At 44.6% G+C, this 142,713-nt stretch overlaps 2 protein-coding genes and 1 long non-coding RNA gene across 5 annotated transcripts; 1 reads left to right on the forward strand and 2 right to left on the reverse strand.

Moving 5' to 3' along the window:
- Positions 1 to 51,940: 51,940 nt before the first annotated feature.
- Positions 51,941 to 62,252, reverse strand: LOC135966884 (uncharacterized). Its single transcript, XR_010580590.1, has 3 exons — positions 62,120 to 62,252; positions 59,564 to 59,656; positions 51,941 to 52,572 (listed from the first exon to the last, which is right to left on the reverse strand). It is a non-coding gene; the product is annotated as an uncharacterized lncRNA (long non-coding RNA).
- Positions 62,253 to 67,067: 4,815 nt separating this feature from the next.
- Positions 67,068 to 70,956, reverse strand: LOC102116157 (uncharacterized). 2 transcript variants are annotated; one of them, XM_045369817.3, is made up of 3 exons: positions 70,460 to 70,956; positions 69,982 to 70,148; positions 67,068 to 67,745 (listed from the first exon to the last, which is right to left on the reverse strand). In XM_045369817.3, the coding sequence occupies exons 1-3, from the start codon at positions 70,939 to 70,941 to the stop codon at positions 67,654 to 67,656; spliced, it is 741 nt and encodes a 246-aa protein (XP_045225752.2). In that variant the 5' UTR covers positions 70,942 to 70,956; the 3' UTR covers positions 67,068 to 67,653. The 2 variants fall into 2 exon arrangements, with proteins under 2 accessions (XP_045225752.2, XP_065383760.1); XM_065527688.1 differs by having other exon boundaries at positions 67,573 to 67,745; positions 69,889 to 70,148.
- On the forward strand, positions 70,374 to 119,884 carry YWHAQ (tyrosine 3-monooxygenase/tryptophan 5-monooxygenase activation protein theta). 2 transcript variants are annotated; one of them, XM_005576585.4, is made up of 6 exons: positions 70,374 to 70,451; positions 70,858 to 71,233; positions 112,372 to 112,495; positions 115,596 to 115,759; positions 116,415 to 116,510; positions 118,522 to 119,884. In XM_005576585.4, the coding sequence occupies exons 2-6, from the start codon at positions 70,940 to 70,942 to the stop codon at positions 118,579 to 118,581; spliced, it is 738 nt and encodes a 245-aa protein (XP_005576642.1). In that variant the 5' UTR covers positions 70,374 to 70,451; positions 70,858 to 70,939; the 3' UTR covers positions 118,582 to 119,884. The 2 variants fall into 2 exon arrangements, with proteins under 2 accessions (XP_005576642.1, XP_073868484.1); XM_074012383.1 differs by lacking the exons at positions 112,372 to 112,495; positions 115,596 to 115,759; positions 116,415 to 116,510; positions 118,522 to 119,884 and adding an exon at positions 74,074 to 75,446.
- The last annotated feature ends 22,829 nt before the right edge of the window (positions 119,885 to 142,713 follow it).

Genomic DNA, 142,713 nt, shown 5'->3' on the forward strand with positions numbered 1-142,713 from the left:
TCTTTCCCTCTCTGAACCCCAGAACCCCCTCTATAAAATGGGGACATTGGGACTGGGCGCAGTGGCTCATGCCTGTTGTAATCCCAGCACTTTGGGAGGCCGAGGTGGGTGGATCACATGAGGTCAGGAGTTCAAGACCAGCCTGGCCAACATGGTAAAACCCCTTCTCTACTAAAAATACAAAAATTAGCTAGGCGTGGTGGAGGGTACCTGTAATACCAGCCACTTGGGAGGCTGAGACAGTAGAATTGCTTGAACCTGGAAGGCAGAGGTTGCAGTGAGCTGAGATCGTGCCACTGCACTTCAGCCTGGGCAACAAGAGTGAAACTCCATCTCAATCAATCAATCAATAAATAAAATTGGGACACTGGATGTTCCTTACAGGTCCCCCAGCTCTGACAACTTTATGCCTTCGTGACTCTGGGTCCCCTTTCTCTTCTCCTGAGGGTCATCTGGTGCCCTGGAGAGCGTATGTCCCCACCTGTTGATACCATCACTGGCCTCAGCCTAAGGAGGGGCTCACTCTGTTTGGTTTTCTAGTTTCTCCTCTTGGTGTCCCCTCCCTCAGTCTTCTGGAACACTCAGCTGTGGGACCCTGGGCAAGCAGGGATCTCTCGGGCCCTTATCTTGCTGCTTTTACCATGCCACCCTGTCTCCATGAAGCACAGAGGCCCTGCACAGCCCTCTCCTCCCAGAGTCCCAGCCAGTGTGCGGAGCACCTGCTCAACCTACCTGGGGTCTGTGCTACTCCCACTCTAACCCTCACCAGCCTTCTGACCCTTCTCTCAGGGACTCACAATAGCAACCCACTTTCTTCCTTCTCAGACTCTCTCTAAACTCTTTCCCCCAGCCTGAAAAGGCACTCATCATCTCTCTGTGATGGAAAAACCCCTGGGTGGTTCATGGCGTTACCTCTGTGCTCTGAGGCCTCTGGACTTTGTTCATAACATTGAAACCAGGCTGCTGGGGAGGGTGGCAGACAAAACATCTCATTTCACTCCCTCCCAAAAGCCCACCAGAATGATAGTAAACAGATTCACTCACACACACACACGCACACACATACGTACACACGCACATACGTGCACACGCACACATGCACACATGTAGGTGCACACACAGAAATAACAGGAGAGCAGACCCTGATGTTTGCAAGCAGATGGAAGAATGGTAACAGACTTAGCAGACCCCAGAAAGCAAAATCTCAAACCCACGCTCGAGAAAATTGAGAACCAACTACTCAGAATTCTCAAGAAATCAACAGGATCAAGAACCTCTGGCACTCAAGTAAAAGGGTTACTAAAATAAGGAGGATTGACTCAAAGGAGCCAGAAAAGTAGTTGGGTCCCAAGGGTCCCCTCTTCACTCATGAGTACCTGCCCTTCCTCTTCCCAGAAGAAGATTGGAGGTCTATTCTCAGGAGAAGAGTAAAAGTGGTTCATGCACAGTTGAGGACATACACTCTCACCACAGATGGCAGGTTTAAGTGAATATATGATGCTCAATGCTCAAACCACTGCCCCCACAGCGGGCCTGAGGTCTGGAGCTGGGTCTTCGCCTCGGTGAAGAGACTGGAAATGTCTTCTCTAGAGAAATGAGCCACAGAATGCACCTCTCCTCACTGGGCATTCAGACCCACACCAGAGCTCATCTCTGAGACATTTCAGAATACCGTGGGTAAATAGAAGATCATGCAAGCTTCCAGAGAGGGGAACAGGTCACATTCCAAAAGACAGGAACTAGAATGGGCTTTATTTCTTTTTCTTTTCCTGTTTTTTGAGACAGATTCTCGCTCTGTCATCCAGGCTGGAGTGCAGTGGCGCTATCTCAGCTCCCTACAACTCCACCTCCCAGGTTCAAGTGATTTTCGTGCCTCAGCCTCCCAGAGTAGCTGGAATTATAGGCATGCATCACCATGCCCAGCTAATTTTTGTATTTTTTGTAGAGATGGGGGTATCGCCATGTTGCCCAGACTGATCTTGAACTCCTGACCTCAAGTGATCTGCCTGCCTTGGCCTCCCAAACTACTGGGATTACAGGCTACCACACCCAGCCAAGAATGGGCTTGATATCCTACAGCAACCCTGGAAGCTAAAAGATAGGAGAGCAATGGCTTCGGAATTCGAGGGATACTGGTTTATGATCTAGAATGCTACAAATAGCCAACCTATTCATCAGGGAGAGGTAAGAACAGGACACGTTCAGACACGCAAGGACCCAAAAGGCTTAACTGCAATGACTCCCTTCTCAGAAAACCTCTAGAGAATGTCCCCCTTTTAAAGGAGGGGTAACCCAAGAAAGAGTCACTGGGCACAGGAAACAAGCAGCCCCGCATGGAAAGGCAGCTGAGGGTGGTCCCTATACGAGGCACAGGCAGACGCTGGGAAGACAGGTGCACACTGGACACGGGGCGCAGGTAGGAAAGTGCCTGGAGAGACTGACCGTTTCAGGAGGATGAACCCAGCAGTGCCTGGTACATTGGAATGTCTCGAGAGGACCTTGAGACAACTGGTGAAAAGTTCGGAGTTGAATTGGTGATAAATACACAGAAAATTAAACCATAAAAAGACAATTATTAACTTCAAGGATAACAAAAAATTTGTGTAGAAAAGGAAAAGTACTCACGACATTTTACTATATTTTTTAACTGATCTAAAGTATTTCCATGGCTTAATGATATATGATGACTATGAATCTAACTAAAATTATATCATAATTCCATAGGGATGTAGGAAGGTGTATCACAGAGGCACCTGACAGCAATAACTCAAGCACACCCTGAGAATGACGCTGTGTGTGTTTCACATTCTGAGCTAAGGAATCCGGGAGTGGCCAACCTGGAAATTCACTCCTTATCTATAAAGGGCGTCTGAACCCCTGGTCCGTTCCTTTGAATATAGGTCATACAAGGAATTGAGGTCCTTTGTTTTGGGTTAAATGAAGGTTGCTAGGTGGAAGTTGGTAAGTGAAATGCTACATAAACTGCACGCTTTTTACATAACAGTTGCAGTTCTCCTGTTCAGCTGCCACTCCTGAACTGCCCTGTATGTAAGGCCACAATAAACCCTACGTCTCATTCGCTGGCTCCGGGTCTCTTCTTTGGCCTCCTGGACATGGTGTGGTACCATCCCTTAGAGTCAACAGGGGTTCAGCCTGACTGAAGGATTCACATGTCTAGGGATAGCAGAGCATGGAAAATGAGCTTAATTTCCACCTTCCAGGAGGAGAAGTCAGTGATGGGGTCCACACTGAAAAATTAAAAAGTGATTATGCAGCTGGGCACGGTGGCTCATGCCTGTAATCCTAACACTTTGGGAGGCAGAGGTGGGCAGGTCACCTGAGGTCAGGAGTTTGAGACCAGCCTTGCCAACATGGTGAAACCCCATCTTTACTAAAATTACCAAAAAACTTAGCCAGGCACGGTGGTGGTGCCTGTAATCCCAGCTACTTGATGAGGCTGAGGCAGGAGAATCGTTCAAACCCGGGAGGCAGAGGTTGCAGTGAGCCAAGATGGCGCCATCACACTCCAGCCTGGGTGACAAGAGGGAGACTCCGTCTTAAAAAAAAAAACAGTAATTATGCAAACCTGTCTTCTAGAGATAGACAGGCCATCCTGATAATCAGCTAAAAACACTTTGGGAGGCGGAGGTGGGCAGATCTCTTGAGCTCAGGAGTTTGAGACCAGCCTGGGCAACATGACAAGACCACCATCTCTACTAAACATACAAAAATAAATTAGCTGGAAGTAGTGGCGCATGCCAGTGGTCCCAGATCTTTGGGGGACTGAGGCAGGAGGGTAGCTTGAGTCTGGAAGGTCGAGGCTGCAGTCAGCCGTGTTCAAAGCGAGACCCTGTCTTAAAAAAAAAATCAGTAAACAAAGTGAAAGGCTACTTCAAGGAGGGAAATAGGGAGCAGGGGCAGGAACTGCTGTTGTGTTTCTACAAGACACCTTCTAGAGCTATTCTCTTCAATATATGTGCATAAAACACAAAAGGAGAAAAGAGGGTGGTGGCCCTCACTTCTGTCTTTGCTCTGTGAGAACAGTTGCATTCCTACATGGAAAGCTCTTGGGGAACCCGAGAGGCACGGGCAGATTGACTGGAGTCCAACTTCAGAGCCGGAGTCTCTGCCATACAAGCTTCCTAGAGGCAGCCAACAGTGCAGAGGCCCAAGACCAGAGAGAATCAAGCCCCTGAGCCTGGCCCTGTAGCATCAGCCCCTGACCACACTGAGCGTACGAGGCCACTCAGCACAGGACGTGTCCCGGTGATGGGAAGTGCACGTTTCCAGTCTCTCTTCCCAGGGAAGAGGGCGCCACGCAGTCCAGCGAAGGGCAGTTCCCCCCACCCTGCCCACCCCAGCCCCGAGCACCGGCTTGGCACCCACTGGGTGCTCTGAACATTGGCAAATGCATGTCATGGACAAAACACTGAGTTCTCAAATTTGGTATGTGTGGCCGGGCATGGTGGTTCACACCTGTAATCCCAGCACTTTGGGAGGCCAAGGCAGGTGGATCACCTGACGTCAGGAGTTCAAGGGCAGCCGGGCCAACGTGGTGAAACCCCATCTGTACTCAAATTACAAACAAAATTAACCGAGCATGGTGCCAGGCACCTGTAGTCCTAGCTACTCGAGAGGCTGAGGCAGGAGAATCGCTTGAACCTGGGAGGCAGAGGTTGCAGTGAGCTGAGATCGTGCCATTGCACTCTCCAGCCTGGGTGACAGAGTAAGACTCCATCTCAAAAGAAAAAAGAATAAAATAAAATTGGTATGTGTGTCTTTCTCGTCTGGTCCTCACATCTTCCGTGTAAAGGAGGTGGATTTTTTTTCATATTCCTTTCTTCAGACAAGATAAAGGAGTTGTTTATATTTTTTCAAAGCCAATACATTGAGAGTCCAGAAGGTGAAACAATGTCCCAAGGGCGCAGGGTTCCTGCTTGTAGAAGTGAGATGTTCTCAAACTCACTGCGCCGGCTCTCACCTGAGCACAGCAAGCCCGGCTTCTTTTCATTCCTGCTTCCTGGAGGCCTCACAGAAGCCACCCACGGAGAGGCGGGGGTGGGAGGCCACGGAACACTCGAAGACTCAGGCAGCGCTGGCACGGGACAGTGCAGTGAAATGGGACACACGGACCTGAAATGGGATGACCAACTTGCCGGCCTTTGTCCCCGCAGTGGCTGCACACAACAATTCACCTTCATGACTGTCTCAGAAAGCAATTTAGGAAAGCCTGCGAGAAACTGGGTCAATGTACAGGCCTGAGCGATGACAGGCCCAGGTTTTCCTTGAGAGAAAGCTCTCCTGTAGGGACCCAGCAGGAGATGGGCCCAGGGACAGCGTGAACTGACGCGGATCAAACCCTCAGCAGGGTTAGGCTCGCCACTCACACAATCTGTGGGCGTATTTGTGGGATGAGGAGACCCGGAAACTGAGGCTCAGACACGCCAGGTTCCCTGCCCGGGAAGTGGACAGTGTCCGAGGTCCTTCCACCAGAGCACACGGACCAACCCAAGCGGGGTTCCTGGGAATCAAAGCTTCCAAAGGTGGCTTGTCCTGGGCTGTCATCTGCGGCATACCTAAGACTTAAACATGAGCTGCTTCAAGGGAGGGCGTTAGCCGGGTGGCCGGCCCGCGGGGAGCTCGGTATTTTTAGTCATTTTGTCATACAGACCAGGATGGAGAGATGAGAAACCGCAGGGACTGGCACAGGCCTCGGGATGAACTCACGAGGCCTGAAATAGGAGGAGCCCAGCCTCCTGATGCCTGTCCAGGCCTCTGTGCTGAGTCAACCACAGAAGTGCCAGTTGCGTTCTTTTTTTCTGGGGCCCCAAATCTCTTTTAGAGGGTATTAAATCAAAGAGAGATTGATCTAGAAGGAAACTTAAAAGATTGTAGCGTCTAAGCCCTTTCTTTGACGAATGAGGCTAAAAGAAGGGGAGTTTCCTGTGAAGTACTGGAGGACCCTCACCCTAGGCCCCTTGACCACACCCTGTCTCTGCACCATCCCAGGGCAGAGGGCTGAGGTGGAGTGTGGAGGGTGTGGCCCTGCCGTTAGAAAGCCCTGGGTGTGGATTCTGTCTCGTTGCTCACAAGCTTGGCAGCTTCCACCTGCTGCTTTGCTTGCTCTGTGATGCTCATTTCTCAAATCGGGATGTTGTGGATTTTTGAGACATTCCAAGGAGACAACATACAAACATGCCTTCTCGTCCTCTTCCTGTTCCACCAACTTCGGGGAATTCTGGGAGGAAGGAGATCTAACAAGCTGCTGTGGAAGTCCCCTGTGGAACCCTTCCAGCAGCCATTCCCTCCCCCCTCTCCCCAGGAGAACCTGATTGTGTCCAGCATCCTCTCCCCTTGGCCAAGTGCTTCCGGAGGTGGTCAGCGCCCAGCACCAGGGTGCAAGTAAGATGATCCTCAGCCACTTGTTGGCCAATCAGAAATGAAAGGCAATCTGCTGGGGCAAATGGTCCCGAGATGTTGTCATGCAGATGTGACATCTGGGCCTAAGGCAGCTTTGCCAGGAAGGACCTCAACCTGAGAGCTAAGGACAGCAGAGAAGAATAAAGAAAAGAACTGGAGTCCACGGCTCTAGACTGCTTGTCACATGAGATCACAGATTGCTCACCCTCTAAGCCATTCCCCATTCCCCTTGGAGGCTTTTGATATTTGAAGCCCACCCAGATCATTCTCGCTGCAATGGATGAGTCTGAACAGAAGTACAGTTTTATTTTTAATGCCAAGGCTAACTCAGGACTGAACTCTCCTTGAGGCCCTTTCAAAAGACGGTGCAATTTCATTAATCCAGCAGTCTCTCCTTTCACGCAAACTTCCTGACCGTCCTGCTCCTCCCAATGTGCCTGTGTGTTCAAGGCTGTGTCGCACTTGGATCCTGAAGTCAGGTGTCCCAGTGATGTCAAAAGAAACTGTCAGGCCGGGCACAGTGGCTCACACCTATAATCCCAGTGCTTTGGGAGGCTGAGGCAGAACACCTGAGGTCAGGAGTTCGAGACCAGCCTGGTCAACATGGTGAAACCCTGTCTCTACTAAAAATACAAAAATTAGCGGAGTGCAGTGGCAGGCGCCTGTAGTCCCAGCTACTTGGGAGGCTGAGGCACAATTGCTTGAACCCAGGAAGCGGAGGTTGCAGTGAGCCAAGACTGTGCCACTGCATTCCAGCCTGGGCAACAGAGTCAGACTTCATCTCAAAAAAAAGAAAAAGAAGAATTGGAGGGCATGTTTGTTCGCTGCCTCCTGAGAGCTTCACGTGACCTCTGGGGGCACACCACCAGAGTCTGTATCCCACCCACTCCCTCCCTCATGGGTCAGGTCTGGCTGTGGGGAGCCTGCATTTGTCCCTTCCAGTAGCAGCCAGGCCTGGGCTTGCTACTCAAACTGCCTCCCTGCCGCTTGGCCTTTTCACACTGAACCACAGAGTTTAATCTGGGAGAGGGGCTAGACAGGGGGACTGTGAAGGTGGTGGCCAAGCCAGGTGAGGCAATGGTGGGAAGAAGGGAGATGGGTGACAAGATTCAATTCCTGAACTGTCAAAGGTGAGGTCTCTGCTGGTCTTAGGACTCCATTCTTGGCTCTAAAGACCCAGATGAGCAGGTGTCATTTGAAGGCCAGAAATTTGGGAAGACATAAAATCAACATTTATTAAGCAACTACTGTGTTCCAGGAACCATCCTTTATGAATGAGGTTGCTCTTCTATACCCATTTTATAGGTGATGAGACTGAGGCTCAGAGGGTGGAGAGCATCAAATCCAGCTCAGAAGTCTGGTGGGTTTAGCTTCAAAGCCTGTGCTTTCCACAGCACCGATGCGCTCAGGTATCAAATAAAGGACACACAGAGTAAACTGGACTTACAATAGACTTCATGTGAGAGAGATCTCACTGCACTTGGCTTTTTAGTAAGAGGCAAGATTTATACAATCTGAAGAGAAACCTTTTTAGGAAAAAATAAGCATGATGGGTTCCATGTACCTCCCCACCAGGAAGAGCGAGGCTGCTGGCTGCAGCGTGGGAGTGGCTCTTCTCCTGGATAGGTCGGGCTTCTGACCACTCTGCTAGGCTAGGGTGACCCCAGGCTATGCTACCTCCACTCCCTCATCACTAGCTGGTCCCCATCACCAACCCAGGAAGGGAGGCTTATTGGAATAGCACAGTATGTCCGTGTATGCAAGTGGGGGTGTGTGTGTGTAGCTAAAACTCAAGTCTTGGCGGGGAAGGGAAGTGAAACTAAAAGGTCTGTATATTTATTTGACTAGGCCCAAGTGGGGCTGTGTAAGTGTGTGTGTTTGTGTGTGTATAATCTAATTTTGTTTGTGTCCGTGAGGCTGAATTTCAACTCAGGATCCTGCATCCCATCTCCTTCTGGCCAGCATGAGGAGGCTGGCACAACTGGGGAGGAATCTGCTGGGATTCGCTGTGAAGCTACACTGGTTTCCTCCCAGATGAATCTGGACAGGTCTAGATGAGTCACAAATTCTGAATCCCCCAGGGGCCGCATTTCCTTCCTATAATCCCTTTCTGTCGTTAGACTGTGCAGAGTGAAATCAGATTGAGGCTGATTTGCAGGAAGCACCTGAAACAAAATATTCTGAGGTTGCCTCAGGACCTGCCTGGGGTCCTGGGGTGTCAGGACCACAGGGTCCACAAAGGAGCCAAGGAACTCAGCTGCACTCTTCCTGGCAGGGGCCAAGGCCTGAGCACCCCTTCCTCACACTGCCTCCCCACTGCCCTCCACCAGGAAAGACCCCACCAACAAGAGCTCAAGGAGCATGAACACCAAGGGGGCACACACAGCATTCTGTCTTCCTGTCCCTCTCCAGTTGTCGTTTGTTAAGGGACACTGGAGCCAGTGCTTCCCCACTCTTGCCCTTGCTTTTAATGACCCCCAAGCTCTACCTGTAGCAGGACCAAGAAGTCCATCTTCTTAACAAAATTTTGAGCCTCCATCTCCTTCCCAGAAACCCCCCCCCACCTTCCCCTTCTCAGGCCTAGGAAGGCCTCACGGCATGTGGAAGGGGTACTCCTCTGAGTGCTGGGGCCTCTGTCCCTCACCAGCAGCATCTCTGGCCAGCCAGTCAGCTTCCTAAGCCCTTGTTCTTCATTTGTGAACAGAGCTGAGGTTTACTCCTAGCTCACGAGATGAAGAAGGAAACCCAGGCATGGTGGCTCATGCCTGTAATACCAGGGCTTTGAGAGGCCAAGGTGGGAGGATCGCTTGAGGCCAGTTCAAGACTAGCCTGAGCAATTGGACAAAACCCCCTCCACAAAAACCGAAAAAACTCAGTGGTGGTTCATGCCCGTAGTCCTAGCTACTGAGGAGCATCACTTGAGCACAGGAGTTCAAGGGTGCAGTGAGCTATGATCATACCACTGCAGTCCTCCTGCGCTAGATCCTGTCTCTAAAAATAAAAATACAATGAAAAAAAAAAATGTGGATCCAACTCCTGGGAAGCAGAAGCTGTTGGCGTTAGAACTTTGTCCACCTTTTCTGTATCATGTATGTAAAACACCTTTTTCTTTCATTATCTGCACGTATTTTCTACTGGTTAATATTTACATATCTTTTTCCATTATGTACTTGCAACATTCCTGAATCCTTTTATTTAGATGTAAGTAGCATAGAGTGGGTTTAAAAAAAAAACAAATAGTCTCACGATTTTTGTCTTTAACAAGATTATCTAAGCCGGGCACAGTGGCTCATGCCTATAATCTCAGCACTTTGGGAGCCCAAGGTGGGCAGATCACTTGAGGTCAGGAGTTTGAGACCAGCCTGGCCAATATGGAAACGCCGTCTCCAATAAAAACACAAAAATAAGCCGCTTGGTTGTGCACGCTTGTAATCCCAGCTACTCAGGAGGCTGAGGCAGAAGAATCATTTGAACCCGGGAGGCAGAGTTTGCAGTGAACCGAGATCGTGCCATTGCACCCCAGCCTGACTGACAGAGCAAGACTCCATCTCAAAAACAAACAAAAAACCCCAAAAAGACAAGATTATCTAATTTATTTACATTTTACATAATTTCTGATATATTTCTATTTAAATATACCATTTTTGTGATAATGGTATTTTGGTATTGTAATTTTAAAGTCCTTATCTGATAAAAATACACCCTACAATGTTTATGAATAAAATAACATGATGTCTGAGATTTGTTTTAAAATAGGAAAAAGTGGAAAACAGAAATGAAACTAGACCGTTAAGTATTAGGATAATGGATGTATAACGTTCATGATACTATTCTGTTTATTTTATTTTTATTTATTTAGATACAGGGTCTCAATCTGTTGCACAGGCTGAACTGCAGTGTCACAAGCATAGCTCACGGCAACCTCTAGCTGCTGGGATCAAGCCATCCTCCCGCCTTAGGCTCCCAAGTAGCTATACTACAGGCCTATACCACCATACCTGGCTAATTGTAATTTAATTTTTTTTTTCAGAGACAAGGTCTTACTATGTTGCCCAGGCTAGTCTCAAACTCCTGGGCTCAAGCAATCCCCCCACGTCCACCTTTCAAAGTATCTGGATTACCGGTGTGAGATACCATGCCTGGCCTATTTTTGTGGTACTTAATTTCCCATAATAAAAAGTGTTTTTTTAAATCTGGCTTTTTTTTTTTTTTTTTAAAGAAATGGAGTCTTGCTATATTGCCCAGGCTGGAATGCAGTTGCTATTCACATGAACAATCATAGCACATGCTATAGCCTGGAACTCTTGGGCTCAAGGGATCCTCCTGCCTCAGGCATTAAACAGGATATGCTAAGGGTGTATGCCACCGCACCTGGCCACCTGGCTCTCTGCTCTTATTTTATACTTTCTAGTTGTCCTGTCTATTTTATGTTTCTTTTTCTCTCATATCTTGCCCTCTCTTAGATTATTTTTTAGCATTCTACCTTTCCCTTTCATTCATTTGGAAGTTACATACACTGTTTCCATTTAATCAGAATTTACCATTGAAATTACAACATGCATTCTCAGCTTAACCAAGTCTAACATTAATCAGTGTTTTTGTCCTCCTCTCTCAACTGCATTTATTTCTCCCTCAACTTATCTGCAACTGTTTTCATGTATCTTAATTCTATTTTTAAGCCCTACAGGACGTTATTATCATTGCTTAGTGTAGTCTGTGTTCATTTAGATTCATTCACACATTCACCAGTTTCTTTGTTCCTCATTTCTTTTTGTATCACAGACTTTCCCACTGGAATTATCCTTTTTCTAACTGAAGTATATCCTATAGAATTTAAGTCTTTGTATGACAAACTCTCTCAACTGTCCTTGTATGAAACTCTATTTTTGAAAGATGTTTGTGTTGAGCATGGGAGTCTAAATTAGCAATTATTGCCAGCCCGTTGGATTCTGTTATCTTGAGCTTCTAGAGTTGCTTTGAGAAGTCAGCTCTCAGTCCCTCTGTGGCTCATGTGCATTTTTCTTTCTAGCTACTTCCTAGGTTATCACTTTCTGGTGGTTTTTCTGAACTTTCACGGTGACGTATCGCAGTGCAGATTTCATTTTAGTTATCCAGTTTGGGATTCACTGTGATTCTTTAATTTGCGGATCAATGCCTTTTATTAGTTCCAGAAAAATTCTCAGCCATCATCTCCTCAAATATCACCTCTGCCACACTGTCTTTCTCTTCTCTTTCTAGGCTTTCAGCCTATACTGGGCTTTTTCGCTCTATATCTCTTGCCTTGTTACTGGAATAATTTTCCATCTTGTCTTTCCACACTGCACTCTGCAAACGTTTTTCTAATTGTTTTTACATTTCACTAATATCGCTTCTGCTACGTACAATCTACTATGAAATCCGTCCTTTTGGTTTTCATTTCAATTATTGCAGTTTATTATTTCTACAAGTTCTATGAGGTTCTTTCTCAAATTTTCTATGGGACTTTTCATAGATTCCTATTGCCTGAAGAATCTTCAAGCCTGGATTTGAGTTTGTTAGTCGCTATAGTCTTTTATAGTCTGGTTCTTGCGCGGTTTCTGTGAGAGCCTAATTGTCTATTACAGGTCTGGTTGTGTCCAGATTTGGGGGGTTCTTGGTCTCGCTGGCTTCAAGAATGAAGCCGTGGACCCTTGTAGTGAATGTTGCAGTTCTTAAAGATTGTGTGTCCAGGGTTTGTTCCTTCAGATGTGTCTGGAGCTTCTTCCTTCTGGTGGGTTTGTGGTCTTACTGACAGGCGTGAAACAGCAGACCTTTGCGGTGAGTGTTACAGCTCGTAAAGGCGGCATGTCTGGAGTTGTTCGTTCTTCCTGGTGGGTTTGTGGTCTCACTGGCTTCAGGAGTGAAGGTGCAGACCTTCACAGCCTTAGTTACAACCCATACAGGCGGTGTGCACCCAAAAGGTGAGCACTAGATTTATTACAAAGAGCAAAAGAAAACAGCTTCTACAGAGTGCAAGCAGACCCCAGCAGGTTGTCACCGCTGGCTCTGGCAGCCTGCTTTTAGTCCCTTATCTGACCCCACCCACATCCTGCTGATTGGTCCATTTTACAGAGAGCTGATTGGTCCGTTTTACAGAGTGCTGATTGGTCCATTTTACAGAGAGCTGATTTGTCCATTTTGACAGAGTGCTGATTGGTGGGTGCATTTACAATCCCTGAGACTAGACACAGTGCTAGATGGAAAAAGCTCAAAGTCCCGACTGGGTTAGCTAGATACAGAGTACTGATTGGTGTATTTACAAACCTTGAGCTAGACACAGAGTACTGATTGGTGTATTTACAAACCTTGAGCTAGACACAGAGTGCTGATTGGTGTATTTACAAACCCTGAGCTAGACACAGAATGCTGATTGGTGCATTTATAATCGTTTAGCTAGACACAGAGTGCTAGACAGAGAAGTTCTCCAAGTCCCCACTAGGTTAGCTAGATACAGAGTACTGATTGGTGTATTTACAAACCTTGAGCTAGACACAGGGTGCTGATTGGTGTATTTACAATCCCTTGACTAGATATAAAGGTTCCCCAAGCCCCCACTAGACCCAGGAGCCCAGCTGGCTTCACCTAGTGGATCTGGCACCAGGGCTGCAGGCAGAGCTGCCCACCAGTCCCGCGCTGTGCACCTGCACTTCTCAACCCTTGGGTGGTTGATGGGATCCAGCGCTGCAGAGCAGGGGGCAGCCCTTGTTGGGGAGGCTTAGGCTGCGCAGGAGCCCAAGGAGAGGTGTTGGGGGAGGCTCAGGCATGGCGGGCTGTGGGTCCCAAGCCCTGCCCCACTGGGAGGTATCTGAGGTCCAGCGAGCATTCAAGTGCAGTGCTGGTGGGCCAGTAGTGCTAGGGGACCCAGTGCACCCTCCATAGCAGCTGGCCTGGGTGCTAAGCCCCTCATTGCCCAGGGCCGGCAGCACCACGGCCTCTCCCAGTGCGGGGCCCACCAAGCCCACGCCTACCCGGAACTCGCACCTGCCTGCCAGCGCCTTGCACAGCCTGGGTCCCACCCTCACTTCTCCCTCCACACCTCCCTACAAGCAGAGGGAGCCAGCTCTGGCCTCGGCCAGCCCAGAGAGGGGCTCCCACAGTGCAGCAGCAGGCTGAAGGGCTCCTCAAGCATGGCCAGAGTTGTTGCCGAGGCCAAGGAGGTGCTGAGAGCGAGCAAGGGCTGCCAGCATGTTGTCACCTCTCATGCTCATTGTATTTAAAAATTGCCTGTAGGAATAATTTGCCACCCATTGATAAAGATGTCTCCCCAAAGAGGATATATATTTGTTCCTTCTAGGCACCTAGAGCATTACCAGGTTCAAGCTCGAGAGTTTCTGACCCAGGTGAGGCAGGAGAATAAGGTCTGGAGGCAGGGAACCTAACGGGGATTCACACTGATTTCCCAGAACTTAATCAAAAGGAAAACTCCCCTTTGTAAGCCCTCTTCCCTTTTCCTGCCTCACAGATGAAAAATGAAAGTACTTCTGATTGGTCCCTTCCTGCAACCAATGAGACTAGTCATGGGCCTAGTCTTAATTTGCATAGGGATATAACTTGGTAACTTCATTACAGTTGCTTCCACAAGCGATCAGACTGGTTGTGGGCCACTACTTCATTTACATAGGGTGTAAACCAAGTAACCAGTGGGAAACCTCTAGAAGGTATTTAAAACCCAGAAAAAGGTATAACTAGCACTCTTGAGCACTGCTTGTTGGAGTGATCTCACACTGTGTGTCGCATACTTTTGTTTCAATAAATCTATGCTTTTGTTGCTTCATTCTTTCCTTGCTTTGTGTGTGCGTTTTGTCCAATGTTTTGTTCAAAATACCAAGAACCTGGACAACTCGTAGTCAAGACCCTCCCCTGGAAGCACAGGGGCTTTTCCATTTACAGATTTTGATATTATATTTTTCATCCTGAGAATCTTGAATCTTAGGTTCTAGTTTTCTGGATTTAGCAAATGATCTCAGGGCAAGAACATCTGTAATTCAGGCTTACCTCTCTGAATGAATGTTCCCTTCATTTTTGATGTGGTGGTTTCTTAGTGTCTTAATATTTCTTTAATGCTTTCATCAAGACATGTCTTGTCCGTATTTTTTAGTTTTGTTCAGTAGGAAGATTTTTCCAAATAGCCTGTCAACAATCCTGAAAATTAGAAGTCTTTTTGAAGTTTAGACTATGAAATCCTCATACTAGAGCAGTGTTTCACAAACTTTAATGTGCATAAACATTACATTGGGATTTTTTTTTTTTTTTTTTTTGAGATAGAGTCTCACTATGTAGCCCAGGTTGGAGTGCAGTGGCACGATCTTCACTCACTGTAACCTCCGCCTCCAGGGTCCCAGTTCAAGCAATTCTCCTCCCTCAGCCTCCCGAGTAGCTGGGATTACAGGCATGTGCCTCCTCGTCCAGCTAATTTTTGTTTTTTGTTGTTTTAGTAGAGACGGGGTTTCACCATGTTGGCCAGGCTGGTCTTGAACTCCTGGCCTCAAGTGATCCGCCCACCTCAGCCTCCCAAAGTGCTGTGATTACAGGCGTGAGCCACCGCGTCCGGCCGGGATCTTCTTAAAATGTATATCCTGACTAAGTCTGGGCTGAGAAATCATGAATTTGCATCTTTAACAAGCTACAGATGCTGCCGGTCCTACTGCTTCATGGACCACTATTCTGCGTGGGAAAGCAATAGAGGACATTTTTCCAGAAAAAATAGGGAATCTCTGCATTTTACTCTCTTTTTTCCTTGTTTGAAGTCTATTAGATTCAAATCTACACTTAATTTTAACAAATCTATTTATCTGGTTTCACAGAACACAAAAGAATAGGAGTGTGTGTGTTTGTTGGGTAGAGGAGGGTCTGCCAGAGATAGGGACATAGATAATTGCCAGAGATATCTGGTCCCTGAATAACTCTTAAGCTACCTGTTCTGGCCAAAGCAGGGTCAAGTATTACAACCAACCTCCAGGTCTGAAAGTGCATTACCTATAGCAATTGTTTTCAATTTTTTGGTCTCAGTGCATCTTTACATTCTTAAAAAGTATCAAAAAACCCAAAGAGCTTTTAATTATGCAGGTTATATCTGTCAATATTTACCATATTGGAAATTAAAATAGATAAAAGTTTTAAAATATATGTTTATTAATGAATTGAAAATAATGCCAGGCATGGTAGCTCATGCCTGTAATCCCAGCACTTTGGGAGGCTGAGGCAGGTAGATCACTTGAGCTCAGGAGTTTGAGACCAGACTGGAGAACATGGTGAAACCCCACCTCTACAAAAAATACAAAAATTAGCCAGGAATAGTAGTGCCCACCTGTTATCCCAGCTACTTGGGTAGGCTGGGGTGGGAGGATCACTTGAGCCCAAGAGGTGGAGGCTGCAGTCAGCGGCAATCATGCCACTGCACTCCAGTCTGGGTGACAGAAAAAAAAGAAGAAGAAAATAATGATTAATGCATTACATATGAATATATCTTCTGAAATATAATTGTATTTTTCAAAACAACAATAAATTTCCTGAGAAGAGTAGCACTGTTTTATAGTTGGAAAACCTATACCTGCTTTTAAATTCAATCCATTGTGATATTTTGGTTTGTTTGCAGAATTTAAAGAATAGCTAGGCCGAGCACGGTGGCTCGTGCCTGTAATCCCAGCACTTTGGGAGGCTGAGGTGAGTGGATCACCTGAGGTCAGGAGTTCGAGACCAGCGTGACCAATATAGTGAAACCCCATCTCTACTAAAACTACAAAAATAACTGGGTGTGGTGGTGGGCGCCTGTAGTCCTAGCTACTCAGGAGGCCGAGACAGGAGAATTGCTTCAACCCAGGAGGCGGAGGTTGCAGTGAGCCGAGATCATGCCACTGCACAGAGCAAGACTCCGTCTCAAAAAACAAACAAACAAAAAAATAGCTGGCTCACAGAGACATGTAGTTTGAAAAAATAGGAATATTTTAATGGTCTTTTTCAGTTAATTGTGGATACTCTAACTTGATATTACATAAGACTTCAATAAATGGTAGTTTCTTAGAGGTAGTTGCAGTGGAGAATCTGAATTTCTATCAATGAACTTTTTATGCTTGGTTACATTAAAATCCATTGTTCTATCTGCTACTTTCAATGCATCTCTTATTCATGCATGATTTTGTAACATAATGCATTTGTTATTTGCAAAGTATTGGTTCACTGAGTGATACAGAGCTTCCAAATGTTGACATGTTTCATCATACAATATTAAAAGACAGGCCTGGCACAGTGGCTCACGCCTGTAATCCCAGCACTTTGGGAGGCCGAGGCGAGTGGATCACTCGAGGTCAGGAGTTCAAGATCAGCCTGACCAACACGGTGAAACCCCATTTCTACCAAAAATATAAAAAATTGGCCAGGTGTGGTGGCACGCACCTATAATCCCAGCTACTTGAGCGGCTGAGGCAGTAGAATCGCTTGGACCCGGGAGGCGGAGGTTCCAGTGAGCTGAGATCAAGCCACTGCACTCCAGCCTGGGCAACAAGAGTGAGACTCCATCTCAAATAAAAATAAAACAATTTAAAAAATGAAAACCACACCCATTCATCTTTACCCACGGCTTATCAGTGTTTAAGTAATGGGAGGCTTAGCTGAAGGTGGCAGATACAAATTTTCTAAATTCTAATTTTTCAGTTGAAAATTCAAATTGTATTTATTGCCGACAAATACTATCAGTTGTTTTCCTTGAAGCGACAGGCTCCTTGATTGATTTTGTGGAAATGTTTGTCAAACATCTAAGTCAGAATAACCAGCACTTGTTTGTCAGTTGTCCTTTGCAAGTAAAAATGACACTCCCTGAAAAATGCAGCTAGTTCAGCCTGCAACTGCGTTGCACAAATGCTTTCCTTCAAACATCACATTTGATCACTTCCCAGTTCCTCATGCAGAATATTAAAAGGACCTGTACTCAAAGGTTGAGATTTTATAAAATTAGTAATTTCTACAGCTTCACCAAGGACATTCTTTTTGTTCTTTATTTTTTTATTTTATTTTTTTATTTTTAGAGTCTGTGTTCTGCTGAAGTCAAGGACATTCTTAAATGAAACTGGCTTTTTTCTCACTGAGTGCCCGGTGATAAGGAGCACAGTGACCGCTAGAGCAGGTTGGGGCCTCTGCCTCCATCCATGCCGAGGTGCCAGCAGTTTACACACCATCGCTTTTGTACCATCAGTGCAAAGGCCACCTCAGTGAACAGGGCAGAACAACTCATTATTATTATATTATAGAGATAATTTTGACCTTGAGGACTCCTTGAAGGGTTTTGGATTCCGCTAGGGGTTCAAGGACCACAATTTGAAAGCCAGTCCAGCTAAGATTTTAAAACCCTACTAGGCTGGGTGCGGTGGCTCACACCTGTAATCCCAGCACTTTGGGAGGCTGAGGTGGGGGGATCGCTTGAGTCCAAGAGTTTGTGACCAGCCTGGGTAACATAATGAGGCTCTGTCTCTACAAAAAGATTTAAAAATTAGCCAGGTGTGGTGGCATGTGCCTGTGTCCCCAGCTATTTGAGAGGCTAGGTGGGAGGATTGCTTGAGCCTGGGATGCTGAAACTGCAGTGAGTCATGATCATGCCACTGCACTCCAGCCTGGGTGACAGAGTGAGACCCTGTCTCAAAACAATAATAAATAAATCTTACTGTGAGATACTTCATAACCCTTAGAAACAAGGAAGTGGAGCTGTATATCCTCACATGGAACTTTTTCTAAGTCAAATTTAGTATGTAAAAATAAAAATTTAAACAAGCAAGTAATGGGACAATAGTATTCTATGTACTATGACATCACATTTGTGTGTGTGTGTGTGTGTGTGTGATGCATACCATACTGTTAGTAATTTCAGAGAGCTTCAAGGTTTTTTGTTCTTGTTCTTATTTTGTTTTGTTTTGTTTTGTTTTGAGACAGAGTCTTGCTCTGTTGCCCAGGCTGGAGTGCAATGGCGTGATCTTGGCTCACTGCAACTCCACCTCCCAGGTTCAAGTGATTCTCCTGCCTCAGTCTCCCAAGTAACTGGGATTACAGGCATGTGCCACCATACCTGGCTAATTTTTGTATTTTCAGTAGGGCCAGGGTTTCACCATGTTGGTGAGGCTGGTCTTGAACTCCTGACTTCAGGTGATCCTCCAGCCTCGGCCTCCCAGAGTGCTGGGATTACAGTCGTGAGCCACCATGCCCGGCCTCAAGTTTTTACTTTATATGCCTGTATCCATCTACTAGAATAACGTATTTATATGTTGTTTCACTCAATGACTTAACAGTTTTTTTAAATGAAACAAAGGGAGAAGAAAGAGCCTATTTTCTCAGCTTAATGGCGCCTTACTTCAGGCCTGGGCCCATGGCAGGCAAAGGAGGAAGCCATCACCACATTTGTTTCCTGGGGGGGACTGGGGAGGGAGTGTGAGCACTGAACCGGTCTCTGAGGAGTGTGGCATGGAGAGCTTTGAAGAGATCAAGCAAATGCACACGTTCTGCTGCCAAGGCTTTTACCAAACAGCCCCGGTTTTCTCCTCAGGTGGGAGCAGCAGAAGAAGGGAATGCTTTTACTTCTTTTTGTTTATATATGTAGCAATCTGCAATAAAGGAGGTGAAATAACTCTTTTTTTTTTTAAGACAGCTTCTTGCTCTGGCACCCAGGCTAGAGCACAGCGGTACAATCATGGCTCACTGTAGCCGTGACGTTGCAGGCTCAAGCATTCCTCACACCTCAGCCTCCTGCGTAGCTGGGACCACGGGCATGCGCCACCGTGCCCAGCTAATTTTTTTACAAAACTTTTTGTAAAAACAGGTTCTCACTGTGTTGCCCAGGCTGGTCTCAAACTTCTGGGCTCAAGTGATCCTTCCACCTTGGCCTCCCAAATTGCTGGGATTATAGGCATCAGCCACCACGCCTGGCTTGAAGTAACTTCTACCTCAGGGTGGCTGTGGTGGCTGAGGGCGGCTGGGAAGGGCTAGGCCTGAACTACAGTCTGTGGGAGCAAGGTCTTGGGGGCAGGCCTGTGGCTGGAAGGAATTACAGTGCAGCAGATGGAGCTGAGGCCTGCAGGAGCCTCCGGGAGAGACGGTTGAACTGCTGGCCCTGCTCCTTCAAGGTTAGGAGACCTCAGGCAACTGGCTTCCTCTCCCTGACTCTTGGCTTCCTGGTTTGTAAGAGGGGATATAACACGACTCGCAAAATGTTGTTGGTGAACAGTAAAGGAAATAATGTGTAGAGGATCAAGCAGAGTCTAGCACATAGCACTCATTCATTGGGAGTGTGATCCTAAGAATAAGTGTTAATCAGGTAAAATGTGGGGGAAGATGCTATGGACTGAGTGCCTGTGTCCCCACCAAAAACCCGTATGTTGAAACCTGTTCTGCGGCAGGCAGATCTATGCAAACCTACCCCTAAAGGCCAGGGGAGCTGAGAGGCCAAAGAAAGGCTGACAAAATCCAGTTTCTCAGAAAGAAACATCTAATAGAGACTTCGGAACAGAAGGCATGTCTTGGGCAGCTGCAAGATGGTGGATCTCCAGGTCATTATCATCTCCCAGACCCAGAGCTTATGTACCATAAAGAAAGGGTATATGCGCTTCAGAAAGAATTTGCCTATGCAGAGGATTTACAGTAAACAGTAGATAAAGCAGAAATCTTAGAGGCATTCCTGGAACTGGAATTCATCAGAAGTCAACATGGCAGACTAGCATCCAAGATGGAGTTGCTTTAGCCCCTACAAAACCTAGTCTCCAATGTGATGGTATTAGGTGGAGGGGCCTATGGGAGATGATTAGGTCGTGAGAACAGAACCCTCAAGAATGAGATTAATGCCCTTATAAAAGAGGCCCCAGAGAGATGCCTTCCCTTTCCACCATGTGAGGACACGTCTATGAATCAGAAAGCAGGTCCTCACCAAACACCAAATCTACCTTGACCTTGGATTTCTCAGACCCCAGATCTGTGAGAAATGAATTTCTGTTGTGTATAAGCCACCCAGTTAATGGCCTTGTATTACAGCAGATAATACAGCAGATAGACTAAGACAGAAGGGTCCCACGGGGGTACTGTCACTTACATGCCACTTTGTGGGAGGCCAGCAAGAAGGATGGCAGGTACTGGGGCTTCAGGAACAAGCCTGGGGTTCAGACACAGAATTATAGCACCTGTGGAGGTGGAATGGGGAGGGCTGGCGTGTCCCAGAGCATGAGGCAGGTTCACAGGACAGAGTCCCAGCCTAGGCCCAGGAAATGAGGCAGGGTCCTGTGACCCAAACAAGAGAACTCCTATCGTGGGGTTGTGGCAGGCAGGGCTGGACAGACCTGTGCAGGCACCCACACATGCTCTCAGTCTGAAGGCAGGAATGCTGCCCCTCTTCCCCGAGTTCCATGCACTCAGTCCAGGGCTGAAAGGAATGGGTGAAGGACCCCCTTGAGGTTGCAGTCCCACCACATGCTACAGCCAGGGCATGAGCTTTTAGGACTCTTTCAGCCTCGGATCTGATGGGTCCTATGGACTGGGCTGGGCTGTGCCTCCTGTCATGTGTAGTGTCTTAGTCTGTTCCAGCTGCTCTAACAAAATATCATAGACTTGTAAACAACAGAAATTTTGTCCTCACAGTTCTAGAACCTGGGAAGTCCAAGATTAAGGTGCTGGCAGACTCAGTGCCTGGAGAGGACCCATTTCCTGGTTCATAGACAGCTGTCTTCTCGTTGTGTTCTCACAAGGTGGAAGCGGCAAGGCAGCTCTCTGGGGTCTGTTCTCTAAGGGTACTAATCACATCGTGAGGGTGTGGTCTCATGATATAATCACCTACTAAAGGCCCCGCCTCCAAGTACCATCATTTCGGCAATTAGATTTCAACATATGAATTTTGGGGGAAACACAGACTTTCAGGCCATAGATGGAGGAAGGCCTGGAAGCAGGCACTGGGTCGGCTTGGTTTTCAGAGTGTCTTACATCTGCGTGGGCCTGAGACATGGGAGCTGGGCTTTGAGGCGTGGGTGGTGATATGGTCTGACTCTGCGTCCCCACCCAAATTTCATCTTGAATCGTAATCCGAATTGCAATCTCCACATGTTGGGGGAGGTGATTCGATCATGGGGGCGGTGCCCCCATGCTGTTCCCATGATAGTGAATGAGTTTTCACAAGATCTGAGGGTTTTATAGAGGGCTTTTCTCCCTTTTGCTCTGCACTTCTCTCTCCTGCTGCCATGTGAAGGAGGACATGTTTGCTTCCCCTTCCGCCGTGATTGTAAATTTCCTGAGGCCTTCCCAGCCATGTGAAACTGTGAATCGATTAAACCTCTTTCCTTTATAACTTACCTAGTCTTGGGCATTCCTTACAACAGCATGAGGAAGAACTAATACAGGTTGTGCTGGGCAGAACTCAAGAACTTAGTAGAATATCAGCCTACTGTGTACTGTAGAGATTACAGAGAAGTCCAAATGACAACTCCTGCTTTCAGTTTCAGTGAGGAAGTAATATTACCTTATATAAAATAATAATATGATTGTGTATTCTAAAATACAGTACAATTAATGAAAGCCATAAGAATGTGTTTGTTCTTTTATTTACTCATCTCTTTTAATGAGCATATCTGCTCAGAAGCCAGGAAAAGATTGATAAATGTGACTACTAAATTTAAATTTAAAACTTTTATGAGGCAAAAATAAATAAACAAATAAGAAATAAGAAGGAATAATAAACAACAAACTGGGGGGAGATGATATATAAACAGGCTAATTTCATTAAAATCTAAAGGACCTAGGCAAATCAATATGAAAGTGAAAAATAACCAAATAGGACAATGAGAAAAGGACATTGTAACTAAGTAGTTCACTGAAAAGGAAATATAAATGACCAATAATAACATTTTAAAAATACAACTTTTCTCAAATTAGTGCCACTCAGAACACTGAATTGTATTTTTCAGACTAGTAAAAATTACAGAGGTGACTACATTGTGTTGGCAAGAGTTTTTGGAAAAAGACTCCTGCCCTATGCTTGGACTTTAATTTGTTGCCACCTTTTCAGAGACCTTTGACAAATTCTAAATGCCCTTGCTATGTCCTAGCAATTTCATTTCTAGAAATTTGTCCTATAACTACCTATGTACAAGAGCAAATAGGTACATATAAAAAGAGATTATAACGGCCAGGTGCGGTGGCTCAGGCCTGTAATCTCAGCACTTTGGGAGGCTGAGGTAGGTGGATCACCTGAGGACAGGAGTTCGAGACCAGCCTGGCTAACATGGTGAAACCCTGTCTCTACTAAAAATACAAAAATTAGCCAGTCGTGGTGGCACGCACCTGTAATCAATCCCAGATACTCAGTAGGCTGAGGCAGGAGAATCATTTGAACCCGGGAGGTGGATGTTGCAGTGAGCTGAGATGGCGCCACTGCACTCCAGTCTGGGCAACAGAGTGAGACCCTGTCTCCAAAAAAAAAAAAAAAAAAAAAAAAGAGAGAGAGAGATACGGATACAGCACTGTCTAAAATAGAAAAAAAGCAATTTAAGATGCGAAATTGTTTAAATAGACTTTTCTAGACTTCTATTATGGTATATTATGCATCGATAGATTAAAGTAGATCTATACGTGTTGCCATGGAAAGTTTTAAAAGCTATATTGCTGGCCAGGCCAGGCATGGTGGCTCACACTTGTAATCCCAGTACTTTGGGAGGCCGAAGCAGGAGGATCACTTAAGGTCAGGAGTTCAAGACCAGCCTGGCCAACATGGTGAAACCCCATCTCTACTAAAAATACAAAAAATTAGACCGCTATGGTGGTGGGTGCCTGTAATCCCAGCTACTCAGGAGGCTGAAGCAGCAGAATCGTTTGAACCCAGGAGGCAGAGGTTGCAATGTACCACTGCACTCCAACCTGGGCAACAGAGGGAGACCCAATCTCAAAAAAATAAAATAAAGCTAAATTGCTGGACAGGCGTGGTGGCTCACCTATAATCCCAGCTACTCAGGAGGCTGAGGTGGGAGGATCACTCAAAGCCAGAAACTCAAGGCTACAGTGAGCTGTGATTGCACCACTGTACTTCAGCCTGAGTGAACCTGCCTCAAAAAAAAAAAAAAAAAAAAAAGCTAAAGTGAATAAGGCAAGCGTGGGACAGCATGGCCCACATGGCCCTGTGCATATGCTCACGTGCATGGTGCCTGAGTGCACATGTAGTATAGTCGTTCAGGTGTAGTCAATATCTAGAAGGCTGCTCTCCTCATGTATGTGGATGCCTCTGAAGAATGAGATTCAGAAGTGGCAGGAAACTTTTATTCATTTTTTGCTTTAGACCCTTTTGCAATGTTGGAATTACTTTTAAACCAGTTTAAAATTGTTACTGAGCATCTAATCCATACCTAGTGCCGTGTTGTACCCTGCAAATACAAAGATAAAATTCACATTCACTGGCCTCCAGCAGCCCCCACGTCACGAGGACAGAGGTGTAGAAGAATAGGTCGGGCACAACATGTTAAGTGTGACACAGCGAGCTCGGTTTTCAGGAACAGGAGGCAGGGTCTGGCACCACTTTTTGGAGGAGCTGACGTGTGAGCTCTGAAGGCTCTACTGAGCCAGTGAGGCAGAGGGCAAGTGGAGGACCCCAGGCTGAAAAAGAACTGGCACCAGCGTGCGGAGCCCCACAAGCAGGGCGCTTAGGGGTCCCCAGGTAGTTTGCTATGGCTGACATGTGGTGACTGTGGGCACGTGGTGAGAGGCAGGCTGTAGACAGGGGCAGAGCACATAGGGCTATGGGGTCCTCCTGTCCTCCTGCAGGAGTGGGCAGTCATTTGTGGCTGCAGTCAAAGTGGTGGCTTCTTGGAAGAGAAGAAGCTTCCGGCAGCTTCTGGCACCTTCTAGGATTGTTTGCGCAGGATCTCAAATTCTCTCTCTTTCTTGGTTGGCTTTTAACAAATCTTCCTGTGATGGGGAGTGTGTGAAGGGCTGGCGAGCAGAGGAGCTGGAAGCTGAGACCAGGTCATCTGAATCACTCCTTTGTAGAGGGTGCATGTTTTTCCGACAGACTCCTCTCTGCTGTAAGTGAAAATTGCTGAGGGAGTGCACTCCTGGGTGTGCTATAACAACTCCCCCGGGGTCCTAGCTGTGAAGACGCACTGTGCTGCTTCTCACAGCTATCCAGGAAACCAGAGCTGTGCGGCTTCCCAAGGCCCCGCCCTGCGACCTCTCCGCCATAGAGTAAGGATGGGGACAGAAGAGACAGCAACACGTTTGCAAATCTGTGATACTTGTTTCTTAATTTCCATCTAACCAAGCTCACTGAAAGAATAGATCAAGGATGATGTCAGCAAGCCTAGGTAGTTTGACTACTTAGTCATCCTCAAGGAAATGGGGATTTGGTTAATTGAATTCTATGGCTCCCATTGAGTTACCACGGTGACAAAGGATAGATGTGCCAGAGCCGAAAGCATTGAGACATTAAAAGACTATACTTAATACTCCATGCTGCGGATTCAGTCTTTCTGGGAGAATTCAAAAGGAACCAAGTAGCTAGCAAAGCCGGATTCACTGTAATGGGCATCAGTTTCTCTGCCCAAGATTTTGGAGGTAAGAGGTTCTGGAGTTTGGATTGAGTCATTGGCCTCAGGCAAGCTTTGGCTCAAAACCCTTCACTGGCTCCTCAGATAGGATTAACAGGTTTAAGAAAAAAAAAACACGCCCAGTTAAATTTGAATTTCAGATACACAATGAATACTCTTTTAGCATAAGTATGTTCATGCAAATATCCATTGTGTTTCTGAAATTTGAATTTAACTGAGCATTCTTCATTTGAGCATTCTTCATTGGGACAACCCAATCCCAAAGTCTACAATTTAAAGCATCAGTCTGGCATCCAGTTCCCCAGGGCTGAGCCCCTTCCTAACTTTTCCCTCCCGAAACGTCCTTTCCTACTCCCTGTTCCCTGATTGGTACTCAGTTTAGCTTGCAGACAAGTTCAACTACCTCCCACACAGCGCATTGTCTTTTGCTTTCTGCCCCTTGGTTCTTTGCAAACTTGTTCCCCTTCACTTTCCATTCTAAGCGAGTGGGTACTCTGACATCCTTGACCCCGGGGAGGACAGAGCCTCTCTCCTTTTTAAACATCTTTAGTATCTTTTTGATTGAGCTTCTATGATTATAGAGGGCACTTACTGCTTGGTCTGTCTGACACCTCCTCCCTTCTGGGAAGCATGCCTTCTTTGGAGAACTGCTTCTCCTCTGACTCTAACCCTTTGATTTTAGCAGGAGCTTCCCAACTCTTCTATGACTCTGCCGCTGGCCACAGATGACTGGCCCAGAGGTGGACACCTGATCCAAGCCAGGTCTTATCAGATCCTTCTCCAGGCATTTTTAATATCTCATTTTGTCTGGCACCCAGTTCAGATAACACCCCGACACCTGTACTGGGCATTGAGCCAGAATCACCATTCTTATCCAAACATAATCTTTTCATGTGTTAGGATCGATAGTCTAAATTAGCATCTCAACTAAGGATACTCGCGACCGTGTACTGTGGTGACAGAAGAGGCCACAATATAACAGGATAAGCCCTGGTCCAGGAGTCCAGAGAGAGACCTGAGCTCTAGTGGCAGCTCAGCCACTAACTTCCTGCAGGACTCATCATCCCAGCAGACTGCAAGCCCTGAGGGCAGGACCACCTCTTATCCTTCTCTCCAGTCTCAGCACACACACTGGGTAGGTGTTAGATAAATGGTTGACAGTGATGGTGATCATGGTGATGGCAACAATGACAGCATGACTGCTGTTCCCTGGACCTCAGCTTTCTGGATTTTTGTTTGTTTGTTTGTTTGTTTTTTAGAGTTCTGTTGCCTATGCTGGAGTGCAGTGGCATAATCAGAGTTCACAGAAGCCTCACACTCCTGGGTTCGTCCCACCTCATCCTCCCGAGCAGTTACAACTACAGGTGTGCACCACCACACCTGGCTAGTTTCTCTTTCTCTCTCTCTCTTTTTTTTTTTTTTGGTAGAGATGGGTCTCACTATGTTGCCCAGGCCAGTCTCAAACTCCTGGTGTCAAGGGATCCTCCCGCCTGAGCCTTCCAAAGTGTTGGGATTACAGGTGTGAGCCACCACACCCAGCCTAAATGTTCTTAATAAAACCCCAAATTAAATATTTAATGTGGCTCTCTTTTTTTTTTTTTAGACAGGGTCTCGCTCTGTCACCCAGGCTGGAGTGCAGTGGTGCAATCTTGGCTAACTGCAACCTCCACCTTCTGGGTTCAAGCAATCTCCTGGCTCAGCCCCTCAAGTAGCTGGAACTACAGGCGTGAGCCATTATGTCTGGCTAACTTTTGTATTTTTAGTAGTGACGGGGTTTCACCGTGTTGGCCAGGCTGGTCTCAAACTCCTAACCTCAAGTGATCCATCCACCTCAGCCTCCCAAATTGCTGGGATTACAGATGTGAGCCACTGTACCTGGCCTGCTCTTCAAAAGAAAGACTGTCAGAAGAAAGAGAAGACAAGCCACAGGCTGGGAGAAAATGTCTGCATAAGGCACTTCTGATTAAAAACTGTTATCTAAAATATACAAATAACCCTTAAAACTCAACAGAAAGAAAATGAACAATGCAAAAAAATAATGGGAAAAAGACTCAAACAGGCTGGGCACGGTGGCTGATGCCTGTAATCTCAGCACTTTGGGAGGCCGAGGTGGGTGGATCACTTGAGGTCAGGAGTTCAAGACCAGCCTGGCCAAAATGGTGAAACCCTGTCTCTACATTGGACAGGCATGGTGGTGGGTGCCTATAGTCCCAGCTACTCAGGAGGCTGAGGCAGGAGAATCGTTTGAACCTGGGAGGTGGAGGTTGCAGTGAGCTGAGATCACACCATTGCACTCCAGCCTGGACAACAGAGCGAGACTCCATCTCAAAAAAAAAAGGAAAAAAAGAAAAAGAAAAACACTTATACAGACCCCTCACCAAAGATGTACAGATGGAAAAATAAGTGTATGAGAAGATGCTCAACATCATACATCCTTAGGGAATTACAAATTAAAACAATGAGATACCACTACACACCTATTAGCATGGCCAAAATCCAAAACACTGACAACACGAAATGCTGATGGGGATGTAGACTAACAGGAACACGGGAGTGCAAAACGGTATAGCCACTTTGGAGAACAGTTTGGGTTTTTTACAAAACTAAACATACAATCATGCTACTTGGTAGTTACCCAAACAATTGAAAACTTATGTCCACCCAAAAACTTGCACAAGAATGTTTAGAGCAGGCTGGGCATGGTGGCTAATGCATGTAATCCCAGCACTTTGGTAGGCCGACGTGGGCAAATTGTTTGAGGCCAGGAGTTCGAAACCAGCCTGGCCAACATGGTGAAACTCTGCCTCTACCAAAAATACAAAAAAATTAGCTGGGCACGGTGGCATATGCCTGTAATCCTAGCTACTCAGGAGGCTGAGGTAGGAGAGTCACTTGAACCTAGGAAATGGAGGTTGCAGTGAGCCAAGATCATGCCACTGTACTTCAGCCTGGGCGACAGAGTGAGACTCCCTCCATCTCAAAAATAACAATAAAATAATGTCTAGAGCAGCTTTACTCATAGTTGCCAAAACTTGGAAACATCCCAGATGTCCTTCAATAGGTGAATGGATAAACTGCGGTATATCCACACAATGGAATATTATTCAGTGCTTTAAAAAAAGAGCTATCAAGCTGCATGGAGGAAAATTAAATGCATATTACTAAGTGAATGAATCCAAGCTGAAAAGGCTACTTACGGTACAATTCCAGCTATATGACATTCTGGAAAAGGCAAAACTATGGAGACAGTAAAAAGATCAGTGGTTGCCAGGGGTTTGAGGGAAGATAGGGATGAATAGGCAGAGCAAGGAGGATTTTTAGGACAATGAAACTATTCTGTATGATGTCATAATGGTGGGTACTGTCATTATATATCTGCCAAAACACATACCCTAATGTAAGCTATGGACTGTGAGTGATAATAGGGTGTCAACATTGGTTCATCAATTACAACAACCTCGTTGGTGCAGAATGTTGATGGTCTGTGCAGGAGCGGGTATATGGGAAGTCTCTGTACCTTCAGCTCAATTTTGCTGTGAATCTAAACTGCTCTAAAAAATAAAGTCTCTATAACAATATATATACTTAATACAGAATTGATATGAGGTGGGGTTATGACTGTTTTTTTTTTTAGACCTGTCTTGCTTCACGCAGTGGTGCAATCACAGCTCACTGTAGCCTTGACCTCCCGGGCTCAAGGGATCCTCCCACCTCAGCCTCTCATGGGGCCACAGGTGCGTGCCACCATGCCTGACTAATTTTTTTTTTTTTTTTTAAGACAGGATCTTGTTATGTTGCCCAGCCTGGTCTCAAACTCTTGGACTCAAGCAATCCTCCCACTTCAGTCTCCCAAAGTGCTGGAATTACAGGCGTGAACCATTGCACCCGGCCAGGGCTACAGTATTCTTAAAACAAGGTAGTCCAGGAATAGACTCTGTGTAATAATCATTTTTCGCCTTCCTGTTTACTAAATCTACATATTGTATAAACTATTTTTTTTTCTTTTTGAGACAGAGTCTTGCTCTTTCACCCAGGCTGGAGTGCAGTGGCACGCTCGGCTCAGTGCAAGCTCTGTCTCCCAGGTTTGAGCAATTCTTTTGCCTGAGCCTCCCAAGTCGCTGGGATTACAGGTTTGTACCACAAGGCCCAGCTAACTTTTTTTTTTTTTTTTTTTTTTTGAGACAGAGTCTCGCTCTGTCGCCCAGGCTGGAGTGCAGTGGCCGGATCTCAGCTCACTGCAAGCTCCGCCTCCCAGGTTCACGCCATTCTCCTGCCTCAGCCTCCCGAGTAGCTGGGACTACAGGCGCCCGCCACCTCGCCCGGCTAGTTTTTTGTATTTTTCTTTTAGTAGAGACGGGGTTTCACCGTGTTAGCCAGGATGGTCTCGATCTCCTGACCTCGTGATCCACCCGTCTCGGCCTCCCAAAGTGCTGGGATTAGAGGCTTGAGCCACCGCACCCGGCCCCAGCTAACTTTTGTATTTTTAGTAGAGACAGGGTTTCACCATGTTGGTCAGGCTGGTCTCAAACTGCTGGCCTCAAATGATCCACCCGTCTCGGCCTCCCAAAGTGCTGGGATTACAGGCGTGAGCCACCGTGCCCAGCCTACACCTTGTACAAATTTCTATCATTGCAGTGATCACATAGGTCTTTATCCAACTGAGGTGTGCATAATATTAGGAGTATGTGAAAAGATTTTAGGTGATACACAAACGAATGTTTTTATTCTACTCTTTATTTTATTTTATTTTTTTTGAGACGGAGTCTTGCTCTGTCACCCAGGCTGGAGTGCAGTAGCCGGATCTCAGCTCACTGCAAGCCCCGCCTCCCAGGTTCATGCCATTCTCCTGCCTCAGCCTCCCGAGTAGCTGGGACTACAGGCGCCCGCCACCTCGCCCGGCTAGTTTTTTGTATTTCTTAATAGAGACGAGGTTTCACCGTGTTAGCCAGGATGGTCTCGATCTCCTGACCTTGTGATCCGCCCGTCTCGGCCTCCCAAAGTGCTGGGATTACAGGCTTGAGCCACCGCGCCCGGCCTCTACTCTTTATTTTTAAATGTATCAGAATAAATATGGGTAACATATATAGTATTGATAGGAAGTTTTCCTTTAAGATAAAGAATGTATTGAGGAAATGATAAATAGTGCAGGGAGCACTGAGGTGGCCTGACACACAAATAGAAATATGGCCCCCCAAAAAAAATCCAGGAAAGGGAAACATAGAGAATGGGTTTGCTTTGCAAATGCTGCCGGGTGGCAACAACCTGCTTACGCACCAGGGAATTTGTAGGCCACCCCGGGCCTCTCTCATCGGCCTTTTACAAGGAAGGCCTTTTGTGTATTTAGGGGGTTGATATGCAATGTGTTGGTGTCACTTTATAAAATCAACACATTTTAGGAAAGTTGCACTTAAATCGAACTGTTACAAAGCAAAAATTCATAGTGAAGGCCAGGCACAGTGGCTCATGCCTATAATCTCAGCATTTTGGGAGGTCGAGGCAGGCAGATCACTTGAGGTCAGGAGTTCAAGACCAGCCTGGCCAACATGGTAAGACCCCATCTCTACTAAAAATACAAAAATTAGCTGGGCGTGGTAGCACAAGCCTGTAATCCCAGCTACTTGGGAGGCTGAGGCAGGAGAATCTCTTGAACCCGGGAGGTGGAGGTTGCAGTGAGGTGAGACTGCGCCACCGCACTCCAGCCTGGGAGACAGAGTGAGACTCTGTCTCAAAAAAGAATTCATAGTGACGCTTACTATTCACTGGCTACTGCAGTGGCTTAAAAAAATAAAATGACAGCCTGGGCGCGGTGGCTCATGCCTGTAATCTCAGTACTTCGGGAGGACGAGGCAGGCAGATCACGACATCACGAGATCAAGACTATCCTGGTTAACACGGTGAAACCCCATCTCTACTAAAAATACAAAAACTTAGCCAGGCATGTTGGCAGACGCCTGTAGTCCCAGCTGCTCGGGAGGCTGAGGCAGGAGAATGGCATGAACCCGGCAGGCAGAGCTTGCAGTGAGCAGAGGTCATGCCGCTGCATTCCAGCCTGGGCGACGGAGCGAGACTCCATCTCAAAAATAAATAAATAAAATAAAATAAAATAAAAATTTAAAAAATGACAGGGGCTGTGAGAAATCCATCAGCTACTTTGTGTCACATCCAGAAAATAACTAATGGCTTTGCCCCAGGGCTACAGCTGCCCCGAAGGGTATTATGAAGGATTAAAGAGTATCAAGGGAGTAATTCTAATTTAAGACTCACAGTGCCTTAAATCTGTCATGATGAGAAATGAAAACTTCTATTTCTGTACGCTGACAAGAAGGCTTGGAGAGGCATTCTCAGAAAGAGGCAGAAATCTGAAGTCCAGGAGTAGAAGCTCAGCTGGGGGTCAGAGCAAGGTTGGGCGGGGGCCGGACAAAGATGGAGGCAGCAGAAGCCAACAAGTCCAGGCAGTTGAGGCAGAGGGGCCTCAGAAGCCTAAGTCGGTGCTCAAAATACATATCATTCATTTTTTCCTCAAAAGTGAATGAATGGGGCTGGCGGGTGTTTCTGTTACACAGGAGCCTTCATCTTGACAGTCTATCTGGGCTTTCAGAAAGTTTTGTGAAATGTTTTGCCAGTATTTACTCAGCTGCATGAACCTGTTTACTTTTTAAGTAAACATCTTTTAGATTCAAGAGTAAATGAAACCTTAGGCAGTCAAAGCAAGCAGGCAGAAGATTCCAGATCTGCTGATTGCAGTCTCCTATCTACACGTTCAAAATCGAGAACTGGCTCCAGGTAGCTGTCCAGCCCTGGAGCTTAAGTCACCATGACTGGATGCAGCCGGGCCTGGGTGCTACATCAGTGTCTCCACCCAGGTGTCAAGTTCTGCCAACAGCCCCCAACCAGGAGTCTGCCAGGCAGCAAACCCAACTCTCCTTCTCAGGCTGGCACCAGCCCAAGAAGAGAGAATGCAGGGCAATCATGAGCAGGGACAAGGCACAGCCTCTTCCGACAGAGTCCACCCTTCCAGGCTCCTCTCTAGAAAGCAGAGCCAGGACATGTCTTTGCCTGAACACTCCTTCAGAGGTTCTTGCATTTTGGACAACTGCAGTTGGATCCCAGAGTTCACTTGCAGAAAACGGAACCCAGGCTATAGAATGAACTGTTCAGAGGCACCCAGGCTCAGAAACATACATAGAAAATGAAAAGATCATTCTAGATATAAACATACATGTAAAATAAAAATATCTTTCCAGATATAAAAATACCACTCCACCCAGCACTTTGGGAGGCCAAGAAGGGCTAATCTCCTGAGGTCAGGAGTTCGAGACCAGCCTGGCCAACTTGGCAAAACCCTGTCTTTATTAAAAATGCAAAAATGGCCGGGCGCGGTGGCTCACGCCTGTAATCCCAGCACTTTGGGAGGCCGAGGCAGGCGGATCACAAGGTCAGGAGATCGAGACCACGGTGAAACCCCGTCTCTACTGAAAATACAAAAAATTAGCCGGGCACGGTGGCGGGCGCCTGTAGTCCCAGCTACTTGGGAGGCTGAGGCAGGAGAATGGCGTGAACCTGGGAGGTGGAGCTCGCAGTGAGCCAAGATAGTGCCACTGCACTCCAACTTAGCGGACAGAGCAAGACTCCGTCTCAAAAAAAAAAAAAAAATACAAAAATTAGCCGGGCACGGTGGCTCATGCCTGTAATCCCAGCTACTCGGGAGACTGAGGCAGGAGAATCACTTGAACTCGGTAGGCAGAGGTTGCAGTGAGTCAAGATCACGCCACTGCATTCTCCAGCCTGGGTGACAGAGCAAGACTCTGTCTAAAAAACAACAACAACAACAACAGCAACAACAAACGCTCCAGAGGGAGTCTGGAGTTCACAGCCAATGTCACCCACTGGGTGCTACTTCAATCCCTAACTGAGCAGGTCTGGCATAGTCTTCCCTGGTTCTGGTCCAGATCAACTTTTCTCATCATTCTCTTTGTGCTTGAGTTATTTTCAGCCTCACAAGTTCTGTGACATTACAGCCATTTGTTGGTGTCAACAACATGAGTGCAGAGAGGTCTTATTCTCTCTGTCTGCAGAGTCCCATGTCAACGGCACAGACTCAACCCACTGTCCTGTCACTCTGGGTATTCCTGTGTCTATTTGTTCCTGCAGGGTTCACGTGAAGCTGAAATGATGGTGTCTTTCTCCAGGCACTCTCTACCCATGGGAACAAGTCTGCAAATCTTCCTCTATGAATGTCTGTTACATCTGCAGAGGTTGGAAGATATTTTTACAGACCTCTTTGGCTTTAAGCAGGGAAGATACATTCTGGAGTTAAGTGGGAGACCTTCTCTGACCCATGATTTCTTACTGTGTTCCTTTATCAAATTGTCCCTTCTTTGGGATCGTTAGCGTTAGGAACCACCCCCGTTCCTTTTCTGCCTCACCAGGGTTTTGTAGTTCTGCTCTTTCCTACCCCGATTGACTGGGATATCCTCTCTGCACCAGCCCATGTGATCCCAGCAAGAAACTGAAGACCCTTGGTCAAATCTTACCTGTGGGAGACTCCTCCACACACCCAGACCCCACGGTGAACATCTGGAGGCTCATCAGGTGAGCTGTTTCTATCAATAAAATGGTTCCTGAAAAGTTGTATGTAAGTAACATTTTTATAAATTGAAAATCTGACAGGAACTCTGCATATAGTCTATTTAGATTTAAATACACCTTGTCGTACAAATACTTAATCCCTCTATATTTTAGGTTTTGTGAATTGTGTTTTTCTAATAGTGTATTTTTTGTTTGTTTGTTTTGAGACAGCGTCTCACTCTGTCACCCAGGCTGGAGTGCAATAGCGCCATCTCAGCTCACTGCAACCTCCACCTCCTGGGTTCCAGCGATTCTCCTGCCTCAGCCTCCCGAGTAGCTGGGATTATAAGCATGCACCACTATGCCCAGCTAATTTTTGTATTTTTAGTAGAGACGGGGGTTTCACCATGTTGGCCAGGCTGGTCTCGAACTCCTGACCTCTGGTGGTCTCCCCGCCTTGGGCTCCCAAAGTGCTAGCATTACAGGCACAAGCCACTGCACCTGGCCTAGTAGTGCATTATCTTAAAGAGGAACCCTTCTCCAGCGACAAGGCCATGAGTGTCCACTAGAAGCAAAGCCAGGCCCCAGCTGGAGGAGACAGCCTGTCTGAAGGCAAGAGGCTGGGAGACTGAGTACAAGAGAAGAGATATGTCTCCTACCTCCCTAGCCTGGAGGAACCTGTCCTCACCCTGAGGGGGCCAGTCCTTAATCTATGAGGACCTGTTATCGGCCCACCTGAGATATGTAGACAACATGACATGGCCTGTCCATACCCTGAGGGGACCAGTCCTCAGCCTGGAGAATGTATTTCTACATTTCTTTGTCTCAAGTAGCCTGTGGGCTGTTACAGTCCCCAGCTCGAGACCATGTGCTACTCATCTTTGTGCCCCTTCTGGGCGCAGTGCCCAGGGAATATTGTTGGAGTTCCCCCAGCTTCTTCAGTAATTTCCACTTTCCCTGGGACACACCCATGAGGACACACACCTGCATTCTTTCCCATTTTCACCCCCTTTTTCTTTGCAGGTCTCACCTCTGGACCAAAGGTCCATAAGTTATTGTTGTTAAGAATTTCCCCAATGCCTTTTTTCTTGGGGAGCAGTTTCCAGGTCCAATTCAACAAATACTTATTGTATGTCTATAACTGAATGCAAGGGACGGGGCTACTCGCTATGAAGGTACAAACCAATAGTGGAAGTATTGCCCATCCTGTCCCACCTAAAGTCTATTAGGAAAACAGAGGGGATGCTTCCCTATGCTGCAGAGATATTCCCCAGGGAAGATAACCTTAGTTCACACAGAGCCCCCTGGAGACAGGATATTGACATGGCCATTGCATCCCAGGCTCTGATCCAAGGTAAGCCCTTGACGTTGAATCGCACAGCTGAGCTCCTGAGACTGCTGAACTAGCTGGTCGCTAATGTGTGAGCTGTAGGCCGAAAGAGGACTCGCATTCCGGAATGTTTAGATCAACCAGTCAACACCCCTAGGGGTGTCCATGCGGGAGACAAATGTCAGTGAAAGGCAGGAGCCAGAGACTGAGCTGATATCATCCACAACGACTGCCACAGCCACTCACTTCCCGCTGCAGGGACAGGTTACCCTGGGGCCATGGGGTTGTATCACCTGGTCAGGGCCAGAGACATGCTGCCTGGACATGGCTCTGCAGTCCGCGTTAACCCTTCACTTCCACTGACACCTTTTCTTTTCTTTTCCTTTCTTTTCCTTTCTCTCTCTCTTTCTCTCTCTCTCTCTCTCTCTCTCTCTCTCTTTCTCTCTCTCTCTCTCTTTCTTTCTTTCTTTCTTTCTTTCTTTCTTTCTTTCTTTCTTCTTTCTTTCTTTCTTTCTTTCTTTCTTTCTTTCTTTCTTTCTTTCTTTCTTTCTTTCTTTCTTTCTTTCTTTCTTTCTTTCTTTCTTTCTTTCTTTCTTTCTTTCTTTCTTTCTTTCTTTCTTTCTTTCTTTCTTTCTTTCTTTCTTTGATGAAGTCTCACTCTGTCACCCAGGCTGGAGTGCAGTGGTGTGATCTTGTCTCACTGCAACCTCCGCCTCCCAGGTTCAAGCAATTCTCCTGCCTCAGCCTCCCCAGTAGCTGGGACTACAGGCGTCGGCCACCATACTCAGCTAATATTTGTATTTTTTAGTAGAGATGGGATTTCACCATATTGGCCAGGCTGGTTTCAAACTCCTGACCTTGTGATCCACCCGCCTTGGCCTCCCAAAGTGTGAGATTACAGGCATGAGCCACCACGCCTGGCCCACATTTGCTTATTTAATCTATTAGGAGTACTGATTCATTAATTCAGTCAGTAAGTCCTTCTCCACCTGCTCCTTTTCTGGAAGACATTTTGCCTTTGAAGTTGATTTTATCTATCACGCACTGCCTAACTAGCTTGACTCTTGGTCTCTGGACATGTCTCCCGGTCACCAATGGGCCACCTCCAAGGCAGGACCTCCATTGTGCCAACTCAACAAAGCAGGCTAAGCTACATGTCTAACAAGTGCTGTGGAACAGTAGAAGGGAGAGCCTTTACTCAGCTGATTCAAAGAACTTCATGGAATGGGTGGGATTGGTACAGGTTTTGGAGGATGCTGGAATTTGAATAGGCAGAAAGAAGAGGGAGGTGGTATATTTAGGTGAGCAGAAACTTGGAGGAAGGCAAGAAAAAAGAGGTGACAGGCCTGCTAAGGAGAAAGCTATGAAGGAGAATCTGGGGAGGTGAAAGCAGAGAGAGAGCCAAAGGAGCTCATGCCGTGAGAATGGGGACCATGGAAGGCTTTTGTGCAGAGTGACACAATCAAAGTATAACTTCAGGAAAACTAAGCTGGCGATAGAAGAAGAGCCTGGTTTTAGACAGATCAAATGCCAAGTAAAAGATTCCCAGAATAGAATTATAAATAGAGTTTCCACAAATACAAAAACTCTTGCCCTAGTTCACCCTAGGCATCTGTCTGTGGAGGGGGATTAGAATTTGTCACAAATGGAACTCCCAAGAGAAGGGTAAAAAGGTAATATTGTGCTGCTATATTCAAAAATAGCATTAAGCAGCAAAAACACATTTTGCAAGCCAGACTGTTATCTAAAGAAAGGATCCCCCAAGTTTCTTTCTTCCTTCGGCATGTCAGCATGTGGGCTTGGAAGACTCAGCCCACAGAGTTCTCCTGCAGTGCATAGGAGAGATCCCAGTTCATCAGTAAAGCTTAGCTGGAAGCAGAGTGAAGGAAGATATGATGTAGGAGAAGTAAATGAAAAGCCCACGTTTTTTCTGGCTTGGTGGATGGAGGAGAGAGAGTAAAGAGAGTGAGGAGATAAAGCAGGCAGGCGTGGGACCCCCCATGTCCCCATCAAGGCTTGCACTTGGAAAGGGAGCATTAAATAAGTTCAAGGTTGACATCAAGGACAGATGATCATATCCAGGCTGCCTGCCATGGCAGGATGAGGTGGCTTATGGCAGAAGCTGGGGAGGGCACCTGGGCAGGAGGGCAGGGGCAGGACAGGGCAGACACTCCGGGGCTGCAGCTAGGGTGCCCCTATTGAACCCTAATCACGTAAGGGAAGACCGGGTCACAAGGCACTCCAGCCTCAGACGTCAATGGCGCAAGAGGAATTCAGGTGGGTCAAACTCATCACCTAGGGAACAGAGTGGGAGTGGACACCATCATCGAGGACTCCAAGTATTTGCTGTTGCTGTAAGAAAATGTAAACCCTTCTCTGATACCTCCAGACACCATCTTGGAGCCAGAAGAGGTGACTGAGAGACTGAGTATCTGTATCCAAATGCAAGACAGTTTCCTAAAGGGGCCATTTCAGTGAACAGATCGGACCATGTTTATACAAGATTGAATATAAAATTAATTGTTTCCACTAATCAGTGGGTCGGGGTGAGTGGACCTCAGGAGAACAGACCACATTAAGGATGGAAAAAGTTTAAATTGCACTCTCTTTCCTCTGCACATCCGAGTGGCAGTGAGTTACATTTTACTTTACCAAATTATGAACTAGGTAGAAGAGACAGGAAGCTGTGGGGTCAGAAAACTGGGACAATGTTTGGCTATGCCCTCAAATTGTACCTAGAAAACCCAATCGTCTTACAGAATGTGGTGAACCTGTGCATGTCTCTTGTTTCTGCTAAAGCCACTGTTTTTTTTTTTTTTTTTTTTTTTTTTTTTTTTTTTTTTTTTTGAGACGGAGTCTCGCTCTGCCGCCCAGGCTGGAGTGCAGTGGCCGGATCTCAGCTCACTGCAAGCTCCGCCTCCCGGGTTCACGCCATTCTCCTGCCTCAGCCTCCCGAGTAGTTGGGACTACAGGCGCCCGCCACCGCGCCCAGCTAGTTTTTTTGTATTTTTTAGTAGAGACGGGGTTTCACCGTGTTAGCCAGGATGGTCTCGATCTCCTGACCTCGTGATCCGCCCGTCTCGGCCTCCCAAAGTGCTGGGATTACAGGCTTGAGCCACCGCGCCCGGCCAAAGCCACTGTTAATAAGAACATCTGTCTTTCCCTTTTATATGAAGCAGGGTTACAGGTGGCAAACTTCTAGCACTAATTAGCACTCTGCAATAAGCAGCTCTCCATCTTGAGGGCTAATGTCCCTATCTCTCCCTATCTCATGCCTCGACTCTCAAAGAAACAAGCCCATAAACTGGGGATGGGTCAACATTTCACAACCCATATGATCATGCAGCGTGCAGCTCTTGTGTATATCCTAGTGGAAGCTGAATTTGTTGGCTAATAGGATACAAGACAGGAAGAGCTTAGAATCAAGGGTCCAGGAGACAGAGGAGTAGGCAAGACTGTCTCCATTACTTTCTCCTCTGAGATTGAGGACAATTCACACAAATGTGGTCAGAGACTCGTGCTCTGAGAACTGAGAGAGCCAGTGGTAGAGGAGTCATTTTTGGTTGCAAAGAAACATTGCAGTGGATTGAACTGATGAGAGACAGGCTGCCTGCTGGAGTCTTAGCAACCATCTTTTCTGAAAGGAAAGAGAGGCGGGTGGCCACACTGCCAGCACCTTCTCCTGACTGTCTTGCATTTGCTCTTCCCTCACTGGAACCTGATAACTAATTCCTCGTATAGTAAGGGGATACTACTGAAGTTTTCAGTATCGTTAACATCATCCAAAACAGCTCTTATATTGCCTTCGTATACGTACATTGAAATGCTTACTGCATTTATTTTCAATGTAAAGAGCTATGTGATAGCAACCTTAAAGGAAAAAAAAAGTTTAAAAATCAACATCACCCATAATCCCAATATTCTAACTCAAAACAGCCTTTTCCTGTTTTGCACACTAACTTCCACATCCACACTTGTTTTATAACCTTGTAATCAAGTGTATAGACGGTATGGTATTCCCCTTTTGTTTTCATTAACGGTATGTCACAAGCATTTTCCCACATTTTCATAAAAATGATTAATAACGGGGCCGGGAATGGTGGCTCACACCTGTAATCCCAGCACTTTGGGATGCCGAGGTAGGCAGATCGCTTGAGGTCGGGAGTTTGAGACCAGCCTGGCCAACATGGTGAAACCCTGTCTCCACTACAAATACAAAAATTAGCTGGGCGTGGTGGCGGGTGCCTGTAATCCCAGCCACTCAGAAGTCTGAGACAGGAGAATCGCTGGAACCCGGGAGTTGGAGGTTGCAGTGAACCGAGATTGCACCACTGCACTCCAGCCTAGGCAACAGAGCGAGACTCTGTCTCAAAAAAAAAAAAAAAAAAGATTAATAATGGCTACAATCTATTTCCTCATATGTCATATCATGATTTACACCATGTATTTTTTAAGTTCAAAGCAGAAGCTCTGTCCCACCTACCACTGTGGCCACCATGGTGCTCTGCCACAGTGGAACCTCAACAGATCTGTCAGGACGTCACGTACAAGATCAATACTCAATAGCATGACAGCATCAGTATTCATCTTGGCCTTTGTCAGCCTCCAAGGTTTCCTGCCTCATCCCACTGCTGCCTCCGCCTATTAATAAGGTCTCTCCTCCCTCAGCCCATTTCCTACACAGAAGTGGAAACCCCAGGTGGGCACACTGGCTCACAGTTGGCAGTCCCAGCACTTTGGGAGGCCGAGGCAGGAGGATCACTTAAATTCAGGAGTTCGAGATCAGCCTGAGCAACATAGTGAGACCATGTCTCTATAAAAAATAAAAATAAAAAATTACCCAAGTGCAGTGGCACGTACCTGTAGTCCTAGCTACTTAGGAGGCCAAGGCAGGAGGATCGCTTGAGGCCAGGAGGTCAAGGCTGCAGTAAGCCATGTTTGTGCCACTGCACTCTAGCCTGGACAACAGAGTGAGGCCTTGTCTCTGGGGGGAAACCCCAGAGGCCCAGAGTCCCAGCCCCTTCCAGGCAGGCCTGAAAGGAATGGCAACCAAATGGAGCCACGGATGGTTCCAGAGGGCTGCAACAGTGGAACAGCAAGCCCCACTGCCCTGTGTTCAGAATTGGTCATAGCCGTGTCCCTTCGTGTTGTGGCCCTGGCCAAGGCTGTGGTCATTGCCCAGTTCTCGGCTCCTGTTTATCTCCCACGCCTGTCTCTGCAGCCCTCTGGCAAGTCTAAGAGCTACCCAATATGCTGTCAATAAATCTCTTTTCTACGTCAACTAGCCTGAGTCTGTTTCTGTTTCTGTTGTTTGCAGAGACAACAGAAACAGACTGGTTCAATCCTCATTTTCTATTCCTATCAAAGCCTGTCCAAGAGAGAACTAAAAATCTATTTCCACTGAGGCAGAAAAATACCCTCTCATTCATACAAAGCTTTACTACGTACAATATTCTTTTTTCATTATGCATGTTCTCATTTGATTTGTCAAGTCAAAGCATTATAACTTACCTATATGTATTGTGTTCAACTAAAAGGTAAGAAAAATAGGGCCCAGAGTGGCTCAGTGAATGATCCAGAGTCACACAGTAAGTCATCACGTCTTCTAACTGGAAATTCCGAGCTATCTTCACCTATCAAGCTACCTCCCACATCACAGGCTTGATTTCAGGCATTGCAGGATGGCAGGAAACTAACTGGGGACAGGGAGATGGAGTACAGAACGGGGGAGGCTTCAGATGGAGCAGTTAGAACGAGTAGGCATATAGAACAAGCAGTGATTTCTGCCAGTTGACGGGGAAAGAGGTCTTGGAGACACATTCACATGCACACACTCACACACACACAACACTCACACACTCACCCGGCTTACACGCCCTTTCTGCTTTTCCATTACAATGTGCTAAGCCTCCTATGAATTGGTGAGCAGCCACCCAGCCTAGCAAAGCACACCTTTGATGAGCTTCTATTTTTGTGACACTAAGTATTCCACCCTGTGGACTTGAAAACCTAACGCCCTCAGTTGAAATGACTCACACACTGAGACCCTGGTGAGGTAAAGGGAACAAAACTGCTGCTTTGCAAGTTTGGTATGAGGGCAGCCAGACCCCAGCCTCCTGCTGCTGAACCACCCTTGCGCTGCCTGCAGGCGGGAATTCAACCAGCTTTGGAAAGGTTCAGACATAAATTCAGGGAGCAGCACCAAACAGGTGACAAAGAAACGTGAGAGGTAGGCCCCTGACTGTGTGAGGCAGACCCCTAGCATTATGAGGCTGAAATCACAGAAGACGAATAGAGGCTCCTCCCACAGATCCACTGCCACTGACGGAATAGCAGGCTCCCGCCGGGCAGGCACAACACAATGGGAAGCACGCGGCAGTGCCGGAGATGCCAACCTGCCAAAACGAGAAAGCGAGGAAGCTGCATCCGGCTGAGCTCTGGAGCTAACCACGATTTATTAGACACAGGAAGGTGTCTTGGCTTGGGTTGCATTGAGAGAAGAGCCTGGGAGGAGGATTTGGGAGCAGGTCATTTATTTGGGAGATGGTCTCAGGAAGGAGTGTGGGAGGAGGAAAACCCAGAAGAAAAGACAATGAGTGTGTGTTACTGACAAAGGGTGGGCACCCTGTTTTAATACATTAATGATAAAGGTTAAGTATCATGTAAGGTGATAAAAAATAATAATAATACTAAAGGCCCACAAAGGATGGTTACTATTGTAGGTAATAGAGGCTCAGTCTTGTTAGGGACCCTCTGAAGAACCATGCAGAATGTGCCTCAGAGTTATCCGACCAGAGGATGGGGAAGTTGGAGAATGTAGGTACCACTGGGTTTTTTGGCGTTTTTTGTTTTTTGTTTTTTTGAAGATGGAGTCTCACTCTGTTGCCCAGGCTGGTGTACAATGGCACCATCTCTGCTCACTGCAACCTCCGCCTCCTGGGTTCAAGTGATTCTCCTGCCTTAGCCTCCTGAGTAGCTGGAATTACAAGCATGTGCCAGATGCCTGGCTGAATTTTGTATTTTTAGTAAAGACAGGGTTTCACCATGTTGGCCAGGTTGGTCTCGAACTCCTGGCCTCAAGTGATCTACCCACCTCGGCCTCTTGAAGTGCTGGGATTACAGGCATGAGCCACCGTGCCCAGCCCCATTGGAGTTTTGTTTTTTGTTGTTGTTGTTCTTTGATTTTTTTTTTTTTTTTTTTTTTTTTGGAGACAGAGTCTCACTCTGTGGCCCAGGCTGGAATGCAGTGTTGCAATCACTGCTCACTGCAACCTCAACTTCCTGGGCTCAAGGGATCCTCCTGCCTCAGCCTCCTGAGTAGCTGGGACTACAGGCGCATGCCACCATGCCCAGCTAATTTTTATTTTTATTTTTTATAGAGGTAAGGTCTCATTATGTTGCCCAGGCTGGTCTGGAACTCCTGAGTTCAAGTGATCCTCCCACCTCAGCCTCCTAAAGTGCTGGGATTACAGGCATGAGCCGCTGTCTCCAGCCATTTCATCAGTTAATGGTTGTCCCAGGAGCGTCAGTCCTTTCCCCATTACCTCCCTCTCCTGATGAACACACACAATGTTCAGGAGAAAACCATGAGTCAGTGAAGCAGAATAACAGCTGCAGTGCTTAACGTGGGGCCACAGTTTCCAGAATGTAAGCAATGCTGAAACCAGGCATGCCCAGGCAGTGTGGCATGCAAACCTCTGCTAACCCGGGACGGAGGAGTGTGCAGTGTCACCGTGTGGATGCCGTCAGCCAAATCCAAACAACTGTGGAAAATGTCTGCAGGACTCATGACCTGGTTTCTTCCACAATTAAATGGCATTAAAAAAAAAAAAAAAAAAAAAAAAGAAGGGGAACAGACATAAGAAACACACCCATCCAACACCACACTTACTCTTTTAAGGATCCTAATTTGAACAACTGTAAAAGACTGTTTTGAGACAACTGAGGAAAACTGAATGTGGCCTACATGTGAGATAATATTAAGAAATTTATTGGCTGGGTGCAGGGGCTTATGCCTGTAATCTCAGCACTTTGAGAGGCCAAGGTGGGAAGATCACTGGACCCCAGGAGTTCAAGACCAGCTTGGGCAACATAGGGAGACCTTGTCTCTACAAAAAATTTAAAAATTAGCTGGGCATGGTGGCATGTGCATGTGGTCCCAGCTACTCAGAAGGCTGAAGTGGGAGGATTGCTTAAGCCCAGGAGGTCGAGGTTGCAGTGAGCTGTGATACTCCAGCCTAGGGGACAAAGTAAGATGCCATTTCCCCCACCCACCGCCCTCAAAAAAAGAAAAAGAAATATATTCTGTTAGGTCTGAGAATGGCAAGTAGCTGAGTTTGTTTTTTTAAGTCCTTTCCTATTAGAAATCTATACTGAAATCTTTATGGATGAAATTACATGATGACTGAGATTTGCTTTAAAAGACTCCTGCAAAAACAAAATGTTGGTGCGAGTGCAGATGAAATAAGAATAGCAAAATGATGATCATTGTTGAAGCTGGGTGGTAGGTATAATATGGTAGTATGCAATTTTCTCTACTTTTATGAGAAATGTCTTTAAATAAGGTTACATTTGGGGAAAAAAAGGAAAGCAATGATAGGCTCCAGGAGGCATCATCTATCCAATGCTTGTTTACTGAGTAGCATTTTTGTGTGTTCAAAGATGAGTGAAATTGTCTCCACTCTCTGTAAGCAGAAGGTGGAGGGACAAAGAGGAGCTAAGTCCTCAAGCCTTGTGCACAGTTAAGAAGCAATACCACACCACCCCTGGAGGCTGCCTCCCAGCAGTGATTAACCAGCATCCATGGGAGTAATACTGACAGCGAGTGCTGGGTGGAGCCTGCACTGGAGAAGAGAGAAAAGGTGTGGGGCTTCACACCTCTCCCCATTCTGGAGCCTACAGCTTAATTGCCTATATTAAAACCTTCCTTCTAAACCCTCATTTTTATAAAATTCAATTTGATTTCTGATTCTTTTTTTTTTTTTTTTTTTTTTTTTTTTTGAGACGGAGTCTCGCTCTGTCGCCCAGGCTGGAGTGCAGTGGCCGGATCTCAGCTCACTGCAAGCTCCGCCTCCCGGGTTCGGGCCATTCTCCTGTCTCAGCCTCCTGAGTAGCTGGGACTACAGGCGCCCGCCACCTCGCCCGGCTAGTTTTTTGTATTTTTTAGTAGAGACGGGGTTTCACCGTGTTAGCCAGGATGGTCTCGATCTCCTGACCTAGTGATCCGCCCGTCTCGGCCTCCCAAAGTGCTGGGATTACAGGCTTGAGCCACCGCGCCCGGCCGGGATTTCTGATTCTTAAGATTCCTCTACATTCAGTCAGCTAATGCACTCAAATATTATTATTAGTGTTTTGAGAATGCCTAGAAGAAGCAGAATTGGGTGGTTAGGGGTTGAACAGAGAGGCAGGAGAGAAGTAGAAACTCTGTTTTGGGAAGGCTGGAAGTGAGAAAGTTGGGTCAGAATTCCACAGGGCCTTGGCATCGGGCTCATGCCTAACAGGAAGGAGGAAGCAAGCTTTCAAGATGGGGTGAGGGTCCCATTAGTTTCTGCAAAGCTTTGCACAGAGTCATGTGGTACCCCCAGCCTGGGGCCAAGGGCACCGAGCAGGTTCTCCTGCAAGTGCTGTTCAAGCCAAAGTGATCAGGAAGAACTTCTTCCATCGAGGACACCCAGGCAACTCTGTCTCTGATCCCCAGACTGAAAGCAGGGAGTCATCACAGTTCAACTCAGTTAAACATTTTTGAACTTTACTGTGTGTCAGTAAAAGTTCTGGCCCTGGAGCTACGGAGACCAAGTGGGTACGTTCTCTTTGTCAAGGTTCTTTGATAGTACAACAGAAACGACCTCCAGATGTGAGGGAACTCACAGTCCTAATGGAAAAGCTGAAGAACCAAGCTTCAGAGAGGACAGACACCAGAGGAGCTCTGGGGACCTAGGGACTGAAGCCATAGGACAGGCTCCAGCCATGTTCAGCCTTTTTGTCACCCCACTCAAATCCAGATACCGGGGAAGAGGCTTTTGGAGGGACCATCAAAAGCACACTTGGTGGCAGATGTGCTACCCCTCAATAAGAAAGGTGTTTTGTTTGGTTGGTTTTTGTTTTGAGATGGAGTCTTGCTCTGTCTTCCAGGCTCACTGCAATCTCTGCCTCCCAGGCTCAAGTGATTTTCATGCCTCAGCATCTCAAATAGCTGGGACTACAGGCGTGCACCACCACACCCAGCTAATTTTTGTATTTTTAGTATAGATGGGGTTTTGCCACGTTGGCCAGGCTGGTCTCAAACTCCTGACCTCAAGTCTATCCGCCTGCCTCGACCTCCCGAAGTGCTGGGATTACAGACATGAGCCACCGCGCCCAGCCAATAAGAAAGCTTTTAAAAAGGGAAGTTACTAGCCACTCCTCTCAGTCAGATGCATTGGCTTCTGGCTGTCTGGGTTGTCTAGAGGCAGACTCTGTGCAGGCTGAGCACAGCAGGGAAGGGGCTCCGTTAGATGGGGGATGAGTCTTTGTTTCACACTGACTCATCCCTGCATCCTGAGGCTGTTGACTGTGTAGACTCAGCCCTGGCATAGGTGAACTGGGGTCAGGCCTGTGGTTCTTACTTGTAAATCTGAGATAATCTATAAATGGTTTTCTCCCTAGTTTTCTTTCCCAGTAGAAGCAGTTCTTTTTTTTTTTTTTTTTTTTTGAGACAGAGTCTCACACTGTCGCCCAGGCTGAAGTGCAATGGTGCAATCTCAGCTCACTGCAACCTCTGCCTCCGGGTTCAAGCTATTCTCCTGCCTCAGTCTCCCTAGTAGCTGGGACTATAAGTGCATGTCACCACGACCAGCTAATTTTTTGTATTTTTAGCAGAGACAGGATTTCACTATGTTGGCCAGGCTGGTCTCAAACTCCTGACTTCATGATCTGCCCACCTCGGCCTCCCAAAATGCTGGGATTACAGGCGTGAGCCACCACACCCAGCCTAGTAGAAGCAGTTCTTACAGAAAAGTTTCTGTTTGCAAGAGAGGTGACTCGAAACTTGATACTTGATTTTGTTTTGCTGTAAATGACTTTAAACATTTTTTAAAATCCTCTAGAACTTTGGAAGGGGAGGCTCCCCTGCCCGGGGCTGCAGACTGTGGTAGTGGCTGCCAGTCACATCAGTGGGGGCTGGGCACACCCAGGACCCTCCAAGGGCTCATTTCTTACCCCAGGGTCAGGGTAAGCATCTTTGGTGACCACAGTCAAGGTGGGCTTGGAGCCACCGATTCTATTTCATGCTGACCCGTGCCTGTGAAGTGCACCCAGCCTGGGGAGTTGGAATTACTCATGCCCAGTCAGCCAGCTACTGAAGATAAAAATCAGAACAAAAACTAAAGACGCTTGGGGTTGTGGCGTGGTTGAATAGCTGAGTCACACTTCATCTTCTTCCACTCTCAGCTCAAAGATCGAAAGGAAGCCCAGAGTCTGACAGTCATCGAGTCTGACACGCTCCCACTGCAACAGAAGTTTGAATTCCCCTCTCCAGCATTCTGGCCACCGAGTGGTCCCGGCTGTCCTTGAGGGTCTTTGGTGACAAGGAACTCACCTTCCAGGGAAGCCTCTTCCACCTTAGGACAATTCAGATTATGAAAGAACTCTCAGATATGGAGCTGAAACTGTCTACCTAATTGTTCCTTTTGGGTTTCACAGAAAAAAAAATTTTTTTTTTCTTTTTTCTTTTTTTTTTTTGAGACAGGGTCTGGCTCTGGCTCTGTCACCCAGCCTGGAGTGCAGTGGCACGCTCTTCAGCTCACTGCAACCTCCACCTCTCCGGCTCAAGCAATTCTCAGGCCTCAGCCTCCCAAGTTGGGACTACAGGCACACACCACCACACCCAGCTAATTTGTTGTATTTTCAGTAGAGATGGGTTTTCGCCATGTTGGCCAGCCTGGTCTCAAACTCCTGGTCTCAAGTTGATCTGCCCACCTTGGCCCTCCAAAGTGCTGGGATTACAGTGGTGAGTCACCATGCCCAGCCAGAAAAAAAAAATTTTTTGTTCTTCTTTCAATGGACAGTTCTTCAGATATATGATAACAGTTTTCAGAGTCTCCTCCAAGCTATAGCCTCAGTCCTTCAGGTATCTCCTGTGACATCTCTCGAACCTCCCCACCAGCCCTAGTGGCTCCCTCTGCGTGCAGTCCAGGCTGTCCCCATTTCTCTGAAAGCCTGTGAGCACAAAAGTCCAGTTTTCTGGGTGAGCAGCGTGTGGCTGCTAATACTGCATGATGCTTGGCACCATATAGGCAGCCATAAGCACTGTGGAAGAAAGGAGAAAAGTGGAGTAGAGAAGACAGGAGGGAGAGGGGGAAAGAAAGGGAAGATGAAAAGAAAAGGAAGGAGGTAGAGTAGATGGCTTTCAGCCAACACCTGCATGTCATTTCTAGCAGAGTTGCTGTTGTTGCAGTCTCCCCTGCCTGGGCTGGACTGCGCTGTCCCAGACCCTGTCCCCCAGGTGCCCCCACAAACTTGCTGCAATTCAGAAGGCTGTCTGTCTTGGAGTCCTCAGCATACCTGCTCCTGCTGCTGGAGAACTGGGCCCTGGAGAGAGTGCAGCTAGGAAAGCTGACAACCTCCCAGCCCCATTCAGCACCATATCCCAGTACTTAGAGCTGGGGCCCTAGCAGGGATGCAGAGGTCCAAGTTTGGGCTCCGGAAACTGCTGGCCCAAGGCAATCAGTGGCTGCTCTGCTTCCAGTCGTGGAATGCACTTCAGAACTCACCCCCAAACTTCCACACCACTTTCTAGGGCAAGAGAAAACAGAGACAGGAAGATGTAGTGGAGTGATGACCAGAGGCATTTTCACTAACAGGGCGCTTTCGTACTCATGATCTCATTCAGGCTCGCTGGGACCTTTATTTTCTCATTTCACGGATATATAAGCAAAGGATCAGAGAGGTTTGCCCAAGGTTAATCTCAGTATCGTTCAGAGAACTATAGTTCTATAGAGTCTCACAGACAGAACCCAATCTCTATCTCATGTCATTCTCTCCTCTCCCCGGTCCTAGTAGATAGAAGTTGTTCTTACTTTCAGAGATAGAAACTGACAACCAGAGATTTAGGTTAGTGGCCCAAGCTCACACAGTTAGTGAGTATCTCGGAATAAAAATCTTGGTTATTCAGGCTAACACCCATGCTGTGTCCACTTGATTTATATGGGAAATAAAACACCCCATTGAGCGAACAATACGAATAATCCGTATGAAAAGTCTGTTCTGTTCTGTGCTTATGCTAACTTCTTAGTCTGTGGAAACAAAGCATTTCACAGACACCCAATAGAAGCCATGAAAACGTCTCCCATTGTCTTTTCCATGATGTGCTCCTAAGAGGAAAACTGATGTGCCAATGAGGATTGGCCCCAAGCACAGAATCTCCATGAAAGAACAATGCTTTCTTTAAAAAAGGCATTATAAGCAGAATACAAAATTAGAGGTTCACTGTGATCACCACGGAGGAGGATGAAATGCATATGGAAATAGACAAAGGCTGGAAGGGAAATGCAAACATTCAATCAGTTCAATGGCAAAGGGATGGTTTATTTTTCTTTCTTAAAAATGTATTTAATGTCTTTATCATATTTGTGCAATAACAAAAAAGACTCTCATACAATGCACAAATATTATAATCTGAAATACAGAAGACCTCCACGCAGTGGTATAAACCTAAGCTGCAGCTGCCAGAGTCCCTGGGATATTCCTGCTTGGTTGACCATGTTTGACCTTGACCAGTTCCCTTAACAGTCACCATAGAGATGGAGAAGAGAGGGAGGCGGAGCAGTCTTCCCACCATGCAGTTTGGCTGACTGCTTGTTACTATAACGTTTTGAACACAGACTGTTCCCAACGTCTCCGTTTTTGTAGAGCCTTGTCTTCAGGTCAGAGTTAATTAAATTCTGCTGACTTCCCAGAGCACCTACTATGTGCTGAGCCCCGGATATACAAAGAAAAGCAGGATAGGTCCCTGCCCAGTGACAGCTCATAGCAGGCTCAGTTCTTGGTGGCTTTTGGAGCCTGTGAAGGGTGAAGAATCATACGCTCCTAAACTGCTTCAAAACTTAAAAATAATAGAACCCATAATGTACCCTTTAAGTCTCCAAATCTTGCTAAGTAATTGCTAATCTTGCTAAGTAATTGCCAAGGCTTTTTCTTTTCTTTTCTTTCTTTTTTTGGCTCACTTTCTTTTTTTTTTTTGCTCACTAGACAGGACACGAGATATGTATATTTTATTTTTATCCCTAGACTGTATCATCAACTTCTGGAGAACAGAGGCTGTGCTTTAATTACCTATATTCCTGGCACAGGGCCTAGCACTGGCCACTTACTGAGCAGTAGGGACTCAGTGTTTGCTGAATGTACTAAGCATCCAGAATGAATGCTGCATTGTGCTTCTGAATGGAAGAGTGAATGGATGGGTGCATGGATGGATGGGGGGGTAGATGGAGGGTGGAAGGATGGATGGATGGATAGATAGGTCGATGAGTGAATAGATGAATGGTGGATGGGTGATTGGGTGGATGGATGGATGGGGTATGGATGGTGGGAGGGTGGATGGATGGATGGATAGATGGATGAGTGGATGGATGAACAGGTGGATGGATGGATGGATGGATAGATGGATGAATAGGTGGATGGGTGGATGGATGATGGATGGATGGATGGATGGATGGGGGGTAGATGGAGGGTGGAAGGATGGATGGATGGATAGATACGTCAATGAGTGAATGGATGAACGGTGGATGGGTGATTGGGTGGATGGATGGTTGGGGTATGGATGGTGGAAGGTTGGATAGATGGATGGATAGATGAATGAGTGGATGGATGAACAGGTGGATGGGTGGATGGATGGATGAAGGGATGGAAGAATGGATGGATGGATGGATGGATGGATGGATGGATGGATGGATAGATGGATGAATAGGTGGATGGGTGGATGGATGGATGGATGGATGGATGGATGGATGGATGGATGGATGAATGGATGGATGGATGGATGGATGGATGGATGGATGGATGGATGGATGGATGGGTGGAGAGTAAGGCACTGCATCAAGATACAGATGCAGAAGTTGGGAAACAGTAGGAAAGTTTAATCAAGAACTATTCACAAAGTGGAGGAAAATGTTTATGGCAATCAGTAATGGATGCAGTTTCCTGGGGTAAGAAATAGAAGGAGCAGTTACCACCCCTAGCCCTGAGGGACAAAGGGAAAAAAATAATGACCAGAACCCAGGGAGAGGAGCTGACCAGAGAGGAAGCATCACGGAGAGGGAAGTAGGCAGGTCACACATACAATGTGTGGCCTTTTCCCTCTGACTTTTTTCTTTTTTAAATTATACTTTTAAGTTCTGGGGTACATGTGCACAACGTGCAGGTTTGTTACATATGTATATATGTGCCATGTTGGTGTGCTGCACCCATTAACTCGTCATTTACATTAGGTATATCTCCTAATGCTATCCCTCCCCGTTCCCCCCACCCCACGACAGGCCCCAGTATGTGATGTTCCCCACCCTGCGTCCAAATGTTCTCATTGTTCAAGTCCCGGCTCTGAGTGAGAACATACTCTTTTTTCGTGTAGCATAATGTCTTCAAGGTTTATGCATGTTGTACTTTATTTCCTTTGTTGTCTAGTAGCATTCCATCCTGTAGATATACTACATCTTGTTTATCTGGAATGCATTATGAATGCTGCTATGAGCATTTGTGTGCAAGTTTTTGGGTGTACATGTGCTCTCATTTCTCTTGGAAATATACGCAGCAGTGGAATGGCAGGGTCATGTGGTAACTCTGTTTAGCCTTTTGAGGAACTGCTAGACAATTTTCCAGCCACTGTTAAGTGTCTGCCCCATTTAACATTCCCACTAGCAGCACACAAGGGCTCCAGTGCCTCCACACCCTCCACACATTATGATCTGTCTTTTTGATATGTAGCTGTCTTTTGATGCATCCTAGTGGGTGTGAAGTGGTGTCTCATTGTGGGTTTCATTTGCATTTCCCTGAGAGCTAACGGCAAACATAGCTTTGCCTTGTTACTTCATCTGCAGCAGTGTCAGTAAAAGACAGTATGTTAGGTTTGGAGGGAACTTGGATGTCACTGCTCCAACTTTGTCATTTTCTAGATGGGAAAACAAAGGCTCAGAGCAGACCAGGGGCTTGCCCACATTCATGCAATCAGTCAGGGGAAACCCTGGGGATAGAGCTCAGGTTTTCTGACACCTAGACTGTGACTTCTTTCTCTGTCATCTGGATCAGAGGACAGGCGCTATGTTCCTCCAGCGCTGTCGCCACCCTTCTTCACCCTGCACTGTGCCCAGAGAGGCTGGCGCATACCAGCTACATCAATGCATCCCTTGCCCTCTAGTTTCTTTTTTCTTTTTCTTTTTCTTTTTTTTTTTTTTTTTGAGACAGAGTCTCACTCTGTCTCCTGGGCTAGAGTGCAGTGGTGTGATCTCAGCTCACTGCAACCTCCATCTCCCAGGTTCAAATGATTCTCCTGCCTCAGCCTCCTGAGTAGTTGGGACTACAGGTGCACATCACCATGCCTGGCTACTTTTTGTATTTTTAGTAGAGACGGGGTTTCACCATGTTGGCCAGGCTCGTCTCAAACTCCTGACCTCAGATGATCCACCTACCTCAGCCTATCAAAGTACTGGGATTACAGGCGTGAACCACCGTGCCTGGCCCTAGTTTCTTTTTTTTCTTTTTTTTTTTTTGAGATGGAGTCTTGCTCTATCGCCCAGGCTGGAGTGCAGTGGCACCATCTCAGCTCACTGCAAGCTTAGCACCACCACACCCTGCTAATTTTTGTATTTTTTGTAGAGACAGTGTTTCACCGTGTTGCCCAGGCTGGACTTGAACTCTTGGCCTCCCAAAGCGCTGGGATTACAGGCATGAACCATGGTGCCCGGCCGCCCTTTATGGGGTTCAGCCAGTGGAAGGCACCAGCTAGAGATTGGCATGCAAGAGGTGCTGAGGCTGTGTGACCTGGCTCCCTTGAGGGCAGACCAGAGAGTGAAGAGAGGCTGGGAGGGAGACTTGGTCAGGTGAGCAGCCAGCCAGCAGGAGCCTCCTTCAGAGGAAGATGTGGGTTTATTTATCTCTCTTGCTCTTTCCTATGCGGAAAGCTCTTCACTGCTGCTCAGCCCTGGAGAGGCGGGAGAGGGGCAAAGCTCCCCCCAACCCCACAACCCCTTGCAAGTGATTGCTAATATTTATCATGTGTTTGCCAAGTGCCAGGACAATGCCAAATACCTCAAAGGTGTTAGCTCATTTTATATTTGCAGGAACCCTAGGAGGCAAGTCCAGTTTCCAGATGAGGGACGTTCAGGTGCGGAAGGAGTAGCTGTCAAGGTCACGCAGCAATGCAGGTGAAGTCGGTGGCAGGACTAGATATAGAAACTCCTGTTTTGGCACAATCCACACTCCATTCCTCACCCCGCCCCCAACACTGCATTCTGCTGCAGGGCCAGGCCGTGCCACTGAGAGGTCACCATCTGTAGCACCTGCCTGGCTGCCTTGAGGTCTAGAGTCCTGGGACTGTGACAGGACCAGGTAGGTACCAGCTGGGAGGCAGGCCATCCATAAAGACCTCATGGGTGCTGAGCAGGCCTCGCTGGGCATGGAAAACAGCCCTCCCTACTGCACCACGGGTCACTGTTGTACCTGGGGAGGGATGAAATCCAGGTGTGTTATACTCACGGCACATCTCAATGCAGACTCATCACGTTTCAAGCGTTCAATAGCCACGTGTGCTTAGTGGCTACCATATTAGACAGTGCATTTTGAAATGAAATTTCAAAATAAAATTTTAATAATAAAGGCTCAGGAAAAGCAGGTAACCTTCCCAAGGTCACGTAACTAGAAATGGCAGCGTTGAGGTATGAACCTTGCCTGTCTGACACCAAACCTGGGCATTGCCCACTACCCCACACAACCAGGGGCCTCAGGGTGCAGATCTGGGCGTGGTTTGGAACATCGCATCCTGCACAGCCTGGGCAGGGGGGCTGCCTGCTGACTTCCAGCTCATGACTTCTTCCGGTTATGAAGATGGCACTCAGGGGGTGCAGGGTCGGGTAGGGAGGCAGAAGGATGCAGTCTGTGTGTCCTGTAGGGAGGACTTGTACCCAAGAAGCCAAGGGAGCCCTAGCAGTTGAAGCTGTAACCCAGAGACAATCAGTCATTTTCTGCCACTCATTTCTGTCTCAGCAAAGCCCACCTAGCTGCAGGGCCCAGCCCTCCCCAGGAAAGCCAGGAGCGTGCTGTTTCCAAACTCCCAATATTTGCTGTCCTTGCAAACCAATAAGGTCGCAGCCTGCAAAGAATGCTGATGGAATCGATGGCAACTAAGGGTGACTTTGAAAAAGAACAGGAGCACTGCTGAAACAGCTCACTCAATGACAGGGACATCAATGAGAGAACTAGAGAGGGATCAATACCCTGAAGGTGAACCGTTTGCAAACTAGAACCACTATTGAGCAACTGACAAGCCAGCCTCAGAAATGGGCATCCATGTGAACATAAAGGGAGGTGCTTACAAGCTCCCCAAACCATCTTTTTTTTTCAAGCAGAAAATTCTGCTTATGCACATGTAATGGAAGTCTCTTTACCAAATCATGAGTCTCTTTGATTTTCGGAGTTTCAAAAGAGATCCTGGCTTCCTTTGACCTGAGTATCATTTCACGAACCACTTCAGGTGTCAATAAATAAGAAATGGCTTCAGGTCTGAAGGGCCTGCTTTACACACATAGTGCAAGGGTCTGGAACCAGAGCCAGGACTGGGAAATTTAGAGATCTGGATTCAAGTCTTGGTTCAGACATTAACCAACTGGGAGCTCTCAGATACCCCATTTACCTAGTCTGAGCTGCAGTTTCCCCTTCTATAAAGTGGGTCTGGATGACGTGTGGTGTCCAAGGTGTGCCCATTCCTTAGTGGCAAGGGGGAATAAGGATTGCTGGGAAGATTCGAAGAAAAATATCTCACATAGAGAAGGAGCTTAATAAGTGATTGTAAATTGAATGAAGGTAATAGGTAAATTCTAGATCCCTCTGAGCTCCATTTACCATTTTTTGTGTTCTCACTCCCACCCACCTCCTCTGCCCCATCTCTCACTATCCCTGCCTGGTACTTGAAGTTCCCAACGTTATCTCCCTGTTTGTGTCTTCCTGAGCACGCTGTTTTTCATGTATGACTGTCTTTGCATATGCCGTTTCTCCTGCCTAAAACTCCCTTCCATCCTGCACTGGCTTGCCTAACCCTTATTCATTCTTTAAAACCCAAGGTAAGTGTCATTTACTCCTGACCTCCCTTCCTGTACGTTATGAGTGAGTTTCCATCCCCAAACAGCATTGTTCTCTTCTTCTCTGGGGCTGCCTCAGCACTGTGGAGACTTTTTTCCCTGTGTGTAGAGAATTGTACTGTAATTGATTTTTATCTCTACTGAACTGGGACTCCCCAAGGGCAGGGACTCCTTGTTCCTCATTGTGGCCCCAGCCTGGGACCGTGCTCAGGAAGATGGGTATGGTTCTACCTTGTCCCACAGCACCTTATTCCTCTGAGGAGGCCCGAGGATGTGCCGGACATCCTATCTCGGGGGGCTTTGCTCCCCTGAAGAATCCAGGCTTTCCTATATCTGAGAGATCCCTTCCCCAAACGCTCCCCAGAGATACGTTCTCCCTGCAAGTAAACATGAGGCTGGGTCTATGGGGGCTGGGCGCTGGCAAGAGCCTGGTGAGGAGCCCTCTTTGCAGCCAGGACACACCACGCCCACCCTTCCTCTTCTTCCTCCATTGCTGCCATTGTCCATTAAAGCAGCACTGCCCCAGAGGACCAAGGGAGCCGGAGGAGTAGACAGGTTATAGGGAGTTTCCCTCTACCCATTCCCTCTCCTCCCCTCTAGCTCTCTTTCTCCTTTAAAAAAACATTTGTGGACACCTTACCATGGGATCCATGGTTACTTATCACAGTTACTTGGGATACAGAAGCCATCGTCACAGGCCCTGCCTTGGGAGAGCTCAGGCGCCAGTGGGAGGAAGCACAGAAGGAAACCTATGGTTGCAAGGGAGGGCAGGAAATGCAATGCTGAGGTCCACCAAGTGCCAGCATGCAATGAGACAGCAAGGGGCAGGGCGAGGGCAGACACTGTGCAGATGGCTGAACAGGGGAGGGAGCTTCAAGAACAGCCTGCACCCTTGGTGGGCTGCCTCTGCCATGCCTCTTCTCTGGATGTCTCCTGAACCTTGCAAAAGCACTATGGTGGGCAGTCGTGGCCCTGGGGTCAGGGCTGTTTGGAAAAGAGTCGGAGAAAATTTAGAAGAGGAGAACCTTGGTCTTAAAGGATGAGTAGACTCTTGTCAGTAACAAAGAGCAGGACATTCCAGGTAGAGGGAAGAGCATGAGGCAGGGAGGGAGGAGGGCGGAGGAGGGGCTGGAGAGCAGGAGGACTGCCAGAGACAGCGGAGAGGTGGGCAAGAACCAGGACTGGGGGCCTGATGCCACGCTCAGAGGTTTAATTATCCTGGGCAGGTGGACAGCCATGGAAGGGGTGCACATGCGGGGGTGACATCATTCTGCCTCTCCTTCTACTTAGGTCCCCCAGAACCTCTAGGCTCTCTGTAGGTAGAGCCACAAACACTACTCACATGCCATGTGTTGAGTTTCTCAGCCTCCTGAGGCCTCCTCAGGATTAGCCCCAGAAGCAGCCAGCTTCAATCTCCTGAAGTAGCCACGTCCTCGCACAGCTTTCCTCACTGGGAACCCATTGATGCAGCTCTCCAGTGCATCAGGTCCGAATCCCCACTGCCAGGAGTGACAGTCAAAATACCTCACCTCCGACCCAACGACCCGACCCAACGTGGCAGAGTCCCAGAAGCAGCAGAGCTGGAGGCCCCCACCCACCACCCCCAGGGCTGGGCCAGGGATTAACCCTTTCATTGCTAGATCAGGGTGTGGAGAATTTATAGGGTTCCAGGAAAGAATGGGAGCGACAGGGGGGCACTCATGATGCTTGGGGGCAGCCAATCTTTACTCATGAGAGCAGCCTATTTCAGTATGTTCACAACCCACACACCTGTCCGGGCCACACACCGTCCACGTCAGCCCTTAGGTAAAGACCTGGAAGAGATGCTTCCTGAAGTCCCTTCCAGCAAGGACAGGGAGGCCCCTAATCCAAGTGACGGAGGGCTCAAGTGAGACTAAACACGACTTTGAACTGGAAGGCACTTTTGTTGGTCAGTTACCGTAGCGCAGTTACTTCTGCGCTAACCAAGAGAATGACTCTGTACTCGAAACTCTGGTCAGTGATGAAACTCACTTTCGAAGAACTTTGGAGTACGTGATGGTTTTCCTGCCTATGGTTTTTCACAAAAGCTGCCAGGAGCCTAGAATTCTGCACCGGGAAATACAGACAAATACTTGCTGTCATCGGAAACCTGTAAAACCGCTCACCAAGTGAAGAGCATGTGTGAACAGGGTCTCTGATGAGACATTGGTCCCTGCAATGCCTGCTGGATACTCACTTTTCAATCATCATCAGCTGACTACACAGGAATCCGGGCAGACACGCATGAAAACGTGCAGCATGCACTGATCACAGGCAGCCCCGAGTGGTGTCTCACTTACTTGAAACAAGGAATTAGGCCTGGCAGGTGACTAAGTTGGAATTTCTGAGGTTAACGATCTAGAATAAATAATGTGTGCTACAAAAGATGCTCGAAATTAATATTTATTGAATATCTACTACACATTCACTCTGTTAGGTGCTGGGAGAGACACAAACACAGTCTCTGCGCTCAAGGTGGGGAACTACCATGGCACATGGTGAACAATAAATTGCTTTTCAACAACACTGAAAAATGTAAAGGACCCTAAAACTATAGGGTGATACAGAACCTCAAGCCTCACAACCAAAGTCACTTCAAAATAGATGTTAAACTTCATGAACAATTTCTAAACACAACTTGAAGCTTTTTCCATCAACAAATATTTGACTCTTACCAATCAGTCAATTGGGTATGTGCCTAGCCCTGTGGATTGTTGTCTACAAAGTAAATGATTTTAAACTACATACTGCGAAGAAGAAAAACACATGGGTTCTCTCTTAGGTAGGGAGCACTTAGCGCTGTGGGAACAGTCCAGGCTAAAGCCGTTTCCTATTGTGTGGGTTTCCAAGATGCCTCCAATCCATGCACCTTCACTCTAGCACCTGTGTCTCTTCTCAGTCAATAGAGTTCACATTGGCCCACTCTGTGTTTCAAATACAGATGTCAGCCCTGCACCAAATCACAGCCCAGCAGCCCCCTCAGAGCTCAGAGGAGTCCCTCAGCCTGGCCTCCCACAGGAAAAGTCCCAATATCTGAGGCTCTAGACAAGATTCTGTACCCAGAACATAGCTTTCAAGAGGGCACCCAAAGGGGAGCTCCGAGTGGCAAGGAAGGCTCTGAGGCTCAGAGATAGGGGGCAGAGGAGCTTCAGGGAGGGGTCTATGGCCTAAGAGAGGAGAGAGAAGAGGGTCTCACCCCTTCTCTACCTCTAGTGCGCCCAGATTCAGAGGAGATGTTGGCATCATGGGGGCAGAAAAGGAAACAGCACAGCTGCTAACGAAGACTAGACAGGGTGATTTGGGGCCAGAGTAAGTTGGGAGAAGTGAGAAAGAAAGAGAATGAGGCTGGCGGAAATGTCACACTCCAGAAAAGCTGAGGCTTAGCCTACAGGGATGGGGGAGGCCCCGCAGGGAGGGTGGGACACTCTCTTCAGAACAACCAGGAATGGACAGTTTCATCTCCCTCTCAAGAACAACTGCAGGCCGGCGCGGTGGCTCACGCCTGTAATCCCAGCACTTTGGGAGGCCAAGGCATGTGGATCACAAGGTCAGGAGATCGAGACCATCCTGGCTAACATGGTGAAACCCCATCTCTACTAAAAACACAAAAAAATTAGCCGGGCTTGGTGGCGGTTGCCTGTAGTTCCAGCTATTTGGGAGCCTGAGGCAGGAGAATGGCGTGAACCCGGGAGGCGGAGCTTGCAGTGAGCTGAGACGGCACCACTGCACTCCAGCCTGGGCGACAGAGCAAGACTCCGTCTCAAAAAAAAAAAAAAAAAAAAAAAAAAAAAAAAAAGAACAACTTCAAAGCGCAGGGCGTCAGGGCTGAATGAGTCCTTGGAGATAATGATGATGATCAGTGTTATCATAACAGACAACAGCAACCACTGTGAACTGAGCACTCACTGTTGGTCACATGCTGCGCAGGGCTTTACACAAAGCATCTCATTTAATTCTCACAGCAACCACTGTGCTAAAGAGGAAACAGAGATGCAGATAAGTTAAGCCACTCTCCCAGGGTCACCGAGTTCGTGGCAGACTGGCCTGGAACCCGGGTCTTCTGATCACTTCAGATCCTGTGTTTAGTCAGCTGTCTTTTGAATGCAAGCTTCAGATAATTCTTCTTAGCACAGGAACTGTTCTGAATTGTCATTGCACATTTCATGACCATAAACTACTTTCGTAAATGATTTCTCTTTTATGAAATGGATTAGAGCATGCAAACTTGCCCTAAAGTCCTCTCACACATCTTATGGGAATGATATGGGAGGATGTCCTTCACCTTCTAAATAGCCTGTAATTTTGAAATATTTATGAATTGATAGGGTCAGAAGATTATTTAAAACTCCTGTACGATCATAATCGCCTCTCTGTCTCACACAAGAATGGGTGTGGGGGTTAACATCATGAAAATAAAATAGAAAAAGATGCCTCGGGCCAAGTACAGTGGCTCACGTCTGTAATCCCAGCGTTTTGGGAGGTCAAGGTGGGCGGATCACTTGAGGCCAGGAGCTCAAAACCAGTCTGGCCAAGATGTCGAAATCCTGTCTCTACTAAAAATACAAAAATTAGCTGGGCATATGGCATGTGCCTGTAGTCCCAGCTATTCAGGAGGCTGAGGCAGGAGAATTGCTTGAACCCAGGAGGCAGAGGTTGCAGTGAGCCCAGATCATGCCACTGCACGCCAGCCTGGGCAACAGAGTGAGACTCTGTCTCAAAAACATAAATAAATAAATAAAAATAAAAAGATGTCTTGGAGTGACCTTGGATGCCTCTTGACTTCTGCATCTAATCAATATCTCTGCAATCTCTCTCGTCGCCCTCCTGCACACACTCCCCCAACCCACTGCCACTGTCATCGTCACCTCTGGAGTTCTCTGCAGTCGCCTCCTACCCCAAATCCTCCAACCTATCCTTTACAATGTAGCTGTGGGGACTTTTCTTAAAAATCCCAGCAGGTGGCCCTCGGGCTTAAAAGCGTTGATGATAGAGACAGAAAGTAGGATGGTGGCGGTTGCCGGGAACTAGGGTGAGGGGAGCATGGGGGGTGAGTGTTAAATGGGTGCAGAGTTTCAGTTTTAAAAGATGAAAGAATTCTGGAGATGGATGGTGGTGCTGGCTGTACAGCATTTTGAATGTGTTTAATGCCACTGGACTGTACACTTAAAAATGGTTTACATGGTAAATTTTATGTTATGTATATATACCACAATAAAAACATCAATTTAAAAAGTATCTGATGATTTCTAATGGTCTCAGGATACAATGTCTTTTCCTCAGGGAGATACTCAAGGTTCCTAAGAATGTGGTTTCAGGCAAGGCGCAGTGACTCACACCTGTAATCCCAGCACTTTGGGAGGCTGAGAAGGAGGATCACTTGAGGCCAGGAGCTTGAGACCAGCCTGGGCAACATAGCAAGACCTCTGTCTCTACAAAAATAAGAAAATAAAACAAAATGTAAAACTCAATGGGTTAAAAAAACAACACAAAACAAAAAAACCCAGCAGGTTTTAAAGATTGGGGTAAAAAGAATGTGGTCCCAATCTTTGTTTTTTTTGTTTTGTTTTTTTTAGAGACGGAGTCCTACTCTGTCACCCAGGCTGGAATGCAGTAGCATAATCTTGACTCACTGCAACCTCCACCTCCCAGGTTCAAGTGATTCCCCTGTCTCAGCCTTCTAAGTAGCTGGGATTACAGGCTCCCGCCACCATGCCCGGCTAATTCTTGTATTTTTAGTAGAGACAGGGTTTCACCATCTTGGCCAGGCTGGTCTCGAACTCCTGACCTCGTGATCCACTCACCTCGGCCTCCCAAAGTGCTGGGATTACAAGCGTGAGCCATGGTGCCTGGCCATGTGGTCCCAATCTTTAGCAGCGACCTCATCTCCCACCTCCTTGCCTGCTGCCCACACACACACCATATCCCAACAAATCCGTTCCAAAACTGCCATGCCTTCTCATGACTCCTTGCCCTGTACATGCTGTTCCTTCTCTCTGGGATGCACCTCTCCCTCTACCAATGGCTGGGAACATCTTCAGACCCATTTAAATAAGTCACCTCCTCTGCAAAGCCTTCACACCTCCACACACTTGGCACCCAATGTGACCTTCTTCTCAAAGGCACAGGCCATGTCTTTGTGCCCTAGGTCTCCCCAAGGCCTAGCAGACACTCAGTGAATGTTTGTTAACTGTTTAATGAATATGAGTTTTGTCCTCATCTGGGGGAGCTTGACAAGACCTACATAAATGAAGTTATTCATTTCTAAAAAGTGTGATGCAATCTAGAGGTAGAATCGCATCTTCAACAAGAGGCAGATCTTTGTGGGTCTTGGAGGAGGGCAAGTCTGGGGAGGGAAAAGCCTTCCAGGTAGGGGCATCAATGACAGTAAAGCTCCCCCAACCTTTTCCAGAGAGAGAAACATGAAATCCAGGCTAAGGCTTTTCCCAGGCTCCAGCTTCTGCACACTGTCCAAGCATAGCTTTTGCTTCTTTTTTCTGCCATGTAGACTGGAAACCCAAGTATAACTGCAGGGGATGTGCTATTTTTGGGCTGCCCAGCCTCTGAAGCCCCTTTCTTTGTTGGAAGAATCCCCCACTTTACGAATCTTAGTGGGAAGTGGAGCCCACTTTCCTTTTTGAAAGGTGTACATTCTAGATACTTATTCCCCCTAGCTTATCTTGAACCTTGGCATGGCACGTGACTTGGGCCTGGCCAGAAACCACAGCCAGGATTTTGAATCTGGAGTGAATGATCCAAAGCAGCAGGGACTGTGGAGAATTCCTTTGTGGGGCAGCAGCAAGGCTTGGTGTCATGGATTTCAATGAGAGTAGAGGGTACTGGACTGTGTTGGCATCCAGGTTCCAGGACCTGGTGCCATGGAGTCAGTGCAGCATGCTGTGATGTCTGCTGTTTAGTGGCAGAAGCAACAGGGATCTCCCTGGGAGAGGTCTGCATGGTGATTTGGGCCATGGTTCTAGCTGCACACCCTCCCAGCGCCTGCTCATTCGATAAGCCTGCTTCACCAACATGCCTCACCATCAGTAAGAAGTAATAGTCTTATATTTCAATCCACTAGAGTTGGTTTCTTTCATTTGCAAATAAGGACTCTGATATAGTAATTAATACAGACCAAGCTAGGCCCCTGGTCTTCAGGAAAGGGAAAGAAAATATGCATTTTCTGAGCATCTACTAGGTGCTTACTAGTGTTCTAAAAACTTCAGCTAATGTACCTAGATGTGCTTTTTCCCTGGATGCTTTGAGGATCTTGGAGTGATAATCTCATCTGCACTGCCCAGACCTCTGACAGTGTAGGGGCTGTCAGAGCCCTGCTTCATCAACATCACCTCCAGGCCGAGGTTTCAGCATCAGCCTCCAGATCCCAGCCCCGGCAGAGACAGCTTATATGGCAGCTACAACTGCCCAGCAAAGACCCAAGACTGCCTGCTTTGGCCTGGTGAGCTAAGTCCTCATTTCACCGACTTCTTGCATTTTTTATTTTAATGTCTCTCATTTGGTCTCATGTTCTAAATCTCTTGGCTCAAGAAGCAACAAGTTGCTACCTTTTGTCCTCTATTCTAGGAAGTTTGTGTGACAGTTGTAGCAGCTGGATTCCGTCTGAACACATTCCAGCAATTTGCCTGCTGCAGGATCCTTCAGAGTGAGGCTGGCCGCATCAGTCTGGTCAACTGCAGCTCTGAGTTTCAGAACCACAATCAGTGAGTGTGGCTGGGACCGTTTGCATCAATTACAGCAATTGCTGTCCCCAGGCAGAGAGCATCTCATATTAATAGCTGAGTGGGTTGATGAAACTCTGTTTTTTTCCAGCGGTGGCTTTTGATGTAACAAGCTTTTATGCCCTTTGTCTAGATGAATGACGGCCCCAAATATCTTACCTGGGTTTTCCCTGGTTTAAGGAAATCCAGAAGAGAAATCATCCAAATAAATCAGGGTGATTGATCACATTCAAAAGGGTTCTTTTCTCTCTCTGCAAAAGGTTTCTTCACTGGGTTCTCTCAGCTGCCTTCTGGTGCAGTTGAGAATTTGTTTACAGAACTGGACATGACTAAGGAGAAGGAGGGCGGTCAGGGGCTGCCTGGATCTTCCAGCCCCTCCCAGCTAGAGTCACGGGTGCCTCCAGCTGTGTGCTGGAGCCTGGCCAGAGCCTGAAGCTGTCCTGACCAGCAGCCTCAGCTCTGTCCTTTGGGTACTGTGCACTAGCCTATGACTCCTCCTTCCATCCTTTGTGAATTCGTCCACTTGGCCATTGCTTTCCTGGCACCCAGCGTGTCTGCCAAGCACTCTGCTAGGCACTGGGGCTACACAGGCAAATCACACGGATGTAGCACCCCCTCTCTGAGATACCTTCAGCTATTGGACAAGTGGACCAGAGGAAGCAACATCAAATAACTACCTGCTTGGGGAGTCCAGGATGGGGGCACTCACCTAGCTGAGAGGGGCTCAGAGCCCTAGAACACCCCAGGGAGAAAGTGCCATTTCCTCGAAGACCTGAGAGATGAGCGGGTAGCCAGGGGAAGATGGCAGCAGAGCAAAGCCCAGAAGAGGCTGAAGCAGAGAGAAGGAATGGAGCCAGAAGAGAAGACAGACAGGAGTCAGGGAGCTCCTCACCAGCCTTCCTCCCTGGAGCTTCCTAACAACCCTGTGGGCTAGGACTCTCACTACCATCACCCCCATTTTATAAATGGGGAAACTGAGGCACAGAGCGGCCAGCTGACCTGCCCAACGTCACATATCTCGTGAGTAGTGCAGCCATGATTTGAACCCAGGTCATCTGGCTCCTGAGTCCAACCACCATGCTGAGCTGCAGCTGAATAACGGTGAAGGGTTTTAAGTCACAAAGCAAAATGAAGGTCACACTTGCGTTTTTTTTGTTTTATTTTGTTTTGTTTTTGAGACGGAGTCTCGCTCTGTCGCCCAGGCTGGAGTGCAGTGGCTGGATCTCAGCTCACTGCAAGCTCCGCCTCCCGGATTCACGCCATTCTCCTGCCTCAGCCTCCCGAGTAGCTGGGACTACAGGCGCCCGCCACCTCGCCTAGCTAATTTTTTGTATTTTTTAGTAGAGACGGGGTTTCACCGTGTTAGCCAGCATGGTCTCGATCTCCTGACCTCGTGATCTGCCCATCTTGGCCTCCCAAAGTGCTGGGATTACAGGCTTGAGCCACCGCGCCCGGCCCACACTTGCGTTTTTTACAGAGCTCCTCCTGCTGAAGGGGTTGAGGGTAGCACAGCGAGTCTCCCAGCATGTCCTGGGCTTTTAAAGTGCCCCATGTGCTTGGTGCTGAGCTGGTTAGGGCAGGAGGAGGAGAGGTAGAAGAGTCCTCTGCACCACAGCTGCCTGGCTCTCCTGGCCGGTCACATTCCAACTTCGTATCCAGATCCACCTTTTCGGGAGTCAGCCCCGTCCAAACGAAACTCCAGCACAAGGAGAAACACCTGTGCCTTCCTCCCTTCCCAGGGGCCCCTCCAAGGGCAGCAGGAAGGATGGAAACACAGATTGGCATGACCTCAGTGGCTGTCCCCACAGGGGTCCCTTTCACTCCATAGCCTTCTGGTGCCTGAGCCCACACTCATGTCTCCCTTCTCTCAACTCCCATAGCACTTATTGTGAGAAGCACACAATCAACTCCTGTGTGCATTGTTCTCTAGCTGTTTTGTGGTCATTCATCTCTTCAACTATCTCGAATTGTCTGGAGATGAGTCATAATTAGGGAGATGATTATGTACCAAAACTTAAAAAAATCCCAACTCTCATATATGTCCAGAGAGAGACAGAGAGAGAACGTATATGTCTACGTATAATATGAAGCATAAAAATACGAAACATAATGACCATTTTTTTGTGATGATTAAGGCTAATTGCCGCGTACCTAGGGCCTGCCTGGGACATATGGGCCATGTACCTCGACACTATTTGGCCCTGGCCTCTCCAGCTTTTTTATGAGCTCTTTATGGGTTTGTCATCTCTGCCTTGTCCACTGATTGCCTTGCATAGACCATAGAAATGGGCTCCCCAAAGCCCTAGCTGTCACTCTACTCAAAGTCATCTGCGGAAATGTGGAGTAGATTTCAGAGGAAGTGTCGGGAATAATTCTGCTCCCACCTTCTAAGTAGCCACTTCTGGACTGCTGTGGACCCGGAAACCTGGTAACTGAACAACTTGCAACTGAAGAGAAAGGGGATTTTCCCTGCGTTTGCTGGCCTCCAGGTTAGGCACCCACCTCTGTGCTCTCAGTCAAGCTCCTTCTAAGCACAGACTGTGTCTTAATCATGCTGGAAACCCCAGCCCTTAGGACAGCATCTGGCAGGTGGAAGACCTTCAAACATTTTGTGGAATGAATTAGCAGGAAATTGAGTCTGAGCGAGGGCTTGGAGAATGCTCCTCTAAGTCTTGTAAGGGTGAGCATCAGTCTGTGATCTTGCGACAGTTTTCTGATGGCTCAGGGACCTTCTGTGCTGGCTTCAAGGTTCTGGGTACACTCTTCCGAGCAGAGGCAATCCTGTATCTATTGGAACATCTGCTGAAGACATAGCTCTGCCTTGTGTGCTTTCCTCCTGTGGCTTTACTATTCTAGTGACTCTGCATATGGTTGGGCACATAGTAAGCACACAAGGCCAATGGTCAGTGTTATTGGAAACGCATCCTGAATGGTCTGGATCCAGTCTCCAAACAAGCCTTCACTGAATGCCTTCTGTGGCCCAGTAAAGTCACCAGGGACATGCAGGTCAGATGTAACTTCTCCCACTGGGAGGTAGCAGTCTGATGGTGGTAGTGGGAGAGGACGGGAACCATGTAGACAATTAAAGGGAACAGACAAGGGACAAGGATGCACCTCTTTCGCTGCTGGATGTGTTGAGCATAGAAACAGAGCCTTCTACATGAAAATAAAATCAGCCTCTGACTCACGGGTAGATACATATTCAGCCGCCCACCAGCCTCAAATAACTAAACATTGTTCCCAGGCCAGCAAACACCGGAGCTTCTGTCTTCCACTGCAGGTAGCACAGATTCTTGCTTGTTGTAATAGAAGATTGAAATCAGACAGACCTGTTTTTAAGTCTTAACTCTAAAGTTTACCAATTGGGATAGGTAATTTAACCTCTCTGAGCATCAGTTTAGTCAGCCAGTGGGAACTACAATAGCTAAGTTTACCCAGCTGTTGAGCAGTCACCGAATACAAGATTTAAAAACAAACAAACAAACAAAAAAAACCCTTACCCTCAAGAGGCTCATGGTCCGGTAAGGGAGAGAAGAGAGACTGGTATGTTGCAGACACACATTAAAAGCTATTAAAAGATATCCATATCTGACCAGGCGTAGTGGCTAACACCTGTAATCCCAGCACTTTAGGAAGCCAAGGTGGGCAGATCACCTGAGGTCACGGGTTCAAGACTAGCCTGACCAACATGGTGAAACTCCATCTCTACCAAAAATACAAAAATTAGCCAGGCGTGGTGGCATGTGCCTGTAGTCCCAGCAACTTAGGAGGCTGAGGCAGGAGAATTGCTTGAACCCGGGAAGTAAAGGTTGCAGCGAGCCGAGATCATGCCACTGCACTCCAGCCTGGGCAACAGAGTGAGGCTCCAAAGAAAAGAAACAGATATCCATATCATTTGTTGGGTAAAAAAAAGGTTACTAAATGCATTCAATAGAATACACACATGTATTTATATGTATGTGTATGTGTGTAGAGAGAGAGATTTATTAAAAGGAATTTGTTCACACAGTTACGGATGCTGGCAAGTTCAAAACCTGCAGGCCAGCAGGATGTAGATCCAGGAGAGCTCATGTTCCCTTTCTAGTTCTAAAAGCATCTGCGGGGGACACAGGAAGGGCCGGCGCTTCGGATGGAGTCTGAAGGCAGTCTGCTGGAAAGTTCCCTCTTGCTCAAACAAGGATGCTTTTTGTGTTCTTTTCAGGTCTTCTGACTTGATGAGGCCCACCCATATTAGGGAGTGCAAACTGCTTATTCAAAGTCTACTGATCTAGGCCAGGTGCAGTGGCTCACGCCTATAATCCCAGCACTTTGGGAGGCTGAGGCAGGTGGATCACTTGAGGTCAGGAGTTCAAGACCAGCCTGGCCAACATGATGAAACCCCGTCTCTACTAAAAATACAAAAATTAGCCAGGCATGGTGGTGCACATCTATAATTCCAGCCACTCAGGAGGCTGAGGCAGGAGAATCGCTTGAACCAGGGAGGTGAGGGCTGCAGTGAGCCAAGATCACACCACTGCGCTCCAGCCTGGGTGACAGAGTGAGACTGTCTCAAAAAACAAAACCAAAAAAACCACCACCAACAACAAAGTCCACTGATTTAAACGCTAATCTCATCCAAAAACACCCTCACAGAAACACTCAGAATAGTGTTTGACTAAGTATCTGGGTATTGTGATCCACCAAGTTGACACATACAACTAACCATCACCTTGAACAAAGTGAATAAAGTTTCAAACTAAGGAATATGTAGAAAGACTTCCTTGACCAGGCTCCCTTGATTTCCCCATCTATCTGTGACTCTGCGAAACCTCATTTAGCACCCACAGGCCAGGTGGGGGCAACTCTTTATCTGCCCACTGCACAGAAGCACCAATAGTAATTATATGAAGATTTTGGATGAAAAGTCCCACTCAAATGTTTGCTTGTCACTACACTAGCTGCCATATGGCAGGAAAGGAAGAAGTTTCTGGCGATCCACTGGTCTGAGTAAATAAATCACTGAAACAATTTATGAGAGTGAGCTCAACCAGGTCTCATTCATTCTGAAATGTACATGGAATGCAGCCATTCTGTAGACCATTAACTGCACTAATTACAACAATGATTCAAGAGATAAGCTTTCACTAAACATTTAATAAAGTTCTAAGGTTCCTTGCAGCTGGATAGCATCCCCCCAGTGCTGTACCCCATCCCCAAGCAGAGGGAAAGAAGGAAAAAAGAAAATGCTATTTACTGAACACTTGCTATATGCTCAGCATTTTCCTATGTGACAGTTCATTTAATCTCCAAACAACTCTTTGATGTTGCGATGATGATGATGATGATGATGATGATGATTTTTGAGACAGGGTCTCACTCTGTTGCCTAGGCTGGAGTGCAGAGGTGCAATCATGGCTCACACCAGCCTCAACCTTCTGGCCTCAGGTGATCCTCCCATCTCAGCCTCCCAGGTAGCTGGGACTGCAGGTGTGCGCCATCACGCCCAGATAACTTTTATATTTTTTTGTAGATACAGGTTTTTGCCATGTTGCCTACACTGGTCTGGAACTCTTGGGCTCAAGCAATCCACCATCTCAACCTCCCAAAGTATTGGGATTACAGACATGAGCCACTGTGCCCAGCTGGGATTATTTTTCCAGATTACAGATAGAGGGAACTGAGTTTCACAGAAGATCAAGGTATCCAAGCTCAAATCACATATAAATAGCAGGGCTGGATTTTAGGGTCTTCTGGCTCCATGTTAATGTGCTCCTTTTTGTTCCAGGAGTTTCTTCATACCAGGTAACTTAGAAAAAATAACAAGAACTTCATAAATAAGGTAATAATTTCTCAGTACTCCCTTTGCTAGCTGTCTGTTCCCTGCACTTCTTCCCAGTATGTTGGATGTGATGCTTAACAGGTTTCATATTTACTAGGGAGAAACTCTTAGAAGACAGAGGCTGGTCTGATCTGTCCTAGGTTCTCTGCAGCACCTAGCAGAGATCTGGGGAGACTTGGTGAGGCAGCCTCAGCAGTGGTTAAAAAGATGGGCTTTGGCACCCAAACTGCATGGGGTCCGTATCCAAGTTCTGCCGCTCTCTAGCTGTGTGGCCCTGTACATCATGCTTGACCACCCTGTGCCTTCATTTCCTTGTCTGTGAAATAGAGACGGTGAGCATAATAACACCTACTTTGTAGTGGCATTAAGCAGATTGGATAAGTTAATTCTCGCTAAAAGACTTAAAATAGTGCTTGACACATGCAATCACTCAACACACATTAGTTCTTTCTGTGTCCAGGGACTTCAAGTTCCCAGAGCCTTATTTCTCTCCAACCCGAGTTCTTTCAGGCACAGAAGCCTTTAGCTATGCAGAGGGTCCTCTGAATCTTCCTAAAATGCAATTTTATACTGCATCATTGGTTGGAAGCAGTTTTTACCCATGATTCTAGATGATTGCAACCAGATGAGTTGGTGTTCAATAAATATTTGATTGAATGAAAGCAGAAATTTCAGAGACTGACGTACAGAAAGCAGCAAAAACTTGCCCAAGGTCACTGGGGGAGACGGCAGCACAGCCTAGACTTTCTGACAAAGAATTTAGTGTGCTTGCTCCTTCTGGTAGCACCTCTCCCTACCACAGAGGTCCCATCCCCTGACGATTTCCTCTCCAGGGTCTCTATCCCCCATCCACCTCCACTGGCTTCTCCCCTTGCCCGGGTTGCCTCTAATTTTGGTGAGCTTGAAATTCACTGGTCATACAGAAGGCATTTTATCTGACCTTCCACATGCAAATTCTTTCCATTGGGATTTCTCGGTGTCCAGCTCCACCCCAGCCCACAGGGCCATAAACACTCATGTGTCTGCAGTGGGGCCCCAGGGATTCCAGAAATAACAGCAGGGCCCTCCATTAGAAGGCTGGAACATAGTAAGGCATTTCTGCGTTAAGACACAGGCCCTTTCCAATCCAGGCCGCTCCTGTCTGTCAAAGCACAAAGCAACCTTTACAAGTCAGGACAGGGAGGGGCAGTCAAGAGGGAGTCTGAATTTCTGGAAAGTCGGCACCTTCTCCTCCCATCTGTCTGCACTCTCAGATCTCCCATTCTAGAGATTCTCCGGATTCGCTCAGGTCTCCACCGAGAATGGGAAATTCTTTCTTGCCTGTGGCATTCTTGGGCCTTCTATGATCCATTCTCCCTAGACCTGCTGGAATCGGGATCATAGCAGCGTGAACCCAGAGGGCAATTCGCATCTTAAGATGGCACAAAGGCCACTCGCCAGACGGGCAGGACAGCCACCCTACCTGGATGGAGTTAGGGGACTGGAGTGCCAAGAGAGACAGGAGTGGTTTAAAAGGAAAGGGAGCTGCCAGGGATTACCCTGAATGGGAGGGGCCTGGGGAAATCTTTCTCACTTCAGCAGGGTGTTCCCCAGGACGAGAAAATCAGAAATCGACATCCAGGGAGAGGATTTCGGCTTTTCAAGTGTGCTCTTACAAATAATACCAGAAACAAAAAGCGTGTGCGCATGTGACAATGATGTGAAAAATTATGGATTTAGATGCATAACCTGGAAAGCCTGAAAGAAACATAAAAATTGCTTTTTTGCGGGGAGCGATGTTATGGGCAGGGTTTTTGTGGGGGGGGTGGGAAGGGGTGGTTCTAGGTGTTTTCCTGCAGATTGTGCTGAATGTCATTTCCCATTTTAAAGAAAACCACAATACTTGGCATTGTCACAGAGACTCGCCTGGATCTTCTGGGACCTACCTTTTCACAAGGGAAGTTTTTGTTTTAGGGTGCCCATCTGAAAACCTGAATTTATCACGTACGTGCCATACTGAAGCCACTGTCTCCAGGAATCAATTATTCTTTAATAGGGATGCGGTTTGCTTAATTCCCAGCCCTAATGGCAACGTGATTAAGGTCTGGGTTTAGTATCTTGGGATCCAAACCTTTGTCACAGATCGGAAGGTGGAGGAAAGAAAGGCCCCTGTGCTCCCAAACAGCTGAATATGTCACCCTCCAGTTCAGACTCGGCCAGAGACCTTGAGATGCAATGCACCATCCGCACCGGGAGACGTGGTCGCCGCTTCGGAGGTCGTGCGCGCCTCTGGGTCTCGTGCCGCACCCAGAAGTGCCGGGGTGGCGGGGAGGCTGAGGGGAGTTGGTAACGGCATCGCCATGGCAACAGTGACGTCCTTTTACCCTGGATCTAATTGGAGGAAACCCCGTGGCCGAAGCTGCAGCCTGCCGGCCAACCGAACTTCCCCGCGCCGACCCACCCTCCTAGCCTCCGCGTTCCCTCCCGCTCCGCCCCCCTCGCCCCCTTCCGCGCGCTCAGTCCTCATTGGCCAGCGGCGCGTCGGGGGGCGGGACTCTCGGGCCAAGCTCGGCGCATCATTGGGCGGCGGACCGCCCCTCGGCTCCGGGGTAGGCTGAGACGGGAGGGTCCTCAGCTAAAGCCAAAAGCAGATCAAAGTGGTGGGACTCGCGTCGCGACCGCGGAGACGTGAAGGTGAGCACCTGGGTCGGCCCGCGGGCATCCAACGGCCGCTCTGGGCTTGAGGGCCGGGCGGAGGTGCCGCCCTCGCGAGCAGCCGGCTGTCGATTCCGCTCCCCTCAGGGACGGCTCCGGGCGGGAAGGTGCGGGGCCAACGGTCGCTTCCATCTTGGGCCGGCCGGGCGGGGGTGGCGGGAGCGGTCGCGGCTCGGGCTCTGTGCGCGCGGGGCCTTCGCGCCGCCCCCGCCTCCTCCCGTCGCGGGCCGCGGCCTCCCCGGGCGCCCGGCGGGGGCGGGGGCGGGGGAGAGGGAAATTCAAGCGGCCGCATGTGCGAGAGACAAAAGCGGGCGGCGGGCCGCATTGTCTGACGGCGCTCCCTCCCTGCTTTTTGTTCTCGCCTCGCCGCCCCGCCCCTCCGCAGCTCTCGAGGCTCCTCCCGCTCCGGGTCGGCGCTCTCCCTCGCTCTCCTCGCCCTCCGCCCCGGCCCCGGCCCCGCGCCCGCCATGGAGAAGACTGAGCTGATCCAGAAGGCCAAGCTGGCCGAGCAGGCCGAGCGCTACGACGACATGGCCACCTGCATGAAGGCAGTGACCGAGCAGGGCGCCGAGCTGTCCAACGAGGAGCGCAATCTGCTCTCCGTGGCCTACAAGAACGTGGTCGGGGGCCGCAGGTCCGCCTGGAGGGTCATCTCGAGCATCGAGCAGAAGACCGACACCTCCGACAAGAAGTTGCAGCTGATTAAGGACTATCGGGAGAAAGTGGAGTCCGAGCTGAGATCCATCTGCACCACGGTCCTGGTGAGTCCTCGGCGCGGGGAGCAGGGGAGGCCTTTTGTGCGATACTTTTCATTGAGAGTTTCGCGGGCACGGAAAGAAAGGTGAGCCGGGGCTTACCGGACTCTGCCGAGGTGGAGGGTTTCAGGTGAGCCCTGGCTTCCCTTCTGTGTGTCTCCGGTTCTAGAGACTCAAGAGGCTGCTTTTCCAAGGATAAGTTCTTTTTTTTTTTTTTTTTCTTTCCCCCAGATGCTGGGTAGCTACCAAACGATGGAACTTGGAAACATCCAAGTAGGTCTCTGCGAGACTGAAAGGCGTTTTCAAGTTTCTTGTGCGGGGAGATCTGTGAGCTCTCTAATGGCTTCAGGCAGTTGAAAGAAGGCGCAGGCACCTTTTTGTTACAGACAATGTAGTAGGGATTTTTTCCCAAACCCAGTAATGGAAACTTACTTCGAAAATCTGAACAGATACTTTATTTTTCAAGCAAGAGTATCTGTTGCGCTCCCCTCCACCCCCTATAAACAGGAGAGGAGGGGAGTTCGGTAAATGTGAAAAGGGCACAGCTCTATCTGAAGAACACAATGTCCTGGTAAATTTCAACATTTAATAACATTTCCTTGCTGTTGCACAGCTGTGCTTAAACACTACTGTTGAAGTGAATTCGTTTCTAGTGTGGAGCGGACAAGGAAAGCTTTCCAGGTTTTGAACTGTCCAGTCTTAGCAAGGACGATTGTTGGGTGGAGTAGGTGGCTGCTGTGATTCACCCTTATTAGTGAGAGAGAACATTTTTAGCTTTGTCATTGCACGGATCTTTTGATCCGTAGGATAAGTTTTTCAAATTGAAATACCAGCATTATATCCAGGAGTGTTTTTAAATGTTTCAGTGCTGCAAAGAGACATTTCTATGAATAAAATAGGAAATAATCCAATATGGTTTGCCTTTCTTTAAGTGTCGCTTTTACGAGAGGCCTACTTATTTTTGATGTGTTTGTGCACATCATATTTTAGGTGGGCTTTGATAGACAAGCATAGTAGACTGGCGATTTTTTCAAAAGGGTGTGGAAGAAATAATTTCTCCCCGGCCCCCTCCTCCACCCCCGGAGCCTTCTTTCTTCATGTCATCAGAATGGTGTGTTCCCCACCCCTTGTTTTAAAAAAAAAAAAAATCCACGAAACTTTTTTAACCTCTTTTTCTAATACGATGACAGGCGATCCGGACAAAATCATGGCTGATGGAAATAACTGGTAAAGGGGGAAAGAAAGTATTGTAGACAGAGTGTGTACTAAAGTGGAGAAAACTTGAGATTATTTACTTTATGAAGTGAAAACTTTGTTGTATTTGTCCGTGTGCTCTTAGCTTCCAGTCCCTGCTTGGCATTGAAGAAACACTTGTAAAAGCTTTTTGGACTGAATTGCCTGTATTAAAAAATTTTGCCAACTTGAAAGTAATGGTAGACTTCAACTTGAGTAACATATGGTAATGGCTATTAACAGCATTATCTGTTACCAAGGGAAGACTCACAAGAATTACATATGTTAAGGTTTTCTATATATGTATTTTGGGTGCTCTCACAGCATATTTCAGTCTCTTTTTGTTCAGTTTTTTACTTTTCAGTTATGTTGAAGCAATTCAGAATCACCACATGATTTTTCTTTTTCTCGAGCAAGGTGACTCTGAGCCGAAGGAATATTCGTTTTATTTTGTGGCTCTTATAAATTCTGATTTTTACGATAGCATTAGTGGGGGAAGAGTTTTGCTTAGTTGATATGTAGCTTGAGAGATAGACCAGGTGACGTTAGAATAGAACTTTCATACAGACCATTTCAATGGGGACAACCCCTGAATTTAGGACAGTCTCTTTTATATACTGAGAAGAAATAGAGTAGTTTAGCTTGATGAATCTGAGACACCAAGGTGTAAATGAAATATTCATAAAATGGCATAAGAAGCTAACTGGGGCTTGGTGGCCAACCTATAAAAAAATATCTTGGGAAAGCACTTTTTCAAGTTGGCAACTGTATTGAGAGCTTTCTGTGTGCCAGGCATTGTGCTCTAAGTAATATGGGGAAGTACAAAACAGAATTGTGGATTTTGCCCTCTGATGATTCATAATTTAGAGAGCATGTGAGAGATACACAAACATAAATAACACAATATTCCCATCAGACAGTTAATGAACACAGTGCTATGTAGTCTGAAGGAAATAGAAACCTTTGAAAAGGCTTCACAAAGATAGGTTTTTGGGGGCTGAACATTGAGGGAAGAGGCTGGCGGAGGTGTCAGGATTAAAGGCCGAAGGAATACCTGAATATCCGGGATAGGGCTTTTTCAGGAAACAATGTGTCAGCATGGCTGGAGCAGAGTTCATGTGTAGAGTTGTTGCAGGAGACAAGCCTGGAAAGGAAGGCAGGAATGATCATTTATAGAAGGTTGGAGTAAGGGGGTTTCTTCATTTGGTTGATGGGAAACTGGAGTTTTTTAAAAGTTTTATTTATTTATTGTAGAGATGGGGTCTTGTTATGCCCAGGCATAACAAGACCCCATCTCTACAATAAATAAATAAAACTTGGGGTCTTGAACTTCTGGCCTCAAGCAGTCCTCATGACTTAGCCTCCCAAAGTCCTGGGATTACAGATGTCAGCCACCACTGTACACATAGCAGCATCTAGAATTCGTGGTTTGAGTGCTAACCAACCAGTCTGTGATCTGAACTGATGGACAAGGAAGTGATAGACAAGTGAACAAGAGTCTGATAATTGATGAGTTAGTAATTTAATAAGGAGTCTAGGAAAGTAGAGTAAAACCTAAAATTTCTGAACATGCATGCTAATACAGGGTTTTCTTTTTTTCCTTTGGTGAACAGGAAGAAAAATTTGGTGTGGAGGAGGTGAGACTTGACTTGATGGTTGTAGAAGACTAGTAGAAGTAACATGAAGGATAGCCAAAATTTTGATAGAAAAGAGCAGATATTCTCAGCCTCTTCTTTCCCTTTCATACAGTAGATTGGGGCAGAATTACTTGAACCATGTATTCAAAATAACTCTGTGAACAACTCTCAACCCTTTTGATAATCATTGTATTGAAAGAGGTTGCTGAACCGTGGAAGCAGAAAAAAAATGTTAAAATCCAAAAGTAAGGAACTATAAGTGGACCAAACTCTCTAAGATGAGAGGAGTTAGAGAAGATTTCATCCAGTTAGAGCTGTCTCTCAGTTTCATTGTAAAACCGAAGACTTTGGGCTAAACTTTCTAAGTCTCTTCCAGTTCTCATAGTTTGGGGCTGTAGGGTAAGTAGGTCCTAGCCATTCTGCTCTGCTCTGACATCCTTCTACCTCTTAAATGAGTAGTTTTTAAAGTCCAAATTGAAGAATGTGAAGAATACATAACAGGTTGAAAACTGGTGACTTCAGCGAAATGGCTTCAGAAAGAAGTGAGGCAGAAGTCATTGGTGATCTTACTGAGTGTTGGGAGGAGCAAAATCTAGGCAAAAAAAAACTGGGCTTTGGCTGTGGTGGCTCATGCCTGTAATCCCAGCACACTGGGAGGCCAGGGCCAGTGGATCAGCTGAGGTCAGGAGTTAGAGACCAGCCTGGCCAACATGGTGAAACCCCATCTCTATTAAAAATACAAAAAAATTAGCCAGGTGTGGTGGCACATGCCTGTAGTCCCAGCTACTTGGGAGGCTGAGGCAGGAGAATCGCCTGAATCTGGGAGGTGAAGGTTGCGCTCCAGCCTGGGCCACAGAGCGAGTCTCTTGTCTGAAAACAAAAACAAAAAACTCTGGGCTTAAATATTACAGGTAAGATGTTTAGGAGTCATTAAGAAGAACTTGGGTATGAGGGAAGGGCAAATGGAAAAAGTTAGAGGGGTTCACAAAGCCCCTCTGGGACTTGGGAACAAAATCTGTCATTTACAAAGTCAGTGACCTTGGAATAAGAACCAGGCAGTTTGAATGTATACAAGATAATTTCTATCTTAAACATCTTATTATCGTCTCCTGTACATCAGTTCTAGTAGAATTTCAGTAAATTGCTTCAGCATAATGCATAAACAAGTTCAGAAACTAAAGTGCATATTATGATTTTTAAAAATAAGAGTCAGTTAAAATAATATGTAGAGAATCTCTGAAAGTTGTCTGTCTTAGTGTAAAAGCTTTGTAACCTTAATTGAGTAATATGCTTGAATTTAGTTGTGTTTAAATTTAATCTCAATAAAAAATGTCTTATGCTGGTCATTATTTTTGAGTAAGACTGATGTTTTTCTTCGTAGTTAATGAATCTGAATGTGATTTTATTGACACAGTGGGAAAGGTATGGACTCTGAATCAATTTTTGAATCATTGCTCCATTACCTTTTAGTTGCATGGACACTGGCAAATTTCTTAATCTCTCAGACTCTCTTTCTTCTGTAAATTGATGATGATGGTGCCTGTTTTTAGAGACTTGTAGTTAGAATAATGGCTCATAATTGACATTTACCAGGCATTCACTGCACACTAAACACTATTTTAAGCATTTTATACTCACTTTGCTCCGCTAAGGTAGGTTGATAGTATTTCTGTTTCACAGTTGAGAATGAGGCATAAAGAAGTTAGTAATGTGGTCAAGATTATAAAGCTAGTAAGTGATAAGAGCAAGGATTTGAACCCAAGTGGCGTAACTGCTTATGACATGGACCACAGTAGGCCCTAAGTGCATGGTAGCTCACTTAAGACCATGGTGTGAATTTCTGTTTTGAGGAATTAGTGCATTTTGATAAATACAAGACATTAATGCTTCTAATGAGGAAGGAAGGTAGATCTGTGATGGGCAAAACTCCCAGTCTGTAATATTGAAGACTTTCTTATACACACAATACTGTAATAAGATTTAAAAACTCATTGACATTGAGGGTTTTGCCTTTAGATTGTAGGCTGCTTAAAGGCAACAGTTTTGGGGAGGGGGGGGAGTTGGGTGTTTTTTTTTTTTTTTTGAGATGGAGTCTTGCTCTGCCACCCCGGCTGGGGTGCAGTGGCACCATGTCAGCTCACTGCAACCTCTGTCTCCTGGGTTCGAGCAGTTCTCCTCCCTCAGCCTCCTGAGTAGCTGGGATTACAGGCATGACCACCATGCCTGACTAATTTTTTGTATTTTTAGTAGAGACGTGCCTGGCCAGGGTTTTTTTTTTTGTTGTTGTTTTTTAAAGAATGAAATGGGCTGGGCACGGTGGCTCATGCCTGTAATCCTGGCACTTTGGGAGCCTGAGGCAGGTGGGTGACCTGAGGTCAGGAGTTGGAGACCAGCCTGGGCAACATGGTGAAACCCTGTCTCTACTAAAAATACAAAAAGTTAGCCTGGCGTAGTGGCGGGCACCTGTAATCCCAGTTACTTGGGAGGCTGAAGTGAGTTGCTAGAACTCGGGAGACAGAGGTTGCAGTGAGCCGAGATTGCGCCATTGTACTCCAGACTAGGCGACAGAGCAAAACTCTTGTCTAAAAAAAAAAAAAAAAAAAGGGTGGAATAGAATATTGTAAGTTTAAGGTTAGATCCGTGTTACCCAACCAGGTGATTTTTACCCACTCCCCACTGCCCCCAGTGGAATTTTGGCAACATCTGGAGACATTTTGGGTTAAGACTTGAGGAAGGAAGGTGCTGCTCATGGCTAGCGGGTAGAGGCCTGAATGCTACTAAACATCATGCGGTGCACAAGACACTCCCCAACAAAGAACCCAGCCCCCCAGTGCCAATAATGCCAAGGTTGAGAACACCTTGGATTAGACCATAAATAAAATGAGCTGTACTAAGTTGTATTGGATTGTGTCATGCTGTCCTTTGATTTCTTCCTAACGTGTTGGTATCTTACCTGAACCTCTTGTCTAGCTAGACTTGTTAGTTTTCCCCTTGTCATTATTTTGTGTATGCTGTTAAACTCTACAGTTCACCTTACTGAAACTTATTCAGTGGGTCCTATTTTTTGTTTGATTTGGTTTGATTTGTTTTTATTTTTGAGACAGAGTCTGGCTCTGTGGCCTGAGCTGTGCCACTGGGCTCACTGCAACTCTGTGGCCTGAGCTGTGCCATCTGGGCTCACTGCAACTTCCACCTCCCGGGCTCAAGCCATCCTCCTACCTCAGCATCCGGAGTAGCTGGGACTACAGGCACTTGCCTGGCTAATTTGTATTTTTTATAGAGATGAGGTTTTGCCGTGTTATCCAGGCTGGTCTTGAACTCCTTGTGAGCTCAAGCAATCCACCCAGGCATGAACCACTGTGTCTGGCCGGGTCCTATATTTTCAAAGTGCCACCTCTTCATAGCTGTCTCCAAAGCCTTGAGATTTGCTCTTTTAAAAACTTCGCACAGACTGCAATTATATTGAAATCTATAAATGCAGTGAAAATTGATGAAGGGCAAATGTACTCCCCTCCATCATAGTAGCTTGGCATATGTGGTGCAGACTTTCTTTTTTCTTTTCTTTCTTTCTTTTTTTTTTTTTTTTGGTGATGGAATTTCGCTTTTGTTGCCTAGGCTAGAGTGCAGTGGCGCAATCTCGGCTCACCTCAACCTCTGCCTCCGGGTTCAGGCAATTCTCCTGCGTCAGCCTCAAAAGTAGTTGGGATTACAGGCATGCACCACTACACCCAGCTAATTTTGTATTTTTAGTAGAGACGAGGTTTCTCCCTCCTGGTCAGGTTGGTCTCAAACTCCCGACCTCAGGTGATCCTCCCGCCTCTGCTTCCCAGAGTGCTGGGATTACAGGCGTGAGCCACTGCACCAGGCCGTGGTTCAGACTTTTAACCCAGTGGTGAACATTTAGGTTGTAAACAGTTTTTCTCCAAACAACACTGGGAAGAAGATCGTTGTTGGCATGCTTTATGCTAGGATTTACTTAGGTTCTTGGAAATGGAATTTCCATATCAAAAGATTTGCGTTTTTTTCCAGATAGCCCTCTGAAAAGCTATGCGTGTATGCTGTCATCAGCAGTGGTTGAGAAGGCCATTCATTTCCTCTAACCCTTTCCAGCACAAGCAAGTTTAAGTCTCATGTAGTTTCATTTAGAACATGGCATGGGATTAGTTGAGTCAAGGTGTTGGTTTGGCAGTTGGGAAATCTGGTTGGCTCTTGGCTGTGTTAATGTTCTCTATTTTTGTCGTTAAGACCAATTTTTGTATTTAGCACTAATTGTTTCCAAGTGGCAACAGAAAATATATCTGAGTTTATACCATTGACTTTCTGGGTATCAAGGGGCTGGTAGAGAGGCATCATTTAAAAGATGTGAAGAGAAGACAAGTTTATCAATTGCTACTTTAATTAAACTCTTAATCCATAGGTAAGTCAGTGATAAATATTTTATGATAAATTACTAGATTTTAAAGCATTGTTTGCATATTGAATATTTAAAGACAAAATGATGATAATACCTAGGACTTCAAAGTAATTGGGGGGATACAGATGAAACAGGAGTGTCTATGAAGTAATATAGTTGCAGCTGGCTTCAATTGGAATTCATTGTACTATTCTCTGTTCTCCTGTGTACCTTTAAAATTTCCCATTATAAGTTTTTCCTCCCCTAGAAATTCCACTCTTAGGTGTTTACGCAAGAGGGAATGATACATGGGGCCAAGACGCATAGGTACAGGAATGTTAATCACAGCTTTATTCTAAGAGCAGAAAACTAGAAATATTCCACTAGCAGGAAAATTGATAAACACTGATGTATATACAAGTGGAATACTACTCAGCATTAAAAAGGAACGGACCGCTGGGTGTGGTGGCTCAAGTCTGTAATCCCAGCACTTTGGGAGGCCATGACGGGCGGATCACAAGGTCAGGAGATCGAGACCATCTTGGCTAACCTGGTGAAACCCTGTCTCTACTAAAAAATACAAAAAACTAGCCGGGCGAGGTTGCGGGCACCTGTAGTCCCAGCTACTGAGGCAGGAGAATGGCGTAAACCCGGGAGGTGGAGCTTACAGTAAGCTGAGATCCGGTCACTGCACTCCACCCTGGGCGACAGATTGAGACTCCGTCTCTCAAAAAAAAAGGAACGGACCACTGATACTACAGCGTGAATGAATTTCAGAAACATGCTAGGTGAAAGAAACTCTGCATGAAAAAGTACATAGTGTGTGTGATTCCATTTATATGAAATTTTAGAACAAACACAGCTTGTTTGTGGTAGGGAAAAAAAAGATCAGGAATAACGGCCTCTGTGGGAGAATAGGCAGAGATTGATTGGGAAGGGGCAGGCTTCTAGGATAATTGTATTTTTTTTTTTTTTAATACTTTTAAGTTCTGGGATACATGTGCAGAACGTGCAGGTTTCTTTCATAGGTATACATGTGCCGTGGTGGTGTGCTGCACCAATCAGCCTGTCATCTACATTAGGTATTTCTCCAATGCTATTCCTCCCCTAGCACCTCCCGACAGGCCCCGGTGTGTGATGTTCCCCTCCTTGTGTTCATGTGTTCTCATTGTTCAGCTCTCACTTATGAGTGAAAACATGCAGTGTTTGGTTTTCTGATCTTGTGATAGTTTGCTGAGAATGATGGTTTCCAGCTTCATCTATGTCCTTGCAAAGGACATGAACTCATCCTTTTTTTATGATTGCATAGTATTCCATGGTGTATATGTGCCACATTTTCTTGATTCAGTTTATCATTGATGGGCATTTGGGTTGGTTCCCAGTATTTGCTATTATGAATAGTGCTACAATAAACATACGTGTGCATGTGTCTTTATAGTAGAATGGATAATTGTATTCTGTAGTTGATACGGGTTTGAGTTTTATACATTCATCAAAACTCAGCAAATGTGCACCCAAGATTTGTGCATTTTGTATGTAAATTTTACTTTGAAAGAAAAAACTAGTGATATGTATGTACTGATGTCTTCAGTTTATAACTGCTAGAAATGGATGGATATCTGATAAAGCAAGTATGGCAAAAGGTTAATGGTAAGATCCAGGTGGTGGGTATATGGGTGTTCACTGTAATTGTTGGTTGCCATGTATTGCGGGTTATATTTCACATCACTTGTTGAGAGTCTTTAATACATATAGCAAGAAGATAGTGTAGCCTGTGTCTTGTCCTCAAGATATGAGAATATATAGAAAGGTATTGATCCCCACTTAGGAGACATGACTGGCACCATCACTTTTTGGTTTGGGTGATGAGTGCTAAGTAGATTGATAGAGTTACCAGATGCTGTGTAAGACCTCTCAATTGGCCATACTCTAGGACAGTGGTTCACAAACTTGATCTCAGAACCCCTTTTTAGAAAATAAAATAACTTGGCCGGGCGCGGTGGCTCAAGCCTGTAATCCCAGCACTTTGGGAGGCCGAGACGGGCGGATCACGAGGTCAGGAGATCAAGACCATCCTGGCTAACACAGTGAAACCCCATCTCTACTAAAAAATACAAAAAAATAGCCGGGCGAGGTGGCGGGCGCCTGTAGTCCCAGCTACTCGGGAGGCTGAGGCAGGAGAATGGCGCGAACCCGGGAGGCGGAGCTTGCAGTGAGCTGAGATCCAGCCACTGCACTCCAGCCTGGGCGACAGAGCGAGACTCCGTCTCAAAAAAAAAAAAAAAAAAAAGAAAATAAAATAACTTTAAATTGAATGAGAATAGCAGCATTGCTTTTCATTCAACGTATTGTAGCATCACACCTCTTGTAGCTTCTGGAAAACTCCAGTTGTGAGAAAATGACAGTGGGGAAAAAAGCAAATATCATCTTAGAATTATGAAAGTGATTTTACTTTGTCTCCTCTCCACCCCACAAAGGGTATAGGGGAGACCTCTAGGGGTTCCCAGACTATACTTTGCTCTATGGGAATTTAATTACTGAAGTTAATAGAACTGCTGTTCCACAAGAATTTTATTACTGTGGTTGGGTGATTGAGCAGTTTATTTTCTGAGGAGTCTTCATATGTAGTGATAATGAAATTTGTAAAAACTTTCCCCACCCTTTCCATTTCTCTGCCCCTTCACCCCATCTTATCCCGAGGAATATAGGTTTGAAGACCAGGAAAATCACAGATGTGATAATGAAGAAAGGAGAATAGTTGATATTAGACATTGGGTAGTAAAAGTCCCTGTTAATTCCTGAAAACCAGCTAAAGAACTAGTATGTTGGAATGTCTTTCTGCTTCCTTGTGTTGAGAAGGATAATATGAAGTTAATCTCTTCACTTGCCCCTCCCAATACCTGACCAAAAAGCAGAGTTGACATCCATGAAAAATATGGATAATGGTCTTTCAGAGCTGGTTGCTTTTAGGTTTTAAAAATACATAGCTTTTGGAGGTAGTAAGTCAGGTTAGCTTTTAACCAGTTTTGGTCAAAGTATTTATCAGTGAAACTTATCTTCATACCAACCTTTGATTGTCAGTTTACATGTTTTTCTATCCAGATAAGTAGTATTTCATGATCTCTTTGTCGTCTGGATTTTTTGCTACAGTAACCAGTTGGGTTTGGCACAGTGTGGTACTAAATACATATTCTGTAAGATACTCCTCATTTGAACATTCTCTTTCCTGTACGTTTGCTACAGGCTTTACTTAGAGAAATGGAAAAATAATGGTGCAAGTGGTGAGATCATGACGATAAGAACTTACTTAAATTTAAATGCTTTCTTAAAGCATGGTCATAGATTGTGAATGTCATGTTGTGGTGATTAGAGAAAATAAATGGAGAAGTGTGTGAAAATGCTTTAAAGCCATAAGCTACATGGATCATCAGATTAGACATTTTATTCCTGATAAACTCCTACTGATGTTGTTCTTCAATAATTAGTACTCCATTTTCCCTTTTGTTTTGTACATTCCACCAAACGTTACTTGAATGCAGCTCACAGAATTTTTGCTCTTTAAAAAACTGCAGTTGTTAAACATCTGCAGTTAAACATATTTATACTAGGTGTTCTGATCTTTCAGCCTGGTACTATTTCCAGTAATTTGGGAATATGCTTTTTAGATCTTCACTGCTAGTGTTTGCCCTCTTGGGATTCTGATGGATTAGTGAAGAGGTTGGAAAGGTTACATTACAGGTTTAAAATACTCTTGATTATTTGGGGCCTGATTGCAGAGACCACCATTTGAAAGGATAGAATATCCCGTTAAATATAGCTATGCTCTGTTTAAGTTACTTTTTACATAATTAAATTTTTAATATCTTTTTAATTTTTTACATATAACTCTTTTTCTTTTTTTTCTTTTTTTTTTCTTTTTTGAAACAGGGTCTCCCTCTGTCTCCCAGGCCGGAATGTAGTGGCACAATCTCAGTTCACTGCAACCTCTGCCTCCTGGGCTCAAGCACACATACAACATTTAAACATTTAATATCTTTTTTGGTATTACCATATTTCTCATTAGGGTTTTTCAGGTCTTGTTTGTTGCTGTTTTAAATCGTGTAGTGTACACTGATACAGTTTGAATAACTCAGCAGGTAGGATTTAAGGTTGTATACCTCTGTTGTTTACAGTCAGCTGTACATCTCTGGAAGGTGATCCTTCTTATACAGTTAACAGAAAGCACTTAGTGATTTATTTTTTGTCCAGGACAGGTTACTGAGCATTTCTGCTTGTAATCAAAATGGCCTGATAGATGTTCATAAACTTTTTTTTTTTTTTTTTTTTTTTTTTTTTGAGACAGAGTCTCGCTCTGTCGCCCAGGCTGGAGTGCAGTGGCCGCATCTCAGCTCACTGCCAGCTCCGCCTCCCGGGTCTACGCCATTCTCCTGCCTCAGCCTCCCGAGTAGCTGGGACTACAGGCGCCCGCCACCTCACCCGGCTAGTTTTTTGTATTTTTTTAGTAGAGACGGGGTTTCACCGTATTAGCCAGGCTGGTCTCGATCTCCTGACCTTGTGATCCGCCCGTCTCGGCCTCCCAAAGTGCTGGGATTACAGGCTTGAGCCACCGCGCCCGGCCAAACTTATTTTATCTGTTGATAAAACTATAGTTTTCTTTTAAGTTTATATCAGGACACCAAAGCAACATATTTAGCCCCCAAGTCTGTTGAGTCTTTAAAGGACCTACTAATACATCCTTTCAGAAGGATGTATTCTTCTTTTTTCCTGTGGTAGTAGAATTTATAATTAGAGTTTATGGAGTAAAAGGACCAAGGGGAGGGGTGGAGGTCACAAATTTATGAAAGCCCTGAACTATTTCTCATTTAATACGTATTCTCCATCATTTTGTCTAGAGTGTTATTTTTGTTTGTCGTTTCGAACATCTAAAATAAACAGGCTGGGCAGGGTGGCTCATACCTATAACCCCAGCAATTTGGGAGGCCAACACGGGAGGATTGCTTGAGTCCAGGAGTTCAAGATCAGCCCGGGCAACAAAGTGTGAGATGCTATCTCTACCCAAACAAAACAAAACAAAACAAAACAAAATCAAAACATTGGCTGGGGATGTGGTGTGTGCCTGTGAGCTAACTGGCAGTTGAGGAAAGAGGATCACTTAAGCCCAGGAGGTTTAGGCTGCAGTGATCCGTCTTCCTGCCACTTAACTCAAGCCTGGGTGACAAAGCAAGTCTCTGTCTCAAAAAACAAAGTGAAACAAAGACAACTCTAAAAGTATAGGCACATATATTTGAAAGTCATAGTGATGATTGCTACATAAATAATTTCCCTCTTTAGAATTCATTTCTCTAAGGAAACTTAATGATCTCCTTTCCTTAAAGTTTCAAAGAAATGTTTACAAAATAATTTGGCTTAGTTGCAGATACTATCCTTATTAGAGAAGCTTTCTATCTTGTTTTTTGTTGTCCCATTTAAAAACTTGGAATGTCAGTTTACATATATTTTTAAATTAAATATAATTCAAATACATTACATTTTACCTTTTTAAATATGATTCTGTGGTTTTTAGTTTATTCACAAAATTGTGCAGTCATCATTATTAATTCCAAAACATTTTCATTACCACAAAAAGAAATTCTATATCCATTAATAGTCATTCACCATCTCCCCTTACCTCAGCTCCTGACAACCACTAATCTGCTTTCTATCCCTATAGATTTGCCTCTTCTGGATGTTTCATATAAACAGAATCATAATATGTAGTGTTTTGTGTCTGGCTTCTTTCACTTAGCCTAATGCCCTCAAGGTTTATTTGTGTTGAAGCTTGCATCAGAACTTCTTTTTTTCTTTTGGCAGGGGCTCTCACTCTGTCACCCAGGCTGGAGTACAATGGCATGATCATGACTCACTACATCCTCAAACTGCTGGGCTCAAGGGATCCTCCTACTTCAGTCTCCCAAATAGCTGGGATTACAGGTGTACACCACCACCCTCAGCTAATTTTTTTGAGACGGGGTCTCACTTTGTTACCCACGCTGGTCTCAAACTCCTGGGCTCAGATGATCCTCCTGCGTGGCCTCCCAGAATGCTGGAATTACAAATGTGAGCCACCACACCTGACCTTTTTTAAATAAAACTCTTGTTGTGTGGTAAGAGACACGTAACATAAAAGTTAGCATTTTAACCCTTCTTAAGCTACAACAGTTCAGTGGTATCAAGTACGTTCATTTTGTTGTGCAATGCAACTGGCAACCATCACCACCATCCATCTCTGCAACTCTTCATCTTGCAAAACTGAAACTCTATACCTGTCCAACAAAAGCTCCCCATTCCCCTCGGCAACCACCATTCTACTTTCTATGAATTTGACTACTGTAGGTACCTCATGTAAGTGGAATTATAGAATAGTTGTCTTTTTGTGTCTGACTTCATTTTGCATAATGTTTATGTTGAAAAATGTATCAGAATTTTGTGCTTTTTTTGTGGCTGAATAATATTACACTGTATAGAAGTACTTTTTAAATCTATTTGTCCATCAATGGACATATTTGGGTTGCTTCCATCTTTAGGCTGTTAAGAATAATGCTGCTGGCCGGGTGCGGTGGCTCAAGCCTGTAATCCCAGCACTTTGGGAGGCCGAGACGGGCGGATCACAAGGTCAGGAGATCGAGACCATCCTGGCTAACACAGTGAAACCCCGTCTCTACTAAAAAATGCAAAAAAAACTAGCCAGGCGGGTTGGTGGGCGCCTGTAATCCCAGCTACTCGGGAGGCTGAGGTAGGAGAATGGCGTAAACCTGGGAGGCGGAGCTTGCAGTGAGCTGAGATCCGGCCACTGCACCCCAGCCTGGGCGACAGAGCAAGACTCCGTCTCAAAAAAAAAAAAAAAAAAAAAAAAGAATAATGCTGCTGTGATAATTTGCATGGGCATGTTTTCTTTTTTTTTTTTTTTTTTTTTTTTTGAGACGGAGTCTCGCTCTGTCTCCCAGGCTGGAATGCAGTGGCCGGATCTCAGCTCACTGCAAGCTCCGCCTCCCGGGTCCACGCCGTTCTCCTGCCTCAGCCTCCCGAGTAGCTGGGACTACAGGCGCCCGCCACCTCACCCGGCTAGTTTTTTTTGTATTTTTTAGTAGAGACGGGGTTTCACCGTGTTAGCCAGGATGGTCTCGATCTCCTGACCTCATGATCCACCAGTCTCGGCCCCCCAAAGTGCTGGGATTACAGGCTTGAGCCACTGCGCCCGGCCTGCATGGGCATGTTTTCATTTCTCTTGTGTATGTACCTGTTTAATGTTTTAGGAACTGCCAGATTGTTTTCCAAAGTGGCTATTTTACATTCCCACCACAGTGTACAAGAGTTCCAATTTCTCTACATCCTCACCAATCCTGGTGGATATGAAATGGTATCATGTACTTATTGACCTTTAGTATATGTTCTTTGGAGAAATGTCTGTTCATATCCTTTGCTCGTTTTAAAATTGGGTTATTTGTGTTTTTATCATTAGGTTGTAATCTTTTTTTTTTTTTTTAATATATTCTGGATACTAGACCTTTATCAGGTACATAATTTGCAGATGTTTTTCTCCAGTTCTGTAGATTGTCTTGTTAGTGTCCTTTGAAGCAGAAACATTGTTAATTTTGAAGTCCTTTTTTTTTTGGTTGCTTGTATTTTTGGCGTAAGATCTAAGAAACCATTGCCTACTCCAAGGTCATGAAAATACATACTTAGGATTTTTTCTAAATTTTTCTAAATTTTATCATTTTAGTTTCTGTGTTTAGGTCTTTAGTCCATTTTGAGTTCCTTTTTGCATATGGAGTGAGGAAAAGGTCCAATTTTATTCTTTTTGCATGTGGATATCCAGTTACCCTGGCACCATTTGTTGAAATAACAATTCATTTATCCTTGATCTGAAATTCTCACAAAAAATATAATCAGAGCTAATTGGGTATAAGGAAAACTCATGATTTCTCTGTTCCCTGTGGTCTAGTCAAGTTGACAGTACTGTATTTTGTTTCCATTACTTTACTGTAATGTATTTCCTCTCCCTTTCTACATGCTGAAATCACACCCATCCTATGAAATGCAATTTGGGTACCATTACATTCTATAGTTACAAATTATAGCTTGTTAATACTTTTCAATTCTGTTACCTAGCACCATCCAGTGTGCAGTTATGGGTAGATAAGACATGGGTAAGGACATTGTAAGGAAATTGAGGCATGTTAATTTACTCAGTTCCACAACTAGTTAGCTGTGGAACTCAATTCTCCTTTTCTAGAAACGTGTTCTTTCAGTTCTACTGCCTTTCATTTTAGAGCCCTCCTTTACAGGACCCTTTTCTTCTGAGATCATCTCTCCTTTATCTGAATTCTCTTGTGTGTAAATGGGGAAGAATCTAGGCTTTAAATATATATACCCTTCAACCAGTGTGCTCCCTTTTGTCTGTTTTAACATACTGATATTGCTCATAAAGACTTGGGGAGGGAATAATTACTGCTTCTTCACTCAATCATTACCGTGTAAGATGGAGTTTAGGTTCCCTGAGAGGGACCTCTAAGACCTTCCAGCATTTTTCTTCAGTGTCCTTTCTCACTCATTGTTCCCTCTGTCCTCCAACCACATGAAATTACCTATGGTTCTCTCCTATATTGCTCACTTTCTTACCTTTGCTCTAGTTCTTCTTTTTTTTTCCTTTTTATTACTTTCTGAATTAAAATTATTTTTAAGAGTAGTCAAGTGCAGTAGTGAGAAGGGGGAAGAGTAGAGCAAGGAGTTTGATTTGTAACTGAGCAATCAAGATAACTCATTACCTTTGGACCAGCCTGCTCTGATTTTCTACCCTGTATAAGAATGTGTGATTATGTTTATATAGTGTCTTCTTTTTCACCAGGTTTGGTAGTGAGACCAAGTTCAGTTCTTTTTTTTTTTTTTTTTTTTTTTGAGACGGAGTCCCCAGGCTGGAGTGCAGTGGCGCGCGGTCTCTGCTGACTGCAAGCTCCGCCTCCCGGGTTCACGCCATTCTCCTGCCTCAGCCTCCCGACTAGCTGGGACTATACAGGTGCCTGCCAACATGCCCAGCTAATTTTTTTTTTTTTTAGTAGAGACGGGGTTTCACCATGTTAGCCAGGATGGTCCTGATCTCCTGACCTCGTGATCTGCCCTCCTTGGCCTCCCAAAGTGCTGGGATTACAGGCATGAGCCTCTGCACCGGGCCAACCCAGTTCAGTTCCATATTGTCTGGAGTTTACCGGTTTCCTAAGTTGCTCTTGTGACTGCCCCCAAAGTAAATTATGCCCAATTCAGATCAGTATTGGTAAGCTGTAAGGGCATAAGAATAAGGACTTCATCTTTATTTTTTCCTCTATGTACTATTAAACACTACTTCATTTCCAGGGTTTTTATGTTGTCCCTGGGGGGTTCATTTGAATATGATCAGTAACTCATATAAGTTTAGTTGTAAATGCAAAATAATTTTCTTCACCATAGGCTCTTAAATTCCTGTTGACTCTGTTCTTCCCTTTGTACCCCATAACAGAACTGATAGACTCGAGGCAGGAAGGGGTTGTAGATACTTCAGCTGCAGAGATAAATGTATATGGCATGTGTTAGTTATAAATGGAAAAGTTAGCCTGTAAATAATGACATAATTTCTATAATGTAGTGGCTTAATTCAGTTTGCCATATAGAAAAGGCAAAACTCAAATCAAAGTATAATTGTGTCCTTGCTAGTATAAACCGTTTTCTATCTTTAGTAGTCTTCTTAGGATATAGCAAAACTTGACCCATATATACTAAGTTAGCAAGGCAATTTTGACCTATTTTTGTTTGAGGGAACATCCTTTCTATTAAATATCAGGATGTCTGTCCATTTTGATTACTTTATGACCAGACCAAGATTTGACTTTCCCCCTGATTTTAAGGAAAGTTCTTTGTTTCCTCATTATGATTTGTCCTTTTCCTCCCCAAATTAATGGCTAAAACTGATGTCCTTCCCAAATCAGTAGCTAAAACAGCTCGTGGATGCTAGTAAATTGTAAATTCTCTAAGGGGAAGAAAGTATGCATAGACATTGGCATTTATTTGCCTTGGTTCTTTTGTAGCACTGTCCTGGAAATGTTGCTAAATGATGGTGATATATGTGTAATTGTTTTTAATGCAGATTGACAGATTGGGAAGGTAGTATGTGTCACCAGTGGAGGTATTAAACTTTTCTTCCAAACCTGAACATCCTGGGAATCTTGGAGTAGAAGGTAGAACATTTTATGTTGCAGTTATGGCCACTCAGTATCCAGCTGCTCAAATGTGGGGGTATAACATAGGAGGTCAGAGACTGGACATTATGTTTATTGCTAATAGCATCGGGAATTGGTTAAGCTGCATTGGATGAAGTGAAAGAACAAAAACTCTGATTTTCTCTAATACTGGCACATTGCAGCTCGCACATACCCTTACTTTATTGTCCCATGACTTGTCAGAGGCTGCCATCTTTCTGTTAGGTATCTTCACCACTGCAGTCACAGCACCTCAGTACCTGAGTTGGAAGATAGGATGAACATTTTTCCTCAACTACGTCTTTATTTTTTTTTACATGGTTAATTGTTTGGATCAGGGGCGAGGTAATACTGTGCTCACAAAAAGGCTGTCCCTTTCCCTGTAAGACACCACTGTGCTATAGCAGATGTTGATAGCAATATTACTGTATGTAATTTTGCCTGGGTTGTGGGATGGTGGTGGCTAGAGATCAGATGGACTGGGAAAAGATGTTGAGAAATATTTGGGTCATGGAGATAATGCTGCTTTGTATTTAGAATCTTGGATTTTCTTCATCTGCTGCTTCCCTTTTTCTTTTGCCTATTTATCCTGTCGGTTTTAGCTCCTTATTTTCTTTAGCCCACAAAAATAATAAACCACTTGATTGCATAGACTACCCTTTGACTTATTATTGCTTTCACTATAACTACAGTGGCACATACCCCATTGAGTGTGAGGAGCCCATATTCTCTGACATCATGACAACTTATTGTTTAATTCCTGACATTAATTTGATAAATATTCCAGCTAGTGTTGGGTTTTATGCCTTTTTTGTTCATTTTAGACTCAAATCTCAAAAGTTTGAAAACCTTTTATGCGATGTGATTTTTAGTCTGCACACTGATGTTAATCCTTTTTCATCCAGAAAGCCATATTCACATTAATGAGTGCTCCATATGAAGGCCCAATAAAATTTTTTAAAATAAGCCGGGTGCGGTGGCTCAAGCCTGTAATCCCAGCACTTTGGGAGGCTGAGACGGGCGGATCACAAGGTCAGGAGATCGAGACCATCCTGGCTAACACGGTGAAACCCCGTCTCTACTAAAAAATACAAAAAACTAGCCGGGCGAGGTGGCGGGCGCCTGTAGTCCCAGCTACTCCGGAGGCTGAGGCAGGAGAATGGCGTGAACCCGGGAGGCGGAGCTTGCAGTGAGCTGAGATCCGGCCACTGCACTCCAGCCTGGGCGATAGAGCCAGACTCAGTCTCAAAAAAAAAAAAAAAAAAAATTTTTTTAAATATATATTTTTGAAGGATTTTCCCTCTTCTTATCAGGATAAGGAAGAGGTAGTAGGGTGCTAGGTGAGTGAAATAGTAGTGTACATTCATGGTTGAGGGTTTGTCCCCTCCCTCATCCTTATGGGCTCCCATATCTAATTTGTTGGTCTATTGAGAGAGGAGCTGCAAGGATTAAGTCAGGCAAAGAGACATGATTGAACCGTGTTTATTGTTTCTTGGTAAATGTACAGGAGGATCCAAATTACCACTAGAAGATTGTGTGGTGAACACAGAGATCAACAAGAGGCTGTAGTTGGATGACTTTAATGACCAGTCACTCTTAATAGTGCTGCCTGTAGCCTCAGTGTAGCTGCCTTACTGTTGAAAGACTGTATTCGTGGGCTCAGGTGGCTTTATCTTTGAGTGGTGCTGGAGATATTTACAGTGTTGCTTTTTAAACTTTCCTCCCAATACCTGCTGTATTCCTAGCATCCTGACATAAAGAATACTTATATATGTTCCTTAGAGTGCCACTTATGTTTTTGGGAGGCACTTTATTGTTGCTCCACATTCCTCCTACTGGTCCAGAAAAGGTCATAATAGACATAAGGTTGATGATGTCAGTCAGTTAGGACAATGCTTCCCAACTCCTTTTGTGTAATGGCACACAGAATAACCATATTTGTATAGTACAGAGGAAAATGGATTTCTCACCCTGCTGTTGTGGTGACTGAGGGGATCAATATCTCTTTACCATTTAAATTACCTGGAAGCTCTAGGTTAGGGTCTGATTCTGCAGGACCTTGAGTCTGCAGGACAATGGCTGGCTTTAAGTTTATCCTTTAACAGGCCATTGAGAGTTTTGAGCAGGAGTTAACATGCCCGCAATGGAATTTAAGATTAATCTGGCAGCAAGGTGTAAACTGGATCCGAGAAAGAAGAACCCAAAAACCTGGTAGACCAGTTAGATTATTGGAGTAGTTGAAGTGAAATGTTATGGTTAACTTGGGTAATAGAAATAGGCATGATACTGAGAAGATAGATTTTCAAAAATACTGTGATAAAGGTGAAATCAGTAGGACTTTGGCAGCTTGTGGTGGAATGGGAAATGGAGAATGAAAACTCAGAGGTAGTGTGGATGAACCTAGGTGGCTGGGAGATCAGAGGGTGAGAGAATAATTAGTAGAAATAAGTAATACAGAAACAGGGATGGGTGCAGTGGCTCATACCTGTAATTCCAGCACTTTGGGAGGCCGAGGCGGGTGGATCACATGAGCCCAGGAGTTTGAGACCAGCCTGGCCAACACGGCCAAACCCCATCTACTGAAAATACAAAAATTAGCTGGGCGTGGTGGCGCATGCCTGTAATCCCAGCTGCTCGGGTGGCTGAGGCACGATATTAATCACTTGAACCCAGGAGGCAGAGGTTGCGGTGAGCTGACATCGCACCACTGCATTCCAGCCTCTGGGTGACACAGCGAGACCCAGTCTCAAAAAAAAAAAAAAAAAAAAACTATAGAAACAGGTTTGGGATCTAGCAGATATATATATTTCAAAATATGTAAGGATACTCAGGCATGTAACACTACAGAGAAGTTAGGAGTGTGTTGGGGGGTTATTTCCCAAAAGATGGAGTGGGAGGGTTAGCATTACTCTTGTGAGTTTACTGCAGTTCATGGTGTGGCCTTTAGCTTTATGAACTATACCAGGGTGGAGCCATCTTTCAAGCCTAGATCCACAGTGATCAAGCTCATGTGACTGGTGCATAAAACCAGGAAAGTTAGTTTACTCATTTACAGTGAGCCATAACTAGCACAAATATTGCAGTACTGTGTTGACATGACCAGTATGTTCTCTTTCAGGAGGCAGATGGACTCACATAGGAATCAAGACATAATCAGGAAGTTGCTTAGTAAGTGTGGTATGCCAAAGAAGAGTTGGATGCTGCTTAGATGTTGAAGGACCATCGTCTCCACTGTAGGGGATAGATTTGTTAGTGCGTTGATAATGGTTCACACTTTTTTAGACTATATATTGGATCCTTCAGTGTCGTTATGTATCAGACCCAGACAAGAAAATATCTTTTCCCTCAGTGACTATAAAGAGAAGGGAGATATATGTTCTCAAAGTATACTAGGCTTACTTGTCTGAGAAAAGTTTCCAAATTAGTCTTGACTTCCTGGAGAAAACTACTTCCAGGGGCTTGGGTGACTAAATATAGAAGGCAGGGGAAATGAGGCCAAAGAAAGCAGTAGGGTGATACCTAGGTTTCTGCCTAGGGCTCCTGAGTACTTTTCCTAAGACAGAAAATTGAGTAGGGGAGCAGAATCAATGGTAGCTCGTGTCAGGAAGGTAAATTTAATTTTTAAAAAATGAGTAGGCAGGGCGCGGTGGCTCATACCTGTAATCCCAGCACTTTGGGAGGCCGAAGCAGACGGATCACCTGAGGTCGGGAGTTCGAGACCAGCCTGACCAACATGGAGAAACCCCATCTCTACTAAAAATACAAAATTAGCCTGGTGTGGTGGCGCATGCCCGTAATCCCAGCTACTTGGAAGGCTGAGGCAGGAGAATCGCTTGAACCCAGGAGGCGGAGGTTGCAGTGAGCTGAGATCACACCATTGCACTCCAGCCTGGGCAACAAGAGTGAAACTCTGTCTCAAAAAAAAAAAAAAAAAAGAGTAAAGTTTAAAGTTCCAGTGGTCTATCCAGATGTCAATATATGTAGGAGGCACTTGGTCTGGTATGTAAGAGAAAGATTTGTGTCGTGCTGTATGACGCCATTGAGGGTTATGTACCAAGCAGAGTTTGTGTTAACTCATTTAATCTTCACAACAACTCTGTGAAGTAAGAATTGTCATTAACTGTTTTACAGATGAAGAAACTGAGATACAACTAGGGAAGGAGCAAATTTGTGAGTTATTAGCATGTAGATGTTGGTTAAATCATGCCAGTGAATATCTCAAATGGACCCATGTCGTCTTGTCATTTACCTTAAGATGGATAATAGGCTATTGAAATATTTAGGATCCTTGATTATTCTAGTGAAACATTTTCTCCTGGAGCAAATAATCAACAGTTCAGTTGTCAGATTTTAGAAAGTATGGTCTTAAAAGGCAGACACTTGGTAGATTAAGGAGGAAAAAAATCATGTAACTGTCCTCAAAAATTTAGATAATCCTCTGAAAGAGATGTGGGAAGCACTTGTCCTCTTCATGCTTCTTTGCTTTAATAGCCAACTCAGTCCTTTGCAGTACTCTTATTTTAGGTACTGTTAATACTCTAATTGATGACTTCTTTTATTCCATTACTTCTTCCTTCCCACTCTAAAAAAGTTTCTTTTAGTAATGATCTATGAGTGGGAACGTCTGTCTTTCTGGAAATGTCTTTTTTTTTTGCACCTGTTTTTGTGTGGTACTTTAATTGGTTATGGAATTCTAGCTGACAGTTGTTTTTCTCAACACTTTGAAGATACTTGATTGTTTTCTGATGAAAAATCAACTGTCGGTCATATTGTTGTTTCTTCCTTTATAGGTAATGTGTCATTTCTCTGGTAGCTTTTAAGAATTTTCTTGTCTTTGGCATTCTACAATTTTACCATGATCTAGGTATGAATTTATTTTTATTTTATCTTGCTTGGGATTTATTGTGCTTTTCCAATCTGAAGGTATTTATGCCATTAGTGGGAGTCTCGGCCATTATCCTGGAATAACATCTCATCCTCGTTCTTTCTGTTCTCTCCTGGAATACCTGTTGGCTATTACCTTAGACCTTTTCTTTATATTCGTATCTTACAACTTTTCCACTTTTTCATCTTATTCTTTATTCTGTATTCTGAGTAGTTTCTTCAGATGTGCCTTTTGTTTTATTAATTTTGTTTGTCCAGCTCCAATTTTAAAGTTGTTTTCATTTTTTTAATTCTAAAAGCCCTTCCTCTTCTCTTCTCCCACCTCCAAGCTGCCTTTTAAAATTCACTGTATATACTGTTCGTTTCTCCTGGCTTCTGTTTTTCTTTTAAAATCTTTTTGATTGTTTTAGTCAGGAAAAATTTCAAACTTAAACTGAGGTGAAGAAAGTCCTGTAATAACCCTGTGTATCTAGCCTCAACATCTTTAAAAGATTATTTAATTATTTTCAGCATATTTATGTTTTATTATACACAGTTTTAAAGTTCTTGGGAACTGACCATCCTATTTGTGTCTGCTAACCCCTCATGATAGAGAATCCGTCCCTTGAGTATTTTTTTTGTTTTGTTTGAGTTGGAGTCTTGCTCTTTTGCCCAGGCTGGAGTGCAGTGGTGCAATCTCGGCTCACTGCAACCTCCACCTCCTGAATTCAAGTGATCTTCCTGCCTCAGCCTCCTGAGTAGCTGGGATTACAGGCACCCGCCAACACGCCTGGCTGATTTTTGTAGGGATAGGGTTTCGCCATGTTGGCCAGGCTGGTTTCGAACTCCTGACCTCAAGTGATCCACCCACCTTGGCCTCCCAAAGTGCTGGGATTACAGGTGTGAGCCAGCACGCCCAGCCTGTTATTTTTAGTAGCGTGGATGTTGCTTTTTTTATGGCACTTGTGTGTACCTTAGATTGTGAGAGTCTCTCTCTTTACACAGTAGTTTTGATTATTTGTGCTGGGCACACTGTGCTCCAGCCAATTTTTAACATTTTCAGCTTGTGTTTTCGTACATCATGCATGAAATAAACGTTTGTCTAGCACCTGCACAGAACATAGGTTGGAGTTTCTTTTTTTCGTGGGAGACTACACCCCCCAAAAAAGCCCAGGAAATAGATTTCTTACTACTTTTTATCTTGAAGTCCCCACCCAACAAAAAGCCCAGGAAGTAGATTTCTGCCGGCTTCTCAGCGATGACAGAGTTTTTCTGTGGTCCGCAGCCTCCTCCACACTGTTGTTGTGTTGCAAACTTTCACTTACTGCTGTAGCTTTCTTTCCTCCTCTTATCTAGTGCCTGGATATATCTCTCCTTTCTTTTGAAGCTCTACTGTATGTTTTTTCTATTTTTATGTACTTCTACTTAGCATTTAGATTATTTTTAGTAGAAGAGGTATTCTCCTTAAGCTCAGTCTATGTTGCCAGAACCAGAAAGTCATGTTTCTGTGAATCTGTTTTAAAATTGTGAGTCACAGATTTCTTAGGTACTCCATACTGAGAGTGAATGCAGTGTGTTTTAATCTGATATACTGCTCTTTATTGCTCTAAAATTAGTAACACTTGGCCAGCCTCGGTGGCTCACGCCTGTAATCCCAGCACTTTGGGAGGCTGAGGCGGGCGGATTACGTTGATTTTGAGACAAGCCTGGCCGATATGGCGAAACCCCATCTCTACTAAAAATAACAAAAGATAGACGGGCATGGTAGTGGCGCTTGTAGTCCCAGCTACTCGGGAGGCTGAGGCAGGAGACTTGCTTGAACCCAGGAGGCAGAGGTTGCAGTGAGCCAAGATTGCGCCACTGCACTCCAGCCTGGGTGACAGAGTGAGCCTCTGTCTCAAAAAAAAAAAAAAGGAAGAATTTAGTAACCTTTAAAATGGGTTACCATTTCATGTGGTCAGGTAGACAGGAAACACAAATTCAGATTTGCATTTCAATTAAAAGTCTCCTCTTTGTGTATTTTATTTGTGCTGAAATCACATAGTCATATTCACGTGTGTTTCTCGTATTGGTCAGAAGTGTTGGTACTGTTTTATCTGATTTAATGTAATAGAAAAATGCCAGGTGCGGTGGCTCACGCCTGTAATCCCAGCAGTTTGGGAGGCTGAGGGGGGTGGATCACGAGGTCGGGAGGTCGGGAGTTGGAGATCAGCCTAGCCAGCAAGGTGAAACTCAGTTTACTAAAAATACAAAAAAAAAAAAAAATTAGCTGGGCGTGGTGGCATGTGCCTGTTAGTCCCAGCTACTCTAGAGGCTGAGGCAGGGGAATCACTTGAACCTGGGAGGCGTAGGTTGCAGTGAGCCGAGATCGCACCACTGCACTCCAGCCTGGGCAACAGAGCAAAACTCTTGTCTCAATAAAAAAAAAAAAAAAAGAAAGAGGCCGGGCGCGGTGGCTCAAGCCTGTAATCCCAGCACTTTGGGAGGCCGAGACGGTCGGATCACGAGGTCAGGAGATCGAGACCATCCTGGCTGACACAGTGAAACCCCATCTCTACTAAAAAATACAAAAAAAAAAATAGCCGGGCGAGGTGGCGGGCGCCTGTAGTCCCAGCTACTCGGGAGGCTGAGGCAGGAGAATGGCGTGAACCCGGGAGGCGGAGCTTGCAGTGAGCTGAGATCCGGCCACTGCACTCCAGCCTGGGCGGCAGAGCGAGACTCTGTCTCAAAAAAAAAAAAAAAAAGAAAGAAAGAAAAAAAAGTAATAGAAAAATATTAGACCAGGCGTGGTGGCTCATGCCTGTAATCCCAGCACTTTGGAAGGCCAAGACAGACAGATCACAAGGTCAGGAGTTCGAGACCAGCATGACCAACATGGTGAAACCCCATCTCTACTAAAATACAAAAATTAGCCGGGTGTGGTGGCACGCGTATGTAATCCCAGCTACTTGGGAGGCTGAGGCAGTACAATTGCTTGAATCCGGGAGGTGGAGGTTGCAGTGAGCCAAGATCACGCCACTCTACTGCAGCCTAGGCGACAGAACAAGACTCCGTCTCAAAAAAAAAAAAAGAAAAATATTAAATGCAGTTGTGGTGCCAGACAGACTGTTTACATATAGTTTCATCTGAGAGACAGCTAGAAAATGAACTAATTAGTATATAGAGTTCCTACAAAGCAGTAAGGAAAAACTCATTAGGAAAAGGGCAAAGGATATAAACTCACCAACATGGTGCAACCCCGTCTCTAGTAAAAATACAAAAATTAGCCCAGTGTGGCAGCACCTGCCTGTAATCCCAGCTACTCGGGAGGCTGAGGCAGGAGAATCTCTTGAACCCAGGAGGTGGAGGTTGCAGTGAGCTAAGATCATGCCACTGCACTCCAGCCTGGGCAACAGAGTGAGACTCCGTCACACAAAAAAAGAATATACAGATGTTCACCTGCATTTATAATAAGGAAAGATGCTAATAGAACTGTAGTAAGGTATTTTTCACCCATTAGACTGAAAAAAAATTTTTTTAATTTTTTTTATTTTTTGTATTTTGTATTTTTGTATTTTAGTAGAGACGGGGGTTTTGCCGTGTTGCCCAGGCTGGTCACGAACTCCTGAGCTCAGGCAATCCGCCTGCCTTGGCCTCCCAAAGTGCTGGGATTACAGGGATGAGCCACTGCACCTGGCCGGAAAAGGTGTTTAAAGTTTGTTACACACTGGATTCAGAAAGATGTTGAGAAATGGGAACATTTATGCATTGCTTGTGGGAGTGAAATTAACTCCAGGGAGGACAGTTTAACAATTTATCTTGAGGATCAAGTGTACATTTGGTGCATAGTTGGAAATACCAAGATCGGAAGCAACGTAAGTGTTCCTCAGAGGAAGCTAAATAAATAATTAGGGTACCCACACAGTAGAATACTGTATATACAGTGTTATACATAGAATGAGGCAGCTGTTAAATATATGGACATGGAATTATCTCAGAGGGACTGTTAAATGGAAAAGCTAAGGTGTAAAATAATGTGTAGTGTGCTAACATGAGGGAGAGGGGGCCATACATGGATTTTAAATGTTTTGAATCCTTATAAGAATGTACAAGAGGCCGGGCGCGGTGGCTCATGCCTGTAATCCCAGCATTTTGGGAGGCCACGGCGGGCAGATCACTTGGGTCAGGAGTTGGAGAGCAGCCGAGCCAACATGGTGAAAACCCTCCTCTACCAAAAAATAAAAATTAACTGGTCGTGGTGGCGCACACCTGTAGTCCCAGCTACTGGGGAGGCTGAGGTGGGAGAATTGCCTGAACCTGGGAAGCAGAGGTTGCAGTGAGCTGAGATCGTGCCACTGCACTCCAGCATGGGTGATGTATTGAGACCCTGTCTCAAAAACAAAACAACAACAAAAAAAAGAATGTACAAGAAACTAGTAAATGATGGCTGCCTTAGGCAGGGGGCAAGAATTGTACATATCAAGTGAGGATTTTTTTAAAAGTACTCCCTGAAGGAGCTTAGAAACAGAGCAGAAGTGTGTGGTGGCCTCATGCCTGTAATCCCCGCCCTTTGGGAGGCTGATGTGGGAGGATCACTTGAGCTCAGGAGTTACCAGCCTGGGTAAAATGGCAAAACCCCATCTCTACAAAAAAATACAAAAATTAGCCAGATGTGGTGGTATGTACCTGTGGTCCCAGCTACTTGGGAGGCTGAGGTGGGAGGATTACTTGAGCCTAGAAGTTGATGCTGCAGTGAGCCGAGATGATGCCACTGTATTCCAGCATGAGCAGCAGAGTGAGATCCTGTCTCAAAAAAAAAGAAAAGAAAAGAAAAAGAAATAAAGAAAAAGGGAACAGAATGGGGAAACTCATTTTTCCTTAGGAATTTTTGAGTGGTTGTTAGTTACCTATTTCACATTATGACTTTGATCAAAATAAATATTTAAAATAATTCAAGTATCACTTCAAAGTAGTATTGTGTATGAAATTCCATTTCTGTTGCATCCGTTTCAACATGTTGCCAGGCCATGGCTGATGTTCATTTGACAAATAATGAGTCCTACGTGATAGACACTGTGCTACATTTTGTGAATGACAAATCCCGAGGAAACATTTTTATTGAGTTCATCTGCTTAAGAGTTTGCCCTTTTGATTTAGTGCTTCAGAATTACTGTAGATTCTTAAAACGAGAGTATTTTTTATTATAGCCATCGCTCTGTATCTGAGGGGAATTGGTTCCAGCACCTCCTTGTATACAAAAATCCACACATACGCAAGTTCCTCATTCAGCCCTCTGGAACCTGTGGATACAAAAAGCCGGCCCTCCTTATATGCAGGTTTTGCGTCTCCTTAATACTGTGTTTGTGATCCATGCTTGGTTGTGGTTGCAGAACCTGCTGATAGGGAGGCCTGACTGGAAAAAATTCTCAGAAAAGTGGACCCATAAAGTTCAAACCTATGTTCAAGGGTCAAATGTATTTTGTAGAAGAGGAGATGAAACTGAGGAACTTGATCTAAACTTGATCTAAACCAAATTACTGGTCCAGTACTCATTCCACTGAGTCAGTCAAATGTAATTCATAGTGAATACTGTGAAATATTGGTGTCTTTAGTTCTCTTTGTGATTAGAATTTTTTTCTTTTATAAAGATTACCACCTTCAGTGACTTTCTATATCTTTGTGCAGATAAACCTTTTCAAATGCCAGTCTTTGCCTTGGCATGCCTTTTTCCCCTGTATTTTCTGCCTCTCATTTGATACCTTCTTAAGAAAAATTCTTCTAATTCCATAACTAAATAATTATTTTTTATTTTGAGCTCCTGTAACGCTTGTATATTCCTTTCTTTCAGTGTTTCTGCTCAGGTGGGGAAGGTAGCACTGACTTTGGACAGAGGTCAGTGGTGCTACACATCCTTTAACACTTAGAAGTCCAGGCCTGTGTAAGGAATTGTCCAGCTGCTCTTTCAGTTAGGTAAAAACTTAGGGAGCTATCTGAGGCCAAAGCCTAATTTGGCTTTACATTTAAAGACAAAGTTTTAGTTTATGGGTTTTGTTGTTGTTGAGACGGAGTGTCACTCTGTCGTCCAGGCTGGAGTGCAGTGGTTTGATCTCAGCTCACTTCGACCTCCTCCTGGGTTGAAGCAATTATCTTGCCTCAGCCTCCCGAGTAGCTGGGATTACAGGCATACACGACCATGCCCGGCTAGTTTTTAGTATTTTTAGTAGAGATGGGGTTTCACTATGCTAGCCAGGCTGCTTTCGAACTCCTGACTCTGAGTGATCCTCTTACCTCAGCCTCCCAAAGTGCTGGGATTATCAGGCCTGAGCCACCATGCCTGGCCTATTTTATGGTTTTAATAACATACAGAATTAACCAGGAATGCATGTACTGTGTAAAAATCAAGGGAAGCCAGGCATGGTGGCTCACGCCTGTAATCCCAGCCCTTTGGGAGACTGAGGTGGGAGGATCACCTGAGGTCAGGAATTCGAGACCAGCCTGGCCAACATGGAGAAACCCCGTCTCTACTAAAAAAAATTACAAAAATTAGCCAGGCGTGGTTGTGTATGCCTGTAATCCCAGCTACTCAGGAGGCTGAGGCTCAAGAATCACTTGAACCTGGGAGGTTGAGGTTGCAGTGAGCCGAGATTGTGTCACTGTACTCCAGCTTGGGCAACAGAGAGAGACTCCGGCTCAAAAAAAAAAAAAAAAAAAAAAATTGGAGAGAGAATTGTACTTTGTTTTGCTTGTAACTTGACTGGTCAGGCCATTCATGATATTTGAACAGATCGTAAGTCTGTATTTGAAGGTTGTTTATTGTTGTTGATTCTTAGAGGCAAATATCCAACTACATTGTGTTTGTACTTTAGGTATATAAATGTTTATTGAAAATACTGTTTTATTAAAAATTACTTTGTTCCTTATACCTCAGGAGATAAATGTACATTTTAAAAGTGTTCCTCAGTCAGATGAGGTGGCTCACGCCTGTAATTTCAGCACTTGGGGAGGCTGAAGCAGGAGGATCACTTGAAGCCAGAAGTTCAAGACCAGCCTAGGCAACATAGCAAGACCATGTCCCTACAAATATATATATGTATGTGTGTGTGTGTGTGTGTATATATGTTTTTTTAAATATATATATGTTTTTTAAAAACATATATATATCTTTTTTTAAGTGTGTGTATATATATATTTTTTAATTTTTTTAATTAATCAGGCATGGTGGTTCACACATGTAGTCCCAGCACTTTGGGAGGCTGAGGCAGGAGGACCACTTGAGCCCAGGAGTTACCAGCCTGGGCAAGATGATGAGACCCTGTCTCTCCAAAATTTAAAAACAATTAGCTGGGCACGGTAGCCCGTCCCTATAGTAGGGCTAAGGTGGGAGGATCCCTTAAGTCCAGGAGTTCAAGGATGCAGTAAGCTGTGATTACTGCACTGTACTCCATTCCTGGCTGGGCAAGACAGCTGGGTGTGGTGGGACTCACCTGTACTCCTAGCTACTCAGGAGTAGCTATTTAAAAAAAAAAAAAAGGCTGGGCGCGGTGGCTCATGCCTGTAATCCCAACACTCTGGGAGGCCGAGGCGGGCGGATCACAAGGTCAGGAGACGGAGACCATCATAGCTAATATGGTAAAATTCCGTCTCTACTAAAAAATACAAAAAATTAGCCGGGTGTGGTGGCAGGCGCCTGTAGTCCCAACTACTCAGGAGGCTGAGGCAGGAGAATGGCATGAACCCGGGAGGTGGAGCTTGCAGTGAGCTGAGATTGCACCACTGCACTCCAGCCTGGGTGACAGAGCGAGACTCCTTCTCAAAAAAAAAAAAAAGTGCATAGGCATATTATTACCTACTAATTTCATTTTAACCTAGTTAAGGAGGCATAAAATATTATAAAAGGACTTATTTTTATTTATTTATTTATTGAGACAGGGTCTTGCTCTGTCACCCAGGCTGGAGTGCAGTGGTGTGATCATAGGTCACTGCAGCCTTGAACATCTGGGTGCAAACAACCCACCTAAGTAGCTGGGACTTACAGGCGTGAGGCACTATGCCTGGCTAATTTTTAAATTTTTGTTAGAGACAAGATCATGCTTAGCTGCCCAAACTAATCTGGAATTCCCAGCCAAAAGTCATCCTCATTCCTTGGCCTCCTGAAGTGCCTTGATTTTAGGCATGAGCCACCACACCTGGCCAGGAGTTATTATATTAAAGGATAATTGAATAGAGGAGGAGGGACAGAATATTTTAAAAGTAAAAGCTCTAACGTATCATTACGAAAATTGCTTATTTTTTGGCATTAATGAGGTTAATACCGTGGTTCGTTGTCTGAATTAGTATCTGTTCATTTGATATATAGACAACTTTTTGTTTTTAATAATCTTAAGAACCGGTCAGGCGTGGTGGCTCATGCCTGTAATCCCAGCACTTTGGGAGGCCGAGGCAGGCAGATCACCTGAGGTCAGGAGTTCGAGACCACCCTGGCCAACACGGCAAAACCCCGTATACTAAAAATACAAAAAAAATTAGCCGAGCATGGTGGTGGGTACCTGTAATCTCAGCTACACAGGAGGCTGAGGCCGGAGAATCGCTTGAACCCGGGAGGCAGAGGTTGCAGTGAGCCGAGGTCGCACTACTGCACTCCAACCTGGGTGACAGAGCAAGACTTTGTCTCAAAAAAATAAAAAAAATCTGAAGAACTGCTCTTAGTCATGGATGGCATCACATGTGTGGTTCTCAGTGCGTGCCTGAGGAAGTTTTATTACCTTTTATGTGAACGTTAAATGGTACACCAGGATGATTCATTTTTTAACTTTTAAGTATTGAAGTAATAATTTTGAATTATATTTTTTTTGTGTGGTGGAGTTTCTAGGCTGCGCAAGACAGCTGGGTATGGTGACAGCTGGGTATTATAATTCAGACCGTGCCCAAATTATAATATTAAGTCTTATCTACAGGATGACCACACAATGTCTTCCAAAGTGGGATATTTCTAAGAATGAAAAGAAATAGCATTAATAATTGCAGATTTGGTTCTAGACCACCACAATAAAGTGAATTATCTCAATAAAGCAAGCCACACAAATTTTTGGTTCCCTAGAGTGTATAAAAGTCATGCTTATACTATACTGTAGTCTATTAAGTGCACAATAGCATTTTGTCTAAAAACCAGTGTACGTACCTTAAATAGAAAATAATTGCCAGGAAATCGATCGTCTAAGCTTTTGGAAGTTTTTATCTTTTTGCTGGTGGAGGGTCTTGCCTCCATGTTGACGGTTGCTGACTGGTCCTGGGAATGGCCATTGCAATTGCTTAAAACAAGGTAACAGTGAAGTTTGCTGCATTGATTGGTGCTTTCTTTCACAAAAGATTTTTTTCATTGTGTTTTTTTTGAGACAGAGTTTCACTTTTGTGGCCCAGGCTGGAAATGGCACGATCTTGGCTCACCACAACCCTCTGCCTCCTGGGCTCAAGCAGTTCTCCTTAGCCTCCCAAGTAGGTGGGATTACAGGCATGCACTGCCACGCCTGACTAATATGGTATTTTTAGTAGAGACGGGGTTTATCCATGTTGGTTAGGCTGGTCTCGAACTCCTGACCTCAGGTGATCCGCCCGCCTGGGCCTCTCAGAATGCTGGGATTATAGGCGTGAGCCACCATGCCCATCCCTCAAAAGATTTTTCTATATAGCATGTGATGCTGTTTGATGGCATCCCAGCTGGAATATAATTTCTTTCAAAATCAAAGGCAATCCTCTCAAACCCTGCCACTGCTTTATCAACTGAGTTTATGCAGTGTTTTAAGTCCTTTATTGTCATTTCAACAGTGTTATTGGCATCTTCACCAGAAGTAGATCTCAAGAAACCACTTTCTTTGCTCATCCATGAGAAGCAAGTTACCATCTGTTCAAGTTTTAACGTGTGTTTGCAGCAATTCAGTCACATCTTCAGTCTCCATTTCTAATTCTAGTATTTCTCTTGCTGTTTCCACCACATCTGCAGGTGGAAGATTTCCACTGAAATCTTAAAGTCCTCAAAGTCATTCATGAGAGTAGAAATCAACTTCTTCCAAACTCTTGTTAATGTTAGTATTTTGACTTCTTCCCATGAATCACAAATGTTCTTAATGGCATCTAGAATGGTGAGTCCTTTCTAGGTGGTCTTCAATTTATTTTGCCCAGATCCGTCAGAAGAATCACTGTCTATGACAGCTATGGCCTTATGAAATGTATTTCTTAAATAATTCCACTTGAAAGTTGAAATTACTCCTTGATTTATGGGCTGCAGAATGGATGTAGTTTTGTGTTAGCAGGCATGAAAACAGCATTAATCTTGTACATCACCCTCAGAGCTCTTTGGTAAACAGGGTCTACATTGTCAATGAGCAATTATAATTTGAAAGGAATCTTTTTTTTTCTGAGCAGTAGGTCTCAACAATGAACTTAAAATATTCAGTGAACCATCCTGTAAACAGGTGCTGTCATCCAGGCTTGGTTGGGTGTTCCATTTGTAGAGTGCAGGCAGAGTAGATTTAGCATAATTCTTAAGGATCCTAGGATTTTTGGAATGCTAAATGAGCATTGGCTTCATCTTGAAGTCACCAGCTGCACTGGCCCTGGAGAGTCAAGTCCTTGATGGCATCTTCTGGTATAAGGCTGTTTTTTCTCCATTGGAAATATGGTACTTTGTGTAGCTACCTTCATTCATCAGTGATATTAGCTAGATCTTCTGGATAACTTACTGCAGCTCTACATTAGCACTTGCACCTTTACCCTGTACTTTTATGTTCTGGAGGTGGTGGCTTCTTTTGGTCAACCTCATGAATCAACCTCTCCTAGCTTCAAATTTTTCTTACGCAGCTTCCTTACTTCTCTCAGCCTTCATCGAATTGAAGAGAATTAAGGCCTTGCTCTGGATTAGGCTTTGATTTAAAGGAATGTTGTGGCTGGCCTCAGCTTCTATCCAGACCACTTAAAGTTTTCTCCATATCATCAATAAGTCTATTTTGCTTTCTTACCATTTGTGTGTTCACTGTAGTAGTGTTCACTTTTAATTTCCTTCAAGAACTCTTTCTTTGCATTTACAACATCACTGTTTGGTACAAGAGGCCCAGCTTTAGCTTATCTTGGCTTTTGAAATGCCTTCCTCACTAAGTATAATTGTTTCTAGCTTTTGAAAGTAGGAGACATGTAACTCATCTTTTCACTTGAACGCTTAAAGGCCATTGTGGGGTTATTAATTGGTCTAATTTTAATATTTTTGTGTCTCGGGGAATAAGTAAGCCAGAGGAGATAGAAGAGATTGGGAGCACCCGATTGTTGGAGAAGTCAGAACAGACACAGCATATATCGATTGAGTTTACCATCTTATGTGGGCATGCATGTGGTACCCCAAAACAATTACAGTAGTAACATTAATGAGCACTGATCACAGATCGCCATAGTAGATATAATAATCATAAAAAGTTTGAAATATTGGGAGAATTACCAGGTTGTGCCACAGAGACATGAAGTGAGCACATGCTGGTGGAAATTGGCTCTGATAGACCTGCTTGATTCAGTGTCGCTACAAACCTTCAATTGGTTAAAACTACAAAAACACACCACAATATCTGCAAAAGACAATAAAATGAGATCTGTCTGCTGGGACGGACCAGTGGGCTTAAACTGAAATGGTCCTGGGCAGCCAGATCACATGGTTGCTTTACTCCTCCAGTATACTTCATTGTTAAAATGTGGTTGTAGAGGTTTGGAATTTGGTATAGAATTAAATGAAAAGTTTTAACCTTGGGGATGCAAGGATGTAAGGATCTGATTAGGCTTTGCAACTTAAGTTTGATGTCTGCTGTGTGGTGTCTGCTAAATCCCACAGAGTATAGGATCAGTCACATTGGTTATAAGGTTTGCTTCTGGCTGGGCGCAGTGGCTCATGCCTGTCATCCGAGCATTTTGGGAGGCCGAGGCAGGCAGACCACCTGAAGTCAGGAGTTTCAGACTAGCCTGACCAACATAGAGAAACCTCATCTCTATGAAAAAATAAATAAATAAATAAAGAGCGAAACTCCGTCTCAAAAATAAATAAATAAATGATTGCTTCTATCTCTCAAAATTTTTACTTCATTCTATACTTCGTTTTTTTGAAAATGAACTTAACATGGGCACCAGAATGGGGTTGATTCGTCATTCTTGGATTCTAAGTCTTAACAATTTTTTTTTTTTTTTTTAAAAGATGGAGTTTCGCTCTTTTGCCCAGGCTGGAGTGCAGTGGCACGATCTTGTCTCACTGCAACCTCTGCCTTCCGGTTTCAAGCGATTCTCCTGCCTCAGCCTCCTGAGAGGCTGGGATTACAGGTGCCTGCCACCATGCCTGGCTAATTTTTGTATTTTTAGTAGCGACAGGGTTTCACCGTGTTGGCCAGGCTGGTTTCGAACTCCTGACGTTGTGATCTGCCCTCCTCGGCCTCCCAAAGTGCTGGGATTACAAGTGTGAGCCACTGCACCTGGCCCAACAATTCTTAATTAGTAACATTTTAAAATGGACATTTTAAGGACATTTGACTGTTTAATGCATTCTTTTTTTAATGATTAAAAATATTTCCATAGATGAGTTGATGTTATATGATCAACTTGGATTAAGTCTTAGGTGATTCACTGCTTTCTTGGTTAAGGCAGCAAATCCTTTATGAGATTTAATTCTAGCAGGTATAGTCATAAAATGGTAGTTTCTGAGACCAGAGACCTTTAGATCATAATAGTCTCATTACATAATTACAGAGACAGACACTTGAGAAGGTGTGATTTCCTACAAGATTATAGAGCTAACGATAGTATAAAAGTTCCACAAATGATAATCTAATTTCTAAAACTCAATATTCTGATACATAACACAGAGTTACTCTGTCCCTTTTTTGTTTTACTGATTAAACCTCTAAACTGGGCGCTGTGGCTGAGGCCTGTAATCCTAGCACTTTGGGAGACTGAAGAGGGCGGATCCCTTGAGGTTAGGAGTTCGAGACCAGCCATGGTGAAACCCTGTCAATACTAAAAATGCAGAAATTAGCTGGGTGTGGTGGCAGGTGCCTGCAATCCCAGTTACTTGGGGAGGCGAAGGTTGCAGGTGAGCTGAGGTTGCGCCACTGCACTTCACCCTGGGTTGGCAGAGCGAGACTCCGTCTCAAGGGGGGAAAAATCTCTAGCTTAGATTTGGCCTTATCTTTATTAGAAACGCTCCATTTTAGGGTCTATTCATATCCTGACTAACTGATAATATAGAAATAATGACTGATACGTGTATCCTAAAGTTAGAGATTCAGCATGATAATAGTGTGTTTGCTAATCAACCTCAGTAAACTATTAGGAAATTGAAACTTCTTAGAACATTTTTTTTGCTTCCTGTTATTTTGCTTGTATTTTAAGGCTCTTCATAACAGTTATCTACTCTTTCTTAAATAAATCAATCCTATAAATAAGCATAATAAGCTTAATGAGAGACAAGAGTAGCTTAGTCTGTAAAATGGAAATAACTTATAAATGAATTTAGAATTAAAAGATTAAGTTGTTGAGTGTTACAGGATTTTACCGCTGAAACCAAATAAATTATTTTGAAAAAGCGGTTGAAGTGGCAAGTAGGATTGTTTTATACAGTAGTTAACTCTTAAAAATCGTATGGGGATTTTGTTTTTCTTCTGGAAGCCTTTTTTTCTAAGATATGGGGGTGGGAGAAAGGAGGAATAGTTACTGTTCTAAATTTGCATTAATGTTATTTCTTGACAGTTTCATTTCTTACCCTTTACGGCTTTTGTGTTATAGTCTATTATTGTTCCCATCCTGTTTTTCTAAGATTAAACTTATTCTGAGTTCCTTTAGCATTTCCTAAAGCAACCTCTTTAATAACTTACGTTCTTTCCTTTTACTTAACCTTGTTTCTTTGGTCTAGAGTGTTCTAAATTACTAGTTCATCTTGTTATTGTGGGTAGTACATTGACCTCTTAGTTTTCACATTCTCAAAAAGGAACACACTACCATCCACGTTTTACTCCTCAGTCAAGTAACACTGTCAGCACCAGAGGGACCTCCAGTATTAGCCCACCAAAACTCCCAAGATGATAAAATTTGCTGAAGAGTTTACAAGGGAGAGCGCCTGCTTAATTGATAAGAATAATGTACAGAAGAAATAGTGGGGGCACTTCTAACTATGCTCCCTCTTGGCGACTTTTTTTTTTCTTTTTTCTTTTTTTTGAGATGGAGTTTCGCTCTTGTTGCCCAGGCTGGAGTATAATATCTCAGCTCACTGGAACTTCTGCCTCCCGGGTTCACGCAATTCTCCTGCGTCAGCCTCCCAAATAGCTGGAATTACAGGCATGTATCACCACGCCCAGCTAATTTTGTATTTTTAGTAGAAATGGGGTTTCACCAAGTTGGTCAGGCTGGTCTCAAACTCCTGACCTCAAGTGATTCACCCGCCTCAGCCTCCCAAAGTGCTGGGATAACAGGCGTGAGCCATGGCACCTGGCCCTCCCTCCTGACCTCTTACCAGTACCCTTATTTGGGAAGACTTTCAGGGAGTTATGTGTCAGTTTGGGGTTTTTGGTCTCTGATCTGTATTTTTTACAATAATTTTAAAAGATTACACATTTGTAGCCTATATTCTATCTGGTATTAATAATATTTGTTTTTTTTTTTTTTTTTTTTTTTTTTTGAGACGGAGTCTTGCTCTGTCACCCAGGCTGGAGTGCAGTGGCCGGATCTCAGCTCACTGCAAGCTCCGCCTCCCGGGTTTACGCCATTCTCCTGCCTCAGCCTCCTGAGTAGCTGGGACTACAGGCGCCCGCCACCTCGCCCGGCTAGTTTTTTTGTATTTTTTAGTAGAGACGGGGTTTCACCGTGTTAGCCGGGATGGTCTCTTGATCTCCTGACCTCATGATCCGCCCGTCTCGGCCTCCCAAAGTGCTGGGATTACAGGCTTGAGCCACCGCGCCCGGCCATTTGGTATTGATAATACAGATACAGACTTGATTATTTGGGTAAGACATGAAGCAGAATCCATTATGTCTTTTAGTTGAGCTAAAGTATACATCTTTACTACTGATAGTATATGGAAAGACGGAATTATTCTGTACCTGTTGTTTCCTTCACAGAGAGCTAGTGGCATCTGACAAAGAACCATGATACCTGGCTGAACAACTCCAGGATGGAAGTAATGCCCAAGTCAGTTTATAAAAGCCCAACACTGTAAATCATACGTAATGGCTATATGCAAATTAGTAGTCAAAGTTAATAATTTTAGAAAGGAAAGGTTAGCTCATAAGTGGCTGTGTTGTAATGAATGCAGCAGCTGTTTGGCAACTTTCTGAATGCTTGGAAGTCCCTTTGTCCACAGTCCTTGTGAACACCCACACATCTAGCATGCGTGACTCAGGAGAGACTAGTGCTAGACTGGAAGTTTCTCTCTTTCCTACTCCTCACCCTAAACCCTTGTTCTGGTCAGACTTTTCTCAGCCCCTGCTCTTACACATCTACCACAGTTAACAGAGCACTAGGTCTTAAAGGTACTGAGTAGCTTTTTTTGTGACTATAAATAATATCTTCACCAGAGCTGGCACCTTTTTGGAGATCCTGTGGAATTTCATTGTAACTGACTGACTCACTTGGAGGAACAAGAAAAGTGAGAGGCATCTTACTTTGTATTAGGGTTCCTTGGTGTGGGTACAGGCAGAGGTGGTATTTCTCTTGGTATAAATACTATGTTTGCCTTCTTTGATATTACTTCTGAGAATCCACTCATTTAAAGATTCCAATGACTGAGTCAGTTTGAGATCTAGAACTTTTTTGTGACTATCTCACTATTGCTTCCTACCCCCCTCCTTCCGCCACAACCCTAAATTCAGTTCATAAAGATAGTTTTTAGTATGAAAGTCATCCATAATACATAAAAATGGTAATAGAGGAAAAAGTTAAAGTAATGTAATTTTTTAGGATTCAAGTGTCTCGGTTTATTACATAACTATTAAAATATATTGGTGATGTTGAGCACAATAAATTCTGAAAATCTGATTCGTCTGTTCTTTTTACAGTTAAGAGTGTAGTGATGCTGGAGCAGCACTTGTCACAGTTGCCTTTAGTTTGGGTGTGGCCCTAATGACCTCTGTTGCCACACTCCTGGCTCAGCAACTTTCCAACTTGAGCCACAATTTTGATACTCATCACTTTTATAATGTATAAACTTCTGGGACTTCGATACATAATTTTATACTAATTTTTTTTGTGCACGTGCACGCGTGTGTATGTGTGCGTGTTTTAACTTTCTCTGGCCTCAGGCCCTTAAAATATATATATATGTGTATATGTGTGTGTGTGTGTGTGTGTGTATATATTATCTAGATATTTAAAATCTTTTTTGAATTAAAGGATTTTAAATGTTTTTCTGTTTTTTTTTTTTTTTTTCTTTTAGAGACATGGTCTCTTTTGCTCTGTCTCCCAGGCTGGAATGCAGTGGCACAACCATGGCTTACTGAAACCTCCACCCCCAGGGTTTAAGCCTTTCTTCTGCCTCAGCCTTCCAAGTAGCTGGGACTACAGGTGTGTGCCACCACACCTAATTTTTAAAAAATTCTTTGGAGAGACAGGGTCCTATTATGTTGCCCAGGCTGATCTCAAACTCCTGGGATGATAGGCATGAGCTATTGCACATGGCCTCTGTTTATTTTCTCTAAAAATAACTTGCGGGCCAGGAGCATTTGCCCACGCCTATCATCCCAGCACTTTGGGAGGCCGAGGTGGTCAGATCACTTGAGGTCAGGAGTTTGAGACCAGCCTGGTCAACATGGTGAAACCCCGTTTCTACTAAAAATACAAAAATAAGCTGGGCGTGGTGTTGTGTGCCTGTAGTCCCAGCTGCTCAGGAGACTGAGGCAGGAGAATCGCTTGAGCCTGGGAGGTGGAGGTTGCAGTGAGCCAAGATCACACCACTGCACTCACACTGGGCAGTAGAGAGACTTTGTCTAAAAAAAACCATGGATGCAGTGATTGCGTTTTGTTAGACCACTTTTAGTCAGATAAAGAAGAAGAAAGTTCTTGGTTAGAATTGTATTTTCTAAACTTTTGTTATTTTAAATTTATAAACAGCTTTCCTTTTCTTTACCAATTATGTGAATTTGACTCAACCTTACTTGTTTATTCTCCAGACTTGCCAGTTTGGTATCACAGATAGTATTTTTTATGTAATATTAACTGATTGTATCTGTGGTTATTTTTCCAAAATGTAAAAAGGATCTTCTCTCTTCCCTGCTTTAAAACGTTCACTAGTTTCACTTTTCCTAGAGCAGTGCTTTTCAAACTCTCCCTGGGCAGGCAAACTGTGTACCTAGGCTGATACTAGCCAACATTTACTGAGTACTTAACATGTGACGCTATTCCAGGCTTTTGACATCTGTTATTGGTTTTATTCTCAAAACAAACCAATGAAGTAGGTATTAGTATCTTAACATTTTTTATGAGAATTTTGTTTTGCTTTGTAATATTTAATACAAAAAGACTTTTTTTGGTTTGTTTTTGTTTTTGTTTGTTTGAGACGGAGTCTCGCACCGTCGCCCAGGCTGCAGTGTAGTGGCGTCATCTCGGTTCACTGCAACCTCCACCTCCCAGGTTCAAGCGATTCTCCTGCCTCAGCCTCCTGAGTAGCTGGGATTACAGGTGCCCACCACCACGCCCGGCTAATTTTTTGTATTTTTAGTAGAGACCGCATTTCACTATGTTGACCAGGCTGGTCTCGAACTCCTGATTTTGTGATCTGCCCGCCTCGGCCTCCCAAAGTGCTGGGATTACAGGCATGAGCCACCGCACCCGTCCCTAAAAAGGTTTTTAAATGGATGACTAGCATCAAGAAAAATTGAATCTAAGAAGATTTCTATCATATTTGTCTTTTGTGACTTTTTATACTCCAAGGCATACCATATCCTGTACCTCTAGAAGTGAAAATTTCTTTGTATGAAATTAGGAACAAAAGACATACTCAAGAACTTTTTTAAAAAAATAGATTTTGTAGACCTAAAATTATTCTTTTAAATTGCTGTGCTAAGTTTCTAAACCTCTTACTCTCGATTCCTGTATTTACCTCATTTTAGATGCACACTTGACTGCAGAGGACACTGAGTAGCACTGTTCTCCCTCGTACTTGATGTTTTAAACATTTTGTTTCCCCTCCCTAAAATGAGTGCACCTCCCTGTTTTCTGCTTGGTGCATTCCTACTTTTCCTTCTTGACACCTCAAATACTCTTTCCCTGGGAATTCTGTCTTAACTGGAGGCCATCTCCAGCAGAGCCAGATGCTCTCTCTTTATGCTTTCTTAGCACCGTATCCACATCTTTCTTAATGCTTGGTGTGTAGTTGGTGTACTTACAGACTGTGAGCTTCTTGAGGGCAGGGGCCTGATTTTAAGTCTTCTCTATATCCATTATAGCACCTAGCAGGTATGAAAATGTTTGTTGAATGAATGGATGAGTGAACAGACAGGCTGTTTCAAATTACAATGTTTGGTGTAATCTAGAATCTAGCCTTACCATTAGAAACTATAGGCTACATCATTTAAAGCCTCCCAGGGCAACTAGTGGCAACAACCTAACCCCTGCTGTAAGAACATGTTTCAAGTCCAGGCTTGTATGGTATAGTATTACTGTAGTAGTTAATGATTGAAATGCCCACTAGGCAGAAGTTTTATCATTTAATGATAATGTGCAATAGGCAGAAGTTTAGTACCCAATGTTCTGTCTTATTTATTTCAGGAATTGTTGGATAAATATTTAATAGCCAATGCAACTAATCCAGAGAGTAAGGTCTTCTATCTGAAAATGAAGGGTGATTACTTCCGGTACCTTGCTGAAGTTGCATGTGGTGATGATCGAAAACGTAAGTATATTTGTTATATGGGCAAAAGTAGAATTAAAAAAAAGAAATGGGGATAAATGGGATACTATGACAGTATACGTAGTCTTAAGGCTCTTTGTGACTTAAAAACAATTCAATGTATATCAAGAAAATTAGTATTACCTTACGTTCTCAAAAATGAAAATTGGGTTATAAATTTACATCATATGCTGTTTAAAAAAAATTAAGCTCATCTATGAACTCTGTAATGTCGTATGGTATTATTTAGAATGGGCTTAATCTTTTATGCTTTTTAGAATTTTGGTTCACCATATTTTTAGTTCCAGAGTTTTTTGTGTAAACTTTATGAGTGATTCTGCATTTCACATGGCCTTTCTGTCATCATGCCTTAAAACTTCAGATGACTGGAAATTACATACAGAACATGGAAACAGGTTGTTGTGCTTTTTCTGTTTGTCATATTAATTCATTATCGTCTATTTTAAGGGGGTCATAACATTGACTGCTAATTACATATAATCAAATTTCTGAGGAGGAGAGGTGAAATGAGTGTGTTATTGCTGGTGTATAACTTGTTCCAACTTCACAGTAAGTTTGAATGAGCCATATGGTTAGGTTTTACTTGAGAAGGTTGAATACATAGGAATTGTTGATTAATCAAGTAGTGGTCATAAAAATAGATTTTAGTATTAAATACCTATATTTATTTATTTATTTACCTAGACTATCATAGAAAACATGGATATGGGAAAAAGTGACCAAATTGCCTAACTTGATAATAAAAAAGTGAATTTATTTGCAATGAGTGTCTCCTGGGATACTGGTAGCTGAGTGTAAGATAGAGCTCATTAAATTTAGTGTATGTGCTTGCTACCAGATTTATCAAGTTCTAGGTAATAGAAATATCAGTTCCTTATTTTTTCTAGTAAGTTTGTTATTTTGTTCTTAATTTTGCCCTGTCTACAAAGATATACCCCTACAAATAATTACTATGACCTGAAAATGAGAGTTTTGCCATCCTAAATATCAGTGTAACTGCATATATAAAGAGAACTTGTACTTGAGAAACTGTTGTACCTTGCTATAACAAAATCTGTATACTAAACTAACTTATTCTGTTACTGATGTGTAATTTCTGTTGCCATGAAGATAAGCAGAATTGGACATGATACTGGCACAGAACTGTACATTTAAGTATCAGAAAGCCAAAGAGAAGTATTTGGGAGATTGAGACATAGCTGTAGCTTTAACCTGATTTAACCCTTAGGATCTCATTGGCACTTTCCGGTCTCACACGTAGTCCCATTTACATTCTGATAGTCTGGGATTCGTAGATAGGCTGTCTTTATAACCTAATTGCTGAGACACTGGTGCTTCCTAATTTGTCAGGCTGGAAGAACTTCTTATTGCATGCGGGCTATACCAGTCAGGATTAGATCAATCAATGTGCCATTTCAGAGGAAGGAAGATGAACATGATTCATGTCATAAAGGGATAGCTTAATTCTCTTACATCAGTATCTCTAAAGCTGTAATAGGCCAGTGGCCTCATACAGAAAACTACCCTTTTCAAAACATGGGTATAATCAGATTAGTGTTGGTAATACTGAACATTTTGTGAAAGGAGAGTACCATTTTAATTAGGCCAGTAATCAAACTCAGGTCAGAGCAGATTTTGTCCTATATATTGAAACTTTTATATTGCCTTTCACATAGTATCTCTTGATACTAAGAATCAGTATTTCTCCAAATCAGAAAAATAGAGATTTTGGTGTTGATGATCTTTGTAAAGTTCACATTATTTCGGGAAAGGGTATTCCAGTCAAATTATTATTATTATTATTATTATCATCATCATCATCATCATTTTTGAGACGGAGTTTCGCTCTCGTTAACCAGGCTGAAGTGCAATGGTGTGATCTTGGCTCACCGCAAGCTCTGCCTCCTGAGTTCAAGTGAGGCTCATGCCTCAGCCTCCCAAGTAGCTGGGATTACAGGCATGCACCACCACTCCCAGCTAATTTTTGTGTTATTAGTATAGCTGGGGTTTCTCCATGTTGTCAGGCTGGTCTTGAACTCCCAACCTCAGGTGATCTGCCCGCCTCGGCCTTCCAAAGTGCTGGGATTACAGGTGTGAGCCACCGCACCCCATCCAAATTATTTTTCATTGCTGCATTTCCAAGTAATAGAGTTAAAAGACATAAAATAAGAAAATAGTTTTAGCCTAGGGATGGAAAAAAGTCTGGTTTACTATAATATCTCATGTTTTTTCCCATTAAGCTGTTTATATGTAAGCAACATTCTAAACTGGTTTTTTGTTTTGTTTGTTTGTTTGTGACAAACTCTGTCACGCACGTTCGGAGTGCAGCAGCATGATCTTGGCTCACTGCAGCTTCAACCTCCTGGGTTCAAGGGGTCCTTCCCACCTCAGCCTCCCAAGTAGCTAGAGCTATAGACATGCACCACCATGCCTAGCTATTTTTTTTTTTTTTTTTCGTAGAGACAGGGATAAGGTTTCCCTATGTTGCCCAGGCTGGTCTTGAACTCTCGGGTTCAAGTGATCCCCCTGCCTCACCCTCCCAAAGTGTTGGGATTACAGGTATGAGCCACTGCACCTGGCCATAAATAAGTTCTTAAATACCCAGTACACAATATTGTTTTTGTGTGTTTATTTGTTTGTTTTTGAGACAGAGTGTCATTCTGTCGCCCAAGCTGGAGTATAGTGGTGCGTTCTCAGCTCACTGCAACCTCTGCCTACCGGGTTCAGGCAATTCTCATGCCTCAGCCTCCTGAGTAGCTGGGATTACAGATCCCCGCCATGACGCCTGGCTAATGTTTGTATTTTTGGTAGAGACAGGGTTTCGTCATGTTGGCCAGGCTGGTCTTGAACTCCTGATCTCAAGTGATCCCTCCGCCTCGGCCTCCCAAAGTGCTGGGATTATAGGTGTGAGTCACCGCACCTGGCCATGATAATGGTTTTTGTTAGCTACCGTGATTTTAAAAGACCCATACAGAGAAAAATCTTGGTTCTACCAAGAGCTAGTAGCGAATGTTCAAGTTGTTAATGTACTATGCACTGGATTGTTATTTTTAATATTGCACTTATTTTTTTCTCTTCACAGAAACGATAGATAATTCCCAAGGAGCTTACCAAGAGGCATTTGATATAAGCAAGAAAGAGATGCAACCCACACACCCAATCCGCCTGGGGCTTGCTCTTAACTTTTCTGTATTTTACTATGAGATTCTTAATAACCCAGAGCTTGCCTGCACGCTGGCTAAAACGGTAAGATGTGTGTCCAGGAAATACCTACTTTAGCTACAGTTATTTGAGATACCAGGTATGTTAATTTATAGGTATTTTACTTGGTTGCCCAGGGATGATTTCTACTATATTTATTTTGAAATCTCCTCTTTTTCTTACCATCATGATTACGTTATTCCTGCCCCTGACACCTTAACTCTACCCTATGATTATAAGCAGTGATACATCTACAGAGCATACTGAGCAGAGTAATCAAAGAAGGATAAATGATATTAAGAAGGAAACATAAAAGATTGGAAAGTCATGCCTGCCAGGTTTGGTTACTAGAATAGCTGTGCATTAGCCACACTCCTCAAAGTGGCTCAAAACGAGAGAATAAAGAGGACACTGTACAGATAAATACTACTACTTATTGGAAAGAAGTATATTAAGCATTACTGCTGTTCTGTTTGTCCTGTGAAAGAACCAAGACATGCTTATTTACTTAAATGTATAGTTTTATAGAATTCCAGTTATAAGTTCTTAAACTGAGAGTGTGAGAGAATGGTTCTGTTGAGTTTGTTGATGGTGGAATATAAGGTGGGTGTTCATTTATTTTGTAAAATTGGTTTGTAATTGTAGAATAACCAGTTTTTGTCAATGCACATATTTTACCATGGATATTAATATTTATCAGGCTTTTGATGAGGCCATTGCTGAACTTGATACACTGAATGAAGACTCATACAAAGACAGCACCCTCATCATGCAGTTGCTTAGAGACAACCTAACAGTGAGTTGTTTACTCTTTAATTTTATTTCCTTTTCAGAAACAAAAACATATTTTATTTTGGACTTTGTGTCTTTTAGGGCAGATACGTATGAACTGAAAGTATGACATATGTGTTAGTATTTTATGGGATGAACATTATTTTGTAGGCAAGTTTTCAAGTTGAATAGGCATTTTATCAGACCTTCCTGAGAAGTAACATTATAGGAACTCAACTGTTTCATTGGGATGAAGATGTTGATAAATTATGTTAATAAAGAGAGCTTCTAAAGTTTCAATATTTTGGGGGCAAATCAGCTATAGCCAGTTAGGGACTATCTAGATATCTAGGCTTTCTTAAAATCACATGAAGTACCTCGTTCTAATAAAAGTTTACTTTGTGAATTTTTAGGGAGTAAACCTGTACCTAAATTTACTCCTTCTCTGCTTCTAGGCCAAAGTCTCTGTTTTGTTTGTCTTTTTCTCCCTGCTTCTTAGATAGGCAATTGATAAAGGAAGTAATCAAGAAAAAGTACAGCTTAAGCTTTACTTTAACATTCTTTTGTAGGTTCAAGTAAATTTGATAGGTAAAATCTTAGACTTCACAGAATGAAAAAGAAGGGAACAAATCTTTTAATATAAATCTCGTCCTCTCAGCCCCCTTGTTTAGTGCTTTATCATTTACTAGATAGTATTTTTAAAATTAGCACCATGTCTGTTCAATTTTGCTGAATAGGGTGTTTATGCATCCACTGAAAGGGGAATAAAGTCCCTGCATTTCTAGCCATAAGAAGTCCCTGTGGTTGTGAGGGGACAATGGAAGATGATCAGCAAATAGTTCTGCAGAGGAAGAGCAAATTAGGCAGTTATACCTCTTCCCAGATGTATACCTTGGAGCTAACTATCTTTTAATCAGTTTTGTTTCCTCTATTATGGAGACAGGTCTTTGGGGGATTTTGTTTTGTTTATTTTTATTTATTTTGGTATCTTCATAATAACCTAAGGATTATGTAAGATTCTAGCTTTTCTGAAATTAACACTAATGTCTTGGTGTTGGTCTAATAAAGTACAATTATAGTCAATAAATACTTCTCTTCTTCACTTCATCTTTCTATCCTAAAAATAGAGAGATCATGGAAGATCCACTTAGTTTTAACATTCTGTCTAATTCAAGAACCCTGTCTATACATGCACATATTGCTTCTCTGTAGCTTCCATCACCCACTTCTGTTTAATTCTTGGAGAAACACAAAGTAAGTCTGCTTTTGCTATAGTTTAGCTCTTCACACACTTTAAAATTGTTAACCATGATTGTGGCTTTTTCCTCCCTGTGAAAATTTTTTGCTTTATTAGTCTGTAATAATACTGCAGTAGTGCTTTCAAGAAGAGCATTGGGCTGCTGGGAATAGAGACAGCATTAAATTCTAAGACTGTCACTTTGCTTATTATGAAAGTAGAGTGCCTTTTTTAAAAAGTTACTTTTTTTTTTTGAGACAGGATCTCGCCCTGTCACCTAGGCTGGAGTGCAGTCTCGTAATCATGGCTCACTGCAGCCTCAACCTCCTGGATTCAAGCAGTCCTCCTGCCTCAGCCTCCTGAGTAGTTAGGACTATAGGCACATACCACCCCGTACCTGGCCAATTTTGTTTTTCAAATTTTTTGTAGACATGGGATCTTGCTATGTTGTCCAGGCTGGTGTTGAACTGGCCTCATGCGATCTTCTCATCTTGGCCTCCCTACGTGCTGGGATTACAGGCGTTAGCCACTGTGCCTGGCCAAGTGCTTTTTAAATAAAAAGGAAGCTATAAAACCATATATCCAATGACATGTGTGTATGCCATTTTGTAAATGCATAGTGAAAGGTCTGCAAGGATGTGATGGTCTTTGGGGTTTTGAGAGAGAACTTCAGTCTTAGTCAAGATCTCCATTGTTTGAGGAATTTATTACTCTTGTAGTTATTTTTGATATGACAGTAGTACTTAGTGTAATGGCCTAATCTAGAAATAATGACTTAATATGATTCTTCTTTTTCTAGCTTTGGACATCAGACAGTGCAGGAGAAGAATGTGATGCGGCAGAAGGGGCTGAAAACTAAATCCATACAGGGTGTCATCCTTCTTTCCTTCAAGAAACCTTTTTACACATCTCCATTCCTTATTCCACTTGGATTTCCTATAGCAAAGAAACCCATTCATGTGTATGGAATCAACTGTTTATAGTCTTTTCACACTGCAGCTTTGGGAAAACTTCATTCCTTGATTTGTGTTTGTCTTGGCCTTCCTGGTGTGCAGTACTGCTGTAGAAAAGTATTAATAGCTTCATTTCATATAAACATAAGTAACTCCCAAACACTTATGTAGAGGACTAAAAATGTATCTGGTATTTAAGTAATCTGAACCAGTTCTGCAAGTGACTGTGTTTTGTATTACTGTGAAGATAAGAAAATGTAGTTAATTACAATTTAAACAGTGTTCCACATAACTTCTTAATTTCTACATTCCCTCCCTTACTCTTCAGGGGTTTCCTTTCAGTAAGCAACTTTTCCATGCTCTTAATGTATTCCTTTTTAGTAGGAATCCGGAAGTATTAGATTGAATGGAAAAGCACTTGCCATCTCTGGCTGGGGTCACAAATTGAAATGGCTCCTATATCACATAAGGAGGTCTTGTATATCTGTGGCAACAGGGAGTTTCCTTATTCACTCTTTATTTGCTGCTGTTTAAGTTGCCAACCTCCCTTCCCAATAAAAATTCACTTACACCTCCTGCCTTTGTAGTTCTGGTATTCACTTTACTATGTGATAGAAGTAGCATGTTGCTGCCAGAATACAAGCATTGCTTTTGGCAAATTAAAGCGCATGTCATTTCTTAATACACTAGAAAGGGGAAATAAAGTACACAAGTCCAAGTCTAAACCTTTAGTACTTTTCCATGCAGATTTGTGCACATGTGAGAGGGTGTCCAGTTTGTCTAGTGATTGTTATTTAGAGAGTTGGACCACTATTGTGTGTTGCTAATCATTGACTGTAGTCCCAAAAAAGCCTTGTGAAAATGTTATGCCCTATGTAACAGCAGAGTAACAGAAAATAAAATTACATTTTATAAACCATTTACTATGGCTTTGTAACAATTGCATACCCATATTTTAAGGGACAGGTGAATTTACTACTTTCTAAAGTTTATTGATACTTCCCTTTTATGTAAAATGTAGTAGTGATACCTATATTTCTGCATTGTGCATTGTGACACACTTGTCTAGGGATGCCTGGAAATGTATAAAATTGGACTGCATTTCTTAGAGTGTTTTACTATAGATCAGTCTCATGGGCCATCTCTTCCTCAGATGTAAATGATATCTGGTTAAGTGTTATATGGAATAAAGTGGACATTTTAAAACTAGCAGAGTTAATTATGTGATTGTGAGTGCCTTGGCTGTTATTAGAATTGTGCTTCAGTGGATATTCAAAAGGAATGTAAGAGTTCAGATACAGATACTCCTCAACTCAAAATGGGGCTATACCCTGATAAATCCATTGTAAGATGAAAATACTAAGTCAGAAATGCATTGAATACACCTAACCTAATGAACATTATACCTTAGCCTATCCAACATTAAATGTGCCCAGAACACTTAGCCCTACAGTTGGGCAAGATCAAAGAGCATGAAGCTTATTTTATACTAAAGTGTTGGTTTCTCATGTAATTTTGAACCCTGAAAGTGAAAAACATTCATTGTATGTGTACTTGAAGTATGCTTTCTACTGAATGCCTGTCACTTTTGCACCATTGTAAAGTCAAAAAATTAAGTTGGGGACTCTATACTTCTGTTGGTAAACATTCAATCTTACTATTAGTGAGTTCAAAATAATTTTGGTTTTATAGTATCACAATGGCTGTTTTACTAACCGAACTCAGATTAGTAAAAATAACTGAGACTGAATGACTTGAGAACTGATTTTTAAGTCAGAAGATAATCTGAAAAAATAGCTATGTAGGATTCTTGATCCTAAAATGTGAATATGAAACAAGGCTTCATTTATACTTGTTTTCCTTTCTTTTTTTTTTTTTTTTGTTTGAGACAGAGTTTCACTCTGTCCCCCAGGCTAGAGTGCAGTGGTGTGCAACCTCCGCCTTCTGGGTTCAACCGATTCTCCTGCCTCAGCCTCCCGAGTAGCTGGGATTATAGGCACCCACCACCACGCCTGGCTAATTTTTTGTATTTTTAGTAGAGACGGGGTTTCACTGTTGGCAGGGTGGTCTTGGAACGTCTGACCTCAGGTGATCCATCTGTCTCTGCTTCCCAAAGTGCTAGGATTACAGGCATGAGCCACCATGCCCGACCTATATTTGTTGGGGTTTATTTCTTCTTTTTTTTTCTTTTTTTTTTTTTGAGACGGAGTCTTGCTCTGTCTCCCTGGCTGGAGTGCAGTGGTGCTATCTCAGCTCACTGCAACCTCCGCCTCCCAGGTTCACTCCATTCTCCTGCCTCAGCTTCCCGAGTAGCTGTGACTACAGGCGCCTGCCACCTCGCCCGGCTAATTTTTTGTATTTTTAGTAGAGACGGTTTCACTGTGTTAGCCAAGATGGACTCGATTTCCTGACCTTGTGATCCACCTGCCTTGACCTCCCAAAGTGCTGGGATTACAGGCATGAGCCACGGCGCCCAGCCCCTATACTTGTTTTTAAGGGGAAATGAAAAAGCAGAATTCAATAGGACTCTGGTACCCCAAAATTTAAATCAGGACACTATTTTTTAAATAAAAATATTAGTAAAAATAACATTTTGAATTGGGAAAAAATGATCATGTCTTAAGACCAGTAAAATGGGATGTGCTGAGTAATGAATTATGTTATCAAAGTGGCCTTAAAAAATAGATCATTTTCTGGCGGGCGCGGTGGCTCGCGCCTGTAATCCCAGCACTATGGGAGGTTGAGGCGGGTGGGTCACTTGAGGTCAGGAGGTCGAGACCAGCCTGGCCAACATAGTGAAACCCTGTTTCTATTAAAAATACAAAAATTAGGCTGGGCAGAGTGGCCCACACCTGTAATCCCAGCACTTTGGGAGCTTGAGGCAGGTGGATCACGAGGTCAGGAGTTCGAGTCCAGCCTGGCCAACATGGTTAAACTCCATCTCTACTAAAAATACAAAAAAAAAAAAAAAAATAGCAAGGCGTGGTGGTGGGCGCCTGTAATCCCAGCTACTCAGGAGGCTGAGGTAGGAGAATTGCTTGAACCTGGGAGGCAGAGGTTGCAGTGAGCCGAGATCACACCACAGCACTCCAGCCTGGGTGACAGAGCAAGACTGTCTCAAAAAATAATAAAAATTCAAAAATTAGCCAGGCATGGTGGCACAGGCCTGTAATCCCAGCTACTTGAGAGGCTGAGGCAGGAGAATCACTTGAATCTGGGAGACGGAGGTTGCAGTGAGCGGAGATCATGCCACTACACTCCAGCCTGGGTGACAGAGTGTCTCAAAAAAAAAATTATTCTCAACATTTTGTCCCAACTTGAAATGTCTCCTTGCTTTAGAAAAACTCTGCATCTTTTAAAAGTAGGCTTAGCCTGTGGTATCTCCTTTTGACTCTGCTTTTTGGGCTTCCTTGCACTAGAGGAAGAAGATGTAGAACACTGCTAAGAACTCAGTAGGAGAGAGGACGCCTTTCCTGAGGAAAAGAGTGTAAGTAAAGTTTTGGGGTGGGGGCAAGATTTAAATCTAGGAGCTTTGTCTTTAGCTTTTTAAACTACTTACTGAGATCAGAAATTTTAAACATTGCATCTATTTTGTAGTTAGAACTTACTTGGCAGTTTTTTCTTTAAAATGGCATTTAGATAGATAGTAAATTTTTTAAATTGCATTCTAACACTGACGAGAATAGAATCAGATTTTTATTTCAACATATTTGTACTTTCATTTGTTAATCTTTGGTTGGCAAAGAAGATCAGTAAGTTTTCTTTTGACACGGTCGGTAGAATATAGTTATACCTTGTAACTTAAGCATGTATCAGTACAAAAAATTAGCTGGGCGTGGTGGTGGGCACCTGACTTTTTTAAAAAGTCAGTAGAGACTTTTTAAAAAATGGTGAAAAATATTAGGAAGGCCATTTAAAGATGCATAAAAACTACAACTGGAGAGTAAATTTAAGAAGAGCAAAATCTTGGTCACTGATTTTGAGATGGGCTAATTTTTAGGAGTTGAGTCATTCATTCAGAAATATTAGGCCTTTTACAGGAACAGACGTGACTTTTTGTCCAATGATGAGTCTCACTGTAGGTTCATGTCATTATATATTTTAAAGTAACAATCATTCTTTATGGTTTAGAAAGACTTTCACTTTAAACTGATAAAGGCAATTTTGCATATTTACTTTTTTTTTGAGACAGAGTTTCACTCTTGTTCCCCAGGCTGGAGTGCAATGGCACAAACTTGGCTCACTGCAACCTCTGCCTTATGGATTCAAGCGATTCTCCTCCCTCAGCCTCCTGAGGAGCTGGGATTACAGGTGCCCTCCACCATGCCTGGCTAATTTTTGTATTTTTAGTAGAGATGGGGTTTCGCCATGTTGGCCAGGCTGGTCTCGAACTCCTGACCTCAGGTGATCTGCCCACCTTGGCCCCCCCAAAGTGCTGAGATTACAGGCGTGAGCCACCACGCCCGGCCACAATTTTGCATGTTTTATTCTGCCTTATATCTCTATGACTCTCCCATGTAGAATTTGTATTTGGTAAGCTTTGCCTTCTCTGGAATTAATGTTACTTAGCTGAACAGTTCACATTTATCGAGAACTGAATATACAACGGTGATTTTTACTGTATCTTCTGTGTTTAGCTATGTTTAGCAAATATTTAGTGTTGTTGAAATTGCCTACAGTAGTTAGTATGGTAACGTGCTGTATGTGTTTGTAGCCTAGAAACATAGGCTTTACTGCATAGCCTAGATGTGTAGTAGGGTCTACTATGTACTTGTTTAAGTACATCCTGTGCTATTTGCACAACAATGAAGTCGCCTAATGAGACGTTTTTCAGAACATATTCCTGTTAAGTGACACCACTGTGTAGATGTGAAGATCATCATGAAATCCAATTTGGGGCAAACTTTCCAATTTACTCCTTAACCCACACTTCATTTTAAAGTGGCTATGCTGGCCAAGCACTGTGGCTCATGCCTGTAATCCCAGCACTTCAGGAGGCCGAGGTGGGTGGACTGCTTGAATCTAGGAGTTCGAGACCAGTCGGGCAACATGGCAAAACCCCGTCTCTACGGAAAATACAAAAATTAGCTGGGTATGGTGGTGCACGCCTTTAGTCCTTGCTATTCAGGGGGTTGAGGTGGGAGGATTGTTTGAACCCAAAAGGTTGAGGCTGCAGTGAGCAGTGATTGCACCACTGCACTCCAGCCTGAGCAACAGAATGAAACCGTGTCTCAAAAAATAAAATGGCTATGCCAGCTAGGCACAGTGGCATGACCTTGTAGTCCCAGCTACCGGGTACACTGAGGTAGGAAGATCACTTGAGCCCAGGAGTTTGGGGGCTGTGGTGCTTGATGATCATGCCTGTGAATAGCCACTGCACTCCAGCTTGAGCAACACAAAGACCCTGTCTCTTTCAGAAAGAAATAAAAAAGGTTATGCCTTCAGAGCTAATGCTTTAAAGGGGGCAAGTAATAATACCCGGGAGGAAATGCTGGAGACTTCCCCTAAAATTATAACACCTTAGCATGTTTATATAGCCCTTTTAGTTAGAAGGATCCAACGTTTATTGAAGTCTTTTTGGTACCTGGTCATGTACTATGCACGTTCATATTTAATCCTCTCGAGTGCCCTTACGTGACAGAACATCTGATCAGAAAAAGATGAAATTATGGCCGGGCGTGGTGGGTCGTGCCTGTAATCCCAACACTGGGAGACTGAGGCGGGGGGATCATGAGGTCAGGAGATTGAGACTATCCTGGCTAGCACGATGAAACCCTGTCTCTACTAAAAATACAAAAAAATTAGCCGGGCATGGTGGTGGGCACCTGTAGTCCCAGCTACTAGGGAGGCTGAGGCAGGAGAATGGCATGAACTCGGGAGGCGGAGCTTGCAGTGAGCCAAGATCACGCCACTGCACTCCAGCCTTGGCGACAAAGCGAGTCTCTGTCTCAAAAAAAAAAAAAAAAAAAAAATTAAAAAAAATTATTAGCTCAAAGTTAGGTATGTGGGCCTTGTGCCATAGCTCATGCCTATAATCTCAGCACTTTGGGACGCCAAGGCAGGTGGATCTTTTGAGCTCGGGAATTTGAGACCAGTGGGCAACATGGCAAAACCCTGCCTCTACAAAAAAACTAGCCAGGCATGGTGATGTACGCCGGTAGTCCCAGCTACTTGCCAGGCTCAGGTAGGAGGATCACCTCAGCCCGGGAGGTCAAGGCTGTGATGAACCGTGATTGCACCACTGCAGTCCAGCCCCAGTGGTAGAGCGAGACCTTGTCCTAAAACAAAAACATTTATGTATGTGTCTATTAAGTAGCCAACTAGAGTTTGAACTCAAGATACCATACCAAGTTCATTTCTGTGTCTCTGTTGCTTGCTGTGAGTGCATCACCCTCCTTACTATAGCAAGTAAATAACGCTGTTCATCTTTTTTTCCTAGCATCTTTGGAGATGGTTTTTGTTTTTCTTTTCTTTGACTTTCCCCTTAGTCTGTCAGTTTTGCCCTTTGGGGAAAACCTCGAAAGGGGCAGTCCTATGCCATCCTGGGCCTAACTCATGATTCCAGAAATGAGCCCAAAGAGACTGCAGACTTGCCCAAGCTCCTAGCAACTAGCTAGTGTTTGGCCTGGAACTAGACAAGAATCAGAGGCAAATAACTCCAAATCTCAATCTCTACTGGCTACATTAAAAAGAATTCTCAATGAAAATCATTTTTATTTTTCCCTGCCACTCAGAAAATGAAGGCTTTAGTTCATATTTATCTGGTAAGTTTTTATTTTATTTTATTTTTTAAATGCATGAGCCCTCTAGTTGCTTTGCGAAAGTAAGGAAATAAACATTTATTGTCCAGCATTGCTTGTCACATTTATTTTACATGCTTTACACCGAAAGCCCTTATATAATCAATGTTATTTGCATGCTCAATGCTGCAATATAGTGGAAAGGCCATCAGCCAGGGTCCCAGGCCAAGCTTCCCACTCGCTGGCAAGCTACATGGAATCTTGGGGCCAGCATCTTCACTCCTTAATAGGAACGTCGTGTAGGCATCTTCACAAATAAAACTCAGTTTCATAACAAAGTTTTATTAGAAGGTTTCTCCTGATTTCTGGAGGGGGAAACTGAAGCACTGAAGTTAGTGACATGACCTAGGACTTGGGCTTCATAGCCAAGTAGTGGTGTCAGGACTTGAACCTGGGCAGTCCTACTTCAAAGTTGGTACTCTCAGCAACTGTGTTATGTTGCCTTGTTTGTTTGTTTGTTTGTTTTTAAGATTAAAGCAATAGATCAGTGCTTTTTAAAACTCTAGTCATGACCAGCTGGTAACAAACTTAATTAATGGGTGACAGCCAACTTTTATAGGAGGGAAAATATGTAGCATGTTATAAAGGAAATTATACTTTGTGAAACCAATTTGAGTTTATACATGTACGAAAAGTGGGTTGTGATGTCAAAAATTGATTTCAAATAAGTTTGAAAGCCATTTCTTACGGATCGTCTTAAAGGTTTCTGCAATCCGTGTCCTAGGACTGTAAATTGGTCCTAATTTTACTGTTGTGAGTAATTCTAGAGGTTTGTTCATGATGGGATTGTTGAGTCTCTTCTGCCTACAGCACTGCGACTATTTCTACTTCAGAATCCGCTGAGCCATGAGTATCCCTTAATGCCCTTTAGAAGAAAGAGGAGACTTCCACTTTTGAGAGTGATATTTTCATTACACATTGCTGAACGGGTTATGCAGAGATTAATTTTTTATCTGTTCTTTGTCCTCAGACACTATTTCTGCAACATATCATAGCCTGGGCCTCCACAGAAGCCATGGTGGAGTTAGAATTTATTCAGCTAGCAAAGAGGCTAATAAGGGCTTTCTTGGGATACAAATTATTAAGCAGACTTGAAACTGGGTTGAGCCCTGAGTGAAAATCAGGCAATACAATGGGCCTTACTACGCTAGGCTGCTAAATTCTTTTGAGCTGTAACACAGTTTCTTCAGGAATATCTGGGGTTCTTACTCAAGTGCTTATCAAAAGAGTTGTTTAATTACTGTAATTTTAGCTAAAGACTTTAGGAATTTTCTTGCTGATTTGACATGTGAAATTGCATACTGTAGACTTGCAACGCTGGGCTGTGGCAAGCTGGCTTAGTTCATTTTATTTGGATGTTTGCTTTGCTCTTGCTTATGACGTGCTACTGAGGGTAGTAGCTGCCACTGCTAGCTAGGCTACTTAGGATGCCTTGTCATGGTTATTTTTTTTTTAATAGTAGAAACTTGCCCATGTAAAAGAATTACACATTTTGCCAGGCACAGTGGCTCATGCCTGTAATCCCAACACTTTGGGAGGCCGAGGCGGGCAGATACCTGAGGTCAGGAGTTTGAGACCAGCTGGCCAACATGGTGAAACTCCGTCTCTACTAAAAATAACAAAAATTAACCAGGCGTAGTGGCATGCATCTGTAGTCCCAGCTACTCAGGAGGCTGAGGCAGGGAATCACTGAACCCGGGAGGCAGAGGTTACAATGAGCCGAGATTACATGACTGCACTCCAGCCTGGGTGACAGACTGAGACTCCGTCTCAAAAAAAAAAAAAAAAAAAAAAAAGAGTTGGCTGGGTGTGGTGGCTCACTCCTGTAATCTCAGCACTTTGGGAGGCCGAGGTGGGCAGATCAGAAAGTCAGGAGATCAAGACCAGTCTGGCCAATATGGTGAAGCCCCATCTCTACTAAAAATACAAAAATTAGCCGGGCATGGTGGTGGGCGCCTATAGTCCCAGCTACTTAGGAAGCTGAGGCAGGAGAATTGCTTGAACTCGGGAGGTGGAAGTTTTAGTGAGCTGAGATCGTGCCATTGCACTCCAGCCTGGGTGACAGGGCAAGACTCCGTCTCAAAAAAAAAAAGATGTATTTTTCTTTCTGTGACAGCTTACACTTGAGGATGTATAGATAACAATGTTGAAAACTAGAAAAAGTCCCGGGCGCGGTGGCTTACGCCTATAATCCCAGCACTTTGGGAGGCCGAGACAGGCGGATCACCTGAAGTCAGCCTGGCAAACATGGTGAAACCCCCGTCTCTACTAAAAAAATATATAAAAATTAGCCAGCATGGTGGCAGGTGCCTGTAATCACAGCTACTTGGGAGGCTGAGACAGGAGAATCACTTGAACCCGGGGGGCGGAGGTTGCAGTAAGCCGAGATCATGCCATTGCACTCCAGCCTGGGCGACAAGAGTGAAACTCCGTGTCCCAAAAAAAAAAAAAAAAAACTAGAAAAAGTTTAAGTCCAACTGAGATTTAAATTCCAGTGTAGCCTGATTTTCTTTCTACTATCAGAGGTGTAGACAAGTTAAAGCACTTAATTAGGCTTAGATTAACCTTCACTTTTCTGTGGCTTAGATTAACCTTCACTTTTCTGTGGAAGTGTGTACTGAAAGCTGGCATTCATTGCAAAGATCTCTGCCATTCAGTTATCTTGTGGATTCTACTCTCCACCATTTTATGGGAGTAATTCAGGTCCTTTAGTCCTTGAAGGAAGCCAGACTATGTGTTTCTCATTTTCTGCTGATATTACCAGGTTTTTTACCCATCTGAAATTTGTTCTGGCCGGGCGCGGTGGCTCACGCCTGTAATCCCAGCACTTTGGGAGGCCGAGGCGGGCGGATCACAAGGTCAGGAGATCGAGACCACGGTGAAACCCCGTCTCTACTAAAAATACAAAAAATTAGCCGGGCGCGGTGGCGGGCGCCTGTAGTCCCAGCTACTCAGGAGGCTGAGGCAGGAGAATGGCGTAAACCCAGGAGGCGGAGCTTGCAGTGAGCCGAGATCGTGCCACTGCACTCCAGCCTGGGCGACAGTGCGAGACTCCGTCTCAAAAAAAAAAAAAAAAAAAAAAGAAATTTGTTCTGAGAGCTCTTTCTCCATTCTAGCCCTGTGGGTCTTTACATAAGGCTCTGTGTTTCAACCATGCCGCCATGCCATTCTCCTTGACACATGGTGCTTTTTTGGCGGGGTATGGGGGAGGGTAGAGACGAGGTCTCACTATGTTGCCCAGAGTGGTCTTGAACTCCTGGTCTTAAGCAATCTTCCCACCTCAGCCTCCCAAAGTGCTGGAATTACAGATGTGAGCTACTGTACTCAGCCTGTGTATGTGATGTTCTTTCAGTTATTTTGGAACTTGGTAGGCACCTTGGAGGATTCATTGGAAAGATTTTGAAGACCACTGTGTTCTAATACTGGTGGCAACACCACAACTTGGGAGCCAGGAAAATAAATGAGACAAGATTACTAACCCTTTTTGGAGTTAGACTTGTCTATTCCCACAACTATATAATGTGAGAGATGGTGTGATGTAGTGATAGAAAGGACCAGCCAGAGGCTGAGTACAGTGGCTCATGCCTGTAATCCCAGAACTTTGGAAGGCCAAGGCAGGCGGATCACTTGAGGTCAGGATTTCGAGACCAGCCTGGCCAACATGGTGAAACCCCGTCTCTACTAAAAATACAAAAATTAGCCGGGCATGGTGGCACATGCCTGTAATCCCAGCTGCTTGGGAGGCTGAGGCAGGAGAATCGCCTGAACCTGGGAGGTGGAGGTTGCAGTGAGCTGAGATCGTGCCACTGTACTCCAGCCTGGGCAACAGAGCAAGACTCCATCTCAAAAAAAAGAGAAAGAAAACCAGCCTAGAAGTCAAAGATCTGGCTTCTGTGGTCATTCACATACTTGTTAAATATGTTGAGTGCTTGTTATGAGTCAGGGACTGAACTAGGTACTAGAACTTTAAACTTCACTACTTTATAGCTATGGCTTTAATCTCACTGAGTTTCCGTTTTACCTTTTACAGATAAAAGGTAGACTAACTAGCCTGCAAGCCAATGTGTGAAAGTATTTCCAAGGGTAAAGGGCTGTGGAATATATGTAGTGGAACACTCAAGTGGGAAGGAAGTTAACAGGATAGCCTAATTTTGGAACTGGAAAGTTCTAATAAAGTGAAACGAGTCTTGTGGATAAGAGAATCAACAACACTGAGCAGACCTATTGCCCTAGATTTTCAAGGACATAGTCACAAAAAGAAAATGACTGTGTAACTTGGGAATGTGAAGTTTAAAAAAAAAAAAAACAATTAAGCCGTGGTTTTGCTTCTAATTAGCACTCTCTGATGGAATACAATGGGAAAGGTCATTCTGTTGAAATAAGTGAAGAAAAATCAGGACCCAGAGAACAAGTGCTAAAAGGAAATGCCTTTGACCAAAAACTCAGTCACTTACCAGCAGTTAAGTCTTGACTAAGGATTTTCGATTTGGTAGGTCTGAGGTAGGGCCCCATAGAGCATTTGTATTTTTAACAAATTGATGCTGATCCTGCTGATCAGGACCTGGTACTTTGAGAACCACTGCTTTAAGGAAACCTCAATAATGAAGGCCAAAGTAAAGATCGGGTGAGTTTCACATCTGAGTACTAAAAATATGTCAGAGGGCTGGTTGTGTCTGTAGTCCCAGCTACCAGCTGCTAGGGGAGGCTGAGATGGGAGGATCATGAGGCCAGGAGTTCAAGGCTACCCTGCACTATGATAGTGCCTATGAATAGCCACTGTACTCTAGCCTGGGCAACATAGCGAGACCTCATCCCTAAAAAAAAATAAAAATAAGTCAAAGGATTTTGGGTTTGAGTCCAGCACATTGTTGAAATCTGTGCCCTAGGGTCTCCTCTTCACCAATTGAAATTAATTGGGTTATATATATATAACAGCATATGAGGCCTGTGTTAACTCTGTACCCACCCCCTTTATTTCGTCACTGCCCACGCTGACTCTCTTGTATTAAAGTAAAAATACAGTTTTATTCGAATCCTGACCAGATAGATTTCATGATGTGAAAAGATGCCAATGAGATGATTTTGAGAACTGGTTCTTAAGGTCTGTGGTAAAGAGGCCGGGGATCTGGCTGGCAGAGAAATGTGAGGTTAGACATCTGCATTTAGTATTCATGTGAAGTCAAGTGTTGATGGGAGACTGGCCTAAAGCTTGAGACAGGAAGTCAGGGATATATCCCGAGGATGGGCAGGAGGTTCAGCAAGTTGTTTGGGCTTCATGTGAGCTAGCTAATGGTTGTAAAGGTCAGGTGAGTCAAAGAGCCCAACTGTCCTGTTGCAAGTTAGAGCATTTGAGTTCATTCCCTCTATTCCTCTTCACCAGTCCCTCCAGTTCCTATGTGGTTGATTTAAAGCAAACATGAAAAAGCTTTCACTCTTTTTTTAAAGACATAATAGAAATAATATGTAGGCATTTAGTATTGTGTTGTGTTGATGCATTTCGTTTTTAGGGTTCGGGGCTGTAGAGGAAGAATCAGCAGAAAACTATTTCAGGCCAAACAACAAGTGTTTCTTGTGGGGGGACAGATAACCTGAAGTGATCTCTGCAAGGCTTAAATTTCCAGTAGATGGAATAGTGAAAAGGATAGAGAAGTAGTATTTAAGTCTTTGTTGGCCATTTCCAGTCCTGTGTTTGGAAGCAAAGCATTTGAAGACATAAAAGAGCTGGCCTTGCCTCTCAAGTTTATGGTGTGGGGAGACAAAATGAACACATGAAACATCACACATGCTAAAACACAAGGCTGTTCCATGGTGCAGCTCAGATGCAATCCAGGAACGAAATACACACAGTCTGTAAAGAGAACTCTCAGTTTCAGAATGGGAGAAGAGTGCATCCTGGAGGAATGCATAAGAAGTAGGATGATTCAAATAGTATAGTATGTTGTCCAGGAGTTTTTTTTTAACCAGCTGCTAATAGGAGTTCCCAAAGTTACAGGAACTTCCCTAGATGCTTGTTCTGAAGGAAAGTGAAGTCAGATGTCTCTGAATTTGAATCTTGACTCTTCATAGTTGAGTAACTTTGGACAAGTCCCCTAATCTGTAAAATAGGCATAATGCTTCAAAGGATTGTTATAGGACTATATGAGATTGTTTACGCATTTTGCATGCAACAAATATTTGATTACTCTGTGACAGACGTTAGGCTAGGTGAACAAAACAGAAGGACCTTGTACCTAGCACATAATAGGAACACAGTAGATACCTCCTAAATGTACCTAGTTGTTTCATGCCTTTACAGTATTTTAATTCTTCTTATTTTTTTCTTTTTGAGATGGATTCTTGCTCTGTCGCCCAGGCTGGAGTGCAGTGGTGTGATCTTGGCTCACTGCAACCTCCGCCTCCCGGGTTCAAGTGATTCTTCTGCTTCAGCCTCCCGAGTAGCCAGGCTAATTTTTGTATTTTTGGTAGAGACGGAGCTTCACCATGTTGGTCTGTCTGGTCTCGAACTCCTGACCTCGTGATCCACCCGCCTCAGCCTCCTAAAGTGCTGGGATTACGGGCATGGGCCATGGCGACGAGCCTTTAATTCTTTATTATGCAATAATTTATTTTTCTTTGCTGAGATATTTCAAAGCAGGTAACAGACATTATGTCTTCTCATTACTACTTCTCATTACTACTAGAAACTGCATACATTTCTAAAGAACTATGCAGCCTAGCACAGTGACTCATGCCTGTAATCCCAGCACTTTGGGAGGCCAAGGTGAGCAGATCACCTAAGGTCAGGAGTTTGAGACTAGCCTGGCCAACATGGTGAAACAAATATTTATGTAAATATATATTAATATATAAATATATTTTTTAAAATAAATATAATTATATAGCTGGGCGTGGCGGCACACACCTGTAGGCTACTCGGGAGGCTGAGGCAGGAGAATCATTTGAACCCAGGAGGTGGAGGTTGCAGTAAGCCGAGATCACACCACTGCACTCCAGTCTGGGCGACAGAGTGAGAATTCATCTCAAAATGAAAAAAAAATTAAAATACTATAAAGGCATGAAACAACTAGGTACATTTAGGAGGTACCTACTGTGTTCCTATTATGTGCTAGGCACAAGGTCCTTCTGTTTTGTTTACCTAGCCTAATGTCTGTCATAGAGTAATCAAATATTTGCTGCATGCAAAATGCGTAAATGATCTCATATAGTTCTAAAATAATCCTTTGAAGCATGATGCCTATTTTACAGATTAGGGGACTTGTCCAAAGTTACTCAACTATGAAGAGTCAAGATTCAAATCCGAGAGACAGGTTGCAATGAGCCAAGATGGTGCCACTGCACTCCAGCCTGGGCAACAGAGTGAGACTCCATCTTAAAATAAATTGGGTGGCCGAGGTGGGTGGATCACGAGGTCAGGAGTTTGAGATTAGCCTGACCAACGTGGTAGAACCCGATCTCTACTAAAAATACAAAAATTAGGCACGTGTCTGTAATCCCAGCTACTCAAGAGGCTGAGGCCGGAGAATTGTTGGAACCCAGGATGCAGAGGTTACAGTGAGCTGAGATTGTGCCACTGCACTCCAGCCTTGGCAACAGAGTGAGCCTCTGTCTCAAAAAAAAAAAAAAAAAAAAAAGCTAGATTGGTACATTTCCCTGCCTCAAAAAGAAATGCCTGAGAAATGGATTCTCATTTGACATTAGTCTCCCTTGCTAGTGATGGCTTTGCAAAATTAATCAGATCTTTAGGAGATGGTTGGAGGCATAGGATCTCCAGAGATAGGATCTGATTCTTTACAGCATGGTCCCTGGAATGCTATTCAAGTTATTTCTCATCCTTTTCCTGTTTTCAGATCAATTGGCTGTAAGACTTAAAGTTAGAAGGAACTCCAGTGGACATTGCTGATATTTGCCTACCGAACATCTGAAAACTTTCTGTTCCTCAGTGCCGTTGTATGAGTCTTAGCAGGAGACAGAGCCCGAGTCCCATCACCTGGCCATTGGAATGCAGGCTTGTGAACTAAGTTCAGCTGACTGGATGCTCCCACCCAGGACTCAGAATCCTGAGGGAAGGGATTAAAGAATGCAGGAATGTTTGAGGATATGCTCTTGGTGATATGGACAGTCCAGTGGTGTCTAGAAGGCTGTGTTTCATGGTAGCAATGCTGGTGGTGATGTCCTTCCAGACCACTGGGCACGGCTTTAGCTGAGTCTCCGCTGCCCATTTCCCATGACTCCTGTTTTCTGAGTCTGGCGTTTCAGCTTTCTTGTCAATTGTGTGAACTGCTAGATAGCCTTCCAGTAAGCTCTTTTCCTGCTTAGCCTGAATGGGTTCCTTTTGTGCATGACTAGAAGGCCTAAGTGGTAAGGGTTTGGAAGATCTGGCTTGCCCTTGACTTCGGAATTTTCAGCTATGAATTCCTTCCTACTGTCCAGATAGCAGAATGAGCAGCTTCCCTAAAGTGAAGGAAAGCCTATTGCTAACCTATTCAGTCCTAAGCGAAGAAAGTTCCTGATTGCTTGGGGGGATATACTACTTCTTAGGTAAAAATGGGTACTAATGATTTTCTTCTCAGTCCTTTATAGGTTAAAATCAGATGAAGAGTGCTTATATACCCAAATTAAGCTGTGCCACTCCCCTACTTTCTGGGGTTTTTCGTTTTTGTTTTTTGGGGTTTTTTTTGAGACCGAGTCTCACTCTTTCACCCAGGCTGGAGTGCGGTGGCATGATCTCGGCTCACTGCAACCTCCGCCTCCCAGGTTCAAGCGATTCTCATGCCTCAGCCTCCCGAGTAGCTGGGATTATTACAGGCACCTGCCACCATGCCCAACTAATTTTTTATATTTTTAGTAGAGATGGGTTTTCACGATGTTGGCCAGGCTGGTCTCAAAACTCCTGACCTCAAGTGATCTGCCCACTTTGGCCTCCCAAAGTGTTGGGATTACAGGCGTGAGCCACTGCGCCAGGCCAGGGTTTTTTGTTTGTTTGTTTTGAGGCAGGGTCTAGCTCTGTCACCCAGGTTGGAGTGCAGTGGTGCAATCTCGGCTCACTGCAACCTCCACCCCCTGAGCTCAAGTGATCCTCCCACCTCAGCCTCCCAAGTAGCTGGAACTACAGGTGCACACCACCACACCTGGCTAATTTTTGTGTTTTTTGTAGAGATGAGGTTTTGCCATGTTGCCCAGGCTGGTCTCAAATTCCTGAGCCTAAGCAATCCATCCACCTTGGCCTCCCAAAGTGCTGGGATTACAGGTGTAAGCGTGCCTGGCCTCATCCGCCTATTTTCTTAAGGGCAAATAGCCCTCTACCTCACAAAGTGTTAAGAGCTCTCATCTGTGTAGGAAAGCATTGTGCCCTCTCATGTCTCCCAAAATAGATGTCTCATTTCTTTGAATTTTGCCTTAAATGCTCAACTTGAATGCCTCGTTATTGAGACACTAAAGGTGGCAGTTAGTGAATGACTAGCCTTCCAGCTGCTCCTTTTGAGTGTATTGTGCTGGGTGGATGATCCTGTTACTAGCAAATGTTGGATCACAAACTCATCTGTCAGGTGGCAGTCAAAAACTAGCCTGGAGGCCTGGGCACAATAGCTTACACCTGTAATCCTAGCACTTTGGAATGCCAAGACAGGAGGATCGCTTGATCTCAGGGGTTCAAGACCAGCCTGGGCAACATAGTGAGACCCCTGTATCTACAAAAATATAGAAAACAGCCAGGCCTGGTGGCATGTGCCTGTAGTCCCAGCTACTCAGGAGGTAGGAGGATCACTTAAGCTGGGGAGTTCCAGGCTACAGTGAGCTGTGATCATGCTATTGCACTCCAACTTGGGTGACAGAGCAAGATAGTTTCTTTAAAAAACAAAAACAAAAACAAAACTAGCCTGGGCATAGTGGCTCATATCTGTAATCTCAGCAATTTGGGAGGCCAAGGTGAGAGGATCACTTGAGGCCGGGAATTTGAGACCAGCCTGGTCAACATGGCAAGACCCTGTCTCTACCAAAAAAAAGAAGTAAAATAAAAATACTAAGCTGCCTCTGCCAGGGCCTGCCTGAAGAGATGCCACTGTTTAGGCAGCTGAGCCTTGGACTGGAAACCAGGAGGTCTGGGCTGTCATTCCTGCCCCTGACTTGCAGTATGCTTTGGCAAAATCCCTGAATCTCTTTTTCTGTAAACTCCAGGAAGACATAGGGTTCTATGAGATGGTTCAGGAGTACTTCAAACCCAATAGCTCTGCTTTGACCAATTTTATACAATAAGATTCTGCAAAAGATTTATTTTGCAGACAGGGAGCTATAGCTAAAAGAAAAAGAACACAAGGGCTTGAAAACATCATTAGACTAGATGGCAACCACATTCCTCTGTATATTTCAAATACACATCTATGTTATTAACTGAAGTTTTTATTTTTATTATAATATTTTTTGAGATGGAGTCTTGCTATGTTGCCAGGCTAGTCTTGAACTCTTGGGCTCAAGCAATCCTCCTGCCTTAGCCTCCCTAAGTGCTGGGATTACAGGTGTGAGCCACTGCCCAGCCTAACTGAAGGTTTTAATGGATGTATGCTTTCAAATTCTTTCTTGAACAAAGCAGAATGTAAATAAATCAATACATAACTAGATAGACATGATGATCAAACAATGCAGGCTGCCCAGGATACCAATAATGAGCCAATGTTGTGATTCTGCACTAACTTACTTGTCTTTCAGAGTAAGCCAATAGATAAATGGTAATGTTCCCCCGACATAACCTCTTTATGTTCTGGTTCTTCAAGGTGATCAGTCCTTTGGAAGCAAAGCACAGAAATGCATAGTGACCACACATACCAGAATTAGGGAACTTCTGGCTCACGCCTGTAATTCTAGTACTTTGGGAGGCTGAGGCCAGAGGATCGCTGGAGCCCAGGAGTTTAAGACCAGTCTGGGCAACATGGCAAAACCTCGTGGTGGCATGTGCCTCTGGTCCCTGCCACTCTGTGGGCTGAGGTGGGAGGATCGCTTGAGTGCGAGAGGTCGAGGCTGCAGTAAACCATGTTCATACCACTGCATTCCAGCCTGGGTAACAAAGTGAGACCCTGTCTCAGAAAACAAAACAAAACAAAATAGAATTAGGGGACTTCTAAGCCCTGTATTGGCAGAGAGGCACACCGGACAGGCAGTTCTTACTCATTTTGCATGCATAATCTGAACAGCATGGAAACAAGAGTGCTTTTTTTCTGTAGTCTAGATTTTAAGATGTTTTCATAAGCAGATCTCATTGATCAGGATCCTAGACCCTGACCTGTTGGCTCCCAGTAGGAATGCCACTGTTAGCTTGTAGCCTGTAAATTCTAGGGACATCTTTCACAATAGCTGCAATGTGAATGCCACTGTCCTCAAGGCAGGGGGTCTGCAGGGTCTCTTTTTTTTGAGACAGGGTTGTATTCTGTCACCCAGGATGGAGTGCAGTGGCACGATCTCGGCTCACTGCAGCCTTGACCTCTCAGGCTCCCGAGTAGCTGTGACCACAGGCATGCACCATCATGCCCAGCTAATTTTTTTTATTTTCTGTAGAGACAGGGTCTCATTATGTCTGGTCTTGAGCTCCTGGGGTTAAGTGATCCTCCTGTCTTGGTCTCTCAAAGTGCTGGGATTATAGTCATGAGCCACTGTGTCCAGCCCAGATTCTTTCTCTCTTTCTTTTCTTTCTTTTTTTTCTTTCTTTCCTTCTTTCTCTTTTCTTTCTTTCTCTCTCTCTCTTTCGTTCTTTTTCTTTCCTTTCTTTCCTAATGGTGTCTTGCTCTGTTGTCCAGGCTGGAGTGCAGTGGTGCAATCTTGGTTCACTGCAACTTTTGCCTCCCAGGTTCAAGTGATTCTCCTGCCTCAGCCTCCTGTGCAGCTGGGATTACAGGCACATGCCACCACATCCAGTTAATTATTATTATTTTTTTTTTGAGAAGGAGTTTTGCTCTTGTTGCCCAGGCTGGAGTACAATGGCGCCATCTCGGCTTACTGCAACCTCTGCCTCCGGGGTTCAAACAATTCTCCTGCCTCAGCCTCCTAAGTAGCTGAGATTACAGGCATGTGGCACCATGCCCAGCGAATTTTGTATTTTTAGTAGAGACAAGGTTTCTCCATGTTAGGTTGGTCTTGAACTCCCAACCTCAGGTGATCTGCCTGCCTTGGCCTCCCAAAGTGCTGGGATTACAGGCATGAGCCACTGTGCCCAGCCAATTTTTGTATTTTTAGTAGAGACGGTTTCACCTTGTTGGCCAGGCTGGTCTCGAACTTCTGACCTCAAGTGATCCACCCGCCTTGGCCTCCCAGAGTGCTGGGATTATAGGCATGAGCTACCGCGCCCGGCCCTGGCCCCGGACCCAGCCCCGATTCTTAACAACCTGATAACCACCTCTTTTTCCTAAGCCAGGTGGGTAAATGATCCGTTCATGTATAAGAAGGAGGGGCTTACCTGTCATCAACCAGGACTCACCAAGCCTAAATTTGTTTCTTGGCTTAATAAACTTATTGAGCACTAACTGTGGGCGGAGCACAACTCCTCTGGGTCCCAAACAACATCTCTCTGGAAAATTACTGAGCAGTTTCAAAGATATAAAAGCCACTTTCCCCAAGATCCTGACATTTTCCATTTAGGGCCTTGATTACCCAGGATTTGCTGCTTTTCTTTCAGTCTCTCTCCGTGTGATCTCTTGGTCATCTTATGACTCGCAAGAGGCTCCCTGCCAATGGGCAGGACCAGGGAGAGGAGAGAAGGAAAGCAGGCCAGGCACACAGCTACTTGATAGTAGCCTTGGCAAAGTGAGTGAGGAGGTTAAATTGCTGGGCTAGGTTGAAAACTCGGAATTAACTTGTGGATTTTATTGTTTTCCCTCTAGCAAGGATAAACTGAAATTTGCCAAAAAGCAAAGAACAAATCATTCAAAACTGTTAACGAGTTACTATATTTTGCGACAGATTCACAGAATAAGATTCTTTAAATGGAGTGAGCCCGATGCCACGCTTTCTCTTGACAGTATGTCTGGCGCAAGACAAGGAGGAACCCCAAGCTAAGAACAGAAGCAAAGAGCATTGGGGGGAGAGGAGCAGCACACATTTGGGTCTAAACCTACTATGACTTGGTCTCAGGACTTCATGGAGAAAACTGGATCCGGTGAAGAATAATAATTAAATCAGGCCAGGCACAGTGGCTCATGTCTGTGATCCCAGCACTTTGGGAGGCTGAGGCGGGAGGACTGCTTGAGCCCAGGAGTTCGAGACCAACCTGGACAACAAGGCAAGACCCTATCTCCACAAAAAAAAAATTAAAAAATTGGCTAGGCACGGTGGCTCATGCCTGTAATCCCAGCATTTTGGGAGGCTGAGGCGGGTGGATCACCTGAGGTCGGGAGTTTGAGACCAGCCTGGCCAACACAGTGAAACCCCATCTCTACTAAAAAAAAAAAAAAAAAAAAAAAATACAAAAATTAGCCAGACATGGTGGTGCGTCTGTAATCCCAGCTACTCGGGAGGCTGAGGCAGGAGAATTGCTTGAACCCGGGAGGTGGAGGCTGCAGTGAGCTGAGATCGTGCCACTGTACTCCAGCCCGGGCAACAGGGTGAGATTCCATCTCAAAAAAAAAAAAAAAAAAAAAAAAAAAAAATTAGCTGGGCGTGGTAGCACACACCTGTAGTTACAGCTACTCAGGAGGCTAAGGTGGGAGGATCACTGAGCTCGGGAGGTCGAGGCTGCAGTGAGCCATGTTCACACCACCGCACTCCAGCCTGGGTGACAGAGCTAGACCCTGTCTCAAAAGCAAAAAAGAATAATGATTAAATCACAAATTTACTATCAGAATTCAGAAGTAGACATGAGTAGAAAAAGATGTAAATTTATGGTCTCCCTGCTCTCTGCTGGTTACCTGACTCCATCACCCCAAAGAATGGCTTTGAAGGACCAAATATTTGCATAATTGACACCTTGATTTTGGACTCTGGCCTCCAGAACTGTGATAAAATAAATGGGATCTTTACAAGATTAAGACTACTAAAAAATGATGGAGACCTGCAATCTACAAATCAGAATGTTCAGATGCCAGAGAAGGTTTTTCATAGCTGGATACATACAGCAAAGATATTCCAGGCAAGAGGAATTTCAGGAGAAAGGGCAGAAGGGGAGGTAACCTTAGGCTGTGTTCCATGAGCATTGTAATGTTCTCTTAGGGCTGCTGTGATAAGTTGTCACAAACTGGATGGCTTACAATAAGAGAAATGGCCAGGTGCGGTGGCTCCACCTGTAATCCCAGCACTTTGGGAGGCTGTGGTGGGTAGATGGCTTAAGCTCAGGAGCTTGAGACTAGCCTGGGCAACATGGAAAAACCCTGTCTCTACCAAAACTAAAAAAAGTAGCTAGGCATGGTGGCTAGCATGTGCCTGCTCCTGCTACTCAGGAGGCTGAGGTGGGGGTATTGCTGGAACCCAGGAAATCGAGGCTGCAGTGAGCCGAGATGGTGCCACTGCACTCCAGCCTGGGTGACAGAGCGAGAGAACCTGTCTCAAAAAAACAAAACAAACAAGCCAAAACATAAAAAATAAAAATAAATAAAAACCAAGAGAAATTTATTATCTCAGTTCCAGAGGCCAGAAGTGTAAAATCAGGGTGTCTGCAGGCCCATGCTCCTTCTGGAGACCCAGGGGAAGAGTCTTTCCTCGCCTCTGCCTGGCTTCTGGTGCCGCGGCGCTCCGTGGCGTTCCTCAGTTTGTAGGTGTGCGACTCTAATCTCTCATCCATCATCTCACGGTGCTCTCCCTGTATGTCTCTGTGTCACTTCTCTTCTTACAGGGACATCAGTCATTGGATTTAGGGCCCAGCCTAATCCAGTATGACCTCATCTTAACTTGATTACATCTGCAAAGACCCTGTTTCCAAATAAGATCACATCCATAATACCAGGGGGTAGCACTTAAACTTATTTTCTTGGGGTAGGGGAGGGGGACACAATTCTACCTGCTATAAGCATTGCATTGTCTCATTTATTTAAATGGGGGAAATTGTGAGGTATCTGGCTGTATGTCAGATAATGATATTTGTTTCATAAATACTGTTAATTGCCTTATGCAGAACACTTATTTGATATGGAAGCGTCCTTACCTTAGGAACTTATGCTTTGGTAGAAACAACAATGCAGGATAAAATGAAGGATGAACTATAAGAAAACCAAGAAAAAGTCCATGGATAGGAGACATTTAGCTGGTGTTACGGAAGACAGGTAGCAGCACTGGTGGAGAGGAAGCAGAGGTAAGAAAGTCACTTTAGGTATTATGGGAGTGGCAGTGAGGGACTAGTTCAAAGGCCAGAGAGTGAGGGATTGAACTGGACAGTTTCCTCAAACACCAAGTAAGTATATTAACCATTGCTTCTGCAGAGGTTTTTTTTTTCTTCTCGAGACAGAGTCTCACTCTGTTGCCTAGGTTGGAGCACAGTAGCACAATCTTGGCACTGCAACCTCTGCCTTCCAGGTTCAAGTGATTCTCCTGCTTCAGCCTCCCAAGTAGCTGGGATTACAGGCACATGCTGCCGTGCCCGGCTGATTTTTGTACTTTTAGTAGAGATGGGGTTTCACCATGTTGCCCAGGCTGGTCTTGAACTCCTGACCTCAGGTGATCCACCTGCCTCAGCCTCCCAAAGTGCTAGGATTACAGGCGTGAGCCACCGTGCCTGGCCGAGAATGAAATATTTAAAATAGCTTTATTTGACCTAAAGAGTAAAACATTAATGTAACTAAATGCAGTGTAGTATCCTGGGTTCGATCCTAGAACAGAAAAAGGACATTAGTGGCAAAACTGCAGTCCAGTGGTTTCCAGGGACTGGGAAGAGGGGGAATGGCAAATGACTGTTTAATGGGTATGGGGTTTCCTTTTGGGGTGATTAAAATGTTCTGGACTCAGATGGTGGTGATGATTGCACAACACTATAAATGTATGGAATGTTGATGGCAAATTTTGTGTTATGTGTATTTTATCACAATCTAAAATTTAATTTATTTATTTTCAGACAGGGTTTCACTCTGTTGCCCAGGCTGGAGTGCAGTGGCACAAACATGGCTCACTGCAGCCTTGACTTCCTGGGTTCAAATGATCCTCCTGCCTCAGCCTCCTGAGTACCTGGGACCACAGGCATGTGGCACCATGCTTGGCTAATTTTTTTTATTTGTTGCCCAGGCTGGTCTTGAACTCCTGGGCTCAAGCAATCCCTCCTCAGTCTACCAATGTGCTGGGATTATAGGAATGAGCCACTGTGCCTGGCCTCATAATTTCTTAAAGACCATAAGACACATTAAAAAAAATCCGGCCAGTGTGGTGGCTCACATCTGTAATCCCAGCACTTTGGGAGGCCGAGGCAGGTGGATCAGCTAAAGTCAGGAGTTCGAGACCAGCCTGGCCAATATGGTGAAACCCCATCTCTACTGAAAATACAAAAATTAGGCAGGTGTGGTGGCGCAAGCCTGTAGTCCCAGCTACTTGGGAGGCTGAGGCAAGAGAATCGCTTGAACCGGGAGATGGAGGTTGCAGTGAGCCAAGATCGCACCACCGCACTCCAGCCTGGGCGACAGAGCAAGACTCCGTCTCAAAAAACAACAACAACAAACAAACAAACAAAAAAACCAAATGTCTGCAGTTTAGTTACTAGTATTGTTCCAATGTTATTTTTTTAGTTTAACAAACATACCATGATTATCATGGTCAACATTTAGGAAGCTGGGGGAAACAGGAACTCCGTACTATCTGCAACTTTTCGGTAAATCTAAAATTTATATCAAAAAGTTAATGTGGGCCAGGCATGATAGCTCACACCTATAATCCCTGCACTTTGGGAGGCTGAGGTGGGCAGATTATCTGAGGCCAGGAGTTCAAGACCAGCCTGGGCAACATGGCAAAACCCCATCTCCACTATTATAAAAATATAAACATTATTTGGGCATGGTGGTGCATGCCTGTAGTCCTAGCTACTCTGGAAGCTGAGGCACAAGCAATCGCTTGAACCCAGGAGGCAGGGGTTGTAGTGAGCCAAGATCATGCTACTGCATTCCAGCCTGGGTGGTACAGAGACCCTGTCTCAAAAAAACACAAACCCAAAAAGTTAATGTGAAAAAAATCCATGATCCTTATTTGTCCTGATGCATTTGGGTGTTTGTGTGCTTATATATGTATCTATCTTTTAGGTATAATTCCTTTGAGGCCAAAGGTATAATGTGTATCTCTTTGGTACAATTC

This window comes from Macaca fascicularis, chromosome 13, assembly GCF_037993035.2.
Source record: "Macaca fascicularis isolate 582-1 chromosome 13, T2T-MFA8v1.1".
In the NCBI taxonomy this organism is placed as follows: domain Eukaryota; kingdom Metazoa; phylum Chordata; class Mammalia; order Primates; family Cercopithecidae; genus Macaca; species Macaca fascicularis.

Excerpts from the sequence above, each read along its gene's own strand:
- LOC102116157 (XM_065527688.1), bottom strand. The coding sequence starts at position 70,941 with ATGGCGGGCGCGGGGCCGGGGCCGGGGCGGAGGGCGAGGAGAGCGAGG. Across the intron at positions 70,149-70,459 it reads ATGCCCGCGGGCCGACCCAG|ATCCAGGGTAAAAGGACGTC; the intron begins GTGCTCACCTTC and ends TCCTCCAATTAG. Across the intron at positions 67,746-69,888 it reads CCTTCCGATCTGTGACAAAG|TTACCTGGTATGAAGAAACT; the intron begins GTTTGGATCCCA and ends ATTTTTTCTAAG.
- YWHAQ (XM_005576585.4), top strand. The coding sequence starts at position 70,940 with ATGGAGAAGACTGAGCTGATCCAGAAGGCCAAGCTGGCCGAGCAGGCC. Across the intron at positions 112,496-115,595 it reads ATGTGGTGATGATCGAAAAC|AAACGATAGATAATTCCCAA; the intron begins GTAAGTATATTT and ends TTCTCTTCACAG. Across the intron at positions 115,760-116,414 it reads CCTGCACGCTGGCTAAAACG|GCTTTTGATGAGGCCATTGC; the intron begins GTAAGATGTGTG and ends AATATTTATCAG.